Source organism: Microtus oregoni, unplaced genomic scaffold (assembly GCF_018167655.1).
Source record: "Microtus oregoni isolate MIOR12 unplaced genomic scaffold, Mior012 000007F_ref0000211, whole genome shotgun sequence".
NCBI classification, from domain to species: domain Eukaryota; kingdom Metazoa; phylum Chordata; class Mammalia; order Rodentia; family Cricetidae; genus Microtus; species Microtus oregoni.
In genome coordinates, this window is record NW_024543066.1 from 43,504,842 (window position 1) to 43,649,020 (window position 144,179).

Consider the following 144,179-nt stretch of genomic DNA (forward strand, 5'->3'; position numbering starts at 1 on the left):
ACCTCTGACAGTGTCCCCGTGGAGAGCCTGACCCCTGACAGTGTCCCTGTGGAGAGGCTGACGCCTGACAGTGTCCAGGTAAGAGGATTCTGAGAACACAGAACCCTGCTCTGAATAAGTTCCCTTCTGTACACATCTCAAGCACCAAGCAGGCAAGGCCGAGCAGGAGCGCACACGCTCAAGAGTCCGCACAGACAGACCTGCTTCCTATGGAGTTGAGGTCTGAAATGGCCCTGGAGACTTCTAGCGCTCAGCTAGCCAACAGGAAACCTGATCAGCGGAGATAATGTCCACGCTCCCCGGGAAGGTCAGTGAGGCTTGGGTAGTGCCATAAACGACACTAATAGTTTAAGCCTCTTAAATTTGAGGCTAATATCAATGTTCCACTTTTGCAGCAAGGTGACACGGAGAGCTTTGCTGGGTGTTACGTGTGTGAAACATCAGACAGAAGCAACTGAAGTAATGTCAACACCTAGAGCCTTTATTTGAATATCTTTAAACTGTTTACATATGATACATTCCAAACTTTACAAGTTGTCCACAGATATTAAAATTATAGCCAATTTATTAAACATAAGATTTTCCCTGATATGGAAAGCATGTTATATAAACATTTCTACAACAAAAAACATGCAAAACAAATCAAAAGTCAAGATGTGTTGGTAGGAACAAAAAACCATCTTAACATCGCCACAGAGAGTACAGGCTGCAAATGGGTGGGAAATCACTGCCCAGACCCTGACATCTCAGGAGGGAAAGGCAGAGCTACCCTCTCAGGCCTGACCCCGGAAGTGTCGGGATGACTTAGCTCACGATCTTTTCTCCTTCCTGGGTTGGTATCAGCATTGAACCCACGACCTTACTCATGCTAGGCAAGCGCTCTGACACTAGGCTCATGCCCAGAGAGGTCTCCGTTTTAAACTGAAGAATGGTGAGCAGAAGGGGAAAAGCTAGAGAAGCCGAACTTAAGTCTGAAGAAACTGCACGTGTCAAAGGTCAAAACAAACATCAGGTACAACATCCACGGCCCATTCAGACCATGTCAGGGAACGGCTAGAGGAAGGGAGAGCGTGGAAGAATTTCACTTGGGCTTCCTGCTGTGTAACTTCTTAGCTCTTGAGCTTGGGAAGCAGAAGGGCGAAGTGAAGTCCATTCTTTGGAGGGGAGGCAGCTCCTCACATGATTCTGGAGACTGTGCTAGCAATGTGTCTTTTAGCCTCTGGTCTGGGCTTTGGACCCTCCTGGGATGCTGTGGCATGGATGCAGCTGAGTAGAACAGAACTTGTGGTTGAATTTGAAAGGCTGAGTGATCAGGCTGTTAGAAGGCTTAGAAAAGCCATAACCTCTTCTGTTCATGTGGCCTCAGCCCACATGGAGATCGGAGTTCATCTTTTTGCTGCATCTGCTGTCACTGCGTGTATGCGAGCTCTCTTCACGTCTGCCGTGTGCAGGGTGCCAGAGTTCTAACTGCGGCACCAAGCGGCTATAGTTCTAGAAAGGCACCTCTTAGATAATACCTAAAAAGAAGAGAAGTTTGTGTGCATACTGCCGGAGGAAGGGCCTAAACCCACTGGCAGACAAGCAGCAACACATCTAATCCAGGAGACGTGGAGTGGGGGCGAGGAGCCTCAGAACACTGGCTCTGTGATTTTGTTTGGTTTGAGACGGTCTCAAGTCAAGCTCATAACATAGCTGAAGCTAGCCTTGAATTCCTGGTCTTCCTGCCTCAGCCTCCCAGGCTCGTAGCCTGACACTTAGCTGAGCTCTCCTGTCTGCTAGTGTCCGGTTGAAGCTGCACACACAACTCTGTTTACCTCAGACAGAAGTTAGTATCTGAGACCCTAGGAGGTCCTTTCCATTTCAAAAGCCCTTTAATTGAGTAAGCCAAAAGTCTTGACAAAAATAGATAAAAACCAACCATCTACAGTTGTGAAAAGCCAGCTGCTCTCCCCCTAGGTTCTCCTGTTAGCATCCCCAGCCTTCTAGACCATGCAGAGAAGAGAATCCCAGCTTCAAATTCAACTGCTTTGCTCTTGGAGGTGAGGTCCAGTCCTAGAGGTGAATGGCATTTCAGTGCTGAGGTACCACGGTGGGATGCGTCATCTGATGGGCCCCAGGGGCTCCTTTGGCCTCTGCTCAACAAGTTCAACACCATCAGTGATGTGGAATGGCTCAGGCTACTGGCAAGTGAAGCAGGCAACCTCCAAAGGAGCTTGGCTCTGTCTAGAAAAGGGTTTCAGGCCAAGACACATCTGAGGGACACAGGGATAAAATCTGGCGGAAAATGATTTTCGTCAGTCTCTGGAGCCAGAAACTAGAAAAATAAAACTGGGAAGAAAAGCGTAAATAAAGAACTTATTTCAAAATAGACTCAGCTGAACTTATTTTCTGTTGTCTTCCTGGAAAAGCCAGCTGGTAACAAAACTCCAAGTTCAAGTTTTTGGTAGAGGAGTGATTATAAATGCTGCCAGTCAATGCCGACCAGGGTTTGGTTGGCCTCCTGCGCGTGTCCAATTTCTTCCGTGATACTGTGCTGCTGCCATAGCTTCTGGATCTTTCGAAACCGCTCTTGGCATAAATGTAGTGGATTTCCTCGTCTAGAAGGAGACACATGTCACTCACATGCACTGTTTATCCGTCCTCATGTCCCAACCCTCTGTGCTAGGAAAGGCACGGACTACTTCAGATTCTGCCCTTTCACCCAGTGCGTGAGGACGGCTGTGGATGTGGACACACACACATAAACACAGCACACTCTACAGGGTCGCTGGGAACATGTATACTGAACAGAGACGGTACTCAGTATGTGGTGTCTCACCACTGCCCAGCAATAACAACATTTTAAAGTAGATAATATGAGAAAAAAATTAGCCAGGTGTGGTGGCGCACGCCTTTAATTCCAGCCCTCAGGAGGCAGAGGCAGGTAGATCTTTGAATTTGAGGCCAGTATGGCCTGCAGAGTGAGTTCCAGAATACCCAGGACTACATAGAGAAACCCTGTCTTAAAAAAAAATATTATTATCGTGTGTGCATGATGTGTATGTATATGTGTGCTATGTAGGTCGTGCAGCAGACCTTTACCACACCGAGCCATCACCAGCCCTTCTGTTTATCATTAAACATAAATTTCTTTTCAGCATGTGAGGTATATGACTATGTGCATGTGCACATGTATTCAGGAGCACAGAGTGTGATCTGCCCGTGGAGGCCTGCGGCTCTCGCTGCAATGTCTTCCTGTCTCCTTCCACCCCATCTCTTGGACAAGGTCTTTCCACTGAGCTCACCATTTTGGCTGTCTGCCTGTCTGCCTTCTGCACTAGGGCCATAGAGTGCTGGAGAATCTGAATACAAGTTCCAGGAATTTTTTTTGTTTGTTTGTTTTTTCGAGACAGGGTTTCTCTGTGGTTTTGGAGCCTGTCCTGGAATTAGCTCTTGTAGACCAGGCTGGTCTCGAACTCACAGAGATCCGCCTGCCTCTGCCTCCCAAGTGCTGGGATTAAAGGCATGCGCCACCATCGCCTGGCATAATTTTTTTTTTTAATGTATACAATATTCTGCCTGCATGTATCCCTGTAGGCCAGAAGAGGGTACCAGACCCCATTACAGATGGTTGTGAGCCACCATGTGGTTGCTGGGAATTGAACTCAGGACCTTTGGAAGAGCAGGCAATGCTCTTAACCACTGAGCCATCTCTCCAGCCCTTAAGTTCCAGGATTTTGAGGCAAGCATGTTACCTACTGAGCCATCTCCTCAGGCATTTTAAAATATACTAATGAAGTATGTGGGTGTGTTTGCATCTGTATGCACATGTGCGGGTGTGCTTTCACCTGTTCGCACATGTGTGGGTGTGATTACACCCGCTTGCACATGTGTGGGTGTGCTTACACCCGCTTGCACACGTGTGGGTGTGACTATACTTGCTTGCACATGTGCGCAGAGGCCAGAAGTCACCCGCAGGCATCTTCCTCCTCTGTCACTTGCTAGTTTGATTCTGAGATAGGGTCTATCAGTTTTTGGCTGGCACTCATGGACTGGGTGAGGCTAGTTGGCCAGGTAGTCCTAACAGCCCTCCCGTCTCCACCTCCTCAGCACTGGGATCACGAGCAGGCAGCTCCACGCCTAGCTGTTCACATGGGTTCACTTTGTCAATGGAGCCATCTCCCTAACTGCTCACAGCATTCTCAGGCTGGGAAATGAACATAGAGCAGGCAGCAGGTGCCCTCCGTGGAAACAAGTTCACAGGTAACAAAGCCACCTCCAGCAGAGGCGTGTCAGTATGACTGACTTCAGGACCTCCTGGCTCAGGGTCAGCCTCCTTAAGCCCCAGGCTGGGCGCTTACCTGAGTCCCTGGTCTGTCTCCCCGTAGTCATCAAGGTAGGGAGGAGAATAAAAACATCCTTTGGTTTTGCCAGCTAAAAATAGCACCTGACATTCCCGAACTCTGTGGAGAGAGCATTCATCACTGTATTTATACAAGGAACCGAGGTGTTGATTAGGCTTCTAATAGAACAAGGCTTTACGTAAGAAAATAAAGAACCAAATGAAATACTACTGATCATTTCATCACAATTACAGAAAAATACTCATTTGGAAAAATATGCATGAGCCAGGCAGTATTGGTGCACGCCTTTAATCCCAGCACTCGGGAGGCAGAGACAGGAGGATCTCTATGAGTTTGACACTAGCCTGGTCTACAGAGTAAGTTCCAGGACAGGCTCCAAAGCTACAGAGAAACCCTGTATTGAAAAACAAACAAAAAAAGGGGGGGGGGGATTCTGCACAACATTTCCTAAGTGTTCTTTTGTTTGAGTACAACACCTGACAGCAGCCTGTGGCTGTGCATGGAAACTCTAACAGTACCTAGTGCAACAGAAGGAAAAGTCGATGCTGTTTCTTAAATAAAGGCTTATTAATTTGTGTTTACACGTAAGTGTGTGAGCCCACACAGGGCAGAAGGAGGTATCAAATCCCTGGCACTGGAATTATAGGCAGTTGTGAGCCGCTACATGGATGCTGAGACCCAAACCCAGGTCTTCTGCAAGAGCAGCTAGCACTCTTGTGCCCTGTTGTCCCCAGCCCCTGGAGGGTTTTTTTTTTTTGTTGTTGTTGTTGTTGTTTCTTTGAGACAGGGATTCTCTCTATGGAGCCAGTCCTGGAACTCGTGCTATAGACCAGGCTGGCCTCTGGCCTCGAATTCAGAGATCCTCCTGCCTCTGCCTTCCGAGTGCTGGGATTAAAGGTGTGCACCATCACCGCCCGGCTGGAGGGGTATTCTTAACTGGGTTTGGAGAGGACACCCGGGATAGGGTAGCTTCACATTTATGGTGGCCAAAGGGGAGCAGAGCTGTTAGCTGGGAGCTGGGCTGGACATTTGGGATCCGGCACTAGTGGAAGAACCTGCAGAGTTAGCAGGAGCCATGCAGAAGTGTGAGAACCTCTTACAGTGGCACAGTGGCTTCAGACCCTGCGGCGCTATTTTCTTGTGCCCGCCCTAGGAGCAGCCGTGCTCACCTTAGGAAGATGCCGGCCCCGGAGCCGCAGGAGTAGGTGTGTGCTGTGCAGGCTCCAACGTCCTCCCCTTCCAGCTCAGCTTGGCAGCAGTAGCTCTGAGAGCAGAGGAGAGTTCCACACACGAGGCACAGAGTTGGGGCTCTGCTTTTGTCGCCGCCTGATTTGGGGCACCTCCAAGACAAAGACACAAGAACACATCACTACTCTGAAGGAGTGTGGCTACAAAACCCTGGAACATAATTTTTAATGTGTTAGGACACTGGAAGACGCACAAAACCATGTACCAGCGACACCCAGAGGAGCAGGAGCTGTGGAAGGCAAATGAGAGCACCGTGTGAAAGGTGAGACTGTGCTCCTGCACAGCCGCAAAGCAGTGCGGAGCAGCAAGATGGACGTGGACCGTCTCGGGCACATCTTAGTGTGTAGAGCATGCGGACACATAGCTACTCAAGTGAAGATGTGGGAAGTCACAACTGCTGCTTCCAAACTCAAGACCAGACCGCGTGTTAGCATCTTAGCCACACAGGAAAGGGAGAGCCTGCCTCCATCAGAGCAGCCCATGAGCGAGTCTGTGGGGCATTTTCTTGATTGCTAATTGGTGTGGTAGGGCACACGGCCCATGTGGGCACTGCTCTCTGGCGAGTCGAGACATCCAGTAAGCTGCCTCCTTCCATGGTCTCTGGCTCAGTTCCTGCCTCCAGGTTCCTCCTTTGAGCTCCTGCTCTGACGCCCCTCAGTGACGGGGTGTGAACTGGGAGCCAGACAAACTCTTTCTCCTCTCCACTTTGGTGAGTGTTTTCATCAGAATTTTATCAACGAAGTAAACTGGGGTAGAGGCTCGACATCACACTCAGGTGAGGCCCAGACAGGAGATGCCCAGGGCATCAACTATCCTGGCAATGCTTTATTTCTTCTGAAAAATCTATCTTTTTTTTTAAAAAACAAGATTTATTTATTTAATTTATGTATGAGTGTTCTATCTGCATGTATGCCTTTATACCAAAAGAGGGTGTCAGATCCCACTAGAGATGGTTGTGAGCCACCTGGGTGGCTGGGAATTGAACTCAGGACTTCTGGAAGAGCAGCCAGTGCTCTTAACTGCTGAGCCATCTCTCTAGCCTAAAAGCGTACTCATCATGCTGTCTGCACACCAAGTGTTTAAAAATTTATTAAGAATCACAAAAGCTCTTATTAAAGTGCAATTATTATTCAGAAATCCTTCATTCTTGCCACCTTCCACCTCTCGTTCCATGCCCTACTCTGAAACATGGCAAGAGACATTTACTAACCATGCTATGGAAAGGACTGTTGACTTCTCTTCCCCAGACAAAACAAAGAGCCACACCAAACCCATCTGACTGACTGTGTAAGGAGCTGAGGGGCAAGGCATCAAGAGAAGAACTTACGAGAAATTGGACGCTTGGTTAATGAGGCAGCTGTAGTCCTCTGGAAGGTCGATCAGTTTGTTAGAGCCTCTCGGGTAGCTAAGAAATTAGAAACACGAAGAGCTCAGGAAATTCACGGTCATGTTACAATTATGTGAGGTTAATTCTTGGCTAAGGTAATCAAGGGAGGCTGAACTAAGCAACTGATGGCTGACCACGGTGAAAGCAGAGAAGACAACTAAAGATGCTCTCGCCTACTTACTATCCAGCTGCTGGGAGCCCATTCGCCATCAGCAGGCCCAGAGGCTCGGGGATGAACCCTTCCCTTGTAACCAGGGGCTTGGAGGACTAGGGATTTAAACTGCAGGACTCTCACTTTACGGAAGTAGATCTGAGTAAACTTCAGGCTGTGGCAGACAGAACATTCTGAACCAGAAAGGCCATTAACAGAGAACTAGTTAAACCCCTAAGATTATACTCTGGCTGGAGGCCTTGCAAAGGACACACACTACATTCTCTGCATTAGAAATCCTAATGGGTCTGCCACTCTTCTTTGCAGCAAAGGCCTACCCAGGGAATCCGTCTGTAGTAGAGACATTAGAAAGAGTAGACAGCCTGCCTAAAAATGAGAGTGTTCAGTAACTCTATCCAACACTGGTGAGATGGCTCAGTGGTAGAGGTGCTTGGTGCCAAGCCTGTGGCCCTAAGTCCACGCCCTCGAATCCACAGGGTGGAAGGGGAGCAGTGATGCCTGCAAGCTGTCCTCTGACCTCCACACAGGCTGTGGCACGCGTGCACCCACACTCACACACAAATAAAAATGTAAAAAACAAAACAAAATCGCTGTCCTCTACACTATGCTGTGTGTCTTGTCTGGATTCTGTCAATGCAGCCCCTGGGGCTGGGGCTGGGGCTGGTGGAGTGACCCAGTGATGGCAATGTCCCAGACATGCTCAGCAGGAGTGCTGAGGTCAACAGTGACACCTTATCTGCCCCCTTTCCAGCAAAAGTTTGGTGGCCGCAGGAGGAGGGCCGGTGAGGGCACTCACTCCTGGCGTCTATCCCGGGCCCAGTGTGAGAGTGCATCCACACAATTGGGAACTGATGGTGAAGGCGTGAGCTCACGAGGGGTGAGGGCACTCACTCCTGGCGTCTATCCCGGGCCCAGTGTGAGAGTGCATCCACACAATTGGGAACTGATGGTGAAGGCGTGTGCTCACAGGGCACTCACTCCTGGCGTCTATCCCGGGCCCAGTGTGAGAGTGCATCCACACAATTGGGAACTGATGGTGAAGGCGTGAGCTCACGAGGGGTGAGGGCACTCACTCCTGGCGTCTATCCCGGGCCCAGTGTGAGAGTGCATCCACACAATTGGGAACTGATGGTGAAGGCGTGAGCTCACGAGGGGTGAGGGCACTCACTCCTGGCGTCTATCCCGGGCACGGTGTGAGAGTGCATCCACACAATTGGGAACTGATGGTGAAGGCGTGAGCTCACGAGGGGGAGCTGAAGGCAGGACAAGACTACACCCATCTTCTTTCAGTCACATCGATTCTGGGACTCAAAGGAACTCAGAAGGAGTTGAGCTTCAAGCCAAGTCAGTACTCAGGGTCTCTTTCTCAGTGTGCGGCACCCCAGCCTGTGGTTGCTCAGCACAGGAATGCTGTATGGTTATCTACTTGTCTACTCTGTGGCCCTCCCCATGGGGTGCTTGCTAGTCACACCACCATCAACTCCAGTTTTAAGGGAGCATGCATGCCAGAACGCCCACTTCAGAAAACCACATCTTTAAGGAGTGGCTTCTATATTTTCAAAGTTTGCCAATTACTCTGAGGCGTACTTCAAGTTAAGAGGTACTGTGTCACTGGGAATGGTGGTGCATGCCTTTAGTTCCAGCATTTGGGAGGCAGAGGCAGGTGGATCTCTGTGAGTTAGAGGCCAGCCTGGTCCACAGAGTGAGTTCGAGCAGAGCCAGGGTTTCACACAGAGAAATCCTGTCTTGACAAGCAACAACAACAACAAAGCAGCAGCAACACCACGTCCCATAGGAATGCTGGGGGCTCAGGGCGGAGGTGGGCGATAGGCAACCATTTACAGTGTGAAAACTGGAATCACAGGCTCCAGCTCATCAGACCAGGTGTTCTCACTGAGGCACCCGTGTGATCCAGAGGCTTGCTTCACATAACCAGAGCTCAACCAATGCACAGAGGCAGAGGGAAAAAATGAGAGAAACCTGGTCGTGACTGGACAGTCACCAGGGTTGCTGTGCTGGTGAGGTGACTTCCTCCCAGCTGACATGGAGCAGGGAGAGATTCTGGTGGCTCCACACTCACAGTGTAAGAAGCACCCAGCTGGCCTGCACATTGATGGGGGGCCGCGAGCAGCCTTGAGGAGAGAGGTGAGGTCGTCAGAGGCCCACCTGAGACCCAGGTGCCAACTCCCTGGCTCTCAGCAGCTTTGATCTGGGGCAGGGGAGTCTGGGATTCTGACTCCAGTGACACAGGTCTCCTGAGCAGTCGCCGGTGCTAGAGTGGAACTTTTCAGTCACCCTTGTCCACATCCTTACAGGTGTGAAGTAATTCCCAAACTTACTGGCTGGAACTGTTTCTTTGGTCTGTTGATATCTCAGGAGAGACACCCAGCCCATGGAACCTTATACCATCCCTGATATTTGGATAATTTGAAATTCTCCATGATGAAAGACAAGATAAAAAGAAAAGAAAAACAGCTAACAAACCCAGGATGAAGAGTTACACTTCTAAAAGCAGTTTCCCAAAGCACAATCCCCCAGGCACCGCTTACTCTGTTTCTTTTCCCTTCCAAGAGCACAGTGCGTTTGTGTTCTTGTCTGACTCCCAGCAGACTGACAGGTTGATGCTAGATGCTATCTGTGAAGTCCTGGATCCTGAGGACCATGGCACTCAAGGAACACAGCACTCACCCCATGTTGCTTCTTGTCACCCACCCCACACCAAATACCCGAGCTCCTCTAACTTACCTTATTGCGCCTCTTTCACCGTTCAGATAGCTTTTAACTTCACTGTTCTGGCACCAACTTTAAGGCAAACAGAGGAAGGAACTTATTTTGGGAGACAGGGTTTCACTGTGTAGCCTAGCAGGCCTCTGACTGGTTTGTTATGGACTCTGTTTCCACAGCTGTCCATGTTGCTGTGTTGTTCTGTTTGCTCATATGGGGTCCCCCTATAAAGTGCAGGCTGGCCTCAAACTTCAGACCCTCCTGCCCGCTAGGATTACAGACATATGACATCATACCTGGCTTTCCATACATTAAAAAAACGTGATGAAACCCAGATAAGCCTGACCATTTTAATCGTTATAAACTGACAGTTCTCTGGCATCAAGACATCAGACTGTTATACGGCATCATTACCGTCCATCTCCAGACCCGTCTCATCTGCTCTAACCAAAATCTATCCCATGAAACACTGCCCTGGCCTTGCCCCATTCCTGCAGACACATGCTATTGTCTTGTCTTTGTTTGAGACAGGGTCTCAGGATGTGGCCCCAGGCTGGCCTTGAATTATAGCAAGCCCACAAAGCCTCCCTCACAGGTGCTAGGATTACAGGTGGCTGTCACAACCTTTATACTTCAGCTTAAAGATCTATGAAGTCAGACTGGTGTGAGGGTGCACACCTGCAGTTCTGGCCCTCAGGAGGTCTGAGGCCAGCCAGGACCTTATAGGGAGACCCCGTATCAGCAAACAAAGCAACATGGTAACACAGACAGCTGTGGAAGCAGTCTGTAATAGCCAGTTCCATGAAGGAAGTAACATTTCCTCATGTACTTCCTCTTCCCCTCCAGGCAAACTTTACCTACTAGGTTGGCAGCAATCTTACCCTGCAGCCAAATCCTTAGCTAAGTTCCACCTTCTTTCTCTTAAACATTCATTTATTTTTGAGACAGAGTCTCACTACGTAGCCCTGGCTAGTATGGAACTTGCTATAAAGACCAGGCTGGCCTTACCCTTACACTCACAGAGATCCATCTCTGCCTCCTGAGTGCTGGGGCTAAAGGTGTGCGCCACCCCACTTGGCAAAACACCCTAATTCTCATACTTGAATTATGTACTAAATCCTATCAGGATCAGTAGCTTTCCACTGAAGAACTCTGAAATATGAAAAGATAAGGCTTATTTCATAAACTATTAGAGAATGCAGAAAAATGTCCAAACAAACATTACCTTTCAACCAGACAGTTCATGATGTCACTGTTTTCTTGAAAAAGGTGCATGAGGTTGGTTGGTAGGGAAAGGTAGTTACACAAATGTTCAAAATGGCTTGTTCCCGAAACTGTATATGGGGAAGAAAAGAGACACAAACACCCACAGTTGCTTCCCATGCAGAAGTGAAAAGAGCTATTTCTTCCTTTTTTTTTTTGTTTTTGAGACAGGGTTTCTCTGTGTAGCCCTGGCTGTCCAGGGGCTCCCTCTGTAGACCAGGCTGGACTTGACCTCCTCACCTAGTTTATGAGTAACAGATAAACTGAACCATGCTGTGGGGAACAGGTATTTCTGAGACCTAAAGCGCTGTGTAAATGCTCAATCAACAGCCTGGCTTTTTTTTACTTTCATTGTTGAGACGGGGTCTCTCTAGGTGGCAATGGCTGTCTTGAACTCACATAGCCACCCGCCTCTGCTCAGTGCTGATGTCAGAGGGCATCACCATGCCCAGCCTCGGCATTCTTCTACATGGCTGGAGCAGGTGACCATGAACTTTCCTACCTTGAAGGTCTGGTGGGGTTGGAACTCCATTTAAGTAATGGAAAAACAAGGCGGAGCACTTGAGGAAAGGCGTGATGGCAGCCCGGACGCTCCGCCACAGGTGCCAGCCAGAGGGCGCGTCTTCCAAGGCACTGTGGAGAGTAAAGAAGACAGACAGTAAGGAAAGATTGCAGCAGCAAAGCGCAGTGTGCAAACAAGACCGACACTAGGAACTTAAGAGGAGTGGGTCAAAGTAATATAGCCACATATACTGAAAAATTATAAAATAAAAACCCAAACTGGGTGTGCTGGGTGTGATGGTGCACACCTTCAACCCCAGCACTCGTGAGGCAGATGGATTTCTGTGAGTTCGAGACCAGCCTGGTCTACAAAGCAAACTACAGGACAGCTAGGACTGTTACACAGAGAAACCCTATCTCGAAAAACCACACATATGCAAAATCAAAAACGAACAAAAAGCACAAAGAAAACCCCAGCAGTTGTCCCAGCGCCTCACACCACCACATACTATCCCGACATAGTGCTTCCAGCTAGTTTCTTACACAGCTGCAGCTATCTACAGCATTCTACAAACTGTAATAATTTTAACCCAGCCATCGTATTTTAGAAACACTGATCATAAGTGACATCAAACTATGCCCCTCCACAAACATCTGGCTCACTTTCAGCTCCTTGTTGGCTTAAATAACACCAGAATATGTCTGTAAATGCCTGTAAGTTTTTCTCTGTGTTAGATTACCTCATTAGTGCGGATTCTCAGATGGGATAACTCAAAGAACTTTTCTTTAATGTGTATATACATATGTATGGTATATCCAAATGTGTGTCCCTCAGAGGCCAGAAGGGATGTTGGATGCCTGCTCTGTGTCATTCTTCTTTTATTACTTTGAGGCAGGGTCTTTTCCCGAGCCTGGAGTTGTGCTGGAGGCCAGTGAGCAGGAATCCTCCTGTATCTGCCACCCACAGAGTGTTTTACACAGTGCTGGGATTCAAACCCAGCCCTTGAGTTAATGCAGCAGGCAGTTCCCCTCATTCCCGTAGGCTCGATTCACACTGTAGAGACCCAAGTGAGACTGCTGTTCCACGACACAGCAACACCGTGTGTGCTCTTCTAGTAACCTCACCGTGTTTCTGCTGCTCCTGGATCATCTGACAAACACATCATGCTAATCTGATTCACATTTTGAAATTTCTGATAACTTATGTTTTAGGAGAGCATCTTCAGAGTGCACCTGCCCACTAGCTGGCATCTGACTGAGCAGATGAAGGACTCACCACCAAGTAAGCACGAAGCTCCAGACATTATTATCCTTCTCTCACAGACTCAGGCGTGTCACTCCTAGATCATTAATACAGTAGCACACAGCAACTTCCCCTGGTTAACAAGCCAGTTCCTTTCTCATGCTGACCCACGCTGGCATATGGGAAGTATCACCCATCAAAGACTGTGGTCTCACCTTCCAGTATACTGGTGAAGTGTTTTGTGCAAAGAGAGAACAGCTAACTCTTCTTCCCCGCTGGGATTTTCTTGATCCATGCCGTCCTCTTCTGAAAGACAAAGGCACACTAGTGGTTTCCACTCCTATTGTGAGCTGAAAGGGCAGCTGAGTGTGCCAGCAAGCACTCACACATACCCACACACTCATATATTACAGGAAATAGTCTTATAAACACACAGGATTTTCATCTTCAAGTGTGCACGCAGCACTGATCTCATCTGACCATCGGCCAGCACTATACTGTGGGTAGTGTTAACTAGCACAATGGGTCGCAGCCACCATCCAGTGAGGACTAGCAGCAACACATGGTCTTACATGTTTGAAAACAGGATGCCTGAATGGAAACATAGCTTAAGAACATGCTCACTGGGGTGCTAAGGAAACACGTGAGGGAAAACAAAACTGGTATTCTCAAACAACATTCAGCTGGGCTTAATTTACGCTATTCACAGATTAGTGAACTAAACGGAAAAAAAGCAAAACAGATTTTCATAGGAGGAAGAAATTTAATTTAAAGCTTTTTTTAAAAAAATATTTATTTATTATGTATACAATATTCTGTCTGTTTGTATGCCTGCAGGCCAGAAGAGGGCACCAGACCCCATTACAGATGGTTGTGAGCCACCATGTGGTTGCTGGGAAATGAACTCATGACCTTTGGAAGAGCAGGCAATGCTCTTAACCACTGAGCCATCTCTCCAGCTCAATTTAAAGCTTTTTATAGGAAGACAGACAGAAATAGTAAGCAACCCGACTGTGATTTATTTACTGCTCTCCCGCAAACACATTTGTTTGAAACGGAGAAACTCAAGTTGATGAAGCTGGAGTTACCTGTACATGAGGTAAGTAAGATCTGAACGATGTGTGCCATGGTAACCAGACGGAAGATGTGCAGGTCTCCAGTGCCCAGGCTGCTTCCTGAGAAGTCCTGACACTGCAGAGCCGGGAACGCAAGCACCAGGCCCACCTAGACACCAAACAGAACATCAGCCCAGTCCTCTCCTCATGCCACACACTTCCCAGCTTAGCCCTCCACTTAAACTTAAAAGGGAGGAAGGGCACCATCTGAAAGCCCACGAGGACTGCTCAGTGAGCTGACTGGAGCTGAAAGGCCTGAAGGGCCAGTTACTGTTTTCATTTATCCAGTGGATTCCCCTATGAACAAACTGCTGGTAATGATAAAAAATAGAAAGATAGTATTTTCATTTCTTAACATTTATTGTTTGTGTATGCATCCAAGAGTGTGGAGATCAGAAGACATGACCTCTGTGTTTGAGTTGTGGTGAATACATGCCAAATAAAACATGCAAGGTAGTATTATTCAGTCATTAAGAATGAAGTGACGCTGGGCAGTGGTGAACACCTTTAATCCCAGCACTTGGGAGGCAGAGACATGTAGATCTCAAGTGAGTTCTAAGCCAGCCTGGTCTACAAAGCGAGTTCCAGGGCAGCCAGTACTACACAGAGAAACCCTGTCTTGAAAAACAAAAACAAACAAAAAGTATGGAGTGATGTTGTGTACAAAGAAAGGGATATACTAAATGAGGTATGTGAGACCAGAAAGAAAGATACAGCATGTGTAGCATGTTTTCTTTCATCTGTGGTATCTAGATTAAAAAAATAAATAAAAAGGAGAAGAGGGGTCCAGAAAGTAGGAGGGACGAGGAGGGCGGGAGGTGAGTATGATCAAAATATGTGATATATATATGTGTATATATACATATATACATACATATATATATATATATATATACACACACACACATATATATATATCATAGGGAAAGCTACTGTTTTGCATAAGGAACATACCCTAATTTAAAAAGTACAAAAAGGGAGGGAGGCAGTCTGTCACTGATTATTGTGACTGCAGGGCTAGATCTGTTCAGACTTCCTGAAATGCACAAACCACTAAATGGATTGTGCACAGATGTCAGCATCACTCACACAGCCATTGTTACTTCTTACCTCTTAGTGGGTTAAAAGCAGGCAGCTGTATTACAGATCTCAGGCACAAAGCCAAATAGGAGAGGACGCACACCCAGACACCTGGACCTAGGTTCCTCAAAACCTAATTAGACCGGATGTACCGACATCCACGATGACAGTGCCTCCCAAGGGTGGTGAAGAGCACACAGAGCATGCAGAGCAAACTTAAACACCCACCAGTAAATGAAACATGTCGATGTCTAATATGCACGGGAGGTCTTCATAGCTGTCATTAGGCACCAAGGCTAGAGATGGAAGAAGACACATTAGCACACTGCAGACACCAGCATCAGCACAGAAGAACACGCAGCAAACCCTTCACTGTGATGGAGACATTAGACTCCTACAGATAAAATTCCCAAGGACCAGAAGCTGCTGGAACATAGATGGTCACAGACACTGGAACACTCACATGCGAAGAGTTTACAGAAGTGTCCTTGCACCACGGGAAGTGACGCCACTGTCCAATGTGCTGCTGCAAATCGTGTCAGAGACCTCAGACAGTCGTCCTGAAAGAAAGAAGTCTTTACAGTTACCAGAGGAAAGAGCAGACCCCTTCTAAAAATATACTATGAAACACACAAAAAGCAAGTCCTGCTAGCCCACAAACAAGTTCTCTAGTGTCTGTACAGAAACGGGCCTTACGGAGAGGCCTGAGTGCTCTTACCAGTCTACAAGGCAGAGGTCCAAATAGCGGTTTCTCTTCATCACTCAAAATTCTTTCTGAAGATTAAAAATGGTTAAGAAGGTAAATTGAACGCCATGTATATTTTATTTTCTTAAAAGCTACTTTCTTTGCACATTTTTGAATACATTCTATTATTTCTGAAGAGAATGCAATTTTGTCAGGTTTTAGCATCATCCCCCCTGCCCCCCCTTCATAGTGTTTATATGTGTATCCCTGGCTGTACTAGAACTCGCTCTGTAGATCAGGCTGGCCTTGAATGCAGAGATCACCCTGTCTCTACCTCCTGAGTGCTGGGATTAAAGGTACCACTATGCCCAGCAATATTTTTGCCATCTTTAAGTCATTTTACAAGAATTCACTTTGGATGAAAGGAAAAAAATAACTTGTCCTATAGATCAGGCTGGCTTCGAACTCAGATCCACCTGCCTCTGCCTCCCGAGTGCTGGGATTAAACCGTGTGCCACCATGCCCAGACTTGCTGTTCTTGCAGAGGACTTGGGTTTGGTTCCCAGCACCCACTTGGTAGCTCACAACTATCTGTAATTCTAGTTTCAGGGGATCCGATGCCCAATTTTGGCCTTTTCAGGTACTAGGTTCACATACAGTACACAGACGCACATGTAGGCAAACATTTGTACACATAAAATTAAGAAATAACCCTATCGGGTCCCTCAACTCATAACCACCATCTCATCTGTTTTCCGTTGCTGTACTTATTTATATTGTCAAACAGACCAGCATTTTGCTGGTTTACAACTCTTTCCTGTTTTCTTTTTATTACTTCTTTGTACTTCTTTACACTAAAAATTCATTAAGAATGTCTACGAATGAGTGTCTGCCTGCACGCCTATCTGTGCACCACACTGGTACCTGGTGCTCAAAAGGCCGGCTCTTCTAAGCACTGTTCTTTTTGGTTTGTTTGTTCCTCCCTTCCTTTTCTCATTTTTTTTTTTTTTTTTTTTTTTTTAAAAAGACAGGGTTTCTGGGTGCAGCGCTGGTTGTCCTGGACCTTAAACTCATAGAGACCTACACTGCCTCTGCCTCCTAAGTGCTGAGATTAATGGTGTGCACCACCATTGCCCGGCTGTTTTCGTTTTTTTATGGCAGGGGTCTCACTTTGAAGTCCTGGCTGTCCTGGAACTCTACAAACCAGGGTGGCTTCAAACTCACAGAGACCTGCCTACCTCAGCCTCGGGATTAAGGAGCGTGTCAGCACACCCAGCTTCTAAACACATTTTTAAGCCACAGCTCTGTGATTGGAGTGTCTCACCTATGCTCTGGATGGTGTACGCACAGCTTCCCCAGCACATGATGGGCACGCGGGGGTCCTCTTCATTGGGATGAACCTTCAGCCCCACCTTGTACGTAGCCGTTCCAAATGTTGTGAGCATTTCTTTTATGCTATCAGAATACGGGTTCCTGTGTAAACACATAGGTTTAGTTCAAAAGTTGCACACATGGATAGAATTGCTCTGTCCTGTGCTGCAATCAAACCAATTAACATATCCAGAGAGGGCTGTATGCCATTGTGTTGACTGAGGGATTATGTTCTGGGCATGAGCAGAGGAAAGGCGCAGGATTGAAGGGGCAAGCAGGTCACCTGCTGTCTGCACCATGGAACTGCTGACTGAGCCTCAGGCAAGCTCCCCAACAGCCGCAGACAACTAGAGTCTCCAGAACTGAACCCTGGAGGAACGCTGTTCTCACACTGATGTCAGTGAGTCCCAGACCTTGCTGTGAGACTCAGCAAGCTCTGACTGGCTCAGCAGGGCTGAGCGTCTACGGCTTACTGTTAAATAGCTACCCAAGGCCAAGGCAGATGGAAGCAAAGTCCTAACACTCACTTAAGTTAGCAAGCAGAAACTAAACGTGGACTGGGAGATGGCTTAGTGTGTGAGCGCAGCTTTGGGTTCAATTCGCAGCATGGATGGGTGGGTGGGCAGAGGAAGCCAGGCCAGAACACCTGCTGAGACCATGAGGAGACTAAGAAGGTTCAAGGGAGAAACTCAAGACACCATACAAAGGCTCAGCAGTGAAAGACACAGAAGGAAGGGTTACAAAAACTGCCCAATGACTAAGAAGTCACATAAAAGGAAGGGATATCAGAAGGACATTTTAAACATCTCAGACAAGAAAAGATGTCGAGAGTTCAAACTAGTGGCAAGGAACAGGAGTTCAAAATGTCATTTTTTCTCTACAGATACACAGAATCCCATGTGGTAGTTCCAAAGGGGAGGTGCCACTACGAGTATGTAACCAGTCAGGGCTACCCAGTGAGACCCCGTCTCAAAAACAACAAACAAACAAACAAATCAAACCAAACTCCAAAAAACAGGGCTGAAAAGATGGCTCAGAGGTTAAGAGCACTGACTGTTCTTCCAGAGGTCCTGAGTTCAATTTCTAGCAATCATAAGGTGGCTTACAACTGTCTATAATGAGAACTGGTGCCCTCTTCCGGTCTGCAGGGATACGGGCAGACACTGTCTACTTGATAAACAAAATCTCAAACAACAAAACAAGCAAACACAGCCAAGGACAACTGCGAGGACTGCTGTGCCCCGTCCTCACCACGAAGAAGACTGAGGGCGTGTGTTGGAGCAAGGACTGCTGTGCCTCTGGGACAGAAGGTACCTGACAGGTCTGAGGGCATGGAAAAGCAAATGCCAGGCCTGGGTCAGAATCACAGCACCACCCAGAAACAGCCATACTCTGCAGGGCAGCAAGCTTAGGAAGACAAGGAGCCACAGCTGCAGGAGAGGCCGGTTGCTACAGGCTGAAGGTCCTTCCAACACACAATGCAGAGGCTGACCACTGATTTAACCCCTCCCCACATGATCTTATCTGACAATAAGGTATTACTGAATTCAGAACATGGAATAGGGCTGGAGATACAGCTCAGAGGTAGGGCACATGCCTGGTATTCATAGGGCCCTGAGTTCAGTATCCAGCACCGGGTCATAGAAAGCGCAGAAGGAAGGTTATGGATGGACATCAGTACTGGAAAAGACAAACCCAGGACTCGGGGAAGCACAGAAGCAGAGGCTCTGAGCCTCTCCACATCAGGCCTTCCGGGTCTGTTTGCTGGGTCACTCAGGACACGACAGGCACAGACCCCAAAAGGCCTTACATTGTTGTCACCTCGCCCTTACAACCTGAACTCCCTCCCATCAGGGATGAGGGAGTGGGGCACACAGAGGTTAAGGAACCGCTCAGTCACACAGAATGAGCAGTGGCTCCTGGGTACAACAAAGCAGGAGTCTGGGTGACTAAGAGAAAGGTGGAGATCAGAAAGAGGCCTAAGCCCTGGTGGAGCTGGGTGGCCTGGGTTAAGATGCCGTGATGGAGCCGGGCGGTGGTGGCGCACGCCTTTAATCCCAGCACTTGGGAGGCAGAGGCAGGCGGATCTCTGTGAGTTTGAGACCAGCCTGGCCTACAAGAGCTAGTTCCAGGACAGGCTCCAAAACCACAGAGAAACCTTGTCTTGAAAAACCAAAAAAAAAAAAAAAAAAAAAGATGCCGTGATGATGTCAGGGACACAGCGGCAGTTGATGCTGTGGAGCAGCAGGCGCTGATCAGGGTGAAACCTCGACATCAGAGGCTCTCACCCTTCTTAATGCTGCAGCACTTCAACTCAGTTCCTCACTCTGGAGTGGTCCCAATCGTAAAATTATTTCCTTGCTACTTCATAACTAATTTTGCAACTGTTATGACTCATAATGTAAACATCCAATATACAGGATATCTATACTCGTCCCCTGTGAAAGGGTCATTTGATCCCTCAAGGGGTCACGTGCAGCTTTGCTAGTCGGCTACAATGAACAACACGCAGCACGTGAACTTCAGGATTCAACATTCTACCCTCACGCCCGCCAAGACGAGCTCCACCAACAGCTCGCTTAACTTTTCAAGGGCTAGACTGAAAGGGAAGGGTATCGTATACTCACTTAGGCTGAAAATCAGGCCTGAAGCCTTCCGGGACCTGTATTTCACTCATGTCTTCTACATTCTCCGAAGAAGGAGCATCTGCAGAAATAGGCATTTTATATAGTTATTCAGCAGAACACAATCTTAATGTATTTCTGCCACGTAGGCAAACAAATAAAAACCTGAAAGAAATTCCAATGACTACAAACTGCCAAAGCGTCTGCACAAAGCACGAGAGCAGCCGTGGCTGACCTGCGTTATCTACAGTTGCTCACACTGACGTCACAGAACAAAGCCAAGAGGATGGCGTTCTACATGTGTGAAGACCACCACAGACTCCTGCCCATGACACTTTCCTATAGCACAGAGAGCAGAGCAGGGCCTACGAAACGCTGCTCCCGCCAACAGGAACTAACACTGGTCCTTCGCCACTCAGTCTGTCAACGGCCAAGAGAGAAATGCTATTATAAACATGAGCTGTGTGTTCTCAGAGAAAGGGGAGTCACGTGTACTCTACTGCAACACAGACAAGTAGAACGAATCAGGTTACTTATTTTTATTGTTCTCTTGAGCCTGGGTGAGCCATGTAGCCCAGGATAGCCTTTTATAATCTTCCTGTTTCCCCAGTGCCAAGATCACAGATGTGTTATACCATAACTAGCTTACATTAAATTTTAAGATAGAAGGTTTCATTTGTAAATATATAAAGAGATTTTATTATTTATTTATATACTTTATTTTTGTTTTTTTGAGAGAGGGTCTCAGTATGTCACTCTGCCCAATCTTAAACTCACAGAGACCTGCCAGACTCTGCCTCTCCAGTGCTGGGACTGAAGGCATGCGTTAACTATGCCCAGCCTTATTTAAATTTTTTAAAACATTTATTTTTATTTTATATGTATGAGTGTTTTGCCTACAAGTAAATTTGTGCACCATGTGTGTCTGGTGCCCACTGACATCAGAAGTGTGTGTTAGATTCCCTAGAAATTACAAACAGCCACCATGTAGGTGCTGGTAATTGAACAGATTTTTTTTTTTTTTTTGGTTTTTCATTTTTTTTTTTTTTTCGAGACAGGGTCTCTCTGTGGTTTTGGAGCCTGTCCCGGAACTAGCTCTGTAGACCAGGCTGGTCTCGAACTCACAGAGATCCGCCTGCCTCTGCCTCCCGAGTGCTGGGATTAAAGGCATGTGCCACCACCGCCCGGCAAACATAGATGTTTTAAGCAAGCAACCAGTGCTCTTAACCACCAAACCATCTCTCCAGCTGTTATTACATATATTTTTAAGATTTTATGTTATTTCTGTGTGTGTCTATGAGTGAAGGCAGATGTGTATATAGGTACCAGAGGCTAGCACAGGGTGGTGGAGGCCCTGGAGTTAGAGCCAGCTACAAACCTGTGATGTGGGTGCTAGGAACCGAACTCAGGTCCTTTGCCAGAGCAGCAAGTGCTCTGAATCGCTGAGCCATTTCTCCAGACTCTCGTTTTAAAAACAATTTTGTTTGGAGACACATTTTCCAACCAACTTATACTTTAGAGGAAAAAGAAAACAGGTCACCAGGGCTGGTGAGAGGGTCCAGTGGGTTGGGTCCCTGTAGGCCATGTGGTAGGAGAGAAGCAACTCCCAAAAGTTTCTTCTGACCTCCATATGTACACCACGGTGTGGAGTGTGGGCATGGGTATGCACAAGCATGAAAACACACACACGCACACACACACACACACTTCCAGCACTTACCAGGGGCACTTTCTTCTTTCCTAAGCATCTGCAATGCTTTTATCTGCTGAGATATTGTTCTAATCCACTGTGTCAGATCAGGTTGGTCTGAAAAATTTAACCTCCTAGAAGAGATTACAGAGAGCACTTAATGCTTTATTGATTAGTTTAATTAAGATACAAAAGCTGTCCAGTGGTGATGGCAGGTGAATCTCAAAAAACAAAGCAAATGAAAGAAAGAAAAAGTTTAAAAGCTTTCCTGAATAATATATGCATTTTAGACACATTTCAAATATTTGAGAGTCAAGCTTATGGGGCAGGTGAGATGGATCAGGGGTTAATCAAAAGCAGTGGCTGTTCTTACAGAAGACCTGGATTTGATTCCCAGCACCCATCATTCCAGAGGACTTGAAACTCTCTTCTGGCCTTTGTGGGCACCAAGCTCACCTGGGGTACATAGACACTCATGCATGCATGACACCCATACACACAAAATAAACCCCAAAAGTTAGACCAGGGAAAATCTGTTGTATTAAAAACAAAAAAATCTGGTTCTAGCGAGATGGTTGAGCCAGTAAGGGGCTTGCTGCTAAACTGACAACCCGAGTTCAATTCCTAGAATCCACAGGGTGACAGACTCCCAAAAGTTGTCCTTTGACTTTCACATGATGGACTGGGGATGCCTATACGTGTGAGATTATGGGTTTAATGCGAGCAATGAAAACAAAAATTTCAGGAGAGATACTGGCCAACAGAAATGAAATTATATTTTGATCAGTCATAACACGGAAAGTGTTGCTCATTTTTAGTACTGGAATATGACAGAATGTCTTAAACCACAAACGTTCATCACATGCTTAGTGACAAACTTAGCAAAGCTCTTACTGTTAGATGCTCACAGCCTCCCACCTGATCCTTCAAATGCTTCTAGGTATGACTGTGCCCATGTTAGACACAAGGACTTAGGTCCTGAGGGGGCAGAGCTGACATGTGGACTCAACTGTGTCAGATTCCAGAGACTGTTCTACAATATTCTTCAGTTATGGCTATGCCGTCATTAACAACTATAAGAAAGAAACAAACTTGTCCACCAAAGTCACAGGTAAAACCAACCAATGTAATTTCTCCTCACACGAAGCTGATACTTTCTCAAATACAGGGGTATGTTAGCACAATAATGCTCCTCTGTGATCAGAAAGCATAGATTAACTGAGAACCTGACAACAGCTATGAATATTTTTTTATAAAGACAGTCAGATTCTGAGTCCCCAAACTAAAGAGAAAGACAATCTCTGTTCTAAACCGAATCCAAAAAAAAAAGAAATAGGTAACATACTCATAAAACTTATGTTAAACACCTACATAGTTATTTTTTTAAAATATTTATTTATAACCAAAAGCTACGGAGAAACCCTGTCTCAAAAATCAAAAAAAAAAAAATTTATTTATTTCGTATACAATATTCTGTGTGTACGTCTGCAGGCCAGAAGAGGGCACCAGACTTCATTACAGATGGTTGTAAGCCACCATGTGGTTGCTGGGAATTGAACTCAGGACCTTTGGAAGAGCAGGCAATGCTCTTACCCTCTGAGCCATCTCTCCAGCCCCTACATAGTTATTTTTTAAAGATTTACTTGGACCCGGGTCCTCTGGAGAGCAGAGTGTTCTTAAGGCTCGGCCATCTCTCCAGAACTTATCCACTTTTAATTTTATTTCACTGTGTATCGTGTGTGTGCCCTGTATGCCATGGAAACATGGGGAGCAGAAGACAGGTTTTTGTTTTTTGTTTTTGTTTTTTTAATTTTGGTAGACAGAGTCTTACTGTGTAGCAGGGACTAGAACTCAGAACTCTACCTGCTTCTCAAATGCTGGGACGAAAGGTGTGCGCTACCACACCCAACAGTAGATGAGTGCCTTTGGGAAGAACGAGGGAACATCTTTAAAGTAAGACTTCTACAAACAAAGGAATTCCAGGTTTTCAGGAATAAACAAAGCTTACATCTTCTGGAGCACTTATGAGGAAATAAAAAAAGTTATATTTTGGCTTGTTCCCGTTTACAGCTCACAACCAAGCTCCACAGATCAGCTAGAAGAGATGACCGCACAACATGTTTAAAAGGTTATCTGGGTCGCATTACACCCAGAGCTGAGTCTCCCTCCATCACCTACAAAGCCAGTCTCTGAGGCAGCACAGTGCTGGGAAGAGCTCACCTGCCGAAAGCAGTCCTGGGTGGAAGCAGCAGGGGGATCACGGTGTTGCTCAGGCACTCGCAGAGGGGGCAGAGGAACTCGCCGTTCTCTACGTCATAGCTAGTGTGCAAGCGCAGTCGCTGCTGCCTTCGCTGCTCTTTAGCTTGAACGGAATCAAAATACCTTCACAATTAGAGAACAGGGGCGTCAAAATCCACGGGTTTTATGTCAGCAGGAGGTGCAAGCATCAACATCCTAAGTCATTTTTCTCACAAACAATTAAAAACTTGACTGAACTGTCCTAAACACAGGCAGTATGACTTCTGAATCACTTTACTCTTCAAGGTGGATTTGGAGTCCTAACACAGAAACTTCGTAAACAACAACAAAACCTGACTGATCTAATAAGAATTTCAAGAGAGGGAAGAGTCACTTCCCTTGCTCACTGTCTGGCTGGTGGTCACTGGTCTGGGGTGGCCACACTAAGAGTAAGCACAGTGCTGGAGGGCACATGAAGTACCAGGGCAGAGCAAGGAGAGGGGTCCCCCTCTCGGCAGAGTCGCTACAGCCTCGGGAGCCACAAAGCATGCACTAACACCTGTGGGATTCAGAGCTGTTCACCTTGGACCTGAAGAAAGAATGCATTACTCGTATAGCCTATATGATATAGAGTTCACCCTACTGTACCAAATCTTTCTGTCCTTCCATCTTGTTACCTAATGGAGAGCTGGTCTCTTCTCTGGAGGGATGATGTAGATCTGATACAAAGTTATACTAAAATGTACCTGTCACTCTCAAGTTTCTTACTATGCCTTTACATCCATTACAAAGCAAGTACTTATTTATTAGGCAAACACATAGAAGTTTGCTAGTATCTATAGTTCTTATCCCCACCCCTAGAATGAAATTTCCTTTGCTTTAAAAGTTAACTCTGGGGGCTGGAGAGATGGCTCAGTGGTTAAGAGCATTGCCTGCTCTTCCAAAGGTCCTGAGTTCAATTCCCAGCAACCACATGGTGGCTCACAACCATCTGTAAAGAGGTCTGGCACCCTCTTCTGGCCTTCAGGCATACACACAGAATATTGTATACATAATAAATAAATAAATATTTAAAAAAAAAAAAAGTTAACTCTGAGCCTTCAGATGGCTTCTCTTGAGTAATATAAGAATATAAATTACCTTTGCCAACAATGGGCATGCATAACGTGTCCACAGCTACCAGTGTGTGTTCCGCAAGACAGATCAGGGTGCATGAATAATGGATCATATTTTTCTGCATTACAAAACAAAGATATAAAAAACAAAATAAAACTCTAAGCATTTAACTTTTCTATGATCAACGTGGACCCTTAGGTTTGTGAAGACCTGGGTGAGGAAGTGCTAATTTACTCTGACTTTAGATAGCACCAATCTAGGCAAGACTCTGGTAACTAAAAATCGAGAATCTTGTAATTCTCAATGCCTGTGGAAGACAACAGCCCTGACTGTGATGTGAGGTTGAAAGTGCATTAGATAACTGGCCCTCCACACCACAAGCTGTGTCTGTGGTGTCCATAGAAGGTGGACCAAAACGTGCAGGGAACCCTCCACACCACAAGCTGTGTCTGTGGTGTCCATAGAAGGTGGACCAAAACATGCAGGGAACCCTCCACACCACAAGCTGTGTCTGTGATGTTCACAGAAGGCGGACCAAAACGTCCAGGGAACCCTCCACAGGAGCTCACATACCCTCCTTATGTCCATCATCTCTCGTTACACAGCATCAAAACTGTAATCTAGAGATCAAGTACTAGAAGATTCATTCACCAAGACTGCATGCAAATCCCATGCATTTGAGCAGGGTTTCCCCTCCTCAGTGCTATGGACGAAAGTCAGACCCGCACTCCCAGCAAGCAAGTGTTCAGCCCCTCAGCTCCCTCCCTAGCACTATACCATCTTATACAGGGACTTGAGCACCTAGGTAACAAAGGATCATGAAGCTTTGGTTGCTGAGACTCCAGTTCCCCATCATGCCTCATGCCCTGAGCTCAGAGAAGAAATTCTGAGGGATGTGTTAAGACACAGTCTCATACTATAGGCCTGTCTGGCCTTGAACTCAGAGCTATCCTCTGGCCTCAGCCTCTGAGTACAGGGATCACAGATGTGAATCATGAAGCCTGGCATGGAGGCTGCTTGTATCTTGTCAGTGAAACTGGGTTAAAATAGAATAAAAAGCTAGAACTTACCTGGATCCTGAATGAATTTAGTTCTGTCTTTTGACAGCACAGTTGATCTCTGAACAAACGCTGCCAAGACCATTGCCTTGCTTTCCATAGTAACTTCTTGCTCCTCTTGGCACAATATGCAGGTGACCAACTGTCTCTGTTCAGGAACCTGTGTCTGTGCTGGGCCCAATGCTGTGAGTGCTGTATCTGAAACCAGAGGGCTGCAATAAAAAGGTTATAAGGACACTGAATGAATTGAAGCAGTTTCTCTGTAATCATTAGTGACAGATTCCGGGCAGACACATGTTGAACCCATGACTTTTTTTTTTTTTTTTTTGGTTTTTTTTTCGAGACAGGGTTTCTCTGTGGTTTTGGAGCCTGTCCTGGAACTAGCTCTTGTAGACCAGGCTGGTCTCGAACTCACAGAGATCCGCCTGCCTCTGCCTCCCGAGTGCTGGGATTAAAGGCGTGCGCCACCACCGCCCGGCAATGACTTTTATAACACTAAGTAGTAAGAGTCTTTCATGTGCTTCAACACGACCTCTAATCTTAGAGCCACCTGCCAGCAGCACATACCAGTGTTCAATCTTTCATGAACATACTCTAGGTAGATTCACACATTACCAGAGTTTGTGTGCATATGCATATGTGTGTGGGGGCCGCAGGTCAACCCCAGGTGGCAGGACCTCTCACTGGCCTGGGGTTTGCTGACGAGGTTAGGCTGCCTGGCCATCGTCTCCAGGAACAGCCCATTTCTACCTCCCCAGCACTGGGATTACAAAACCATGCGCCAGCTTTAGCTCTGGGAGAAAACTCAGATCCGTGTTTGTTTGGTACACAGTTACTGGCTAATCTTGGGCTATTTCTGTTTCTAGAAGTGAACGTCTTTTAATGGAGACTACCACTTCTACTCAATTACAACAGGATTAAAAGCATACCAAACAACTAATGATCGAGTCTTAAGTCATTATTTTGCTTACCCGCTGTCAAGAGCGGCAGAGGCAGAGGCGTCCAGCTCTGTTGTCTGCTGGAAGAGCTCTTTGTTCTCGTCAATAAAGTTCCGCTGCATCGCAGACATCTGGGCCATGACCTTCTCCCGGCGCAGTCTAGCAATCTCTGCTTTCCTTTTCCTCTCTGCTTTGTCTCTTGAGCTCTGGAAAGATGCTCAGTTAGTCTGTTAGAGATTACAGTCTTTCCCCTAAGCAAAGCATCTGTACTTTAGTGAGAGCCACTCCATCATCTTATTTAAATGCAAGAATCGAGCTAAGGTACTCAGGGAAAGGACAAACTAGAATATTGCTACAGGTTATAATATATGCATCTTTTGGAATTTAACTTTCATAAATGGTATCAACTACTGCCTTATTGCAGAGAAACCTAATTTTTTCATACTAACCTGCTAATTTTTTGTATTATTAGTTTATCTTTTTTTTTTTTGAGACACGGTTTCAATATGTTTCAGCTTTGGCTGGTCTGGAATGAGTTACATACACTAGAATAGCCTCGAACTCAGAGATTCACCTGCTTCTGCTTCCTGAGTGCTGGGGCTAATGGGATATGCTGGCATGCCTGGCTCTAACTTGCTTTTTTGGTTGTTTTTTTTCAAGATTGGGTTTCTCTGCATATCCTTGGTTGTCCTGGAACTCGCTCTGTAGACCAAGCTGGCCTAGAACTCAGAGATCCACCTATCTTTGCCTCCCAAGTGCTGGGATTAAAGGTGTGTGTCATCACCGCCTGGCTTAGCTTCTTTTTACTACCTCTTCCATTATGGTTCCTTCTGTCTCTGCCACAGGACTGGTGGATGAACTCTCTCTTATCTTCTTAATTGCATTAAACATCTGAAAAAAAAAAAACCCCTCTATTATCCTGAAGAGACATTATTACAAATAACAAGTATTTAATGTTTCTCACAAGCCGCAAAGCAATGTGGAAATGTTACCTTTAACAACCACCTAATCATGTCTTTGTGGGCTTCCAGGGAGGGAGCATTCTGCAACGTCTCCAGCATAGCTAGGATGCTTGGGGAGTTATTTGGTGCATCACCAGGTCCTGAGAAAAAGAAACAGAAGGCACAAAACCAGTTCATACTTGACAGCTCTCACTCCTGCAGAAGAGAATGCTACCACACTGCTGCCTATCCTTTAACACACTCACACTGACTGTGTGTGTCTGTGAGTGCACATGGAAACCAGAGTCCAGCTGCTTTGCTGTTGCTCTTTACCTTATTTTTGAGACAGGCTCCCATCCTGGGCCTGGAGTTCAGTGATTGGCTAGACTAGCTAGCTACCCAGTCCTTGGGATCCACCCTCTGGAAACTGACACCTTATAGCAATGAGAGAATTAATGGATTCAGAGAGATGTTTTGTATGGTTATTGGAAAACACAAGCATCACAGCCAAAGGAGGCAGAAGGAAGGATGTGAACTCATGGGGAAAACGCCAGTAGACGGAATGCAGAAGGGCTGGTACCTATGAAAAGCAAAGCATATATGCAGCGGGCAGAGGCAGTTTCTCCCTCTGCTCTTACGCATGCATGAGAGCAAAGAAAGAAACCAGACGTGTCATGACAAACAGGACTGGCTGTGCCTTAATCTACTGCTCTTTTAGCCAGCAACTGCGACTCTGAAGTTAACAGGTTTGCTTCTCTCCCAGCTGCTCACGCTGCAGCCTGGTGGGAATTCTGTGCCCATACACAATGGCTCTGATGCTCTCACTAAATCTCTATCATTCTAGCTATAATACAGCTTGAGATCAAAGGCTGGGATGAAAACCTGATGCTCTAGGGTTACTTTCTATCAACTAGTTGCTAATTCAGACTCCTGACCCAAAGTTTATTTAATTAATGCAAATGTTAACTCGGGGTTCACTGTGTGATCAAATATCCCCCAACATAGGACCACTTCTTGGTTCTTCCTACCCTTTTCTTGCAGAGCAATAAAACATTCTCACCATCATTTAAAAGAAAGAAGTTACAGAAATAGTCCTTTCAACCCAGAACTCCTACATTCCCATCCCAGCACCATGAGTTCACCCATAAACACCCTAGTAAATGGTTGATGATGAGCTAGGCAGGAAAGGCACAAGTTGAGCCTGATCATCTTTGGGAGCCAAGAAAAACACAGAAACTGAATGTGTGGGCTACCATGGGCAGAAAATGGCACAATCTGATCCAAAAACCATGACTGACTATATACAATGGACAAGATAGATTTTTAAAAATCCTCAACAATACGGATTCATAGTTGCAACCTACAAGAGTAACAGAATGAGTACTTATTCTAAAAATGTATTTTCAAGTATTGGCCAAGCAGTGGAGGTGCACGCCTTTAATCTCAGCATTTGGGAGGCAGAGGCTGGCAGATCTCTGAGTTTGAGGCCAGCCTGATCTACAGGATAGCCAAGAAACCCTGTTTAGGGGAGGAAGATGGGAAGAAAGGAATGAAGTATTGCCAGGTGTGGTGGCACACACCTTTAATCCCAGCACTTGGGATTAAAGCACTCTGTGCTTTGAGGCCAGCCTGGTCTACATAGCAAGTTCCAGAATAGCTAGGACAAACTACAAAGCCTATCTTAAAAAAAACCCAAAAAACCAAAAAACAAAACAAATGAACTATTAAACCAGGCACAGTGGTACACTCTATTAACGGCAGCACTCAGGATGCAAAAGCAGGTGGGTCTCTGTGAGTCTGCGGTCAGCCTGGACCACACAGTCAGCCCAATCAGCCTGGTCTATACAAAACCAGTCAGGCTTACATAGTGGGCCTCTGCCTCAATAAATAAATAAATACACATAAAAAACAAATATACCAAGTATTAAGTGGTGAAGTCCAGGGGTATGTATATGGGTGTTACTACACAAGTCCTTCAGCTTCTATTATATGTATGTGTATGGATATCACACCACAGCTAACATGTAAACATACACATCTTGAAAAAAACCTGTTAGTGTATGTATGTGTTACTGAGGCTTGAACTCAGGATTGCTGGAAAAATTTTAAAACAAAAAGTCACAAAAGAACATCTCCCTGGCCTTTTAAAAAGTCACATAATTCAAAAATAAGCAGCAATAACAAAAAATCAAATTACTTTATATAAAGCTAGAATCCAATCCCCTCCAGCAAACCTTTCAATCTTGAACGCTGTGGAAACTGCCACCCCCCATGTTTTTGTAAGCTAATAGCAATAACATAAAGATGAAATGCTTTGTTTCTCCTAGAGGTAATTATATCTGTGACACCAATTTCATATAGGGACCACACAGTAAATGACTCCTCTGGCAGCCTCAGTATCAAGTTCACGTGAGCCTCAGAAGGCTGAGCAGTGAACTGTCACAAGTTTTCAAGTTAATAACTCTGTGAATTAACATTTGTGAACTCTAGCATGCACAGACCCCAAGTATTTTTGTTAGGATCTAGTGACACCACCATCCAGATGTGGTATCTCTAGTACACAGTCCCAAAGAGTTCTTTCCACTGGGATCTAATATAGTATCATTTCACAGACGGACAAGGCAGCCCCCGACATCTCAACTCAGTACAAGCCATTTGGAGCAGTTATGAGCCACTAGGCGAGCGCAGGGGGAACAGGGTGGCCACACGTACTCGAGATCTTCTGAGTGAAGGTGAACGTCTCCACGTGCCCTTCCACGGCATTCTCCAGGTGCTGCTTTTCCTCTTGGAGGGCCATCCCAATCAGATGCAGCACCTGAAGCACAAATGCTCATGTTTAGAAAATAAAAAATCCAAAACACAAATATTTAAAAAAGGATAAAAATATTTACTGTTGAAAAATGGCAAACCATACACTAAACACGATAAAAACAAATCTCAATTGTTTATTCAGTCAAAGGGGTCAAGTTTATATCCTAACAAGAGAATTCTTGGCAAAGAAAAACAAAATTTCCCATTTCAGCTGGGAAGAGGTAAAGTGTGTGTTTTTTTTTTTTTTTTTGAGACAGGGTTTCTCTGTAGCTTTTGGAGCCTGTCCTGGAACTAGGTCTTGCAGACCAGGCTGGCCTTGAACTCACAGAGATCCGCCTGCCTGTCGTGTGTCCCCCCCCCCCCCCGCCCAGTGCTGGCAGCTGCTCATTGAGCGTGTGTGGGTCAGCTAACTGGAGACTGTCATCAAAGCTGTAAAGTAGAGCTGGCTCTGCACGGGCCACCTTAGTCACAGGAACCTAAGGATCCACGCCCAGCGCCTTTATCTGTGCATTACGGATGCTGAAGAGCTAAAGGTTCCTGAAATGAGTAACGTCTGACAGTGTCTACACGCTGTCATGTCCCAGACTGTGCAAAAGGTGGGATCAGGAGACTGAGACAGGCTGGCTAATGGGACCCAGTTAACCATAACCACCCGGTATAAAAGTACCAGCAGGCACAGAGTTCATCAGAGACAAGAGGAAGATAATAAAACATCACATGGTCCTCATTTTTCTCTTTATTGAGACGGACTGTTCTTTAGCTACAGAAAACTCAAATACATAGACCTACCCTTTGTAGCATAGACTCCGACCAGGCAGATCCATGGTGCTCTATAGCCCACTGCAGTATTGTTCCCATGATGTATAACATGACATCAGACTGTAAAAGGTTAACCAGACTTGCAAATAAGGGGCAGAATGGAGGCAAAGCCGGAGGAGGAAGTGCTAGGAACAAAGTAGAACATGTTTAAAGGAACCATTTCTCACTAGGTAGCCCTGGCTGTCCTGGAACTTGCTATGTAGACCAGGCTAGCCTGACACCCAGAGAGTCTCCGTGCTTTGGCCTGCTCTGCATGGAACAGAGGTGTGAGTCCCCCCGCACCTGGTTTGTTAGGTACTTTTGATGGGCTCCATTATGGGACGTTTACTACCAAGTATCTTTTAGCTGTATTCTCAACGTTAGCCAAATGCACAAGGATAGCCATATATTAAAAAAAGAAAAAAAACATAACCCCAGCTGTACACAGAGTTCTCTTATATCCAGCAATGCCTTAAGAGCTCCTTAAAACCGCTGACTACACAGTGACCTGGCACAGACTCCAGTCTCTATTGGTGCGTGTGTTCACGTGTGTGGAGGCCAGAGGTTGATGTGGGTTGTTTTCCTTGATTACTTTGTGAAATGTTATACACCACGGCATGATCTATTGATGTCTGGCTAGTCTAGCTAGATGATTTGCTCTGGGGCATCCCGTCTTTGTTGGCCTCCTACTTGCTGAGATGTAAGGTGGACCACCAAAATCTACTCAGTTTTCTTCCTTCTTATTTACTTTTTATGTGTATTTGTGTTTTGCTTGCTTGTTTTGTAGGTCTGTGTGAGGGTGTTTGTTGGTTCCTCTGGTTACAGACAGTTGTGAGCTGCCATGTGGGTGCTGGGAATTGAACCAGGGTCCTCTGGAAGAATAGCCAATGTGCTTAACCTCCGAGCCATCTCTCCAGCCCCATTCCCCCATGTCTATTTTTGTCTTCTGGAGATCTGAACTCTGGTCTTTAAGCTTGTGCAGTAAATGCAAGGCCTGCTGACTCATGTGCTGTGTTCATGGGTCATCTTTCCTTCCTGTCTGAGATGGCTGGGAGGCAGGAAAGCGGTCAAGGGACTGGACTGAAGAGGGCTGAAAAACTTCCCTACCCTGAAACCCTTCTCAAAACACAAGAAGCACCACGCGGAACAAAAGGAGTGGAGGAAGGACTGATGCATCTGCAGGCATATGGGGTATACCAGGCCAACTCAGTCATTTCCGGATGTCTGGGGAGGGAGTACCATCTTAACACTACTGCACTCATTCTTCCTCAGAACAGGAGAAAGGTCACACGAAAGCTTATTCTTACATCTCCCTCCCTGCCAAGGGTGATCACTGTGGCCAACAGAAAACAATGTTTTGTTAGTGAGAGACTGATGTGAACTTTTGGAAATAAGATTAAATACCTGTATCTTCCCTGTTTTGTCTTTTAAGTTTCCGTTGGGCTTCTTCTGCCTAATGAAAGACAAGGTAATAGGGACAAGAATTACAATACAGAACATTAGCATCTGTTTTCAAACCCCGTCCCTTGAAGGCTAGGGACCCACAGGCAGGAGCTGCTGTGTGCTGACTGGATAGATGGCTTCTACCTCCCCCACCACTCATGTATTACGGATAACTCTTTTTTTTTCTTTTTTTAAAAATATTTATTTATTTATTTATTATGGATACAATATTCTGTTTGCATATATGCCTGCTAGAAGAGGACACCAGACCTCATTACAGATGGTTGTGAGCCACCATGTGGTTGCTGGGAATCGAACTCGGGTCCTTTGGAAGAGCACGCAATGCTCTTAACCGCTGAGCCATCTCTCCAGCCCTGACGGATAACTCTTTTTGTCAGTTAAAAAGAGTCCTCACATGTGTTCTTTAAGATGGGAGGAACAGGTACAAACTGGAAACTTAACTTAGGCTTGAATGCTATGAACTGTATGAGAGCAAAATAAGAACTTCACAGTAATTTTGATTTTTAACACCATTTATTGAAAAAGTATGTTAAAAGAAGACTGCAAGCCAGTTGTGGTGACGCACGCCATGCCAGTAGGATTTGCTGAAGGAGGCAGAGGCAGGAGGACCACGAGTTTGAGTCCAGCCTGGGATACACATTAAAAAAAAAAAAAGTGCAGCCGGGCGGTGGTGGCGCACGCCTTTAATCCCAGCACTTGGGAGGCAGAGGCAGGCGGATCTCTGAGTTCGAGACCAGCCTGGTCTACAAGAGCTAGTTCCAGGACATGCTCCAAAAAAAAAAAAAAAAAAAAAAAAAAAAAAAACCACAGAGAAACCCTGTCTCGAAAAAACCAAAAAAAAAAAAAAAAAAGTGCAAAAATGTCAGTCTTTGGAATGATTAGAAAAAACTGCATAAAAGCCAAAATGCCTATCATATAGGACCAATTGTGAATATGTGTCAAATGGGCTAGATGATCCTAATATAAGCTGAAAATGTGTTTTCAGAAGTCGAGAACAATGAACTGGGGATGTACTTCAGTGGTAGAGAGCTTGTTAGCACATGCGAAGTCCTGGGTTTGAGCCCAGCACAGACAGATGAATAAATAAGCAAATAAAGTCAGGTGTGTTAATCTTTTTTTTTTTTTTTTTTGGTTTTTTCGAAACAGGGTTTCTCTGTGGCTTTTTGGAGCCTGTCCTGGAACTAGCTCTGTAGACCAGGCTGGTCTCGAACTCACAGAGATCCGCCTGCCTCTGCCTCCCGAGTGCTGGGATTAAAGGCGTGCGCCACCATCGCCCAGCTAGGTGTGTTAATCTTACTCACCTACACCCAGACAGCGTGGGGAAGACCTGACCATGTGAGTCTAGTGGCCCTGCTGCTTGTGCCTTTCTAGTGTATGGAAGGCAGCAGAAGCCTGCTGTTTATAAGGAAACCGGACCCAGCACTTCCTCCCACACCTTGGACTCCCGCCTACCTTGGACTGCTCTGCCCTGGAGAAGTGATAGAAATACAGGTTGAACTCCCTGGCACACTCTGGCTTCAGCTCATACATGCCTCGTCCTGTCAGCCCAGGTTTCCTATGGGGGAAGAACATTATTAGCAAAGCCACACCTACCAGGAGCCTTAGATGTCCTAGTAAGACTGGAGCTCACACATTTGCTTTTTTAGGGCGTCAAGCTGAAGCTGTTCTGTATCCAGCACCTCCACTCTGAGCTGGTCCTAGCTACAGAAGTGATGTGATGGAGACGGCTCAAGTCCAACAGCACAGGCTTCAAAGCTGCAGCATTTCTAAGCCTCTGAACACCACTACGCACGGTGTTAACTTTTCTGTTTTAACATGCAATATGGTCTAAAAACTTTTATAGGACAAATTCCATTAAAACATCTGTGTGAAATAACACGCTACAGGAAGAACACTCAACAGGGAGAAAGTATTTGCCATATGTTTAATATAGAGAGAATCAATGTTTCGATCATATATAAAAATGCTAAAACAGTAAGATGGGGATGGATGGCTGGGAAGGAAATTACACAAAGGTGTCACGATCTACAAACAGTCAAGAAACACAAGATACTCTACCTCACTGGCTGCATAATGTAACTGGAAGCAAGGCAACAAGTCCAACCATTTACTACAGAATTATAGCAGTGCACCAGGCTGGGGGAGGAGGCCAGCAAGTCCTAAGTAGTTCAAAGCAACACCATCTCTCTTCCCCCAACGTGAGTAAGTACATACACATTCAAGTGTTGACAAAGTGCAGGAGTGTAAACCGTTCATCAGGACATACACCTTGCTTTCCTTTCTTCAAAGAGATGCTCTGCTCGTCAAGATAAAGAAAGATGCCCACGATACACACTACCTGCTTTGATACTAGGAACATCTGGGCAGTAAAGACCTTAGAGGAGGCAAGGAGACCCCTCTGCTGCTCCACTGGCCGAGCAAGGTCTGACCCTAAGAAACACCAATGAGAAGCCTAGTCCAGAATTAAAACTTGAAAAGGCCCACCACTCTTGAAGTGACAGTTTCACCCTCTGTTTCATCAAAACAAACACATTTAAAAAAGTGATTACAGAGGCTGGAAAGACAGCTCAGCGAGAAAAGGCATTTGCCACTAAGCCTAACAGCCTGAGTTCCATCCCAGAAAAGCTTATCCTAAAAGAGAACTGACTTCCAAGCTGTTCTTTGACTTCTATTATGTGATGCTGAAGTAAACACAAAACAGGTGCACAAAAAATAAATGTTAAAAAAAATGAAAACTTCATAAAATATGACATAAACTCACTTGAAATGGGCAACGGTCTCAATGACGCTCTCCATGCCAGTCTCCTTGTTTTCCTAAAGAAGCAAGAAACAGCATGCTCAGCAGATGGATGGCAACTGTGGCACTCTGGGCAGTGGGCTAGCCTGGTCTAGTATGAGTCCCCAACACCACCATCAGGGACCAAAGGTCAGGATGATGTGACTGAACAAGGCCAATCAAATCAATCAGGACCCAAACTGCAGAGCCCTGGACTGTGTAAAGTAAGTTCAAAGGTTTGACCTATTTCAACTCTGGCCGAACACACTGAAGAGGGGGCAAGAGATGGCTCAGCAGTTACAAGCATCTGTTGTTTTTCCAGAGGACCCACACTAGGTGGTTCACAAGCATCCACCTCTAGGGGATCCAATACCTTCTTCTGGGCTCTTTGGGCACCTGCACTCACAGGTGGACACACCCACACACAGACACTCCCATAAAACTTGAAAACAAACAGCAGAGTCAATGAAAATAAAGGCCTCTCAGCTATAGAAGCTTAAAGTCTGAAAAGCCCATGGCTGAAAATTAGGTGGCTGAAGACTAATGGCCCCGGGAGGAAAAACAATTCTAATTCAACCTAGGACTGTCCTTGTCCACATGACTTTAGTCACTTCAATGAGACGTGACTCTTCCACGAGGCTGTGGGGATGCACACTTTAATTCCAGCTCTGGGGAGGCAGAGGCCAGCCTGGGCCACACAAGGAAACTCTGCCTCAAAAAAACCGAAGTCAGGAAAACAAAACAAAACAAAAAACCAAAAACAAAAGACAAACAACTCTTCTGGGGCCCGAGAAAGAAAAAGCTCTGAGAAACTTGAGTCTACTCAACTCAAGTGAGCGGGGAGTTCACGCCTCCCTTAATACATCAATACATTAGGTGGGAAGTATTATGTGTAACCATGGCAAGTTCTGAAAGACTGGAAAATGCCCTGCTCTAGTGGACAAAACAACGTAGCTCTAAGAAGCATATTCTTCAGTGTTCACTCTAACTCTGCTCTGCTTTCTGCTCAGGGTTCCCAATATTTTCCTTTTCAGTTACTTCTAGCAATTCCACTCACTGGAGTTACCCACATCTCAGAACTGTAGCTTGTAGGGCTGCAGGGAAGTGCACACGCCGTGGGTGGGGAAGCTGACTATCTTTCTTTTAAAAACTGTGGCACTTACATCTTCAGGCAGAGACTTCACCAGTTCGCTGTGAGCCATAGGTTTGATGCTGAGCTGATGGATAATCTCCCGCTTGATTTCATCTGTGGCGCTCACTTGTCCAACCCCAGGACTAAATCTTTCTCCTGTCCAAAACAAAAAGGCAGATGGACACATTTTACAGACCCATGACACTTATGTGATATATGCTTTTAGTTCCTGCAACGGAATACACTCCCCTGTCTGAGTCACTCTGCTGTGGGAAAGTAATGACTGGTGTGGTGGGGAGCAAAGGCGAGAGCAGTTCCCAGCACACTAGAATGTCACGTGACTTGAGGGTTGCTGGCTGCTTTGGAGAAGGATGAGAAAGAGAGAGGGCCTCAGCAGTAGTCAAGGCTTTGCCCTATGCTTCTCTGGTGGCAAGAAGGGAGCCCCCTTTCTACTTCTGCCTAGGGCCAGGCAAGGTTTCACCTTGAGCCCTCTTCCTTAGCTTCATTCCTGTCTGCTGGATTTGCTACTTTATGACCAAAGAAGGTCTGAAACAGCAGGTGAATGACAAAGCAGAAGGGATAAAAGAACTGGGAAAATAGGGGAGGGTCCTAGAGACATGGACGTCTGTGAGCCAAGGTCTTTAGTAACTGCAATTACCACCTTCGGGGTCCAGAAGCCATTTATACCAAGAACCACAGAGAGAAACAACAAATTAAGATTTAAGCACCAGCAGCTCTGCTTACTACCCAGTTCCTAGATAGCACAGGCCCAGCACCCTCCCCCAATAGTCTTTCAGGTCATTCCACTTCAGCCATTGCATCCTTTCTTCTTCCAGTCCCTTCTCAGAACTCACCGACAAGCATGATGATGAGGTATAGCATCTCTTCTATCAGAGTGTTGTTCTGCTGAACAACATCCTGCAGGAAGGCAAGTTCAGAGGTGAGAACACGGTCCCTTGATGATGACCACATCCCGACAGCACAGGCTTCTTTAGCGTGTGGAGTCTTGTGATACAGGTTCTTACCTTATGGGTAACCTCTGAACTGAACCTTTTCCCGTAGTCAGGTGTGCTAAAGATCTGGTAGAGTTCAAAGCGGCTCAGCATGATCATCAGGAAGTGATTTGGATCCATCATGGAGACACCTGTCTTTTTGTTTGTTTGGGAGAAAGGAGAAGAGGAAGGTCAGAAGGGACGTTCACTGTTAGAGGTTTCCCTCTGCACAAGAAAACACAGCTTATTTGGCCGCCAATTCTAAGGAAAGTTGGACATTTGCTTAGCCATAGACCCTACATAGTATGGCTGACAAGAGGGGACAGGAATTTAGTTGGTCAAACAATCTACACAAATAATGTGCCCTATAACCTAACCCCCCCACAACAACTGCATGGGCTATCCCAGTCTCTGTCAGTTCAAAGGACACTCTCCTATCAGGGCTCACTGCCTGCTAGGAACTGAGAGAAATACCAACTAAGCTTCCAGTTTGTAAATACATATACCATTATTGAGACCTCCTGCTGTGGAATATTCCTTTACACTGTGTGAAGATGTGTCACTGTGATTGGATTGATAAGAAGTCAAATGGCCAAGAGCTAGGCAGGAGGTATATATAGCAGAGACTTCTGGGCAGAGAGAGCTCTAGGAAGAGAAAGGTGGAGTCACCAGCCGGTTGCAGAGAGAGAAGAAGACATGCAGGAGAGGTAAAAGCCCACATGGCAACAGGTAGATGATTAGAAATGGGCTAATTTAATTTGTAAGAGCTAGTGGAACAAGCCTAAGCCAGAGGCCAAGCTTTCATAATTAATGTGTCTCCAGGTTGTTTTTTGAGAGCTGGTGGCCCAAAGAAAAATCCATCTATAATCTCCCACCTTCTCTTTTGTGATAAGCACTCTTATTACATAAAACAAAAGCTTTTATATTAATTTAATTTTCTTTTAATGCCATTAAAAAATTCTAAATCAAACTGAAATCTCAATAGCTGGGAACTGAACTAGAGTCCTCTGGAAGAGCAACCAGTGCTGGACCATCTCCACAGCCTGTAACACTCTTGCTGTTATGTTACTATCATTAGTCTTTTTGAGACAAAGTCTCGCTATGTAATCAGGCTGGCCTTGAACTCACAAGGATCTGCCTGTCTCTGACTCCCAAGCGCTGGGACTAAAGGTATGAGTCACTAAGCCAGTCTATTTTATTAAAAAAAAAAAAAAAAAAAAAAAAAAAAAAAGTTTCTCTGTGTGTGTGTCTGCCATGTGAGTGTTGTGCCTACAGAGACCAGAGAGATATTAGATGCAGGTGGTTGTGAGGGGCCTGATCTAGGTGCTGGGGATAGAATCCAGGTTCTTTGGAAGAACAGGAAAAGCTCTTAAGCACTGAGCTGTCTTCCCAGCCAGGGTTTCTGATTTTAGCAACTGGGGAGATTCCCCAAGGCAGTAAGCTTGACAGGCAGGAGGCTACAGAACACACAGGCGATATCTAGCACGCTTAGCCTGACAGCTCTGGAAATCAGGTGCAAACACTGTACAGGCTGGTGGCCTGGTGTGGGAAGTGTTAGGACAGGGCGGGCAGGAGTCAGAAGTATGGGAAGGAGTTTTAAGAGACTGTCTCAGTGGAAGCAAAGACCAAGACTCACCGTACCCCGCAGTCAGGGTTTTAACTCATTACCTGAAGCATCACTATGTCTTTGTCGAACATCTCCCGTCTGCATTTCACATTATGGTAGTAATAGATCTACAAACAATAATTATAATTAATTAACTAATAATTAATCATAAAAGTTAAATAAACTTTGATGGGTATAGCTTCCTGATCATTCCCTCACTGGGTTTGTTAAGCACAAGTGTGTGCCTCTCTGCTTACATGGATCTGGCTGAGTTTTTAGTTATCACTATCCTAGCACAAATAAACCAACTAGAGGTTGGTTTCCTGTCAACCTGACACAAGCTAAGGTCACATGGGAAGAGGGAACCTCAACTGAGAAAATGTCTTGGTAAGTCTGGCCTGTGGGCAAGTCTGTAGGTGTTCTCTCCATTATGATTGATGTGGGAAGGCCCAGCCATGGCAAGGAGTGGCCCTGTTGGTCGCGTGGCTTTGGGTTGTATATCAAGCTAAGCAGTGTCCTCCAGAGTTGCTGATTCAGTTCCTGCCCTGACTTACCCTTCGTGAACTGTAAGATGATGGAGCACCCACCCAAAGCTACTTTGGGTTATGGTGTTTATCGCAGCAGTAAAAAGCAAATTAGGCCAATGTGGATGTCAGGGACTGAACTCAGACACCAGGTTTAGCTGCAAGTGCTCTCACCACTGAGTCTGCCCACACTCTGGGCAGTGGAGCAAGTGAAACACAGTTTAGATTTTACTGTTCAGCTTTGCCCTAAAGACTGTTTCTAGTAAACGTTAAGACCACTGTTACTCATTTCCACTTTCCCTGATGAAATATAAGACATCTAAGAAACCTTAGCTTACTTTGTATTTTTCTAACAATTTAACACAGATAATACAGATTAAGCCCTTTTTTTAAAAAAGACTTATTTGTGTGTGTGTGGGTACATGTGTGGGGTACACTCATAAGTCAAAAGAGGGTGTCAGAGGGCTGGAGAGATGGCTCAGCAGTTAAGAGCATTGCCTGCTCTTCCAAAGGTCCTGAGTTCAATTCCCAGCAACCACATGGTGGCTCACAACCATCTGTAATGAGATTTGGTGCCCTCTTCTGGTCTGCAGGGATACAGGCAGGCAGAGTACTGTATACATAATAAATAAAATTAAAAAAAAAAAAAAAAGAGGGTGTCAGAGCCCTTGGAGCTGTAGTTACACAGAGGTGGTGAATAACCTGTCATGGGTGCTGGGGATTAAACCCAGGTCCTCTGCAAGAGCAACAAGCACTCTTAACTGCTGAACCATCTCTCTAGACTCCAGAGTCAAAACTTTCAATGTCCATTTAAAACTATACAAGGTTTATCATAAAAGTTAATGAATGGAATCAAAACATCACAGAACTAAAGTCACTTACCTGGTTTACTAATGAGAAGCCATTTCTTCTCCACATCCCAGCATGCACTTGGGCACATAAGACAAGACATCTAAGAGGATGCTCTATCAACATGGGTGGGCTCAGTTCACTCTGTGTGTTAAAAAAACAAAAACAAAAAAATCCACCTTGTTAAAATTTGCATAAGGAAAGGCGGTTAACAGGAAAGCTTACAAAATACTATGCTATATCCATGCTAAGATGTATCTGTGTGACAATTTTGTGTTAATTTAGCTAGATTATTTATGGCCGGCCTAATCTAGCTGGAACTGAGAGGCATTCTTTATATTTTAGTAAAGTTTGAAAATGGGAAATTATCCTCTGATGTGGATGGGGCCCATCATCTCAAATGGAGGCTGTAGAAAAGGAGGGTTTCGCCAGGCGGTGGTGGCGCACGCCTTTAATCCCAGCACTCAGGAGGCAGAGGCAGGCGGATCTCTATGAGTTCGAGGCCAGCCTGGTCTACAAGAGCTAGTTCCAGGACAGGAACCAAAAGCTACAGAGAAACCCTGTCTGGAAAATCCAAAAAAAAAAAAAAAAAAAAAAAAAAGAAAAGAAAAGGAGGGTTTCTCTGTGGGGGTGTACACGCGTTGCGGTGCATGTGTGGAGGTCAGAGGAAAGCCTCTGGTATCAGTTCTTGCCTTCCACCTTGGCTAGGGCAGGGTGCTCCTGGCTGCTGTGACCTGGGCACATCCCTGTTTCTTCTGTCTTTGTATGTCCTCGTTCTGTGCACAGAAGCCATTTCACCCAATGATCCACCTCCCCAGCCCCAAAAGTGTGCTCTTTGAAGAAGGAATTCTGACTTCACAAAGGACTCTGTACTTGTGACTACAATGCCAACTATCTTCTGGGCTCTCCACTGTGCCAGGATGTTCACCGAGACTCATTTCCAAGTCTATAAATACATGAGGCAAACCCTAAAACAGCTCCTTACTCCTGCGCGCGCACACGCACACACGCACACACACGCACACACGCGCGCGCACACACACACACACACACACACACACACACACACACACATTTCAACACACCCCTATTGTTTCTCTTCTCTGGAGAACCCACATTAATAAAAGTTTGTTTCAATTTGGTTTCAAACATAATATAATAACTAGATGTCCTGCCGGGCGGTAGTGGCGCATGCCTTTAATCCCAGCACTTGGGAGGCAGAGGCAGGCGGATCTCTGTGAGTTCGAGAGTTCGAGACCAGCCTGGTCTACAAGAGTTAGTTCCAGGACAGGCTCCAAAACCACAGAGAAACCCTGTTTCGAAAAAGCAAAAAAAAAAAAAAAAAAAACTAGATGTTCTTATTAATGTTGAAGCCACTTACCAGAGGCAGGAGCTCAGGGAATTTATATGCCACTTCACTTCTGCTTAATAACACATGCAAACCTGCATGGAGAAGAAACAGAAACGCATTTCTATAGTAAAACTAATGTTTACTAGACTCAATGATCACCCAACTTCACTATTTAACTTTTGAAAAAAAAGTTTGGGAATGCATCAGATTGCAAATTAAATTATAAAATATAATGTATCTATAAATAAAGCTTTTCAACAAATCTACATTAGACGCAGTTAGAACTCATCTTCATTAATACTGCTGACATTTTAGAAGTAAATACTGGATGTACAGACACAGCCAAAACAGCTCAACAGCAATCAAAGCAATGATACACATTATGCCAATGTAGAGGTATCTCCTGGGCCATGGGCTTCGTTCTTGCTGGAAGCTGAGATCCTTCTGGCAACTGAACAGAGAAACTGGCTCTAACTGACCCATGGTCTGTGCTGACTTTGACCTCAGAATTAAGTTCCTTAGAATTTCCAGTTTAGAGTTGACATGGGATTTCCCTCTGTATGCTGTGAATACACACTGGTGATTAAAGAACCTGCCTTGGCCTGTTGATAGGGCAGAAGTTAGGTAGGTGGGGAAAACTAAACTGAATGCTGGGAGAAAGAAGGGCGGAGTCAGAGAGAAGCCATGTAGTCCTGCTGTAGACAGATGGAAGAACCTTGCCAGTAGGCCACGAACCTCATGGTAAGATATAAAATAATGGAGATGGGTTAATTCTAGATGTAAGAGCTAGCTAAAAATATGCTTAAGTAATTGGTGAAGCAGTTTTAAATAATATAGTTTCTGTGTGATTATTTCGGGGCTAAGTGGTCAGGAACCAACAAGTGGCCTCTCTCCCTACAACATAGAGTCAAAACCAATTTACTTCCTACCCATGAGAGGAACACTTTTAGCTCATAGGCTATTCCAAAGGCTACTGTTTAGACCATTCCCTTGACAGACAGCACTTGTCAGTATTTACCAGTCCCCATTCAAGTCTTTGAGAGCCTTCCTTCACTGCAGGCCGTTCCTAGTAACCTGTTAATAGTGACTGCTGAAGCACCACCAGCACCGTCTCCACCTTGTCTGGGAACTGTGCTTTGTTTTGTTTGGAGCAGACTCTTGCTCTGTAGCCCCAGTCTCAGACCTGTGCTCAGTCCTCCTGCCTCTGCCTCTCAAGTGCTGAGGTCACTGGCATGCGCCACCAAGCCAGCTATATGGACTGTTTATTTTACTTTCTATTCTGACTACAAACAGCCAGGGCAGACCTCGCGTAACACTGGGAGATGAATGCTTCCAGATACTCACAGCACAGACTTCAGAGAGGGAAGACCTAGGCAGAAGTTAGTGCATTTCTGGGCTTTTAGCTTTCTCACGGGGGTAATTATTACCCTCAGCTTCTACCCAGATACCCAGGTTTTTTTTTTTATTTTTTATTTATTATGTATACAGTATTCTGTCTGCTTGTATGCCTGCAGGCCAGAAGAAGGCGCCAGACCTCATTACAGATGGTTGTGAGCCACCATGTGGTTGCTGGGAATTGAACTCAGGACCTTTGGAAGAGCAGGCAATGCTCTTAACCACTGAGCCATCTCTCCAGCCTGATACCCAGGTTTTGGAAGGATATGAAGTGGTAAGTCACTGAGTTGAAGGGACCGACGTTTTCCCCCTCTCGTCTAACACTTAACCAAGAGTTCTCAGTTGCAGAAAACAAACCTGGGATAAACAAGTTATAGCAAGGAGAGAAATTTCCCCTACAACCAGAACTTTATCTCCTCTATCCTTCTGTCTCTCTTTATTCATTCTTTCCCTTCTTCCTTCCCTCTCTTGTTACTTTGGGACAGGGTCACTCTGTAGTGCAGGCTAGGCTTGAACTCACTGTAGGCCAGGCTAAGCTAGAACTCACGGCAACTCTTCTGCAGAGTCCTGGGATCACAGGTGTCAGCCAGTGTCCACAGCTGCAGTACTATTTCACTGGTCAATGTCTACAAATAAAAGCCTCACATGCCTCAGTTATGTGATCTCAGCCTACAACCTGATGGCCCTGCCCTAGAGCCTGGCAGGATGTGGAGGGCTAGCAGCCAGAGATGTGCTGATGCCCTAAGAGGCACTTCAGAACGAAAGGGGTCATCAGTACTTGACCCCGTGACATGAACATCATCAATGAGGGATGGATACCCTCAACAAGGCCATGATCTATCACAGGAGTTGACTCTGTAATTAATAACCCCTTCAGCACACATTTAAGGAAGTCATGGTGCGGATTCTCCAGTCTCTCTGAAAAGTACAGAAACAAGTGAAGAGCACCATTACATCACAGCAAAACGCTGCCGGGCCACAGTCACTAATCACAGTGATGGGAAGCAGGAAGCCACTATTTTCTGAGTTAAGAATGAACTAAAGGAGGTTGGAGAGATGGATCAGTGGTTAAGAGCACTGGATGCTCTTCCAGAGGACCCCAGCATCCACATGGCTGCTCACAACTGTTTTTAACTCCAGTTCTAGGGGATCGGGCATCCTCACACACACATTTATGCAGGCAAAACACCAATGCACATAAAATAAGAATAAGTTATAAAAAAAAGAAAAGAATGAGCTAAAGGGAACAGTTTGAGTAGGATAAGATATCCAGAATCAAGAGATCTCGAAGCAATGTTGTGAGGGTCCCGCTAGGAGAACTAGGTGCATCCACAGCCTCTGGATGCTGCAAGGTGTCTGTTTTAGGTAGTATAGTGACTGTAAGTGGCTTATAAAACAGCCTGACATCAATAAAGGCATTCACTTATAACATTCTGCTTAAAAGGTTACTGATCAATGAGCAAGAAAGAGCTTAGAGAAAAGCTATGGTGGTTTTGATTTATTAGCAGTGGCTTTGAAGTGAGTGACTGGCGTGATTTGTCAGAACTGTGAGCTTAGTCACTAGGATGTGGATGCCATAGTGATGTCAGAGTAAGGCCTGCCCTGCAGTACAATGTTATGGGATGCGATGCCCAAATACCTCAAAACGCCAGCTTGGCTTCGATCTTGGACACCAAGGACTCGTTACGCCTCAGCCCTCCCATCTATGGACCAAGTTTCATAACTTCTGCTTCATAGCAGAACAACCAGATCAGTGAACACATGTAAAACTCTCAGGATAATGCCTAGCACACAACAGGTATTTAGAAACACCACAGTCATTTGAGAGAACTTTAGGGTTCTTTTTTTTTTTTAGGGAAGATGCTTTACCTGCAAGCAAGCGAGAAATTGGGAGGTGAATGCTAACTTTTTCTTGGGAAACACAGTATCTGATAGTTTCCACTGAGTGTCCAGAAATACTGAGTGTGATTGGCTGTTCCCCATCAGTAAAACCACCATGACACTGCATCAACACAGCGAGGCATTTCTTGTAAGCTTCAATTAACACTGTTTCCTAAAAAAGAGGGTTTGTAACATAAGTTACCCAAAAGACCGAGTTGCTACAACATTGACTTAGCACCTCAAATTCCAAGACAGGTAAGTATCTCAATATGGACCAAATATAATATGGACCAAACAAAATTCAGTCGTCCCTCCCAGAATGGCTCCCTTTCTGCCACTGTCCTCTGCCCAATGGATGACATCATTTATCAATAAAGCTGTGGAAATCTACACGTTACCAGTAATGTCCTTTACCCCAGTTCATGCTTTCAAGTCTATCATCAAAGTGGCAGCTTTCTCTTCTCAGTCTCTCTCAAAGCTAGCTGCTCTCTCCTTCTCCAGTAACTCAAAGACACCGGCAACCATTTCTCTGATAAACTCCCTGCTTCAACTCTTGGTCCATTCATCCATTCTCCACAAAGAGTAATTTTACAGACACAAACTGGACCATGTCACTGTTAGGTACACCCAAACAGCAGCCTCCCACTTCAGCTAGACTCCAAGGTCCTGACATCAGGCAGTCCTGCCCATCCCTGTCCCTGTCCCCTCTCCAGATTCCTGGTAGCTTCTCAAAGCTCCTAGGCCTCTCATCACACAGAATGATACATTCGGAATCTGAATCAGAAACCCCTTTTCTCTATCCAGCAGGTTTTCATACATTGTTCAAGTCTCATGGACGTTCTCTGACCCTCTGACTTTCACAGGTTCTTACCGATGAGGGAAGGCTGAAATTTTAAGTTACAGGATAAATGTGACTTAATGTGCAAAAGTAAGCTTATTCTTGGATAAATGTATCCATTATTTTATACACTTACTGTCTAGGGAGGATTATGGGGAAAATGAACATAATTACATAAGAGTATACACGATTACCTTCCTGATTTTTTTTTTAACATACACTTCAAAATTTGAGCTTTTGATAGTTATTTAATGTATAGGTGTAAGTGGAAGTGTGCTGTTTCTGAGCTCAGCTGTACAAATATTTCTCCAAATCTCTTATTTTCACTCAAGCGTCTGTCTACCCACTGTTTTCTCACAGTTTCTTCACCAGAAGGAACTCACATCCAAAGCGCACCAATCCTGCACCATGGAAATCACATGTGTTAGCTTCATTTGCAGCGTGAAGGCGGCTTCCCACTCCGGCTCCATTTCAATGTGCTGTCCTACTTGACGCGTGATCGGATCCATTCCCTTAGAAACCAGAAAGGTAAGAGTAAAAACTAGTGTTTTTCCTCACAGAGAAACCCAAGGAGCAATGCATAAGAAATATAAATTGATTACAGAGACTATTCAAATAATGTAAGCTTTTAAGCAGGGAGTGTCAAGAAAAAAAATTTAAGAAATTCAATAAATCTCCTTAAAATTGATTCAATCATTTTTTTCATGTATGCTTGAGACAGGGTCTCCTTAAGCAGACTGGCTGGCCTGGAAGACATGATCACTCTGCCTTGGCTTCTTGAATGCTGGGATTGTAGCTATCTGTCACCACGCCTCTCCAGGATTTATGTGCCAGTGGTGGCTGAACCCAGGGTGCCACATATACTAAGCACTTGCTTCAGCAGCGTTCCATGCTCAGCCCTTGACAAGCCTTACAACTACACTACACAGGTATGCGAGAAGATGGGTTGTATACTCACTAATGTGTAGTCAAAGCTCAGAGTGCCAGAATGAAAACAAATAGCCTTTCATAAAAAAGAGTGCAATTTTTTTTTAAGGAATAGCTAAGCTATCCTGGAGTATAAGAATCACTAACAGAGAATACAGAACACCTCCGACATTTCAAAGGGAGTGCCTTCTCACACAGCTCTTCCTGAAGTGTTTTCGGGAGTCTCCTGTCTCTGAATTGCTTCCATGCTCTTTGTCTCTACGTCTAGATTCTGATTTGCACACAAAGAGACCAGTGAGGAAAACGGTCTGGACTGTACTACGTACAGATCCCACTAAGAGGAAAAGCAACTGTAGAAACACTGAAAATAAAACACAGGCCAGAGAGACGGCTCAGTGGGCAGCAGAGCCTGGTACTAACCTGAACACCAGAGTCATCTTGAGACCCACATTGTAGAAGGAGAACTGACTGCCATGAGCTGTCTGTGGACCTCCACAGGTGTGCTATGGCATCCATGCACAGCAAGTACGTGTGCGTGTGCACACACACACATGCACGCACCAAAAAAAAAAAAAACCTCCTCTTTGCAACAGAAAATAAATCAGAGGCTGGGAGTTTATCAAGAGCTAGGCTTAGTGGTAGAATGCCTGCCTACTGTCTGGGCACAGGGTCCTGAGTTTGTCACCAAGCATGCAAAAACACTAGTTTTTCAAATGAACTTAAGTACACCAGCAAAATAACCACGGAAAAGGACTTGCAAACTCTCATAAAGTAGTACTAATGAGAACCCAAACACCTTTTTTTTTTTTTTAAATTAAAAACTTCTTTGTGCCTGTTCTGCTTGCACACAGTGGTGTGCATGCAGTGCCCAGGGTGACCAGAAGAGGGCACTGGATCCCCTGGAACTGGAGTTCCAGATAGTTTAGAGCTGTCAAGCAGATGGATGGTGGGAATTGATCCTGGTCCTCTGGAAGAGGAGAAGCCAGTGCTGCTGAGCCATCATTCCAGCCCCAAACAAGACATCTTTTTTTAAAAAAGAAAACAACTTATTTTTGCTGTGGGTTCTGGGGACAGATCTTATGCCCTCTGGCTTCTGCAATAAACATTCCTCTAACCTGAGCCTCCTCACTGGTCCACTGAAACGGAAATGAGGGATGGGGAAGCATACAGAAACGTTGTCACACAGAAGTAAGTTCGGTTTATACATACCTGCATGCATTTCAGTAATTCCAAAAAGGCATCGAACCCTTCTAAGAACTTCTGCCTCAGCTCATCTGACCACTCAGTTGGTTTGCTAATCAATACATACCTACATAGACAACAGTGGCAGTGAACACAGAAATACCGGCATTGTACAAGCTATAATTTGTGTGGAAATGAAAGAAACACTTACTTGAGATCTAAGATAAGGCTCTGAACTCTCCTGAACTTGAAGGCTTGAAGGGCAGTGTAGCGTTCAAATTGGAATCTACCCTGGGCATCTCGTTGTTTCAAATGGTCCATGAAAGCCTTAATGATAACAGTCATCAGGTTCTCTTCCGTGATGAGCATTCGGGCCTAAAACAGTTCATCACAGAGGATGGCAATCAAAACCTGTACCCCAGGGAACTAAGAGCCATTACTAGTTTAGCGCCCACACTTTAAACTTGCTCAACACCAGTAACTCAGCTCAAGTGCACTACCGGGTCGCTCTGAAGATTTAGCTCTAGTTTATGTGTATGAGCATTTGTCCACATTGTGTATGTGCAGCATGGGTGAGTAGTGTCCAAGGTCAAAAGATGGCACAACAGCATTAACTTTTCTTTAAATGAGACATTTACATACACTATACAATAAGTATGGGTACTTATTGTGGGGTCCAGAGGTTAAAATCACTACCACTGATTGTCTAAAGTTCAGTATGAAACTGTACTTTCTCTCTCTTTTTTAACCAGCTGACATTGGTTTCTGCCTTTCTGACTTTAGGAAGTGTAAGGTCTGCTAGCTCCTGAGGTCTGCCATCCAAACACAAACTGATAGGAGATTTCTGCCTTCTTCCAGAGCTGGTATTTAATACCTACCTACCTACAAGTGTGGATAATGTTAAATACATACGTATGGATATATACAACCATAGTTATCTCTTTCCCCCACAGAGAACATACTATCAACTACCTTTCTGCTTTTCAGTTTTCACTTGATATAAACTTCGACACAGAGATTATCCTGTAGCATCTCACACAGTTTCTCTTTCTTTTTAACACCATCAGGCACATTCTGCTCTCACATTTAGCCAGGTCTGGACTGCTGTCATTTACAGTTCTTTGGTATGTGCTATTAAAAAAGACATCACAAATACCCACTATGTAAAATGGCAAAGTAACTCCCTGCAAGTGGAATCGCCCGAGGGAGCACAGTCTAAGATTGACGGCATCACCAACCTCCTCCCAGAAAAGGCTCACCGGGCCCACACCCATCCAGTACACGAGCCTTTCAGTCGCTCTATCGCTCGCTACAGTTTAATCTTCATCTTCTCTGTTAAAGTCAAAATGTGGGAGTCACAGTAAATTTAGACCTTCTAACTTAGCTAGGGAAAATTAAAGGTGTAAGAACGGCAAAGAATTCTCCAGGGAAGACTATGGTCGAGTGTGAGGAGCCACAAGTACACACAGGTTCCCAGGAAGGCGAGCTTTTCCTGCTTGTTGCATTGACTAGGAAGTTAAGGAAAGCAGAGGCAATCCCACCGGGCTACACACAGCTGTGCAGCACCGGTGAGAGGAGTGAGAACGGAAGCTTAGTGGACACAACACCACTGGGGTGGGCAGTCTCACAGTCAAGGCACCAGTCGTTCTGGCTAAGGCTAGAGACGGCTGGGTCTAAAATGCAGGAGGCACATTCTCTAAGGCTACAGAGAATGCTTTCAGTCCTTGCATTGGAACTTTGTCCAAATTGCTGCTAACTTTCCAAGAGAGCTGTCATCATTAAACACTGGTTACTACACAGCCACTGCAACTGTGATTATAGACCCACCACTGATGCACAGGCCTACAATCCCACTTGCTTTATAAACATTATCACTCCATAACTTGGTTATTTTTTTGTAATTCATATTAAAATTTGCACCACCAGACTTAGCCAACATCTTATAACATGTTCACAATAGGCTACAAAGTCCCCTGTAAGACTGAATAAAAGTAATGTTTCAGGGACATGCTCTGGTTAAACTCAACGCCACAGGATCCAATCAGGAGAATACTGACTGGGGCAGTGAAGAAAGTCACTGGAGGCCGGGTGGCGGAGGCTCACACCTTTAATCCCAGCACTCCCGAGACAGAGGCAGGCAGATCTCGAATTCAAGGTCAGTATGGTCTACAAAGTGAGTTCCAGGAAAGCCAGGGCTACTCAAACCCTGCCTAAAAAAGACCAGAGTAAGAATACGATAGTGCTCAGAAACCGAGTCCAACCCTCTTCCAGGTTCCCCAGGACAGTGCTTAGATTCTGAAGCCCTGTAGGATGGAAGCCTGAGAGGGGTAGAAATCCTAAGACAATCAAGTCCAGACACGGCAGTCTTATCAAGGCTAGGGCAGGAATCTAGCAGATACTCCAGGCTCTCTGCTGGGAACTCACAGTTACTCCTCCCATCAAGTAAACTGTGAGGACTGTTCAACTGGAGGCCAGCTTGGGCTATAGACACCCTGCTTCAAAAAAAAAACCTTATAAAACTGCAGATTCGAAAGGCATTAAATAGAAAATAACACTAGACCATGTAAACCAATGTAATTGGAAACACGGATAAATTAACAAATTCTTTTTTTTTTTTTTTGACAGGGTTTCTCTGTGTAGTACTGGCTATCCTGTATCCTGAAACACTTTGTAGACTATGCTGGCCTCGAACTCAGAGATCTGCCTGTTTCTGTCTCCTGAGTGCTGGGATCAAAGGTATGTCCAACTACCACCTAACTAAATTAGCAAATTCTCCTGTTTGTTGTTTGAAACAGGGTTTCTCTGTGTACCCCTACCTGTCCTGGAACTCACTCTGTAGACCAGACTGGCTTCAAACTCACAGAGATCCACCAGAGTCCTGGAATTAAAGGCATGAACTACTACTGCCCAGTGCAAATTCTTAAGAAAAATCTTATTTTTTAAAAAACAATAATAGAATACCTAAATAGCCCTAAACTTATTTAAGAAATATAACTGATAAAAAATACTATCATAAAGAAATTTCAAGGCCCAAATGGTACACTAGAGAATTCTTCAAAATACTTAAGATAGCAAAATCCAGGGAAGTGGTGAAACCCGCCCTGCATCTGGAGAGGAGCAGACAGTGGCAGAGAATGAGCAGAAGTGGCATTCTGGGCCTGGAGCTCCGCCTCTATGTTAAGTATTCTCCAGATGTAACCTGGAGGGTACACCAACGCCCACCACACATACACATTCCAGACTCCCACAGAAACAAGAAAACTAAAGCCAAGAACCACACCAACTCCTGGCCATGGACCAGGACACAGTGTTCTCTGGGTCTGTGTTTGCATGTGTATGCATCCGTTCACTATTTTTACTCTTTAGGGCCTATTTCTCTAACATTCCTGCATAGTTACTGAGCCCCTGCCTGCATGTTTCCTCTCTTCCTTTTGGCCTCCCCCCTTTGGTGTTTCTGTGTATGGTGTACATGCGTGTACAGGTATGTGGAGGCCAGCGCCAGCGTCCTGCCACCTTCCCCATCAGTCCCTCAAAACTTGGTCTCTCACTGACCTGGCAGTCACTGTTTTTAAGTTAAGCTGGCTAACAAAGCCCAATAATCTTCCTCCCAGCTCCAGCCCGAGCTGGGATACAAGCTGGGTCCTACCGCTTTCACAGCAAGCACTTCTATCCAGTGAGCCATCGTCAGCTCTAATATTCCTGTCAAGTGGTGCCTGAACCTGCCAGGCTGACTCTAAGAAGGCAATTTCTTCAATTACGAGGACTCTAGATTTCAGAACCTGAATCATGACAGCCCCAGGCTGAGACATGTCTGCCAAGCCAAGAGAGACAGTAGGTCGTGGCTAACCAAATGAAAAAGGCCCACAGATTTGCTCCAGACAACAGCCGGCAGTGGAGGCTGTGATGAGTCTGAATATCCTATTTATCCGCATTTCCCAGTAGCCATCATGGGCTTAATATTGAGTGATGTAGGAGTAAATACATACACCTACATCAAAGATCTGTCTAGAAATTCCACTTAATTACAAGTTAGAATTAATTACAATTAATTAGAATTAATTAATTAATGTAATTAATGTAATTAGAATTAATTACAAGTTAGAAACTCCAGAGCCATCTTATACATAACCCCCAATTCCAAATCTCAGTAGTCATGAAAGCCACCGTCCTTCAGCCAGGTTTGCAGATGTGACAAAAGGCAGCTCTCAAAATCCCTACATCCACTGGGAGCTTCAGCTCAGCGCATAGTCTCCTTTGGACTGCTGCTTCAACTTCTTTTACTTTAAATATTAATGAATGAATGAGTGTGTGTGTGCTGTGCTCCATCATGTGCACAGGGATTAGTGGACAACCTGCAGGGCTCGGTCTCTTCTCCTTCCACCTGTAGCCTCAGGCTTGTCCCTAGGTACAGGCTTAGCAGCAAACGGTTTTGCCAGCTGCGCCGTCCCATTTTACACAGCCTCACTGCATTAAGTTCTAGGTAAGTTCTCCAGATTCGCTTTACTGTCTTCCTCTAATTTATTCCCCATCTTGCAAATAGCAGTCTTTTCAAATCACAAATGTAGGACTGGAGTTATAGCTCAATGGTAGAGTGAGTTTGCCTAGCATGTGTGAGGCCCTGAGTACACTCACACAAATGTACTCATATGCACACACTCACACACATGTACTCATATGCACACACGCACACACATGATAAGTGAAAATCCAGTGGTCCAAGTGTCTCTCGTGCTCTAAGATAAACACACGATCCCTGACTGGGCCTGCAGCAGCGTCCATTAACGAGCAGGTCACTGAAGATAGTCTTTGCTAGATATTTTCCTTTCCTTTTGATTTTTTGGAGACATGGCTCTCTGTGTAACAGTCCTGGATGTTCTAGAACCGGATCTGTAGACCAGGCTGGCATTTAATGCACAGAGATCCGCCTGCCTCTACCTCCCGAGTGCTGGGATTAAAGGTGTGCACCACCACTGCCCAGCTAGCAAATATTTCTTAACAAAAAGAAGTGACTCCCCCAGCCCCACTAGAAAATGTACTTGCTAGGAAAGTGAGTACAAACTGTTCTTCAAACTCCACAGCCTTGCTCTGAGCTCAGAGTACACCGAGCTGCTCCCACATGCAAACCCTTCCCATGGCGCACTCTGCATACATCCTCCCTTCCAGTCTCCACAGAAGGTGGACTCCGGCTAAGGGCTATGGCCTTATTCGCTCTTGCAGAAAGCAAACTTAATGTGTATTGCTGCTTATCTTCATGTATGTCCATGTACTGCATTCCAGCCTGGTGCCTGAGGTCAGAAGGCAACATCAGACCCCTGGGCTGGAGTCATAGGTGTTTCCAGCCACCATGTGGGTGCCGTGAACTGAACTCAGGGCCTCTGGCAGAACGTTTTCATTACTGATTTCAGTCACATCTATTTCGTTCATCATTTCACTTTTAAAGCCTTGTCTAATAAATGGTAATAAATTTGTTCAATGGAGTATAATCTTTAGTTACCATACATGATGAAACTTAACTGATGGAGGCTTCAGGACCATCGTGACTGGTTTTATGTCAACTTGACACAAGCTGAAGTCATCTGAGAGGAGGGAGTCTTCTAAGATTGGCTACAGGCAAGCCTGTGGGACATTTTCTTAGTGACTGACGTGCTGCCATCCCTGGGCAGGTGGTTCTGGGGTCTATAAGGTAGGCTGAGCAAGCCAGTGAGCAGTACCCCTCCATGGCCCCTGAATTAGCTCCGGCCTCCAGGTTCCTGAACTGTTTGAATTCTTGTCTTGACTTCCTCCACTGATGGACTACAGTGTCGAAGTGTAAACCAAAGAACCCCTTTCCTCTCTAAGCTGCTTTTAGTCCTGGTGTTTCTTCACAGCACTAGTAACCCTGACTAGGTCAGAGAGCAACCTGGAGAACATTAGTAAAAGCCAAGCCAAGCAATGTGACTCAGTTGCCTTAGCTACTCTTTCCTTATGAGGGGGAGGATTGAGGAGGAAGATTCTTCAAGACCTAAGATGGTATATGGCATGTTATCTGATTCGAATGTCAGGAATATATTTGATAAACTAACCAGCTAAATGTTAATTTTTTAAATTTTATTTTATTATTTTTTTGAGACAGGGTTTCTCTGTAGTTTTGGAGCTTGTCCTGGAACTAGCTCTTGTAGACCAAGCTGGCTTGAACTTAGAGATCCACCTGCCTCTGCCTCCCCAGTGCTGGGATTAAAGGCCTGAGCACTACCACTGCCCAGCTAGCTCAATGTTAATTCATCAGTCCAAAACCGCTAAGAAATCCAACTCTCCTCCATTATTACTTTGACATTCAAAGATACGTTGTGTGTGCTGGGTGATGTCTGAAACCTGACTGCCTCCTACACGAAGTACCAGCTTATTGAGGAGCACCCAGGTCTTACCTCCAGGATCTGAGGCTTTACTTCTGTTAACAGAAAACAAGAGCATTCTCTAGTCTTTCAGTACTTACAAGTGAAGGAACTGTGAATATCTGAACCGAGAGGTCTGCGACTGAAAACTCTCTGTCGTGGTCATCTGTCACATAATCACTCTGCAAACGCTCATAGTTCTAATAAGAAGGCAAAAAGAGGCAAGGAGTGCCGGCTATGAGTTACAGAGGAGAGGCAGACTCTACTCACCAGAGTAGGTGCGGTGAAGAACTGGACAGATAGAGCAGTCACCGACACTGCTCGCTCGTGATCATCCTCCATAAAATCTCTCTGCAACTGCTGGTAATTCTAAACAACAAGGGGGAAATTCCTCTAGTCCAGTGACCAAACGGTAAAGGGTTATACTGAAAACTCAGTGCTGGGGATGGCAATAGGAAGACACGGGTAGGACACGGAAGCCAAAGGATCACTACCAATTAGATGTTGCGTCAATACCGATTTGCTGCGGAAAGCTGTGCTAATAGGTTCTTCTGGAGCACAGTGCTAGTTTAGCAGCCCAGACAGGGAGTCAGACCTCCTAAAACCCAAAGGTGCCACTGTTCACTGGGCACAGCAACATCATACTATCTGTCCCCAAGTCAGCCTTTCATTGCTTTGGAATACACATCAGAATCATGTGACTCCTGCAAGGTCACCATTGATAGATTTGGGAATAGGACACAAACATGGATGTTCTGAAAGATCTCTCTAAATGACTGCCATGTGCTTCCTTTGTTAAGTGTTCCCACTGGGGTATACATTAAGTACCATGTCACCATGTGCTTCTGAAAGCAAAACCAACTCTGTCAGCCATCTGGAATTCACCATTCCCAAATCATACCAAGAGAGGCACACTGCCTCCATGGATTTTAATAGGATTAGACCCATCTATAATGGTATGAGGTTAAGTCATCATTTCAAGTCCCAATCACTGCATATTTATGTTGTTATATTTTTTGGGGGGGAAGGGATTGAGGCAGGATTTTTCTGTGTAGCCTTAGCTGTACTAGTACTTACTGTGAAGACCAGGCTGGCCTTAAACTCAGAGAGATCCGCCTGCCTCTGCCTCCAGAGTGCTGGAATTAAAGGCGTGTGCCACCACTGCCCAGCAATCACTACGTATTTATGTATAATGGGGGGGGGGCAGGGAGTCTTGTTTCTACATCTTTATTGGTAAAAGCTTCTACACCTTTATTGGTAAAAGCTAAGAAGATTCTTAAGTTTCTTAGAATTTCAAATGGATAACCTCACATCTTATTGTTAACATTAATAGTTTTGGAGCCCCAAATACTATAGTTATTCCTTAAATAACTAACTGGAAAAATAAAAATCCTACTTACCTTTGCAAATCGAACAGCAAAGAGCTTCTTGTACTTGGGGTCCATGAGCAGGCTGCTCATGAACAACTGGTGGTAGACACTCCTAGCGCCTTCGGAGAAGAGCAGAGTGTGAGAGACCAGAACTCCATTTCCATAGCTGCATGCATCTCAGACCACAAGGACAAAACTCTATGCTTTGCTCAGAACAAAACACTTTTTTTTTAAAAAAAAAAAAGTATTTTACTTTAATTATCAACATGTGTCTGCATATGTGAGTTTGCCCAGGTGACCATGGAGGCGAGAAGTGCCACATCCCTGACAGCGGAGTTACAGGCGGACGACACCTAATGTGTACGTTGGGAACAGGACTTGGGTCTCTGCTTGTGCAGTGTATCCTCTTAACTACTGAGCCATCTCTCCCATCCTGCAATGTTTTTAAAAATAAAATGCGTGCAAAATTAATCCCCCTTCCCCTTTGTTGTTCTGCAGTGCATGCTAGCCTGTAGTCTAGGTTGGTGTTGGACTCCTGAGTGCTGGGAACACAGCATGTGCTGCCTTGCCTAACTCTACATGTGACATTGTAAGAAGATACAGAAGCTCTTTAATCTAGGTCATAGGCCTCCTATACAATACTTTTTTTTTTTTAAAATAAGGTTACAGTGCTAATGTTTGGTGTATTTGTTAGGGTCTGAATCTAGCACTACAATTGTAATTTTAAAAAGTACAAATATATTTACTAACATTTCCAAATTAAAAAAAAATACCCAGCTTTGACACACCAACCCTCAGAAGCGATAAGCAAGTCACCTTTCCATAGTCTGGAATCATTAAGCATCAGTCTGTCCACCAGAGAAGAGTTTTCACCATCTGGCCCTTCTTGTAATCCGACCTGACACAAAATCCGGCGAAGGCCATCTTTAAACAGAAGGAAGAACAGTCATGAAACAGGAATGGCAAGCTTTAAATATTAACGGAGATGACGCTTCAGTACGCTTCAGTGTGGGCTCCAATCAGTGCCACGTCTTAGTGAAGGGTAAACTGGGGAAGAACCTTATTAACTATTTTATTTTTACAAAAAGGAGAAAACATTAGAAACCTCAAATCACAACTCTAATTGTAGGATGTCAAAGTTAATGTCTGTCAGAAAGGCAATAGTCTTTTCTGCCCTAATGAATTTAACTGGAAAAAAAGAATCCCCAACTTCTGATGTAATGCTGTTCTCTAGGTATGTATGCTAAGGGACACAGGGGTAGTAAAATCAGCCAGAAAGACTATGTGTGAGGTAGTCACAACACAAAACTGCTAACAGAACAATGTGTAGCCCTTACACTGCAATATGTATCAATATAGGTTATTAATGCTACGTAAAATATTTTCCATCAAACTTAACTACACTACAGCACTGTATGAGAGGCCTGGAGGACAGACTCTCACATCTTCTAAGTGCTGCGCTCTAGATAAGCTCTCCAGCATACATGCATGTGGTGTATCTCGTCTGTATTTCCCTCTCCTGAGACAGGGGCTCTCTGTGTAACAGCTCTGGCTGTCCTGAACTCTGTAAACTAAAGTTGGCCTTGAACTCAGAGAGATCAGAATGCCTCTGTCTCCCAAATGCTGATATTAAAGGTGTATGCCACCACTGCTCGGTCCTGTCTGTGTTTTTAATCATCAGTTCACAGTGTAGTATTTTTCTAACAGCCTTCAATACAAATGTTAAGGGATCTTCCCTACAGTAACATTATGTTTTGCCTATTTATGACAGGTAGCATAAATCTATTCCTAATTTACCCTTTAGTGAATAGAACCCAACTTGCATTTTTGGCTTTGGACACGAGGTTCATGATTATGGTACATACAAATTGTCTTCTATGTAAGTCAAGAAAAGAAAAACCTAAGAGTGGCAAACATAAATTAGTAGATTCCAATGTACATGGTTTCAGATATGCAAAGGACTGGTCATAAACAAAAGCTGTAAGAGACCAAACATTTAAATTAATTTTATTAAATTGTATTATCATTAACATTTAATTAAATTACAGCAGCACTTTGCAGCTTCATCTGTGAAGGGTTCGACAGGATACGTCACTGAAAACAGTCCCTTCTGTCATGTCATTTAGATACAGTCTTGACATATCAAACCTACCTGAATATCCAATAACACTTCCCAGCCAAGACAAAGCTTTCAAACCAAAATTCTGATGAGCAGCAACAGATGAGTGCATGACTTGAACTTTGAGCGGCTTGGTCTGTCTGCTGGTGTTCCTCTTAAGGAAACAGGGAGGAGAAAAGTCTAACTTAAAACAGCCGTTTAAGAGGCAGAAGGCACTAGCATTCTTAATACAACCACAAAACCCACACGACTTCTATGTGTCTATAATAAAGCACCATTTTTTTAACACACTGACTCAGCTTATTTTCTAGACAGGATCTAAAGATTCAGTGACAACGGTAAGAGGAGGATCCACCTTATGAGCTATCAGAGCCTTTGGTCATATATACGAAAATCTGTAGTGCCAATTACAAATAGCTTAAATCCTCAAGAAAGCTTGCTTTCTGCCTTCAACCTCTTTCTTTTCCTTCTTTTTCTTATTTATTTATTTATTTATTTATTTATTTATTTATTTATTATGTACATAGTGTTCAGCCTCCATGCCTGCAGGCCAGAAGAGGGCACCAGACCCCATTACAGATGGTTGTGAGCCACCATGTGGCTGCTGGGAATTGAACTCAAGACCTCTGGAAGAGCAGCCAGTGCTCTTAACCTCTGAGCCATTTCTCCAGCCCTCCCTTCCTTCCTTTCTTTTTTTCTTTTGTTTGTCAAGATAGGCTTTCTCTGTGTAGTTTTGGTGACTGTCCTGGAACTAGCTCTTGTAGACCAGGCTGGCCTCAAACTCACAGAGATCCTCCTGCCTCTGCCTCCTGAGTGCTGGGATTAAAGGCGTGCACCACCACCACCCGGCCAAAGTTATTTTTAAATTTTACATGTATGGGTGCTTTGCCCACAAGTATCTCATACTTGGTGCGCACAGTGCCTCTGGAGGCCGATAGCATCAGATCCCCCTTAACTAGCATAATGGACGGTTGTGAGCTGCCATGTGGGTGCTGGGATTTGAAGCTGGGTCCTCTACAACAGTAGCCAGTGCTCTTAAGCCCTGAGCCCTCTATGTCTCCAGTCTGAAGAACGCTTCATTTTGCAAGCTGAAACCTTGCAGCCAGTGAACACGTGCCTGTCCCATCCTGAGCTATCACTCTGCTCTCCCATCCTCATACAGGTGGAATCACACAAGGATTCATCCATTTCTTGCTCATTTTATTTTAACATCAGTCAAGAGTTATACACAGTGTCACACTTTTAAGTGTGGGGAGACATTCCACTGTACATGTATGCTACATTTTCTCTGTTCACCTGTCAACAGACACTGGGTTCAATAAACTTCTCATTTACATGCATACCCAGAAACAAAAATCCTGGCTCATATGGTCATTCTATTTTTTTTTTTATACACAATCATTTATTTAGAAAGCGTGAAGACACTAACGTATGACCTAATTTCAAGGTCATTCTATTTTTAATTTCTAGGGGAACAGCCATGCAGCTTCCCATAGCAGCTCCTGTCCTTTTACATTTCCATCAGCACAACACAAGGGTTTCAATTATTCTATACCCCTGCTGACTACTGTTCTGGATGGAAGTCACCCAGCAGGACTGAGGTATCCCAGTTAGGGTGGAGTCCGTGTCTCCATGTTCTCATTGGTTGTTTCCCTTTGTTAGGGAAATGTCTATACTTCTAAAACATATAACCTTGCTTCCTTTTATTTCTTGTCCTCTCCGTACCCTATGTCCATAACTTACTTTTATACATATATGGCTTTGCGTATTTCCTCTGTAAACACACATCATACACATCTGTGTCAGAAGATTTTTCCAAATCTGCTGTCTGTCTTTTGACTCTAAGTATGTAATATTTTGTTAAAAATTTGATGTGGCCAAAAATATATGTAATTTCTTCCCTATTAGCAATTTTAAATAGCTTTGAGAGAACCAGAATAATAATATGTTAAGAATCAAGATCTTTAAACATAATTTAGGTGACAGTGGGTTTATAAAGGCAAACAAATGTCTTGATAAATGCTAAATAATAGAGAGTTAGTTTTAAGCTGATAAAAAATAACAGATATGTTTTTAAATTACTTACCACAATGACTGATTTTGCCTGATCACAGTACTGGAAGTCTCCGTATCGAACAGACCTACGCCCCTGTAAAAGACATTCAAAACTAACTGTGAAAGCATTACATTCAGCGTGAGTAGCTTGTCAATCAGTGAATATGCTTGAATGTACAACCCGAGTCAGCCTTTAATATTTATGACATCTATTCTAGTCACCAATGGAAAACTAAAATTGTGCCAGGTGGTGGTGATGCACACCTTTAATCCTAGCACTTGGGGGGCAGAGGCAGGCAGATTTCTCTGAGTTCAAGGCCAGCCTGGTCTACAAAGCGAGTTCCAGAACAGCCAGAGACACACAGAGAAACCTTGTCTTGGAAAAAAAAAAAAAAGACAAGACTAAAATTTTTCTTAGCTTGACTATTTAAACTACCAGTGTGTACACACACACACACACACACACACACACACACACAGCAACAGAGCACTTATTCTAGCAGGCTTCTCTAATTTCCATTGTCATGGCCCAGTGTTTCTAATGACTAAGCAGAACTAGGGCAACTGTACATTTCCTTTGAATGCTCTACCTGGTAATGGCTTAGTTTTAAAACTATATATTTGGGCCAATAGTCAAACAAAATTTGAAAAACAGCTTAGACACATATACTTTTACTAATTTTTCTATGCTAGTTTATCTGTAATAAAAGCTCTATTTCTTTAATCCTAGACCTTGGGAAGTAGAGGCATAAAGATCTTTCTAAGTTCAAGGCCAGTCTAGACAAGTTTCAGCAAGTTCCAGCCAGCTTGGACTAGAAAGTAAGACTCCCCCTTCTCAAAAAAAAAAAAAAAAGTTAAATTTCGGGAAGCAGAGGCAGTGGATCTCTGAGTTCAAGGCCAGCCTCATCTACAGAGCTAGTTCCAGGACAGGCTCCAAAGCTACAAAGAGAAACCCTGTCTCAAAAAAACAAATGAAAGAAACCAAACAAAGAAATGTTAACTTTCTCATGATAAATTACTTACATCTCGATCGACTGTAGTTGCGAAGCCAATGGCTTCCTTCTGTGTACAGTTAACAGCTTTCTGAAGAGTATAAATGACTTGTTCATAGGTGTGAACCTCGTCATTAAACAGCATGCAATAGTAGGTGTCACTCTTCTCTCTGGGGAGAGAACGTTGACATTAATGCAGTGTAAAGAGTGGGCATGAGCAGTAGCAGAAGAACTGAAGAAGGGAAACCAGCTCAAGCGCTGGCCAAAGCGCTCTGGAGGATGTAGGCTTGCAGCCAGATGGTAACTGATAAATGGCAAATATTAAAAGAGAAGCCCATCTGAGTTCCCCGTGTTGGTGGTCCAGGCCAGTTAAATGAAAATAAAGTCAAAATAACAAGAACAAAACCAAGACAAACAAAAGAAAAGCCAGGCGGTGGTGGTGCACACACCTTTAATCCCAGTACTTGGGAGGCAGAGGCAGGCGGATCTTGAGTCCTGGTCTACAAGAGTGAGTTCCAGGACAGCCAGGGCTACACAAAGAAACCCTGTCTTGAAAAACCAAAAACCAAACAAACAAAAATGAGAGAGAGAGAGGAAGGGAGGGAGGAAGGAAGGAAGAAAATCCACCCAATGCATAACGCACAACCCCAATTATCGGCAACACACTGAAAAAGCAAAGAAGTCACCGTTTGGTGATTGATGTCCAATTAGTCTGGTGACCTCCTGATGTCCAATCTCCAGCCCAGTCACCCTCAGCTATGAACAAAGATCCAATAAGCAGGGAGTGACATTTCAGAAAAGAGGAGGCTGTGTGAAGTGAGGGAGGGGCTAGCAGCCAGTCCTTTAACACAGCTACGGCTGAATCCAGCTGTCTGCTCGCTAGTTTATGACCTCAGCAGTGTAAATAAAAACGGCAGATGGACAATAAGATAGCACAATGCTGAATATATTTTATAATTAGAAGCAAAATGGCTAAAATTGCATTGAGCATTTCATAAAAACCCTAAACCCACTTACATAGAAGAGCTCATCCCCTGACATCTTTCCAGCTTTATTAGACCATCAAAAGGAGGAGGCTCGTGGGCGTGGTGTGCACACTGTTAGTCCCGGCACTTTGGAGGAGAGGCAGGCAGGTCTCTGTGAGTTTGAGGGCAGCACAGCTACACAGTGAGTTCAGGCCAGTCAGAGAAAGACAGCAAAGGACAGAGATGTCAGGGATAGAACTCATGTTGTCAGACTTGGCGGCAAGGCCCTCACTTGCTGAGCCGTCTTGCTAGCTCTGTGTGACCTAACACTGCTACAAACCAATCGTCCCAGGAAAACTTTCACTGATCAGCATACAAGCTGCAAAGCTGGAATATCAAAGTCAAGCTTCTGCTAAAATTCGATAATTTTTAAAAAAGTGCCGGGACAGCATGGTGGCCAAGCAGTTTAGGGTACTTGCTGCTCTCTAGCAACCTGAGCTCAGTCTCCAGGATCCACTTGGTAGCTAGAACCGACTCCTGCAGGTTCTCCTCTGACCTTCATGGCATACACAAATAAATGGGAGGCTAGATGCAGTAATAATTTTAAAAGAAAAGACTTATGTTCTTTCCTAGCTGTGTGAATGACGTTAAAATTTAGCAGGTCCCATACATACAAGGAACGGGCCATACTTACTCTATCTCTAAGTCTGCAGGCAATTCGCTTTCTTTTTCCCAGGTCAGTATATCTACTGCGTATTGAAACATAATAGCAAAAATGTTGTAAGTTCTTGCTATCACATCTTCTGATAGATGCACAAGAGGATCCTGAGGGAGAACAGAAAACACAACTCCCTTAGTGTTTTGTTTTGTTTTTTGCCTTCCAACTCCAACTCTCAAACACAAGAAGGGTGACAGGTTTTGTTACATAACAAATTTAATCCTGTACATGTTACAAAACACAAAATTACAATTCTTAAAACATTTTCTTCCCATGATCTCAATTTTAGATTAGCTGAGTCAAAACATTCAGACACTCAAATGCCTAATGCATATAACTAAGCATTGTGGAACAGCACGGGAACGCTAAACTCTAACCTCAAACCATCTTTCCAGTGTGTATGGGAGGCTCCAACTTGCAGAACTGAGTGAAGGTATTTGATGTCAAGTCTAACCATGTGAGTTTGATCCCTACAGCCTACACAGTAGATGGAGAAAAACGACCCCTGCAAGGTGCTCTGACTGTCTGTGGTATGCATGTGTGTGCATGCACACGCGTGTGTATGTGTGTGTGCACATGTGTACAAGCACTCATACTCTAAACAAATGCAAAAAAACCCCATATAAAACAAGGAAAGACAATCAGTCATCCAATTTACATAGGAGAAAACGTCATTCTCCATTTAAGACCTGGGAGAAGTTTCTTAAATTATCAAAGGAGATGTCACACAGTCTATTGGGCTTTCAACAAACAGAAGTACCTGAACCCACTACCTTTCTGTTCATTCCTTCTGCCATGTGGATTTTTAAAAAGAGATTTATTTATTTATTTATTTACATATTTATTTATACAGTGCTCTGCCAGCACGCCAGAAGAGGGCACTAGATCTCATTATAGATGGTTGTGAACCATCATGTGGTTGCTAGGAATTGAACTTAGGACCTCTGGAAGCGCCAATGCTCTTAACCTCTGAGCCATCTCTCCAGCCCCCATGTAGAATTTTGATGGGGCTTTTCTTAACTGTCACAGTGATGAGATATGCTACTGCTGCACAACATATCCAATTGTCTATATGCCTGCTCAACAAATTTCTTCCACAATCAGATAGTACTTGCAACACTGATCTTTTTAAAATTAGTTTTACTGGTATGATGTTTTGTCTACAAGTGTTTCTTGCAGCACATACTTGCCTGTGCTTTTGAGAGGCCAGAAGAGACTGTCAGATTCCCTGGAATGGGAGTTACAAATTGTTGAGAGTTATTATGTGAGTGCTGGGAATTGAACCTGGGTCTTCTAGAAGAGCAGCAAATGCTCTTAGCCGTGAGCTTTCTGTAGCCCTGCAATGGTCAATCTTGACTGGCAAGATGAGGGAATCTGGTATTGTCTAGGAGACACAGTCTGGGTCTACGTATGAAGTTACTACAGAGCTTTAACTGACAACGATGATCCACCCTCAAAGTCAGCAGCACCTTCTGACAGGAGCCAGCTGGAAGGAGGTCCCAGGCAAATGCCTGTCTGCCCTCACTCCTGAGCAAGGACAGCTATAACTGCTGCCATCAAACTCCAGCCTCTGAAAAATTTGGCTTTCCAAAGTGAACTGAGCATTAGTGACTCTCCAGGAACTGCCAGGGCTTCGGTGCCAACTGGGAATGCTGAGTCCTCCAGCTCTGTGGACTGTTCTCAGTCTCTCCAGCACGCAGACAGCCACTGCTGCACGAGCCGGTTCCTACGGTACAAGCCTAGATTCTAATAAATCTCCCTTTGTAATGTCTCTATCTTTGTTCCTACCTAATACAGTATTTAATCATTTTTTTCTGTGTGCACATGTGTGTATGGTGTGTTTATGTATGTGTGTAGGTACGATTAATTGCACATGTGTACATGTGTAATCGTAGGCCAGAAGTTGATGTCAGGTGTCTTTTCTCTATCGATTTCTCCTTTGTGTTGAGGTGGGGTCTCTTGTGGAAGCTGAAGCTTAACAACCCTGCTAGTCTGGCTAGCTAGCTTGCCACAGGAAAGAGGGCCTGAGCTGTCCCCAGCATCCCTCTAAAGAGCTGGGCCCGATACAGCATGCACTAGGCAGCGTTTTCTGCAGGAACAGAATCCCTCTCTGGGGAGGAGACAGGAGGATTCCCTGGAGTTCAATGGTCAGCTGTTGAGTCTCTGTCTCTAAAGTAAGGTGGGAAGCAACAGAGGAAGACAACCAACATTAATCTCTGCCTACACAACAACTCTGGGGGCATCTTTACCTCCTCTTCCACAACTTCAGAGCTGTGAAGCTCATGCTTTTGACAGTAAGGACCCTCTTTCCACGCTTCAGTGTCACCACAGTCACAGAAGCCTCCGCCTCCTGATGTCGTCATCTTGAAGAAAAAAGACAGTTATCTGGTAAATATTCACTGGATGTCAGGTTATACATAATATCAAGTGCTAGGACAGAAAACTGCTTAAGTGTTCCTTGCTTTGAAGAGAAAAAAATAGCAAATAAAAGGGGCTGTCAATGTTTTCTTGCAAGTAAGCCTGTAGGTTTTTGACCAATTTCTAAAAAAACTGAGCTACTTTGCTATAGTGGGGAGAGTTCAGGTATTTCAGAGAGGCTGTGTCTGCACACACTGCTTTCTTAATTAGGAAAACACAGGACTGGGGAGGGTCCCCTGGGGTTCTGCTAGAGCGCTGCTGTCTGTGCTAATGATGCTGTAACACAGTAGGCTCAAGCAAACAGCTTTTCTTCTTTAACAACTCCTAAAATTCAGTTCCTTTAAAGGGTTGGTAAAAAGTGCTTATTGAAACTTTGTTATCACCTGGAGGCTTCAGGAATTAGTCACACTTACTTAAACTACAGCAACTAGCTACTAAGTCTGGCAAGACAAAATCTACAGGCTAATAATTGGTATACCAGTAGTAATTTTAAAAAACTACCACAAAAAAGAGTTAGGAATGAGTTAATTCAGATGCAACAAATTTTCGAATAAATGCAACTTTACTCTACCCAAAGCAAGCATTTGTATGCTCTGTGTCACAGCGTAATTAGTGTCATTCTGCATATTCTATTTATTCCCAGGAGATCAGATATGGCCAAGAAACATGGTAGGCCGCCACTTGGGAAACAGCTTGGTGTACACATGTGCTCTTGTTTACCAAACACCAGACAGAGCAGCTGAAGGGTACCTGGGAGCGTCTCGCCAGCTTGTGTGTGTGTGTGTGTATGTGTGTACTGATATTCTATATATCCTTTCTTCTCTATTATCAAGACCTGGGCAGAGGGAATACCAACAACCATGGAAGAGTCCTGGCCCAGCTGGGCTCTGGGATTAGGAACAGGACTGAAGCTCTTCCTACAGTCTATCCAGGGAGCATGCAAGGTTCCTCAAAAAACAGTCCCTTCTCCACCTCCCACACTCAGCAGAGGACAGGGCAGGTCTGGGGAGAGCCTCAAATAAAATCATCAAGAGTCTTAGGGGCTGGAGGTGGGCTCTGAATGACAGAGGAGTATAGGCCTCTTTAATAATCATTTAAAATACTAGATCAATCTAGCGGACAGCTAGCACAGAAGATCCAGTTTTTATGTTATCTTTCTTAAATCTTTTTTTTTTTTTTGATTTTTCGAGACAGGGTTTCTCCGTAGCTTTTGGTTCCTGTCCTGGAACTAGCTCTTGTAGACCAGGCTGGCCTCGAACTCACAGAGATCCGCCTGCCTCTGCCTCCCGAGTGCTGGGATTAAAGGCGTGCGCCACCATCGCCCGGCCTTAAATCTTTGAGTTTCAAAAAGTGTAGGCTTGTAACTCCTTTCTATACTGAACACCTCTACCCCCTCTCCTTCTCCCTCCCCCGGGATGAAACCAAGGGCTTTACCCATGCTTAGCAAAGCCCTTTCTATACTGAACACCTCCCCTTCCCTTCTGGGAATAGAACCCAGGGCTTTCTCTACGCTTGGAAAATACTATACTAACAGCTACATTTCCTAAAAACAAAAACAAAATCCCACAATTTGGAAACCATTCCCCGCCCCCCACCCTTACCTCTAAATCTTTTGGTTTTGAAATGAGAATTTGTTTGGAGGCTCTAGCAAGGGGCTCACTGCTCACATTCCTTCACTGCAGACTGGCCCTGCCCTTGGGCCTGAGCATGCAGCTTTAGGAGGGAGTCCAAGTGGAGCAGTAAGGGAGGAAGGGAATGTCCACGTAGCCAGCCAGGGCAGGAAATCAACCATGGTGAGCAATGGTGTGACAGACATTGTAGCCAGTTTGCCCTCACAGCCATTAGATCTTTAAAATGAGACAGAAGGTACCCAGTATAGAATTCAATACTGTGTGTGGTTGCCATTTGCGCATTACCGACCCTGTATCGATGGTCTCTGTGGATACTTCCCAAAAAGCACTCCATGCATAAAACACAGGTAGGGTCAACTGCACAATCCCTGTCAAGTTAAAGAAAAAGAGAATGAATAAATGGGTATCAAAAATTAATCCTCTCCCTCAATATCAGAACCATTCTGGAAGTGTCAAAATAGGAGTTGCTAGTCCCCAAATCTGCAGCTCTCTGCTCAATGAAATCACCCATGTTTTCAGGCTGGAGTATATGACGGAGCCTTTCAGCACAGCCTTGACCAGAATGGTCTGTCCAATGCTCCACAGGTTTGGGAAGACTTGATCTAGTAAGCTAATGCACCCTGCAGCCACAGCTTACAACCTTCTATTGAAGTGGCATCTAAAATGAAGGTCAGGCGTGAGTACTGAACTCCTGTTGTTAGATAGTAGCACTTTTCTGTTTGTTATTTCACTATGTAGACCATGCTGGCCTTGAACGCACACAGATCTGCCTGCCTCTGCGTCCGGAGTGCCGGGAATAAACATATGCACCACCATGCCAGAGCAGATGTCTTGCATATTAAGCCAACAACTGCCCTATGACTAACTGGGTTCAAGAGTGAAATGTCTGAGGCTGCAAAAGCCCAGAATGGGAGAATTGTTGTATGCTTAATCTGAAGAACATTCTCAAAAGGTTGAAAATAAATACCATTGAACAAGAATTGGAAATATACAACTTATACAACTAATAGCAATATTGAAGGAACTTAAAGAGCAGTAAAATGTCACTTTCAACTGTCCCCTGTATTTTGAACAGTAGCACAGGTCTCTGACAGTATATGTTTGAGGCACTAAATAGATAAATATTCCACATCTGCAACTGGGAAACAGCAGCTCATAGAGCAGTCTAACCTGGGATAATGGAGATGTGGGTGCAGGCCAAGTCCATGGTTCCGAGTTACCAACATTTCCTTCTACAGCCCAAGCATGCTGTCTATGCACTAAACTTCCATGTACTTTGTGGTAACAGAGAGTAGTGCCACAATACAACTTGATTTTCTACTAAGAGTCAAATTACATGGAGGCTAGCTGCTGATGCAACCTCAGAGCTATGTTGCAGCAGGCCTCCCTTGACTGCTGCAACACAGTACCGCCCCAAAGAGGCTGGGACCAACAGAGACGACTGCTAGCCTTGCTTCAGCAGAACGACTTCTCCGTATCTTCAGTCTCACAGCACCAGCTGTTCCCATCACGTACCTGACACACCTGAAAACCCCATGTAAGGACAGAAAGAGAGTGGACCCACTCTTAGAATAGTTCACCCTAACTGATGAATAATCCTTTCCTCCATTTAGTCTGCCCATACGACAAGCTGTCTAAAACCCCAGCAACACAATTCTCTCTAGCAGCCTGCATACCCTACTTGTGCTCTGTAATAAATTAATCAAAAGCCCTTTGGCCTCAGAATTTTTTCTCTAAGGGGTGACAGAAAACCCAGGACACGGGGTAGAGGTCTTGTTTTGTTTCTCGATCTCAGGAACTCCCTAGCCTTTACCAGGGACGAGTCCCAAAAGCAGCTGCCACATGTCTGAGTTTCAGTGCCCACAAGAAAAGTCCATTAAAAAACAAAAGAATAGTCATAAACTTTTATTATCACCAACTCATGTAATTTTATTTATTCACGTGTGTGAGTGCGCATGCCTATGTACCACAATTCTCTCTCTCCTTCCACCAGGTGGGTCCTGGGATTTAACTCAGGTATGAGGCTTGCTGAAAAACACCCTTAACTGCTGAGCCATCTTGCCAGCATATCATACGTTTTCAAATATTTATTTTCAGCATTTTAAATTTTATGTATTTCTGGGTATGTGCACCTGAGTGCATCTGCCTGCATAGGGCAATGGTGAGTTAGAACTGCTACGACTGGGATACCAGTAGCTACAAGATGACCAGCATGGATGCTGGGAACAGAACTTGGGACCTCTGCTGAGCCAATCTCCAGCCGCCATCATATATTTTTAACAACAAAGTACAGGTCTAAGCATTTAAATTTAGCTGCATGAAAAAAAAATACAAAAACAGCCCATTTTCCCACATTTTATTATATATGAGTGGAAAACCCCTAACATTCTGGCATGTAAGAATAAAAGAAAGGGCTTTCCAAGCAGAGGCCTGGTGTGACATGACACAGATGTTCTGGCTCGTGCTTCCTAGCGGCTGGAATAACCCTGAGGTGCTCTAGGCCTTAGAAAGCAAACTCCTTCTGACCTTCTGCTGCCTTCCTCTTACCTTGCCCTTCTCTAAGTCATGTGACCAGAACTGAACTACTCGTGAGTCACCCCAGCCTTTCTGTCTTGAAGACAGCCATAGAGAAACCCTCACAGAGTAGCTCCTAAGTGGATCCTAATGGAGATTCCAGGAACGGTCCTGCCCCAAACCACCTAAAGGAATGCTCAAGGCCAAGAAGAATCCATACAGACAGGTTTTGTGGATTTTCCCAGTCTATTATGAGCATTAGGGCTTACCCTTTTTTGTTCAATCACACTGCCACATGACTGAGCTTCACCCATGCTCCATAAAAACCAGAAAGGACACAGCATGGAGAACTTCCAGAATGCTCAACACCTGGGGGGAGCCACATCCAGAGGGCACAGAAGGTTCTCCAAGATCTTGCCCTGTATATTCCTTCATCTGTATCCTTTGCGATATGCTTTATAGTAGCCCAAGAAATACAATTCCTTCTGGCAAATTAATCAAACCCAAGGTGAGAGCCATAGGAATAACAATTGCAAATCAACCCATCCTGAAAAATGGGTTTTCAGAATTGGGTGGGAGGGGTCAGAAAGAACCCTGAGGGGTTGGGCAAGAACTGGAGAAATCACCATAAACCCCATATATATCTATTTTAGTGCTTGGACAGTGATAGACTACAGATCACAAGAGGGTCTAGAAGGGCTAACACCTCAAAGCAATGAGCACAGCTGCCATCTAGCCGCTATCCTATGCTAAAAACTATTCCTGACTCAGAAAACCATTTCTAGGGAAAACGATTGATCAAGGCAGACAGGGAGAGATCTACGATGTCACCGAGTCATCTTTTGTTTGTTTTTTGTTTTTCTGACAGGGTTTCTCTGTGTAGTCTTGGCTGTCCTGGAACTCTCTTTCTAGACCAGGATTGCCTTGAACTTACAGAGATCCACCTGCCTTTGTCTCCTGAGTACTGGGATTAAAGGTGTGCTACCAATGCCCAGCAATCTTGTGCCAGAAACTAAGTAAGCACTCTGAGAACACTAGCAGCATAAAAAAAGAGCAAACAGCGGCAAAACGGCAAAAGCTCCTATTGTGTGAAGTTAGGACACAGTGGCTAAGTGAAAAAAAGAATGGTGCTGGATCAATGGCCCCTTCAATCCCCAGGACCCCTGCAAAGGTGGACAGAGAAAATAGCCTCCACAAAGCTGGCACTTCAGCCTTGACGTATGTGCCTCAGCTGTTATGGTCATGGATCAATACATCTCAGGTTCAAGTCCTAGCACTACAAAAATATCAAAACAAAACAAAACAAAGACACTCAAAGCTTCAGAGGAAAGGACAGCTAACACCATGAGAGTGCTTTCCCACACAACTCTTCATTACTTGGGGCGGGAATGACTTTATAGCAGAAACAGCTGCGGACAGCACTGTCATCAAGGATCAATGGGACCACAGGCCACACACTAGGCTTGGACTCATCTCTGTGGCAATCTGGCCAAAGGTACAAGGTCTATTTACCAGACAAATCCAACTTGAAGGGCATTTTCAAAAATAACTAGTTTGTAATCTTCAAAAGTATCAAGATCATAAAAAGAAAATCAAGTAGACTGGGGTAAAATTCAGACTTTAGATTTAAAGACAGACAAATGTGCGGCTGGCATTGTATCTTCTGGGTAGAGGACACCACTGGAGCCACTGGAGTGCAGCCTCCATTTCTGTGAATCACAAGGATGAACTCCATCTACTCCCCAAGCAGCAGCAGCAAGCTCAGAGAGGTCTTTATAATGCCAAGAACTCGCTCTACAGCGCTTCACTGTACAGTACAATCAGAAGTGATACTCTGACCACACTGATAAGGAAAAAATAACATGGAAAACCAGATACCTTAATTAGCTTAATTCAAATTTTACAGCAAAATATTTTTTACAAGTTGAACAACGCCTCTATCAACAGTATATCCGCACGATGGCATACTCTTTAGCTGTGTAAACTGAATGGAAAGACGCTAAACTTTTAGAAAATTTAGTTCTGTATACATACTTGTTTCGAGACAGGGCTCCTCTATGTAGCCATGCCTGTCCTGGAACTCGCTCTGTAGACCAGGCTGGCCTCGAACTCACAGAGATATGCGTGCCTCTGCCTCCCGAGTGCTGGAAGCGTGCATCACCACACCTGATTTACATATTTCTTTTCATTACATTAATTTATTTTGTGTGTATGGTCACATGTATATGGGCTTTTGAGTGGTCTCTGGGATCACACTCTGGTCAAGAAGCTTAGCACAGCTGCCATTACCCACTGAGCCATCTTGCCACCCTATGTTTGCACATACAGTTAAGACAGTCTGTACATCTGTGTATACGCATGCATGCATGATGCCTAGTAACACACAGAGAATTTCTGGAAGGACAGAGTGTTAAGCAGTGATAATCAGCACAGGAAGTGAGAAGGGGTCAGGGCACGTTCTTCTGTCTTCTCTCACAGACTCAATTTCACCAATCTTTTAAGGTCATCTTGTATTAGTAGGCCCATACAGCAAACATATCCTAATTTCCACCATCCCCAATTAAAAAGAAACTCCTTGGAGAAATGACTGATTCTCCATATAGGTCACAGCAAATACAGAAAGCTGTGGGCATCTCATCATGCCAGAGAGGGAAGCAGCACCCCAAAGCTAATGAAGGCAGAGGAGAGAAACAAAAAAGCCAGTGTGATGGGGATCCACAGCCAACTCCGGAACAATGTGAGTATCAAAAAGAATCATTGTAAGCACGATGCGTCAGGAAGTAACAGGCCAGGACAGAGGTGGAAGTTACTCAGGCCTTCTCCTGTGCTGCTCACAGGCTGCTCTTGATCTGGAAAAAACATTTCATGACTATTTGCTCCTAAATCAGTTAATTAAACTGTATGTATTGGCGGTGCGTACTTTTAAATGTATAGGTTTCATAATTTGGAAATAAAAATCTGAAGGTTTCAGAGAAGAACTGTCGTATTTTACCTGCAAGAGTACGTGGGCTCGCCTACTTTAAACACTCGGCCACAGAGATGAGAAGGCTTGTTCGCCTGTTCAAGCTTCGGAAAGCCCAGGGCAGGGTCCTCACCACAGATGTACCACTCCATTGGCCCCAACAAGATGTGCTGTGCGAGTGTGTCTTCCTTCTGGGGGTAAGGGTTGGGACCCCGGCAGTAGATTTTGGGCACACAGTGGGCTAAATGCTGGTATACTTCTCTGGTAAGGTCAGTTGCTTGCAGCCATTTCTTAAAAAAAAAAAAAAAAAAAAAAAAAAAAAAAAAAAGTTTTAAATAAGATCAACTGAGTACTAAATTCGAGCAATTATACCCAACTTCCTTTTTGGTAAAAATATAATAATAATAATAATAATAATAATTTGTTTATATTGTTAAACATTAAAATTTTAATCCGGCCAGCAAGATGGGTTAAAGTCCTTGCCTGATGACTTCATTTCAAACCCCAGGACCCTCATAAAGGTTCTCGTTCTCCCCCCCCCCGACCCCTTATTCAAACCACAGCTGTTGTGTTCATTTGACTTCTAATGCTTTGCTCAAAAAATGTTATTCCAATTGTGAGAGGGATTTTCATGTCAGGGACAGACAGATGGATAGAGTGTGTGTGTGTGTGTGTGTGTATGTACGTGTGTGCTCTCATAAATGTCATCCCACAAGAGCCTGGATGGATAGACTGTGTGTACGTGTGTGTGTGTAGTCTCTCATGAACGTTATCCTACAAGAGCCTGGCCTATTGACTATGGCTTCTTTCTCTGACCAGCTTCTCTCTCTAAATCCTTTCCCCTTAGCTCTCTCTACTAAATCCAAATAAAAAAAAAAACAAAAATCAAAAACACTTCCCTTTTCTGGGCCTCGACTTTGCTTCCATCTACTTATATATCTGGATATCTCACAAGTTGTCCCAAACTGAACTCCTAACCTCCCACCGCCATCTGAATCTATTACTCCTTTCTCCAAGTCAGCATTTACCTAGACTTGAAAAGTTTCCTCTTCTCCACTCAACATCGGCACTTTGTCTTCACCGTTAGACAGGCACCCAAAAACTCTCCTGCACCTACTCGTTTCTCTCTACAGAACCCTCACCCCGTCCCAGGAGCAGCATGGCCATGGAATTCTTGGGGTCCCCACCAACTTTGTCCCTCTGCAAATTTTTCTAACCTCACTATTGGGGTAATTTTTGACAAATCCCCACTTGGACATGTCATACATCTTCCCAATATGTTCATGATTAAGGCCCTGAAATGGCCTGCTAAGTCCTTCTAGCTGTTTTTGGTCACTCTCTGAGTGTACTGGCTTTTCCTCTCAGGAGGTGTCTTCTCAGTCCCTTTCCCTCCTCCCTGCCCTTCGTCAGGTGTGCAGCAGTGAGCACTTGGTTAGACTGGTGAACGACTACAAGTGTGCTTTCACTCATTCTGTTTACACTCCAGAAAGAAAGGGGAGGGGAGGTCCAGACCTCTAGACTTAGGTCAGTTAAGTCTAAAGCTGAACCCACTGAGCCCTAGGTAAGACCCCTCGAAGCACTCCCTTGCCCTTCCTCTCTCCTTCTCCCCTTTTCTGGCCTTCTGCCACATATCCTGCCTCCTCTGCCACACATGCCATCGCTCTCTTAAACTTCCATATTGGCTCTAAGCCAAGAAAAAGATAGAAACCTCACAACATGAAATAAAGGGACCATTTCTGCTACAACGCAGCTAAGTGAACTGCTAACACAACTCATAAACCCAGGGTTTACTTAAGATGCGATCAGAGTCTTGTTAAGAAAGGCTTCTACTTTCCAGGCTTGATGCTGCACACCTTTAATCCCAGCACTTGGGAGGCAGAGGCAAGCGGACCTCTGAGTTCCAGGACAGCTGAGTCTACACAGAGAAACCCTGCCTTGAAAAACCAAAAAGGGAGCCTGGGGGAGGACTCCAAGCCAGGCAGAGTGCTGTGTGTGCACCTGTACTTCCAGAAGCAGGAAGATAGAGAGTAAGTCAATGTGCGGAGCTGGAGAGGACTCAAAGGTTAAGAGCACTTTTGCTCTTGCAGAGACCCCAGGTTCAGCTCCCAGTACCCACGTGGTGGTTCACAACCATCTGTGACTCTAATTCCAGGGTATGTGGGGCCTTTTTCTCAACTGCAAGGGCACCAGGAATACACATGGCCACACGTGTATACATCCAGAGAAAATGCTCATAGACAGTCAGTCAAATAAGACCTTCATTAGTTATTATCTGTATAATCCTCAGCCCACACAACATTTGAAATATTTGTGACTAAACTAATTAACTTTTTAGCCAATCTCATGTTCCATAGAACTCTTGCTAAAAATCTAAGTATCTTAGTTCATAAGGCTTGGTACTGAAAGAAAGGCCGTAACTGCAAACCTAAGTTTTTTACCACTTGAGTAAAAGTGAATTATCTTCATGTTTGCTTCATGTAAGCAGGAAGGGAGCAAATTATTGTTAAAATGACAGTATTTCTTAGGAGACAATCCCAACATTTTAAGGATTCTCCCTTTTTAAAGAGTAGCTATAAATCAAAATTTTATACATACAGGAACACAATGTGTGAGAATGAACTCACACGTACACACACACACACAGACAGGCACGCACACACACTTTAAGCTCTATAGTTATAAAAAGGGCAAGCAGTGGAATCTTACTCATTGAGTACTTTTTGTTTGTTTTTGAGACAGGGTTTTTCTATGTAGCTCTGGATATCCTGGAACTCTCTATATAGACCAGCCTGGCCTTGAACCCTTAAGAGACCCTCTTGCTTCTACTTCCTGAGTACTGGTATTAAAGGTGTGCACCAGTGCACCTCATTCACTGAGTTTTTAAAAGACACCTTTATTGGCCACATCCATGGGTAAATGTCCAACTGTTTATTGTCAGGTGAGCGAAGACAAGAATAAAAGTTATCAAATTATTCTATGCATATTTTGTGAATGAAAAAGTGTAAGAAATCTGAATACAATTTTAACTGACAACACTAAGGTTTTATTAAAAGCATTTTTCAGTAGGAGACAGTGTTGGATTCTAGAGTCCAACAACAGGACAAGTAAGAACAAATTATAGCTGGGCAATGGTAATGCACGCCTTTAATCCACTTGAGAGGCAGAGGCAGGCAGATCTCTGAGTTCTAGGCCAGCCAGGACTGTTACACAGAGAAACTGTGTCCTGAAAAACCAAATAAATAAATACTCACTTAAAAAATACATCCAGGGGCTGGAGAGATAGCTAAGAGGGTAAAAACATGTACTGCTCTTGCAGAGGACCAGAGTTTGTTCCCTGCACCCGTCTACAATGCATAAGGGATCCAGCATAAGGGATCCAGCATAAGGGATCCAGCACTCTCTTTTGGACATTATGGGTACCTGCAATCATGTGAACATACTCTTACACACACACGTATTTTAAAATAAAGTAAAAATCAGAGGGGGATAACAGGGTCTCACTCTATAGCCCTGGCTAGCCCAGAACTCCCTGTGTAGAGCAGGAACTCACAGGAATCCAAGCGCCTCCACCACCTGAGTGCTGTGACTAAAAGCATGTGGCAGCAAATCTGGCCAGAAATGTCCTGAATAAACAGATTTTTCAAAAAAAGAGAGGACTGGAGATATAGCTTGGGGTAGAACACTTGCGTAGCATGAGCAAGACCCTGTACCTACACTCCACTACGGTAAGAAAGCAAACACAAGAGAATGAATGAAAATCCCAGCACTGGGAAGGCAGTGGCCAGCAGGTCTCTATGAGTTCAAGGCCAGCCTGTCTATAAAGCAAGTTTCAGGACAACCTGGGCTGATAAACCCTGGGGAGACAGAGAAAGAAGAGAGAAAGAGAGAGACAGAGACAGAGAGACAGTCAAGACTGGGTGGGTTTCTCTGTGTAGCTTTGGAGCTTGTCCTGGAACTTCCTTTCACAGCCCAGGCTGGCCTCGAACCCACAAGAGATCCGCCTGCCTCTCCCTCCCCAAGTGCCTGGATTAAAGGCAGGCATAGCCACCACCTAGACAAGAACATTAATTTAAAAAAAAAAAAAGATTAAGTTTAAAATGGTGAAATAGGTGGGGGAATGTGAGCATGCCTGTAATCCCAGCACTTGGGATGTGGAAGCAGGAATATCATAAATTCAAGGTCATCTTCAGCTACTTCAGGAATGAAAGTTAGTTGGAGCGACATGGAATTCTGTTTTAAAAGAATAAAGAAAAAATTTAGTTTTCCGTATTTTATGCTCCCATCTCTCCTAAAGCCTCACTTTTGAAAAATTGTAATCAAAAATAAGGTAGTTCTTAGAAGAAATTATGTAGTATTCATTGTGGTTCCGTCAGCAGATGTATCAAATGTGCCCATAAAGTTTCTCCAATAAAAAGGCTTCGACAGCCGGGCGGTGGTGGCGCACACCTTTAATCCCAGCTTTGTGTAAGAATAATAGCCTTAACTTTTTTCTTTCCTTAAGATTTATTTTTAATTTTGTGTGTATGTATGTGTGTGTTCATGTGTCTGTGTGCATGTGTGCAGATGCCCTCAAGAGGCCAAAAAAGGTCATCAGATTCCCTGGATCTAGAATTACAGGTGGTTGTAAGCTGCGGTGAGTGCTGGGGACTGGCTGAAGTCAGGTGCTCTGCCCCTACCTTACCTTCTCCAGTCGAAGCTTCTTTTTTTTTTTTTTATTTTTTTATTTTTTTTATTTTCGAGACAGGATTTCTCCATAGCTTTTTGGTTCCTGTCCTGGAACTAGCTCTTGTAGACCAGGCTGGCCTCGAACTCACAGAGATCCGCCTGCCTCTGCCTCCCGAGTGCTGGGATTAAAGGCGTGCGCCACCACCGCCCGGCACAAATATCTACTTTTATAGTATATCTGCTATTACTTCAAAACCTAGCTAAGAGGGCTGACATATGTTCCCCATCGCTTAGAAGTATACTACCAGGGCTGATGATGTAGTTCAGCAGTACAGAACTCATAAGGCCCTAGGTACCGATACTGCAGAAATAAGTAAACAAATAAAAAGTTTACTACTGTTGTGTGAAATATTAAAAGCCACCTAAGACATCTGGACTCTATTACAGGCATCTTAATCTGATTAAACTTAACATGTATCATTATATAAGGCAGGAAAAACTTAGGACTGTCTCTCATAATGACTGCTCCCATATTTCTCAACAGAATGAAATGAGCAGCTTTTCATACCCATTCTCCCCTGCTAAATGCAGCTGAGTCTTTCATGTGAAACATTGCTGCATTTGACTGTACTTTAATTTGTCCTTATTTCAGAAACATGGACTGGATGGAGCATTTACTACCTTATAAGTAAGTCCCCATCAAGTAAGTAAAGGAACTGTCCCCTTATTCCACTAAAGTAAACATGCTATGACAACATTTCCAGCTTTCCTGTCATTGAACGTTAAATCTGAGTCCTGAGATTGAGAACATACATAAAACAGAAACACACAAACAATTCCCTAGAGGTTAGCTTTCTTTGCTACTGCAACTAAGTATTCTATAGCCAATTAAAGCTGCATCTTTCCAGCATATCTGATTGGCTTTCGAACAAGGCTATGCAACAGCAATCCCCACTAGTAAAATGTACTACAGAATTGGGGGAAATACAATAAGTCAGTAGGTAGAAAGATACAGAAATGGGCAAAAGCTCGTGGCAAGTGCTCAGCATCAAGACCACGGAAGAAATGCAAATCCAACTCATGAGAAAGCACTTCATACCTAACACAAGGGCAATAATCAGGAAGACAGACTGTGCTGGCAACTGTGCAGAAAGCTAGGAGCCTCCTGCACTGCTGACGGAATAAAAATGCTGCAGCACTTTGGATACAGGCTGCAGTTCCTCAAAAGAGTTATTACCATATGACCCAGCAGTTCCACTCCTAGGGACATGGCCAGGAGAAATCAAAGTGTGCACACACAAATCTCTACACAAATATTCACAGTAGCCCATTCCGGCTCTCCAAAAAGCATCAAAGCCCAAATATCTACCCATTCATGAATGGATAAAACTATATCCATTCATGTGCTATATCCATCTGTACAAGGGGCTATTGTTTGGTAATGAAAAGGAATAAAGTATCAATGCATTCTACAACACTAATGAACATTTGTGAAAAGAAGAAAAATTGTAAAAAAATATTGTATGGTCCCATTTATACGAGATGTTCAGAATAAACGAATCTATGGAGACAAAAAATAGATTAGCAATTGTTTACAGTTTGGAGATCTGAGGCGGGGGGACATATTCCTTTGGGGAATGATAAAAAGATTATAAAAGGGAAGTCATGGCCATACAACTCTAGCATTGCTCCTAGACCCTGAACCATACAGTGTGTGCTCTGCCTCCCTCAGACTACTCACAATGCCAAAGCCAGAAATAATCAACACATCACAAAACTCTACACAAAATCTCTATAATGAGTGCTGGCAAGATTGTCCATTGGTTAAAGGAGCTTGCTTGACAAGTCTGGTGACCTGTGTTTAATTCCCACATAAAGATGGAGGGGGAGAACAGACGCCACATGATGTTCTAGGACGACCTCAAGAGTGGTTGGCACGCACTCTTCGCATACATACACACAAACACAGAAATTCAAGTTCATGAAAGAAACTTGAAATCTCTCAATTGCTGTGTGTGTGCGTGCATGATGCCTCAGAAGGAGCATCAGAATCCTCCTCAATTTCTCACTGCCTTATTTTAAACAAGACTCTCAGAATCTGACTCAGCCAGACTAGCTTGCTAGCAAGCCCCAGGCATCCTCTTGTCTCCTGCTCCCCCGTGCTGGGATCACAGGCACACACCACTGTGCTTGACTTTCTCTGTGGGTGCTGGTGAGAGAACGCAAGCCCTCATGCCTACATGAAGAGTATTTGACTGAATGAGGCATCTACCGAGCTCCAAATTTCCTTTCTTTTTGGAGACAAGAATCCCCTATATAGCAAAGGCTGGACTGGCACTTCCAAATGCTTCTCCTGTCTCAGCCTCTGAAAGCTGGGAGCGCACCACCCACACAGCTTAGATTTATTTCTTTTTTTTGGGGGGGGGGGCAATATGTATATTTCCAAAACAGCAATCTCCCATTAGAACATACTGGAATAATCATGCTTGAATCAATTCTATTGAGAGAGAAGACTGACACCAGCTGGCTTCTGCGATCCTCTAGCGTCACAAGTGTGGAGTCAGTTTAGCTGAAATGGATGCAGTAGACAAGTCTTCCTTCTAATACATTGTGTCAATAGTGTTGAAGACTTGGTGGTACTCAGAGGCCAGGTGTGGTGTCACATGCCTGCCATCCAGCATACAGGAGGCTAAGGCAGGGAGATTCTGAGTTCAAGGCTAGCCTGGGACACACAGCAAGCACATTTCAAAATAACGACACAAAAGGCATCAGTATTTATCAAGTTAAAATGGGATTGGTCCTAGAATATTATCAATCACAGAGGTGAAAATTCTGAAACAATTACTTTAAAATTTTCTTTTTGAGATAGGCTTTTATTTATAGCCCTAACTGGCCTGGAACTCTATTCCGACCAGGCTGGCCTCAAACTGGGCATCCACCTGCCTCTGCCTCAGAATTAAAGATGTGCGTCACCACACCTGACTAAAATTTACTTTAACCAAAGAGAAAACGTGCATTGATTTCAGCTGTGGTTAAGGGCCACGCTGGAGCCTGAGGCTGAAAGGACATGGTAAGTGTTAGTGTCCTGATTAAAGAGACCCAGGAAGCCCCTCTAGGGGCTGGGGGAGCAGGCATGGCTTCTATGTGCATCTACTCTGTCTGAGGGGCTTCTCTTGGCCGCCACACTACATTTCCTCAAGTTTAATTTCATAAATCTACACAAGAAAGCCACTGAAAAGTCAACTGAGCAGAAAGCAGAGTGAGCTCAGGCATGAGATCTTCACAATTTCAAATAAGCACAAGTTAATAAGGGTCTGTTGGGGCTGGAGATGGCTCAGCAGTTAAGAGCACATACTTCTTCACCCAGCACCACACTGGGCATTCAGTGCCTGCGGCCAGGGTGCAGACATCTACACTCGTATGCACATAGCTGACACAGACATACACAAGTACACATAACTAGAAGTAAATTTTTTTAAAGGTTTGTTGCATTTCCCTTGTTTTCCTCCACTTCATCTGCTTGAAAACTTTACCACTTAAGAGCTGGGAGCAACAGCCTCCGCAGCGGGTTTTTCTAAATGGCTTCCTCAGGAACCTCAACAAACTGAGGATTCTCTCATCAATTTTAGAACGGACTAACACAGTGTCATGAGCCAACAGATGCAAAAATTCAGAGCGAGAAAAAAAAAACCAAACCAAACCAAAACACCCACTACTTTGACAACATTAGAAAAGGATACCAAGTCAGTGTTAATTATTTTCCTCTTTTCTTATATCAGGGTTTTAATTTTCTTTTCCAAATATAGTTGATAAATCAAAGGCAGATGGGGGCTGAAAATCTTTGGGTTGTGCAATTTCACACAGAAAGTTCATGAAAACAAGCTGCACACCTTAGTCTTACAAAAAAATTTACAAAACTTGGAAAGACAATGTATTTTTTTTTTTTTTGGATTTTCGAGACAGGGTTTCTCTGTGGTTTTGGACAATGTATTTTTAAAAAACTTTCCTCTCTCACTTACTTCCACCTGAACTTCCTTGGTCTCATCAATCCGCTTCAAACCCTCAACAGCCTCACATCCCAAATACTGTCCCCAGCATGCAGTGTGCTGATGAAGTCAATTCCTAGCTTTTTCATCTGGAGGTCTTAGAGACTGGGCTCCAATTGTCTGAGCCATTCACAGTCACTGTGGACAATCTGTTCCGATAGGTGTCCCCTGCCCTCACTGGCAAAGGACGACACTGAATGTGTTGAAGTCGTTGTCTTTATAATTTTGCTACTTCTATCAGCACTGTTCCTATTACATTTCTAGTCCTCCCTGAGTTTGAATGGCTTAAGTTTAGGGCCTAAGGGCTGCTGATACACTGTGATCAACTATCATTAATGAGCTTGCATCTGTTAACTAAAGCTGCTTTCTCAAAGTTATATAACGTTTCTTGTTCTCCGTCCAACTTTTCCCAACTTTTAGAAAAATGTTTTTTTTTTTTAAAAAAAAACCTCCCAGTCTCAAATGCTCAGCAAACGCATCAAGATGATACCTCGCACACCAGCACCAGTGTTGACATCTAACTAAATAAACAAGTACAAAAGAACTTAAGAGAAAAAAAAAAAAGCATTGAGGGGGGCCTGTGGGGCTCGCAGCTCCAGCAACAAAGTTGGCGAGGGCAACAAGCCTCAGCGCCGACACTGCTCTGTCTAGCCCAAGAAATGGAATCAGAAGATAAAGTAGGGCGACCGTACGACAACGCTAGGAAGCGGCTCGCTCCCTCCCTCCCGTCTTCCAACAGCCGCAGAAAGGGCAAAGGCCCAAGTGTTGTAGACTTAATGGGAGAATGAGGGTAAAGAGGGATAATGAAAGCGCCTTGGTCGAGTCGCCAGGTACAAGGGGGGGTCTATGGACTTATCAGCACAGAAGGCGCGGAGCAGGCTCGATGGCCTCCTGGGTTTTTACCCTACAGGACAGGGCCAGCGCGGCTGTTACCCGAAGTCAGAGGTGCGCTTCGGGATTTCCAGGACTCTGTTCCTACCCCGGGGCGCGGCCTGCGAGGGCCGGACGTAGCCCTCCCGGGCTCCCGCACTCACCCCTGCGATCTCCTCAGCAGAACATTCTAGCAAACTGCGGTCGATGGCCTGCACCTCGGACTCCATCTCCGACGCCATCTTCTCTTCTTCTCTCCTTCCCGGGCGCTCTGGCCGCTGTCGCCTCTCCCCGGACCTTAGCTTCGCTTCTGCTCCCGCAGCCGCGACGGTCGCCTCTGTCCCGGGGCGTCAGTCCCGGGGCGTCCTCGCGGCCGCGAGCCGAGCCGCGCAAGGAGCAAAGCGGGACGCGAACCTGCAGCGGGGACGGCGGTCGCTTGCGCGCGTGCCCGGGCTCAGCGCCCAGAAGTCAAGTCGCCGTCTTGCCCGTGACCCGAGGAAGGACACCGAGAACCCCAGGCCTCGCACTCCGGATGGCCACTACCGCGTTCAACGCAAGGAGAGGGGCAAAAACACCCAGACGGGGGAGCAGAGCATTCTGGGTACTGTAGTCGCTCCCTGCGCGGCCAGGGTGCCGAGCGAAGCCTCTAAAAAAAGGGGCCGCGCACGAGCATCATGGGAGTTGTAGTACATCCGCTGGCGGAAGCCTGGCAAACGACAATTTAGAATCCGTGAAAGGGACTTTGACGCCAGAAGAGTGAAATAACGTGTGAACTGTCTTTTTAGTCTCTCAATCCCATTTATTCTTGTCATTTAAAAAAAGAAATCTCCCTAGCACCAAGAACCGTTCCTGGCACGATAGACACTCAGCTGTCTGTCAAAAGTCTGGTGTCTGACAAGCCCTCAATTGTCAAAAGAATGAATGAACCACACGTTCTATTCCTGAGGTTCTAATGCCTTGTCATCATTACAGTATCGAGGTATATTTAGTACCGAGGTTTTGAAAAGTTTTAAGAAATATTTTTTAAAACTTCTCAAGCAATTTAATTTATGACCTCTGCTTGAGATTTTTTTTTTTTTTTTTTTCAAGACTTGATGCAAAAGAAAGGTAGCCTAACGAGAAAGACCCACTCTCGGGTTCCGGGAGAAGCGCCCTGGAAGTGCGCGCTTACTTCCGCGTCCAACCCGGCTGCGTCCTGCGGCTGCGCGGAGGGAGAGCCGGGGTGTAGAGCTGGGACTGCCATTGTTTTTTGCAGGTTTTCAAAGGTTGAAGGGAAAAAACAAACAAACAAACAAACCACAACAACAGCAACAAATTTTAAGGTCCAATGGCAGTCCACAAAGCATTAGAAGAGGTACTGGATATTTTCCAGCTGCGTTGCTTTAAGATTATACTGACTGCGCCTGAGGGTTTCGCCATCGTTTTTCTCTAAAAGCAGATTGATTAGGGGCGTCTATACACTGAATACTGTATTTGAATACCTTTTAAATTATCGTCGTGGAGAAGTTAAGGCTCTCACGGATGACCTGACTCTAGTTGCCCTGTAGGAAGAGGCTGATTTTTTAAAAAATTTTTTAATTGGAGTTGTTAGGGTTAGCTCTTGGAACCTGGTAGCACTAACAAGCTAGTCTTGGGCATTTGATTTTAACAGGACAGAGAGATAGGAAATAGTGAAAAAGCAGAGAAGGAAGATTTTTCGATATAGCCACATTGGGAAGAGTGACCTTATATCCCGCCGACCCCCCCTGCCCACTCTGACTTGAGGTTTAGGTGTAAGCAGAGGGCAGTCCTGGTCAACCTGTGGTCCCAATCATCGCTGATCCATCATTGTCTTGATCCCAGTCTCTCCTGCAAGGTGCTCTGACAAGTTATAGAAACTGTAAGAAATCTCTTTGTGGGAGATAAGCTCTGGTTGATACCAGACTCCTATTCCCTGGGGTCTTTTGTTTTAACAGCCTGGTAGCGAAAGGGAGGAGCACAAATGCATCATCAGCATGACCTCATATGTGCCGGGCCTGAAGAAAATAATGGATGCCTTTGACGCTAGGAAATGAAAAGGCATTAGCCACCTGGGCTGGGCCCTGGAAGAGCAGCTGAGGTGGTCTGAATGAGACCGGCTCCTGAAGGGGCTTATATATTTGAATGCTTGGTCCCCGGTGGGTGGAACTGTTCGGAGGAGGTGTATCATTATGGTAGGGCTTTTGTGTTTCCAAAGCCCTTGCCATTCCCAGTTAACTTGTATCTCTGCCTGTTGCTTGTGGATCAGATGTAAGCTCTCAGCTGCTGTGCCTGCCTGCCTGCCGCCGTGCTCCCCACCACAATGTGGACTTACCCTCTGAAGCCCTGAGCTGCAACAAACCCTTTCTTCTGTAAGTGGCCTTGGTCATGATGTCTTATCACAGGAACAGAAGTAACTGAGACAGCATTCATTCTTTAGAAGTCTGCCTTGAATTCTTCACCCTCAACAAAGAGGGAGCTAGCACAAGTTAGTCAGATTTTTAGCCCCCTCCACAAACACCCATGTCCACAGTCCCAAAATATTACTTTTGAAATAGAGAAAAACCTTTTCATGCATATAAAAAAATCTGCTCTTGGACAGGGGATGGATTTTGCCTACCATGTACTAGGTTTTGGTTTTGATTTCCTAGTTAAGAAAAAACAAAGATATTACTGCTGGGCTTGTAAGATGCCTCAGCTGTTGGGGACTATTATTTTCAGGTGTGGGACTTTTATTTACGCTGTATTTGTTTAATTTTGTGATTTGATTGCAGTTTAAAACACCCTGATGGCCCTAATGAAGAGCTGAATGGCCATAGCAAAGCAGGAGCCAGGCTAGGTATGGCTAGCAGGCAGAGAGTATAAATAGAACAAGGACCACAAACAAGGAGGGAGAACAAGGGAAGGAGGACATCAGGGGCCAGCCACCCAGCCATCCATGGAGAAAGAGTAAAAGTAAGATAAACAGAAGAAAAGGAAAAAAAAAACTCAGAGGCAAAAGGTAGTTGAGACAATTTAAGAAAAGCTGGCAAGAAACAAGCCAAGCTAAGACTGGGCATTCATAACTAAGAATAAGTCTCTCTGTGTGATTTATTTGGAAACTGGATGGCGGGTCCCCCAAAAGCCAAAAGAATAAAACATCACACAACACTCAGTGGGTAAAGGAACTTGCCATACAAACTTAACGACTGGAGAATCGCCATCCGGGACTGTGGTGAAATAAGAGAAATAAGGCTCATATCTGTCCTCTGACCTTCATATATGGCATGGCATATGCACACATTTACACATACATGAAGTTATCAATTTTTATAAAAGAAAATATGGGGGACTAGTGAGATAGTTCAGTGGTTAAGAGTGCTTGTTGCTCTTGCAGAGGACCCAGCTTTGACTTCCAGCACCAATATGGCGGTTCACAACCATCCCTAGCTCGAGTCCCAGGGCATCTGATGTCTCCTTCTTTCCTTCTAAGGCACAAGACACACACATGGCACATAAATATACTAAGCAGAGAAAACAGTTGGGTATCAAACATGCTACAGAATTGTCTGCATGCCTATCTGGTATGCTACTTTATTCCAGAGGAAGGCTTGATTTACATATAGGACACTTCTAAGCAAGACCAAGGTTAGAATATGTTTCTGATTTTGCCACCTATTATGATGTTTCCAAACTCTTAAAAAGATGAAAACATATTGCCAGACTTGATGGCACACACTTCTAATCAGTACTCTATGGACAGGCAGGAGAATTTCTGTGGTGTTCAAGGACAGCTATATATACAGTTCCAGGAGAGCCAGAGCTATCTAATGAAACCTGTGTGGAATATTATTTTAAGATGTGTTACATTTGTTTATGCTGTGAAACATTTTTTTAATGAGCAAAGATGTGTTACATTCTTTAATTTTTTCATTTGTTTAACTCTGTGAAGCTGTGTTACTTTGCCTGTGTAAAACACCTGATTGGTCTAATAAAGAGCTGAATGGCCAATAGCAAGGCAGGAGAAAGGATAGGCGGGGCTGGCAGGCAGAGAGAATAAATAGAAGGAGAAAAAGAAGATCAAGGAGCAAGAAAAGAAGGAGAGAGGACATTAGGGGCCAGTCATCCAGCTACACAACCAGTTATGGAGAAAGAAAGAAAGGAAGGCATCCAAAAATAGAGAACGGTAAACACCCAGAGGCAAAAGGTAGAAGAGATAATGTAAATTAAGAAAAGCTGGCTAGAAATAAGCCAAGCTAAGGCCGGGCATTCATAAGTAAAAATGAGGCTCTGTGTGATTTGTCCGGGAGGTAGGGGGCTAAAAGAAAGTACACGCCCCCCCCCCCCCACGCACACACAACATGACCACGTGCACACAGGTGCACTACATGAAAACAGAGGGGTAAAGGGAGAGTGTTTGGGGAGAGGAAATTTAGGATAAATTTTACTTTTCTCCATACCTATTTTTGTCTATGGTGTGCCTTTTATTGAATATATGTCTATGTTAATAATGTTTAAGTCTTCCATAATGAACAATAAATTTTCCTGCAGTAATCTTTAAAGTTTCCAGGAAGAAGATGGGGCCCCACAACAATGACTTCACCTGGTTGATATGACGTCATGATGCTGTTTTGAGTACCAGCTGCTCAAGATGGTTTCAACTTGGTTAGCTGAAATGGTGCACCTTCTTACAACATTCTGGCCAGAAATCCAAACAAGAACTTCAGAAAAACCCTATCGACCACTCACAGACCATTTGCAATTATACCAGACAGTAATCTTGAAACAGCCATCATTTTTACTTTCACAGGATCCCATAGGAAGAACATCACCCCCCATGATATCTGGAAATAATTCTAGAAGATGACGTCCCTTCTCCAACAAAGTTGTTCTCAGGGTTAGGGACATCATTTAGGGAGTGATTATAATTGTTATAGGGTTGGGGTGGAAGTTTTGTAGCCTTAGGGATCTCACTTGAAAAAAAAGAAAATTGAATGAGATAATAGGTAGATTACTGTGAGCTTACTCACACTAATAATAATAGTGATTAATAGAGTGAATACTTGTGAGCTTTTATAGACAATTTACATTGGTATAGATTCTTGTATATTGATACAAGTTCAAATTATATTTGTTATTTTGAATATGCTCCTATTTCTGCATAGGTGTACAAATATTGTAAACAAAGTTATTTTGTCAGATTGTATGTATGCATGTTTCTACCTCTGTTTAAGACATTTTGTATGTTGATACAGTTTTAGGATATATTTATCATATTGAATTATACATTTCTACCTCTGATTAAGATACTTATATTGTTTACATCTTGAAGTCATTGCCCTTATTTGCTGCACAGTTGTTTGAAGATTATAATATTCTAATATAAAGTCTTAGTCTTTGATCTATAGAGGTATTAAGAATTATAGGTCAGCCGGGTGGTGGTGGCGCATGCCTTTAATCCCAGCACTCGGGAGGCAGAGGCAGGCGGATCTCTGTGAGTTTGAGGCCAGCCTGGTCTACAAGAGCTAGTTCCAGGACAGGAACCAAAAACTATGGAGAAACCCTGTCTCGAAAATCCAAAAAAAAGAAAAGAAAAAAGAAAAAAAAAGAATTATAGGTCAACAGTCATCCATACTTGTCACACTTATAGTTAGACTATTCAGATACATAGAGATTGTATTCTGCATAAATAGGTAATCTTCAACCACTTCAAAGAACTGTAGAATGTGGCATTTAAATAACTTATGGTCCTGTTGATGTGAGACACGGTTGCTCCCAGCAGCACCGATCTATTCCTGAGAGTATGTTGGGCACCGAAGACACTCCACTTGGAGTTTGTTTTCTTCTCGGCAAAACTGGCCTTTGGGCAAGGACCTGCCCATGCCTCGATTACTGACAAGTGCTCGGTGTCCAGACTGGACAAGCAGGATACAAGAGAAAAGACAGCCAAACCTCGCCAAGACAGTGTAAGACAGTTTTGAAAATGTTCCTGCCTCTGAAAATGGTCTGTCAGTTACTGTGGGCCATAACCAAAGTTGGTTGCTCCAACGTTACAAATGAGACTTTGGGTGATTGCCCAGGTAGCCAGTTGTCTCTGTCATCTACTACACATTTTGAAAGCTACTTGATTGCACTTCCTGCCTATTCAAGTAATATAATTTCCCTTCTCAGGTCTTCAATGTTGTAGTTACTTTCCTCTCATGATTTTGCCAAGCCATTTCTAATACAAGACTTATACTCCTTAGGATAGGATAATTATTGAAACATTTAGCATATGTTTCTTGCTTGATATTGTTTATGTTGGTTGCAATTCTAATTTTTATACTTGATAACTGTTCTTATTGTATTTAGTTTTGCATTGGGTTTGGAACTCTCTTATTTAGACAAAAGGGGGAGGTGATAGGGACCCTCCTTCAGCCAATGGCCTTTGAGAGGCTGGACCAGGCTGGGCGTGGCCTTGGGTACCAAAAAGGTACCCATCTGCCTGCTCACACTCTATTTCTCTCCCCTATCTCGCTGGATGATGGATTTGGTTCTTGTTCCCCGTTCGTGCAGAGGATGGTGATCTGTGAGTCCTCCCCCCAAAAAAGAACCCTCTTATACCCAATTCTGAGTTAGTGTGGGATTACTTTATTCATGTTCTACTTTACTGCACCACTCCAAATCCCTTCCCAGTACTCCCTCCCCCTCTCTCTCTCCCCCTCCCCCCTCCCCCTCCCCCCCTCTGTCTTCCAGATGCCCTCTGATGCTCTGTAATTACTTTCTGCCAACTAGTTGCTAGCTTAGCCTCCTGTCCAAGGTTAATTTATTTAATTAATGCAAATTCAAATTCTAACTTGGGGTTTACAGTGTGATCAAATATCCCCAACAGGGGAACCATATGCACAGAGTACATATGTATGAAAATGCTGTGATGAGGCCGTGGAGTCACTGGGTAAAAGCTCTTGCTGCCAAGCCTGACAACCTGGGTTCAGTTCTCTAGTTTCACATGGAGGAAGGAGAGAGCCAACACCCACATGCTTCCTTCTGACATTTACATGTGTGTTGTGGCACACACATATAAATAAATAAATAAATGTAAAACTGAAATATATATATATTTCTAAATCATATAAATAATTCTAAATCAATAAGAATACCTTTTGAAAGGAAGATTGAACACGCCCACTCCCCTTACTCTAAGTGTCTCTCAAAGGCTCCCTTTTGCTGTTTCTGAGCTGCGGTATGGGCTGTCCGTAGTGCTTCTTCATGGCCAATTGAACCTGGTGTAAAGCCACGACTGGGCAATCTAGAAGCAAAGACAATGTCTCTTCAGGGTCCTACTATCAATTCCGGGCAATTCTGAAGAATTTTTTTGTGGTATTCTTGTTTGTTTTGTTGTTGCTTGCTTTTTGAAAAACATTATTGTTAATTCTTTAATAACTTCATAATATATATTTTGATAATATTCATCCTAACATCTCCAAGCCATCCCCATTTCCCAATACCCCAAGCTTCATACCCTTCTTTTTAAATACCTTATTGGTCCAATCTTATTTTCCACAAACTCCCAGGTTGTTTTAAAACAGGCGATTTTGTCTCAGTTTCCTGAATGCTGGGACAACCATCTCCTGAGTAAATTGGGAGTATGGGGACCTTGGGAGAGGGCTTAAGGAGAGGCGAGAGGCAGGGAGGGGAGCAGAGAAAAATGTAGAGCTCAATAAAAAAAAAGGCAGTGTGAAAAAGCATTCCAGGATTCTCGTAGCTTCTGGTATGACTATCAAGAAATCCACAGCTGTTTTGATGTCTGATGCTTTGCTGCTGACCTGGTTTTCTATCTCAGGAAACCTACAGGGTCATCTTTTCCTTTAAGTTCTGGTTTTCACAGTGATGTGTTCAGTGAGGGTTAATTACATTGGTGCTGGAACCAAGTAGAACCTTCTTCCCTCCACCCTTGTTCCCTCCTTCTCTCCTTCCTTCAGTCTCTCGTTATATATGTACATATCTGTGACCTATGTGCATGTGTGTATGTATGTATGTTTGGGGGGGTTAGTGTGCATGTGTGTGTATGTCGGAAGGGTGAGTGTGCATGTGTGTATGTTTGGGGGTGAGTGTGCATGTGTATGGAGAGACCAGAGGTTCATCTCAAGTGTCTTCCTTGGTCTTCCTCCACTCTGTTTACTGAGACAGGCTCACTAGTGGAGCTGGGAACTCTTAGATTCCACTAATTTCGCCAGGCTCCTTGCACTATGGGTTCCACTATCTCCACATCAGCAGTGTTGGATTATGGGCAGACTGGGGATCCAAATTCTGGTCCTCACATTTGCAAAGCAAGTATTTTATCCACTGAGCTGTCTCCCCAACTTCTATGGACCTTTTCTACCTGAAAATGTATCTTCAAGGTTTGAGAAATAGTAAACTATTAATTTTAAAAAAAAACCCAACATTCTTCTTTTTCAGTTATGACTGACATTTTATTCAGTCCATTAATTTCTTTTTCCAGTGGCAACAGTAGTCAAACCCTTCTAGAGTAGAACTGAATGTCTCTCTCATGTGTGTGTGTGTGTGTGTGTACACACACTCCCTGAATCTTTTGTGTTCGGTCTGCCCACAACTGACACATGAGAAGTCCCTTTGCTTATGCTTCATGCCCCCTCCCACTGGAGGGAATAAAATACCTCATCGTTGAGGGCTGGGCTTTGACCAACCGAAGCTGTCACGAAAGCCTCAGGATGAAGCCAGATGTGGTGGCATGTGCCTTTAATCCTGGCAGTCAGGAGGTGGAGGCAGGAGGATTAGGAGTTCATGGTTATCCTTGGCTACATAGTAAGTTTGAAGTCAGCCTGGGCTACATGAGGCCCTGCCAAAGAGAGAGGGGGAGATAAGGAAAAGAAAAGGGAAGAAGAAGGAGAAAGGAAAGGAGGAAGGGGTAGGAAAGACGAGAAGGGAATGGAGGGGGTGGGAGTAGAGGGGAGGGGAGGGGTAGGGATGGGAGCATGGGATCAGAACAGTCATTTGGGTAAAAGAATGATGAACCAATTATCTTTTTGTCCTCCCTCCCTCTTCCATGATGTGACTCCCAGAGAAGCAGCTTGCTTTTATCTATCTGCTTACTTTAAAGGAGTTCCCAGTTTTACTTTAAGCTCTCTAGTGAATGGTGAAACCACGTTTGTTTCAGGTCCAGTGAATTATTCTTAGATCGACTGTGGCATTTCATAAAACCCCAAAAGGGGGCTAGAAAGATGGCTTGGTGCGTTGTGCTGTTGCCCAGGACTGGAGTTGTGTTTCCAGCACCTACAGCTGCCTGTAACCCCAGCTCCAGGGGATCTGACGCTCTCTTCTGGTTTCCATGGGCCCCTGCACACACATGGTATATATATATACACACAGACATATTACACACATGCACAAATGAATAGCAAGATGAGTTAACAAATTAAGTGAAGCCTAAAGATGGAAGTGGTGTCATTGGCTTCACGTGTTTGCCCTCTCAGAGTTTCTAATTCTCTCCTCACTCCCTGCCCCGGTCTCTGTTTACCAGCGCAGAGTTGAAAATTCCTTACCAGTGTCTATCAGGTTACTTTGTAGGTGGTAGTCCAGATATTCCCAGGGCTAGCCCACTGGGACACTTTTACCTGGTTCCCATTATCTGTGCTCAAAAAAAAGGGGGGGGGGATTAACTGGTTTGATGGGATGATTGGTATTTGTGAATTACTGTTTTTAGAAAATTGTATTGGTACTGTTTCTTGTATATTGATATATTGAATATTGAATGTGAGTGTTCCTACCTCTATTTTTGTATAAGAGTATGCTTATAACTTTGTCTATATTGTATTGATACATTTACCATATTACAATATACATTTCTACTCTAATATTATTTATATAATAACATTGTTTACATTTGATATGTAATGACATTGTTTACAGTTAAAGATCATTGTCTTCATATATTGCACAGTTGTTTATTTTCTTAGTCTTCAAGTTAGATAGGTATTGAAAATTAATCAGGTCTTTTAGATACATAGAGATTATATTTAGTATAGATAGTATAATCTTCAGCCTCTTCGAAGAGCTGTAAAAAATGGCCTTTAATCTAACCTAGAATTCTGTGCCAACGAGATACAATCACTCCTGGCGACACCGCTCTACTCCTGAGAGAACGTTGAGCACCAAAGACACTCCACTGGGAGCTTGTCTTCTTGGCAAAACTGGCGTTTGGGTTAAGAAAAGCACATACCTCAACTACTGACAAAGATACAGAATATCCATAAGTGGATAAAACAGGATTGTCTTATCTTGCCAAGACAGGGTAGGATAATTCTAAAAAAGTTCCTTGCCTTTAATAATGGTATGTCAGTTATGTTAGGCCTTAGCCAAAGTTGGTTGACTCAACATTACAAACGAGACTTTGGGTGATTGCCCAGGTAGTCAGTTGTCTCTGTCATTTGTTGCACATTTTGGATATCTCTCGTTTGTTAAGTAATATTAACTCCCTTCTCAGATCTTTGACGGAGTTGAAGATTATATAATTGTAGTTACTCTCTACATTATTTAGACTCCTTGAGATAGAATGTTTAGCAAAACTTTTGTTCTCAATATTGTTTGTTATATTTATTATTTGTTATTATTGTATATACTTGTATTTGGTTTAGTTTTGTCTTATTTAGACAAAAAGGGGAGATGTAGGGATAAGTCCCGCCCCTTAGGGGGCGTGTTCCCCTCGGGCTAATGTTTGCATATAAATTTGGCGAGTCTGCTCCCAACTGTTTCTTCTGCTTTCCTGGTCTCAGCGGGAACGGTGGTTCTGTAAGTCTATTTCTACATTAAAGATATATATATATATATATATATATATATATATATATATACAATCTGTTTGCATTCGTTTACGCCGTTACACACCACCTCCAAAATAGATGCACAGAGACTTAACATTAATTATAAATGCTCAGCTGATAGCTCAGGCTTATTTCTAGCTATCTCTTACAACTTAAATGAACCCATTTCTATTAATATTCGTTTTGCCACTTGGTGTCACCACTCATCCGAACCTTCTGTTTCCTCTCTGGGTCTAGCTGGCAACTCCTCTGACTCTGCCCTTCTCTTCCTAGGGTCCAGCTATTGGCCAGTCAGCTTCTTTATTAAAACCAACCTCAGCAACATATATTCACACAGTGTAAAGGAATATATCACATCTATTCTTTTCTTCTTCTTCTTTTTGGTTTTTCAAGTTTCTCTGTGTAACAGCCCTGGAGACCCTTTGGCCCTTTGGAGACCAAATTGACCCCATACTCACTGAGATCCACCCGTCTTTTCCTCCTGAGTGCTGGGATTAAAGGCTTGTGCCACTACCACCTGGCTATCAATCTATTCTTAAGTCATTGTAGCTATAAAATGTGCAACAGTAAAATACAATCTACATGTTAGCAACTGGTGAAACCATTACCTGCAGATACAAGACTAGGGAAAGGCTAACCCACAGTGCCATTGAGGACGTAGGACTGGCTCACCATGTAGAGGTGCTTTCGTAAATGCCTGACGACTTGAGTTTATCCTTGCAACCCGCAAGGTGGTTGGAGAGATTTGTGACTTGTGCTTTGACGTCCACAAGTGCCCTATGGCCTGGGTGCACCTATGCTCACACGCTTGTGAACACACGATAAACAAATATTTAAAAAGGAAGTGGTGTGTGGGATGCAGTAGGGATGCAGGTCAGTTGATAGCCAGCCTTGCCTCACAAGCACAGGGTCCTGGGCTCCATCCCTGGCACCATATAAGTAGCATGTGGATGCTTAGATAAGCACTGTGGACCCATGACAAGATGGTGTTCTTTCTCCTCTTTATCTTATCCTGCAGAACAAGTACATCTTTGTATCATGAAATTCCTAACCCAAACTTTAGGGTTTTACATACTTGGTTCTGTCAGAATTACTCATCTATTCCATCCATAGAATTCCATCAATGCAGGCAAAATGTCAGTCACTAACCCAGGTGACTGACTGACCATCAACCTTGCCGGGGAACTTGAGCAGAAGTAGAAAGCCCTGTTTTCTCCGTTGAGCCCGATTTCAAATAACTCGATCCATTGCCTTTGATTCTGCTCACTGGAATGACACCTCTCATCCTTCTTTCAAAGTAGCCCTTCAGGTAGAGACTACTAGCCAGGGCAATGATTTAAATGACCTTGCAACCAACCTCTGAAGCGCTTTCTCCGCGATACTGCTAGGGGCCTGCAGGGGGCGCTCCCAACCAGGTCTGGCCCCCGTGCAGAACCGACTTTCGGTAGGGCTCAGCTTTCTTCTGCCTGCGGTCTCGCTTTAACAATGGAGCTTTCGTTTGTTTAGCTGTGACCTGGTGGCACAGCTGGGGGCCAAGAAATACCCTGTGTCACTTTGTTATTTTAGGTTTCATAAGCAGCTAGGAAGCGACATTCAAAATGACATCCTCAGGGCAGAACATCAGAAACCAAGTCCTTCCCCTCCCGAGCTATGTAGATTGGAAGGCCTTGGAGCCATGCCAGCAGCCAGGAGGCCAGTTGAGATCCATGCCTGTTTTTTTCGTAGTAGGAGGCTTGAGATCGAAAACCCTGCCTGGTACAGGTTTAATTTTTCTGAGACAAATTGTAGATTTTGTCCAATTGATGGAGCTTCTTTTTCTGTCAATAAAATAAAATATAAAAATAAATCAAAGTCAGAGGTTCTGGAACAGTTGTTAAATCAGTCCTATTAATATGTCACCACTGTGTGAGGTAACTTGAATGTCTGAATCAGGTCATAGTCTTATCAGACGGCGGCAGGATTCCCGGAAACCTGGTATTTCATCGTGACGGAACTAAGGAATGGCTTAAAACAAGCCTGTCTGACTCAGCAAACAGAAATATGCACACTCAGTTAAACGTGAATTTCAGACACCACACTTGTACATTTCGTTTCATTTTGCTTGTCTGAGACATCACTGTGTAGCTTTGACTGCACAGGAACTCCTTATGTAGACCAGGCTAGCCTGGAATTCACCTGCCCCTGCCTCCCAGGTGCTGGGATTAAAGGTGTGGGCCTCTGTGCCCAGCCTCACTTTTTAAAAGATATAAATGCTTAGTAAATACTAAAAGTCAGTTTGTTCTGTTCAAAGTCAAGCTTGCAGTGTGGGACACCTTCAACCCCAGCACTCAGAAGGCAGGCCAGTTCTAGGAGTCGAGGCCAGCATGTTTTGCAAAGTCAATTCCAGCCAATCAAAACTCAGAGAGAGACTATGGCCCCAAAATAAAATAAAATAAAATAAAGGGAAGAAAAGGAGTTCAAATTTAAGCAAGTGTCCTATGTTTCATCTGGTAATCTGAACGGGAGGAGAAGACGCAGTCTAAGGACTTTAGGTCAGCGATTCTCAACCTGTGGGCTGTGACCCCTGAGTCCCAATGATCCTTCCATTGGGGTTGCGTATCAGGTATTTACATTATGATTCACAGCAGTAGTAAAATTAAAGTTATGAAGTAGTCAAAGATAATTTTATGACTGCAGGTCTGCATGACATGAGGAGCGGTCTCGAAGGGTCTCAGCATTTGGAAGGTTGAGAGCCACTGTTCATACCTTCATTATCATTACAGAAACAGTCACCATGAAGGGTTGGGGCCTGCATTTCTAGATACTGTTCTTGCACAAATCGAAGTTTATGTGTGTTTGAACCCTGGCTTCTCCATTTGTAACTCGGTGACTTGGGAAGAGTTAAACCTCTCCGGCTCTTAGTTTTTTCTTTCTTTTTAAGATTTCTTTATTTTTATTTTACATGTATGGGTGTTTGCCTACATGTATGCCTGTGTGCCTCATGTGTGCCCTCAGAGGTCCTTGGAGTTCAGAAGAAGGCATCAGGTCCCCTAGAACTGGAGTGAAAAGTGGTTGTGAACTGTCATGTGGGTGCTGGGAACTGAACCTAGGCCCTCTGGAAGAGCTTGTAACTGCTGCTGAGCCATCTCTCCAGCCTCCATTTTTAATGTAAATTGTCAATTTTATGATAAGTGTAATTTATAAATTAAACATTATCATCCGTATGCATGGATAGAGAAAAATATAATATATAGTATGTGGGCATCTAGAGCATCAGGTATCCAGTGGGGTCTTCTGCCGACAACGTAGGGCTAATATAATGTAATTTATGGGAACTTTGAACCCATCACATGCCCGACAGACAAAATGTCTGAACAAGAAACCATTTGTTGTCTTAGCAACTTCAAGCTGTGACAGTGGACTTCGGGAGATTTCTGAGCTTTCAAAACTGCCTAAGTCAGTGAATGCCTTACGATAATTCTACACTCGCCTACCCCCATCCTAGGGCCAGCAAGACGGCTAAGCTGGTAAAGATGCTTGCTGTCAAACCTGATGACCCAGGTTCAATCCTTGAGACCAACATCATGGAAGAGAAACAACTTCTACGTGCATGTGTGTATGCGCGCATAGCAGTGTTCTAACTGGATAGCTGCATTGATGCCCACATCCTTTTTAAAGATGTTTTATTTATTCTTTGAGAACCTAATATAGTGTATTTTTATCAGATTCTCTCCGTTTCCCCTGGTGTCTACATCTTCAAGGTCAGCTCCCTAGTGAGCTGCTCAGGGGTGGAGGAGCCGCGTTGAGGCACGGCCTCCAGAGCTCATACTCCAGCTCTTCCGCTTAGCAACCCTGTGCTACAGTGTGACCCAGACACTGCCCCGCCTCCTGCTCTACCCTTCAACAGGACAAACTCAAGCTCTTTTGTTGGGGTGAGGCTGAGGTGTGCGGGGGAGGGTGGTGATTTCCAAGACTTTAATTCCTTGCAGGTTTTGTGCTGTTTTGTGCTGATGATGGACATTCCCGACGCCAGCACGCTGAGCCTTTTACGTGCTACAGAAACATTATTTCCACCCATTCTCTTCACTTTTCCCCCCTTCACTTCCACTGGTAACTGGTCTACCAATTCCCAAGCCTTTAGGGGTTTCTCTAGTACTGAAAACTATTACTCTGTGTACTTGATGTGTATGCGTGTGTGTGTGTGTGTGTGTTCACACACATGTGCCATGCCCAACGGATGGAGGCCTGAGAATAACTTTGTGGAATTGACTCTTTTTACCTTTATGTGGCTTCTGGGATTTGAACTCAGGTCATATGCTTGCAGAGTAAGCACCATTACTGAGCTGAGGCATCTCTCTGGCCTGTTTTTTAAAAACAATTCTCTATCTTAGCTTGCTTTTTAACTTTCCTTGTTGTCTTAGGATCCTTTTTTTTTTTTTTCAGTTCCAAGCCATTTACTTATAAGACAGATATAAATTTTGTGTGTTAATTTTGTTACTGGTACACTTTCTTACTGTATGTATGTTATGTATATCTGTTTTTTGTATATACATGTTCCTGTGGGTGTGGACACGTGTGTACGAACACATACACATATATGTTTGTGAAGGTCAGAGATTGACTTTGGGTGCTTTACTTGATCCCATGACACCTTATTTATTTATTTAAAATATGCTTTCTTTTAAAAAGGATTTATTTAAGCCATAGGTGGTGGTGGCACATGCCTTTAACCCCAGACTCAGGAGGCAGAGGCAGGCAGACCTCTGTGAGTTGGAGGCCAGCCTGGTCTACAAAGTGAGTTCCAGGACAACCAGAGCTACACAGAGAAATTCTGTCTTGAAAAACAAACAAACAAAAAACAAACAAAAAAGATGTATTTATTTATTTAGTTAATGAGTATATGCGCTGGAACTAGAGTTGCAGAATATTGGGTGTCACCTGATGGGCATCTGGGAATCGAACCTGAGTCTTCTGGAGGCGAAACGAGAGCTCTTAACTATCTGTCCAGCTCTCCCCCTTATCTTTTGAGACAGGGTCCTTCATGGAACCTGGAGCCCATCAACTAAGCTCTGGGCATATGCCAGTCTCCACCCTCACCCAGCCTTGGAGTTGGAGGGACACACTGTTCTGCTCAGGACTCAAACTCATGCTCCTCTGAGTTGGAGGGGCACGCTGCTCTGCCCAGGTGGCAAACTCAGGCTCCTCGGAGTTGGAGGGGCACGCTGCTCTGTCCGGGTGGCAAACTCAGGCTCCTCAGAGTTGGAGGGGCACGCTGCTCTGTCCGGGTGGCAAACTCAGGCTCCTCAGAGTTGGAGGGGCACGCTGCTCTGTCCGGGTGGCAAACTCAGGCTCCTCAGAGTTGGAGGGGCACGCTGCTCTGTCCGGGTGGCAAACTCAGGCTCCTTGGGGTTGGAGGGGCACGCTGCTCTGTCCGGGTCGCCAACTCAGGCTCCTCGGGGTTGGAGGGGCACGCTGCTCTGTCCGGGTGGCAAACTCACGCTCCTCGGGGTTGGAGGGGCACGCTGCTCTGCCCGGGTGGCAAACTCAGGCTCCTCGGGGTTGGAGGGGCACACTGCTCTGTCCGGGTGGCAAACTCAGGCTCCTCGGGGTTGGAGGGGCACGCTGCTCTGTCCGGGTGGCAAACTCAGGCTCCTCGGGGTTGGAGGGGCACGCTGCTCTGTCCAGGTCGCCTACTCAGCTATCGTGCTGCATGGCAGGCACTTTGCTGTCAGCCGTCTCTTAGGCCCCACGTTTTCTTATTGTATGTGCCTAAATTTTCACAGCAAAACATTTCCAATATGAAAACTTCCTTTTTTTCTGTTTGTTCTGCTGTAGAACTGGGGACTGTGCACAGAGTCTCTTGTATGCTAGGCCACTGCTTTGCCACTGAACTGTATGGTCTGAGTTCTCCCATATCAGACATTAATCAAGAAAATGTCCCACAGAGTTGCCTACAGGCTAATCTGATGTAGGTAACTAAAAAAGAAAGAAAGAAAAGAAAAAAAAATTAACAAAACAAGCCAGGACCACTTGCTACCGTAGATGTTTTTCCATTCCCTGTTCCTATCCTTTCTCCAATTTCTGTCTGTCTGTATCTTTGTAAGTTGTGGATGGGAGCTGGTGATGTGGGCCTCCTTCTCTTTCCCTGACTTGTTCCCTAGTAAACCTGAGGCTGGTTCAGATGCCTAAACCACTACGGGAAGGAATCATCCTTCTCTTTCAGAGATTCTTGTTACAAGGGAATGTTGAAGTTACCCCAAAACCTTTTAAACACCCCTATCGGTTTTTAAAAACTTAGCTTCCAGTATTTCACAGTTATTATTACGTGTGTGTGTGTGCGTGTGTGCATGCACTAATGGAAGTCTAGGAAAATTTGCAGGAGTCAATTCTCTTCTCTGGCTGTGTGTGTCCTGGGGGCTCACACTTGGGACACCAGGCTGGCTGCAAGTGTCCTTACTCACTGTGTCAACTAGCTAGTCTGCTCAGAATGGAATCGATGCATGCCAGGCAGAACCGTACCAGCTGACCTACATCCACAGCTCCTTCCCTATGGCTTTAAAAAAAAAAATGTGCAGGAGTGAAATTCATAAGTGGTTTGCTTTTTAGGTTTTTTTTTTTCAAGACAGGGTCTCATTATAAATGTAGCTCTGGCTGTCCTGAAAATCACTATGTAAACCAGGCTGAACTTGAATTCACAGAGAGGTTCACACGCCTCCGCCTCCCAGGTGCTGAGAGTTAAGGCGTCCACCACCACTGTTTCTGGCTCTGCACTTTTCTCTTAGATGCCATAGCTTTCAGATTTGGGCATCAATGTAATAGTGGCTTTGTTTTTAAAAAAAAGATTCAGGAAGCTTGCCTTCTCTCTTATGTTTTTGAAAATGTTGACATCATTGATAGTTGGCAGGGGATCCAATAAATCCTAGTGTTGTCCTCCACATTCAGTCCCAGCAGGGAGGGGGATGCCTCCATGCCAGCAAACCCACCTGATGGCAGCACTGAACACCACTGCTCAGCAGGTACCCAAGGAAGAATTATCATTGAAAGAAAGCTGCAGAACCTACTTTCTAGAAGCCTTGGGGAGCCGGAAAAGGAGGAGAAGGAAAAGGAAAAGGAGGAGGAGGAAGTGGATTGTGTGGTTTGGACAAGAATTTAGCTCAACAGACCTTGTTTTCATCCACTCAACCACCAGACAAGGCTGAGAAAACAGGACAAAGCCAATGGAATTTCTGCCATTCCATATCCTAAGCCCCGGACCTGCTCTAGCGGTGCTGGGTCTCTAATTTTGTTGATGCTTTTCCCAAGAAACCATGGGAGTCTACTGTGTGTTACTGGCCAAGGCCTGGGGTTGCCACTCATGGACAAACGGCAAAGCATTATGTTGCTTTAATGCCTTGCCCTTTTTTTGTGTAGATGAGGTTTAATGTACTGTAGTCGCCTGATCTAGCTGTCTAATCCAGCACCTCTCGGTGTCTCCTGCTGGAGGAAACACTGAAATAAAAGGTCCTAGAAAGTTTGGTATAAAGGGGACTCCTCTTCCGGAGTGGCCTACGGAAACTGATGCCTCCTGAAGCCGAACTTCACCATCGTTCTCCAGGTTACAGATCTATGTACTGAGGGGGTTTTGAAGACTTGGCCATACATTTGATTGTTTGGTTTTGAGACAAGGTTTCTCTGTGTAACCCAGGCTGTCCTGGCCTCGAACTCACAGAGACATGCCTGCCTCTGCCTTTTGAGTGCTGCGTGAGATTAAAGGCATGTGCTGCCACCACCACCGGGAAACATTTTCATATTTTAGATGGGCTTATTTGTTGTGGACTATTACTTTCACTGTGTAAAGATGTGTCACTCTGACTGGTTAAATAAAAAGCTGAACTGCCAATAGCTAGGCAGGATTTCCGGGCAGAGAGGACACTGGGAGGAAGACAGTGGAGACTCCAGGAGATGCAGAGCAAACAGAATGGGTACTGTGGAGACAAGATACTAAAGCCACAAGGCAGAAAGTAAATGAATAGAAATGGGTTGATTTAAGTTATAAGAGCTAGCCAGAAACAAGCCTAAGCTAAGGCTGAGCTTTCATAATTAATAATAAGTCTCTGCTCCTTATTGGGAAGCTGCTGGTCCCAAGGAAAAAGTCTTAGCACACTTAGTCAGCTCTAACTTGAGCTTCGTCACCTCTGCACCCCCTTTGGTTGTCACAAATGTTGAGAGAATCGATACAGTCCATGTGATGAAGAGCATAGACTCTGTACTTCACAGACAAACCATAAATCCCATTTCTGTCTGATGAACTGTGGTGGTCAGACAGACAGCAGAATGGCAGAGACTCTCAAGAGAAATGGAGGCCCCTACCAGTGTGAAGTCCCTTCTTAGACATTTTAGAAGAACGGGTAAGGACTATGCCACATGATTGACAGGTCATTCATAATATGCGCTGTTGTAGGAGCTGCGCTTAAGTCTGTTCTTTGTGTCTAGAATTATTTCCCAAACTCTCACAGGTTTTATGTGGATGTAGTAGACCACATTGGTGCCATTTTGTAAGTGGAGGCTGCTTGTTCATTTTCCAGGCTACCCAGACCTGAAATAATCACACAGAAACTATATTAATTACAACACTGCTTGGCCAATCACTTAAGTGTATTGCTAGCTAGCTCTTATGTCTTAAATAAACCCATTTTCGTTATTTTATATTTTACCACAAGGCTCATAGTTTACCAGTACCACTGTGCGGGTGTCCTTCTCCTCCTGCAGCTATGTGGCTTCTCTCTGACTCCGCCTTCTCTCTTTCTAAGTCTCTGTTTGAATTTTTCACCTGGCTTTATCTGTTAAGCCATTGGCTAAGAGCAGCTTCTTTATTAGCCAATGGCAATCAAAACATATTGAGGGGGATTCTACATCATTACAAGACTTTAGGGAGAGGGTCAGAAGCATCTCACTGAAAGGAGATAGCTTTGGTCTGTAGTGTGGGGCAACTCAGGCGGGTATGCCATACAAGCAAGGGGCTGTCGGGCAGCATACTTGTGCAAGTGGGGCACCTGGGCTATGTAACCTTGTTGTAACAATGCAGCAAAGCTGCCAGTCACAACCAGCCAGCTTGCAAGAGGCAGGTGTGTCCAATAGGATTTCAAACAAAACAGAGAATCTGGGGTTAATTGCTATAGTTGGAATGTGAGCTGCCCCCTTTCCATGTTGGTGGATGGGGCTCCTATGGCCTCCCCTGGGGGTTGCCCATCTCAACTTCTGTCTAAACCTGGCTGCAATTTGTCTCCATGTTTGTTAAGCTATGTTTGTGGCCATGTTGTGATGCTGTATCCAGGGCCTTTTATAGCTCCACAGGGATGCTTTGCTCATTCAGATACCATGGGTTATAAATATCATTTAAAAAGGCTGGATGCTTCATGCTGGTACAGGTTTTTTTTTAATTAATTGACCATATTAGGTTAATTCTGGTTTGAAAATATTGTCCTAAATAGAAAATTTTGTCTATTTCTCAAGAAAGTGATGTATGCTTGTTTTGTTGAAAAGCTTGACTGTGTTTTCTGGTGTGTTCATAAATTTTGTTGCAAGCATTGAGTGAACCAGAAATGGTTTGGACGTTTTTGTTGACAGCAACCAGTCACCACCTACTGCTGCTGTGACTACGTTTATGGTCAGGACTCAAAATTTTTGTCACTGAGTTCTGGTCACTGTATTTGGGTCAGTAAGAGTCCATATGCCTTTTTAACATAGATAACATTAAAACTGTTTTGTGCTGTTCTTTATTGGACAGCTGGCTCTGGAGTTGGATATGGCTCTTCCTTCGCTGGGCCCAGGCACATTTAAACATTTCCTGTGTGTGACTCTGTCAATCTGAGCCTTTGACACAGTGACAAGAAGAAAACAAAGTAGAACAGCCAAAAAAAATTTTTTTATGTGAACATTCTGTACTTTAAAATTTATGGGTTTATTTTGTTAAATATGGCTAAAATTAAAATAAAACTAGTTTTAAAAAGTTAAAACTAGTAACTCTAAAATTTGATGGTTTAAAATCTACAAATGGACAATTTTAAAGCAACCATATGACATGGTTCCAATTAGAATTGCCACCATTTTTTAGTCAGTTACATGGCTGGTTGCTGTTTTGCTGGAGTTAAAAAAAGATGGATGTCACAGTATTTCCCTGCCATCTTGATTAGAAGTGACCGTGTAAAATGAGCCTGGCTAGGAGACACCAACAGATCTCCAAGATAACTTGGATTGGGATACATTTTTGTTTGATAATTCATGTCCTGTCCTAAAAACAAGGTTTATAAGAAATAAGATTTAAACTTTATTAAAGTTGCACCTCAATGCTTTTATACTCAAAAATGTACTTTGCTCTGCCAGCTAAACTCTGTAATTAAGAGTCACCCAGGTGGCAATGGTTTTAAAGACATAAAGGGGTCATAGGAAACAGCTGAGGCTTACAAATGTATGGTGCACTAGAGTCCTAAAGAGGACGAACCTCAACAGTTTTAGAAATGGCAGGGGATAGTCCTCAGAAGCACCAGGTACAGTGGAATGGAGCAGACTGAGATCTAAAAGACAGGCTATGTGTATGCTGTTGAGGGTGGGGCCAAAGAAGAACTTTATTTTTGATGTTGCAGAAAGACATTTAAGGGATTTTAATTTTTTTAAGAACAGTTTTTAAACAATTTAAATTTATAAGACTATGGTACATTTGTGATTATAAAATGCTTTATATAGCTAATATTTGGATTTAAAGTAAAAGGCTAAAACTTAGGGTCACATCCAGGAGCACCAAATGGTACCCAGAAACTGGGATGTTCATTTCTTGTAATGGAGCAAGACAATGAGGTAAGCAGTCTGGCGAAGGGCTTGAAACAGTTTCTCAGCTCGTTGAGTCTTTTTATAGGGGCAGCTTAGGACCACCTGCATGTCAGATGTTTGCACTGAGATTCATAACGATGATAAAACTGCAGTTGTAAAATGTCAACGGAAAAATTTAGTAATAGGGGGTCACCACAACATGGGGAACTATATTAAAAGGTCAAACGTTGAAGAAGTTGAGAACCTGTGACTTAGAAAATGTCTCTCCTTACTCAAGGTATATTCAGACTTAAAGTATAGCCTTCTTATATTTGCTAAGTTTGCTAAACTTCAGCTATTTGGATAAACTGAGTCATATAAATTTTTGTTTCAATAAGAAGAGTTTCGATTCAAAATTACTATTTTAAAGCTAAACCTGACAAAATGTGTATAAAATCCTAGTCTTGTCAAAGCTGCTATCTTGTTATAAAATATTTAAAAATACAAGTTAATAACTATCCTTTTAAATAATCGAGTTTGTTAACTGTCACCTTGCTAAGTAAATACTACTGATGTCATTAATTACAGGGATAAACCTTACTTAGTCCTCTGGATATGTTTTCAGAAATTAAGTTTAAAACAAGTAACTAGGAACAAAGTTGTCTATTCAGCTCTCAAATACTTCAGAGAACTGAAAAATATGGCATTTCAAATGTTGATCAAAAACCTTGTTATATCAGACAGAAACTCCCAAATCCTAGCAGTGAACCAAGGTCTCCAGAAGAGATTATGGGACACCATGATGTCTCCACCTGGATTATGACAATGTTGACCGCTGGGCAGGATGCCCCAGTGCCATCCCTACTGCCAAGACTTGGTCCAGACTGTGGACAAATGACAAGACACTGGAGAATTGACTGTACCACTTTTGCCTAGACAAAATAAGGTCAGTCTTTTCCACGTACCTCTTCCATGGGGGGAAAAACCCTCTCACCTATGGGTCTAGCAAAGACTGCTGTTCTGATAGTTCCACCCCCAATGCTATGGAGGCCTGGGTGTGGCTAACTGTGTATAGACTGATCCCTGTCATTTTTGATAGATTCAGAATCTGCTTGGTCTGTACTCAGGTATAATTTTTTTTATCCTTCTGGGATCTCTGGTAGTATTGATGGACAGGCTAGCTATAACGTTGTCAGTTCGGCAGCATCAGACTAGATCCTGCCACAAAGTTATAGCCAGCTAATTAGCTCTTTCTATATATAAAAATCATGCCTTGCCTTTTCTAAAGCTACTAAGTCTTTTGATAATAAAAAATTTTAAAAAGATTTATTTATTTATTATGTATACAGTATTCTCAGTACTCTTCCTGCAGGCCAAAAGAGGGCACCAGATGTCATTACAGATGGTTGTGAGCCACCATGTGGTTGCTGGGAATTGAACTTGGGACCTTTAGGAAGAGCAAGCAGTGCTCTTAACAGCTGAGCCATCTCTCCAGCCCAAGAAATGTTTTAATATATATAAAGGTCTTAGGATATAAAAGCTAATAAGCTTTAAGGGCCTCAGAAAATGATTTGAGATGTAAATACAAGTTAAAATATAAGTAAATAATTTAAAACATAAACATGTTTCAGATTGTCTTCCCTTTCTATGATATAAAAGTTCAGTGTTTAGCATTCACTAGAGTTCTGTTAAGCTGGCCGAGCAGTGACTGGTTACTGCTCGGTCACAGCTCACGGTTTTACATTCACTTAAATTTACATTTAAATATGAACTTAAAGGTGTTTCTCATCAGACCAAAGACATCTCTGTCCAATCCATACTGGCTCTCAGGACAGAAGACAAATGTGCATGTTTCTAACCCAAGTCTGCAGTTTCTGCCAGGACTCAAATAAGTGCATTCCTGCTGTTTTACAGACACCCGTTACCTGCTTATTTCTGCAATGTGGATTTCAGTATAGACTGTTGATACTAATACTTCTAAAACTTTTATGTTCTTTGTAAAACAAAAATTTATATAGGCTTAAAAAACAAACAAACAAACAAACAAAACAACCCTGGATCCACTTCTCACAAGTCAGAAAGATTCCAGAGAAGCACACCTGGATCCACTCTCACAGGTCAGAGGACTCCAGATAAGCACACCTGGATCCACTCTCACAGGTCAGAGGATTCCAGAGAAGCACACCTGGATCCACTCTCACAGGTCAGAGGACTCCAGATAAGCACACCTGGATCCACTCTAACAGGTCAGAGGACTTCAGATAAGCACACCTGGATCCACTCTCACAGGTCAGAAGGATTCCAGAGAAGCACACCTGGATCCACTCTCACAGGTCAAAGGATTCTGGAGAAGCACACCTGGATCCACTCTCACAGGTCAGAGGATTCCAGAGAAGCACAGCCTATGTTTTCCCACCTGTCCTCACCTGAGGATGATATTTTTCTCTCCCCTAGTCTCGGGACTCCTCCCCTTCCTGAAAGTTTCAAATGTAATATTTTCCTCTAAGTTCATAAATTTTAACTGCTGTTCCTCATTTAAACTTGTCTGAACAGGTTTCCACTTGCCTGACAGATACATTCAAGCATCAGCTGCTGTCTACAACCTACTCCAAATGACGTTGAGCCCTGGACTTGCTGAAACCTGATGTGGACCAGTCCAGCTGATGTGAATGCTCCCAGTCTCTTAGTGAACCAGATGTCTCTGATATGTGCCCCATTGCCTGAATTCCCTCTTTGCATTTGACTAGCCTTTCAGCCTTCTTGGGCCCTGATAACAACGCCCCAGTAGTTACAGAAAAGAACACATCATCCCATGCTCCCTGCCCAGAATAGTTGAAAGGCTGAGACAAGGGGGAACTCCCTGGCATGGGGGACAAAATGGCTACCTATGATGCTCATTGACATACCAGGAAAATAGGCTCAGACTTGTCAATTAATGGATTTATTAACTACAATGGTTCTATAAAAAGATAAGACACAGGTTCTTTATGCAGAACCCCTTTGGGATTATAATTACAATTTGGTTGTTCTCAAGGTTCAGAGCTACAGGGCCTGATAGCAGAGAATGGCCACTGCCCTAGAAAAATCTGTTACCTAAGGTTCTTAGGTCCCAGTACTGTCCCCTTAAACCCATGGACAGGCAGACCCATGATTGGGTCTTGTCATGGCACTAGTGAAGGGGGAATATAGGACCCAGCCATGACAAGCTCAACAGAGTCCAGAGTCTCAGTAGTTTACCCTGAGGCAATATCTGGTTCCAAGACCACAAATTGGGACCACCCAGGAACAGATCAGACCATCCAAAGACATTCCTAACGTTCCAACCATTGTAGATAGGATCACCTGTCAGTACATACCCATCACTTTTCACCAGGACACCCCTAGACAAATGTCAGCCAATCTGGGGTTCTGAACCTTAGAGATCCCTCACCCCAGTCTCTGCTATTGTAAAAACCCCACCCCAGCTTAGCTGGGGCTCTCTGATTGTGCAATTCACTGGACACGCAGAGAGGTCGAGTTCAAACTTGAATAAGAAGAAAGGCTCTTTGCTTTTACTTAGGGTGGGGTTGGATTTTTGGGGACTGTGTGTTCTAGGCATAATAGTTTATGTGTGTCATGGCACTGCTGTGAACACAAGACGACACCATGAAGGAGCTGGCTCTCTCTCCCACCATGTGGTTCCAGGAACCAAACCCATCACCAAGCTTGGCAACACTGAGCCATCTTGAGGGCCGTTGTGTGCAACCTTAATCGCATGCTGGCTGGGGTGCAGCATCCTTACCACCCTGGAGCTTGACACCAAAGGGAGTGGCACTATTAGTAGGTATGGCCTTGTTGGAAGAAGTGTGTCACTATGGGGGTGGGCTTTGAGGTCTCCTATGCTCAAGCTATGCCCAGTGTCACAGTTCACTTCCTGTTGCCTGTGGCTCAAGATGTAGATCTCTTAGTTCTTTCTCCAGTGCCGTGTCTACATACACGCTGCCATGATGCCATGAGGATAATGGACTAAATCTCTGAAACTATATGCCACCCCATTAAATGCTTTCCTTGACAAGAGTTGCTGTGGCCACGACATCTTTTCACAGCAATAGAAACTCTAAGACAATAAGGAAATCTGAAAATCCGCAATGGGTTCTGTGAGCCAAACTCTGGTCTTCTGAGAACAGAGGAGGAGAAGGTTTTCCGGAGTTATCCACTGAGGGTCACACAGAAAAGTACTTAAGATGAGGTGAAGATCAAGGTGTGGTGACTCACACCTTTAATTCCAGCACTAGGGATGCTGAGGCAGGAGGATTGCTTTGATTTGAGGCTACCCTGGGATGTATGCTAAGTACCAGGCCATCCATGGCTACATAGTAAGGTCTTACCTCAAAACAAAACCAAACCAATCACAAAGCCGAGTTTGAGAGCACCTCTGCCTGTTTCCTGTAGCCTAGTGAGCCTTGGCTTCTGTTGACCACTGCAATCTCCTGAGGATTTTGAACAATCTCATTGGTTAGTTTTATGAATGTCCAGCTCAATCTGGATCTTTCCAGAAGCCCTGATTGTGCCATGCTCCAAAGTTCAATCGTGACCAAGGTGTTGATCAGAGTTTCAAGGTCATCCTGGGTTATATATTCCACTTTGGTTATATGAGACTCTGTCTCAAAAACCAACAATGACAATGACGACGACAACAACAACCACACACACACACACACACACACACACACACACACACACACACGAGGAGCAACAGACTGAGTGAGGGCTCAGTTTCCCTTTTCAGGACAAGTTTGTTGTCTATCAGTGTTAGACTTATTGGCCAAGACTGTCAATCAACCTGTGGGCCACTAGGGGGACAGAAACAGTTTGGGACAATAAGTTCCCAGGAGAAATTGCTTATAGTTATATAAATTATAGCTGTTAGCCTAGTACGTTACCATTTTCAAAACTCTTATGTAAGAGATAGTTAAATCCTATCAGATACCCCCGATATATATATGTGTATATATATATATATATATGTGTGTGTGTGTGTGTGTGTGTGTATGTGTGTGTATATATATATATATACACATATACATACACACATACATACATACATACATACATACGTGTGTGTGTGTGTGTGTGTGTGTGTGTGTGCAGGGGACTTGATTTTTACCCCAATGAATAAAAATTGGCCCAATGTTTTGGAGAAAGCAAGCCCCTCGGGTATGCAAATAGAAGCTCCTGGACAATCTGACCTAGTAGATATCATTGTCATTCCTGTCTTCAGATGAAAATGACCATTTGGAGAAGCAAAGAACAGAGCAGAGCTGGGCAGTGGTGACACACACCTTTAATCCCAGCACTCTGAAGGCAGAGGCAGGCAGATCTTGGAGTTTGAGGTCAGCCTGGTTGGTCTACAAGAGCTAGTTCCAGGACAGGCTCCAAAGCTACACAAGGAAATAGAGAAACCCTGTCTAGAAAAACCAAAAAAAGAAAAGAAAGAAAAGAAAGGATTTAAACCCAGGCAACTGGACTCCAGGACCCCCACCCTCTCTTTTTAATACAAGGCCTCACTATTAGCTTTCAATGTCCTGGAACTCGCTCTGTAAACCAGGCTGGCCTCGAACTCACAGAGACTGACCTGCCTCCCCCCCTCCCCCCTATTGCTGGGATTAAAGGCGTGCATCTCCACATCAGGCTTTGGGACCTTCCTTTTAATATCTAAACGTGTTATCTAAAAATAAACTTAGGGAAGAGGGCTCATAAGTTAAGAGCCCTTGCTGGTCATACGGAAGACCAGAGTTTGGTTCCTAGCACCCACATATGGCAACCTACAGACTGCCTGTAATTCCAGCCCCAGGGGATCTGATGCCCTCCTTTGGCCTCTGTGGTCACCTGTACACACGAATAGGTTTTCTGTCCCCCTGAAACCTGTTGAAAATGTATATCAACAGGTTTATTGGAGCAAAGAAACTCCCAGACAGACTCTCCAGTCCAAGAGATGGAGGCCAGAGGAGCCACACACCTGAACTAAAGCAGGGAGATTATACAGGTTATAGGTAAGGCATGATGATGGTTTGTGGCCAAGTATGGTCAAAAGCTGAACACTGTATGCGGAGACTTGGGTGTCTGGCAACTTTAGGGGAGGAGCTGCTGTAGCTGCCAAGATTTCAGACCTGGACTTTTTGGTGCCTTCCCTTTGTTCGGAGATTCTTTGGGTAGGCAGGATTTGTAGAGACAGGAATGGGACTTCTCAGACCTTGCAAGAGGGAGCTGGAAGTTCCAATTGAACACACACAGAGGAATCTTCACATTCACATACACATTAAAAAAATAAATTTACCTGGCACAGTCTTATTAGTTATATTTATTGAAGGAAGGGATAAGGCAACCACAGAACTCAGAATCTAATGAAACTTAGAGCAATCGCAATGCCCTTATTTTGATAGATTGTCAAATAAATGAAATAAATGAGACAATATGTATCATAGTCTCTTTTCCTGTTGCTGTAGTAACATACTCTGACAAAATCCACTTAAAGGAGAAAGGGCTTATTCTGGTTCACAGTTTGTTATACCCAGTCCGTGGGGACCTCAAAGGACCACCAGGAAGACCAACTCAACTAACTGCAAAAGCAAGGTTTATTGTATGCACGATACAAGCTGGTAGGCACCTCATCAGCGCAGCAGCAAGAGGAGGTACCCCGCCCTTCTTGGGGGCATTATTTAAATGCTAAAATCAGAAAGGCTACATTAGCAGAGTGTGGGGTGATGGGTTCAGTCCTGATGGGCTCGAGTCTAGGGACTTTTCAGAAATTTTATTTTGAACCTCGCCTGTTGCTTGTCAAGATTTCTTTTCAGCTGACATTCTGCAGTTGTCTGTACTTCCCAGAGGGCTACCCTGTTACTTTTGCCCCTAGCTATTCCTGAGGACTGGAATGTTTTACGGGAAATAATTTACACAAGGCACAAGATGGGGCCGAGGACAAAATGGAGAAACTTTGGTTCTTCACGTTCAGGGTGCAGACCATCATGGAGGAGTATTAAGACATCAGGAGCGTGAAGCAGCTGGTTTCATTCCATGCACAGCCAAGAAACAGAGAGAGTATGCAGAACACCACTCAGCTTGCTGTCGTCCTGTATGGTCCAGGATCCGTGGTCGAGGGAATAGTCCCACCCATAGTTAAGAAGCGTCTTCTTACACTGAGTAACACAATCGAGATGATCCCTTCCAGGCATGCCCAGGGCTCCGTCTGTCAGAGGAGACTAGGTTCTGACAAGTTGACATCAAACACTAATAACTACAGATTATAACCACTACAACTGCTGATATAGACACTTTTCTGAGGTGGAAAATTTTTCAAGTGTTAAGTTAAAAACAATTAAGGTAGGGCATGGTAGTGCCAGCTTCCAGTGCTTGTGAGGTAGAGGCAGGAAGATGAGGAGTTCAAGGTCATCCTCAATCACTGAGAGAGTTTGAGAGCAGGCAGGGCTTTGGGAGACTGTGCTTCAACTAATTAAACAACCACCAACCAGCCAATCAACTAACTCACTGACTGACTCAGAAAACGCATTCAGCAAGCCAGGCATGATGTCACAGTTTTGTAAGCCTTGTTTGAGAGACCGAGACCAAAGGATGAAGGAGTTCAAGGCTAACTTGGCTGCATAGTGAGTTTGAGGCCAGACTGTATTACTCTGAAATCCTGTTTCAAGACAAAACAAAATATAAAACACACCAACTAGAAAAGACATATAGAGTTGGGCATGGCAGCACACACACATACACACACATACACACAAGTACATTCAGAGTTGGGCATGGCGGCACACACACACTCACACTCACACATATACACACACGAGTACATATAGAGTTGGGCATGGCGGCACACACACACACACACACACACGAGTACATTCAGAGTTGGGTGTGGCGGCACACACAGACACACAGACACACACACCGAGTACATTCAGAGTTGGGCGTGGCGACACACACCTGAGATCCCAGCACTTAGAGGCTGAGGTAGAAAGATTTCATGTTCCATGCCATGCTGTGTTGGGCTGCACAATGAAATCCTCATAACTCACCCTCCCCCAAAGAAAACATGCACAGTTCAGTTTCCAGACAGAAAAAGTCAGTGGCTCCCTGCGAGAGGGAGAGAACACAGGAAAGCAACAGACAGTTAAACTGAGAGCAATTGCAGGAATCTTTGCTTTCATCTTTACATTTTTCTTCATGATCTAATTTTATCCCAATGCATCTTTGGGGTAGTATTTTTTTCTTAAGAAATGCAAAGTAAGGTATTTCAGGAAATGAAAGAACAATGCCCAGCCAGAGGAAGCGACAGAAGTCAGTGGGAGCTGCCTCTCTATACTGCCCCACACTAAATTTAGCCCTGGTGCTCGGGCAGCTGAAGGGAGGGAGCAACACACTGGTCGCAAGATTTCCACATTGTTCTGTGAGTGCCTTAAGGTCTTTAAAATTTGATTTATTTATTTTGTGTGCATGAATACAGAGTACAGAGGACGGCTTGTGGGAGTTGATTCTCTCCTTTCTCAGGTCGTCAGGCTTGGTGGCAAGTGCCTTACCTGCTGGTGGCCCTCACTGAGGCTTTAGGAGAAGCCTTGCAGTGCCTTCTCCCTTTCCTAATTGTTCACTCTTGGAAACTCCATGGTTGATACCCTAAGGAGATGCTCTATGTCTATCGTGTTTCTGGTTGCCAAGCACCCTTCCCTCTGTGGTACCTAGACTCTATTGTAGTAGGCTGGTAGCTGGGTGCTGTCAATCATCTCTTCCTGTCATACTTCTCTGATCCTTCAGATCTGGAACCCCACATCATAACATTCCTTCCAGTTCTTCAGTCTAGTTCAAGTCCTCCACTCTTCAGTTTGAGCAGCCTTCTTTCTTTGCACATGTGTTCTTACATGTGGATAGATAGTCACGTGTGCACTGCGTGTGCATGTGGAGGCCAGAGGCAGACATCAGGTGTCTTCTTTAGTTGCTTTATTTATTCATTTATTTATTTTTATTTATTTATGATGTGTATGTGTGTCTGTGTGCGCATGTGCAATAGTGCAGGTGCAAATGTGCATGCATGTCTGTAGGCCCCCATGCCATACAACACTTCCCAGGAGAACTTGTGAGAGTCAGTATCTTCTTCCACCAATTAGGTTGGTTTCAGGGATTCAACTCAGGTGATCAGAGTTGGTAGTAAGCACCTTTCTACACACGCCATCCCATCAGCCTCCTACCTTCCTGTAGTTTCAGATAGGATCCATCCCCCACTCTGGAGCTTACCTGGCTTGACTGACTGGCCAGAGGGCCCCACGGATCCTCCTGTCTCTGCCCTACCCGCGAGAGACTGGGTTATAAGCAATGCTGGGCTCTTTATGTGTGGGCTGAGATCCAAACTCAGGTCCTCTTTCATGGCAAACACTTCACTGGCTGAATCAACTTCCTAGGGCCCAAACCAACCTCTCTTCATGATCTACAGGACATTTCAGCACACACACACACCCTCACCAGAGCACCAACGGTTACTCCACCCTCAGACCAGAATCCCTGTATGAGCTGCACTTGTCTCCCACACATTTGGGGGAGTCTGACAGCCACAGGGACGCCTTGTTCCAGTTGACCTTGGATGTCTCCCATTTTAGTTCATAAGTCCCACAGCCAGAAAAAAAATGACTTAGTTTTGGCAAGATAGTAGGGCAGCTGGGCCTGGTGGCATGCTCTGGTCACCAGGCTGCTTAGGAGGACAAGACAAGAGGATCAGTGTGAGCGTAGGAATTTGAGACCAACTTGGGCAGCCCAGTGTAATCTCTGGTGGTTTGAGTGAGTCTCCCATCACCACAAATGTATCATAGGCCATGCACCTGAACGCTTGGTCCTCTGCTGGAGCCTTGGTGGAGGAGCCTCTGGCAGGGGGAGCTTTGCTGAAGGAAGCACATCACTGGGGAGAGCTTGGGGGATTTGCAGCCTCACCCTACTTCCTGCTTGCTCTCTCTGCTTCCAGGGTGGCTGGGATGTGATCTCATCTCAGGCTCCTCTGTCATTCATGCCTTCCCACCATTGCAGACATCCAGTTCTCGGGAAGCCCCAGAGGACGGAGTCAGAGGAAATCTGCCTTGTGTTGCTCTCGGCCACAGCCTCTTGTCACAACAGCAGAAAAGTAACTGATGCAGAACCCATTTCAAAAACAAGACAGACAGATGGACAAAACAAACAATGACAAAAGGCTAGCAGGGTGCTTGACAGAAGAAAGGGAAAGAATTTCAGGTGACGGACCCCTTCCCCCCAAAAAAACTTCTTAAAAATTTCCCTATTTGTAGGTGAGTGTGCACCACAGGTGTATTCAGGCAGTAGTTACGTGTGATTCCCAGTGTGCTGATGGTCAGCAGAGCCACGAAGAAACCTGACCTCCCAGTCACTGCCTCAGAAGTTTTGGGGGCACAAACATAGCTCTTCTACTTCCCAATTACTGCCTCAGATGCTTTTGGGGTACAAACATGGTTCTTTCTACTTCAATACTCAAAAAGCTGAATTCATATATCCACCCTGGAAAAAAAAAAGAACCTATGACGAAGTTGAAACTAGAAGATAAATTAGGTTAATATCCTCGCTCATGACTCACGTGTGGGCAAACAGGCCTATGCATATTTACATGGTGTTCTTGTGAAAAACGTCTTTCTAAATATAACACAAATGGTAGATAGTGTCAGGGTAAAAACAGGTTAACTATGACTACTAAAAAATCCATTTGTAAAAAGTCTAGTTAAAATAGGACATGGGGGAAACCCTTGCTGATTCTATGATAGACATTTAGAGGAAGGGTTAAAGGTCACGACAAAAAAAGACACTGGACACTATCCTGAGTGAGGTAAGCCAGACCCAAAAAGAGGAACATAGGATGTACTCACTCATATTTGGTTTCTAGCCATAAATAAAGGACATTGAGCCTATAATTTGCGATCCTAGAGAAACTAAATAAGAAGGTGAACCCAAAGAAAAACATAGGCACCCTCCTGAATATTAACCTTCATCAGGCGATGAAAGGAGACAAAGACAGAGACCCACATTGGAGCACCGGACTGAAATCTCAAGGTCCAAATCAGGAGCAGAAGGAGAGGGAGCGCGAGCAAGGAACTCAGGACCGCGAGGGGTGCACCCACACACTGAGACAATGGGGATGTTCTATCGGGAACTCACCAAGGCCAGCTGGCCTGGGTCTGAAAAGCATGGGATAAAACCGGACTTGCTGAAGATAGCGGACAATGAGGACTGCTGAGAAGTCAAGAACAATGGCAATGGGTTTTTGATCCTACTGCACGTACTGGCTTTGTGGGAACCTAGGAAGTTGGGTTGCTCACCTTACTAGATCTGGATAGAGGTGGGTGGTCCTTGGACTTCCCACAGGTCAGGGAACCCTGATTGCTCTTCGGGCTGATGAGGGAGGGGGACTTGATCGGGGGAGGGGGAGGGAAATGGGAGGTGATGGCGGGGAGGAGGCAGAAATCTTTAATAAATAAATAAATAAATAAATAAAAAAGAAAACAAAATAACAACAACAAAAAAAAAAGACACTGGGGCAAGGCATAGAAGTACAAATGCCAGCAAGATTGTGAAAAATTCTATGTTTTGAGGGGCCAGATGGAAACAAATTGTAAGAAAGCTCTGCTCCCTTTAAGCTGTTTTGATTTTAATTTCTGTGTGTGGATGTTTGGCTTGTATGTGTGCGTATGCCGCATGCATATGCCGTCCTCAAGGAGGGCGGAAGATGGCATCAGCTTTTCCAGAGCTGGAGTGATGGAGGATCGTGAACTACCACGTGGGCGCTGGGAGTGAGCCCAGGTCCTCTGGAAGGGGAGCCAGGGCTTGTCCCTGCTGAGCCATCTCTCCTGTCCTGGTGGGGCAGTGGGAGTGAGGCTGGCTGTCACTGCAAACAAGGACCTTATCAGTGCGCATAGTTTTTGATTCTACAGAAATGTGCTCTAGGGGAGCGATCAGAGATCTGTGCAGATGTCTTTCTCTCTCTCATTATGTCCAGAGGCGTTTTAGCTATTACGGTTCAAAAGAAGAAATAACTGAAGTAACTGAACATTTAGCTCTAGAGACGCAGCTAAATAAACGATAGTGACCTGCATTAATGGGCTAGGAAGCAGTTATGGATTCTGTGCCCTGGCCGCGACAGTGTCTCATGACCAAACTGTATACGATTTGACCCTGTGCTTAGTCTTTCACAGCTTGATCTTCCATTAAAATGATTCTTGTCTCTTTTACTTTTATGTGTTTCTAGAGCACACATTAATAGGTTTCTAATAAAAATGATTATAATGATAATGGTTGCTAAAGGGAACTTTCCAGATCTGGGTTCAGTTTTTAATTTTTTTTTAACCAGGGGAGAATGCAAATGAGTTCCCCACCATCACAAATTATGCAATCGAGTTTCCTGTATTTAGGGAAACAGCAGAGCCAGATGGGGAGTGCAATGGATAAGCCTCGCCCTGGGAAAACCACCTTCGTGATCATGGTATCTGTCCTGCTGGGTAAGTATGGGTTCATTTTTTAAAGAGTTGTGAGTGTGTGTTTACTCAAAGAGGCCAAAAGAGGGTGTCACATCCCCAGGATCTGGAGTTAGAGGCTATTTAGCATAGCCTGGAAACAGAACTCAGGTCCCCTGTGACAGCTACTGAATCATGGAGATGTCCATGTCCTCTGATATTTACTTCTGAAATACATGAATTTTTGTATATTGAACCAGGTCAGATTCCTACTCAAAAGGATGCAGCATTTTTAAAAAGAAAGGGTTAGAGCTGGGAAATGCCTCAGTAGTAGAGAGCCCCTGTGGGCTGTGCATCCACGAGGACCTGGGTCCTGAGCACACACATAAGAGCTAGAGGTACTCCATGGCTAGCTCCAGGCTCCGCAGGAGACCCAGTCTCAAAGCTAAAGCAGATACTATAGAGAAAGGCATTTGCCATTGACCTCAGGCCCTTACTTGTGCACACAGGGGCCAGCACACACATACAGGATGCACACGCGGCGACGTTTTATTTACTTACTTATTCACTCAGTGATTTACAGTTTATCAAGACAGGGTTTCTCTGTGTAGCTCACTCCTGCAGTATTCTTAAGAGAAAAGAAAGATGCTGATGGTGGTGGCACACACCTTTAATCCCAGCACTTGGGAGGCAGAGGCAGATCAATCTCTGTGAGTTCAAGACCAGCCGGGCCTACAAGAGCTAGTTCCAGGACAAGCTCCAAAGAAACCCTGTCATGAAAAATGAGAGAGAGAAAGAGAGAGAGAGAGAGAGAGAGAAAGAGAGAGAGAGAAGAAAGAGAGAAGAAAGACAAGCAAAGGAAAATTCATGATAACAAACAGAAAAACCATCTAAACGCCACCACCAAAGGCACCGGTAAATGAACGATGCTTAGAGAGAGCCACCGCAGCAGAGCCCAGTGAGCATGCCTTGTTCCCCAGCTTCAGGGCGCCATTGAGTGTGACCCTGTCTGGTTTACTATCCTCATTAGTGATGTGGGGACAATGGCAGCCATCCATAGAACGGTTAAGAGGATTTAAAACAATGATTGAATCATTATGGCTTTTTACATGTATAGGATGTTTTGCCTGCACGATGTAAGTGTACCATGTGTTTGAGTGGTGCCCAAGGTCAGAAGAGGGTGTTGGATCCTCTGGAACTGGAGTTACAGACAGTTGTGAGTACCCATATGAGTGCTGGGAACTGAACCCTGGTCCTGGGTCGGGGAGCAGCAGTCACTCTCTTAACCATAGAGCTGCCGCTCCAGCTCCAGGTACAAGGGTTTTCATCAGAGTTCAGATAGCAAGTAAATGATCTCTTCCGACTGTGTTCGTGTGTGTGTGTGTGTGTTGGGGGGCAGGTTACACAGGACTCTGCACAGCTGAGGGTGAGGGGGGCAAGGCTAGCCTGATCCATGGCAGGGGTAGAGGGAGGAACCAAGGATAGGGTGACAGGAAGACATAGGAAGTGAGTAGACACAGGAAAACGCGAGAGGGAAGGGAGGAGGAAAGAGAGAGCGAGGGAGAAAGAAAAAGGACAAAAGAGAAACAAGAGGGCAGGGGAGGAAAGGGAAGAGGAGAGAAGAGGGGGAGCAGGGGAGGGGAGGTAAGTGGGGAGGGGAAACGGCCTGCCTTCAGCCTTCAGCCTCCTCAGACATCTATTCTTAGATGGTTGTAGCTGCCAGACAAACAGGCAGACAGACAGACAGGCAGGCAGACAGACAGGCAGGTAGGCAGGTAGGCAGCCCCACCTAAGTGGTTCCAACTGCTTAAGTTTTATTCTTCCTCCCAGGCTGACTGGGCTTTGCTTCTGGCTTTAGGGCTGGTTCAGATCAGCTTCGCGGGCCTGTCTGAGTGAAAATATGGACCAGGAGTCAAACCAAACTGGCCAGTCTGGTCTTACCCAGGTCTGCGCTCATGCCTGGACCACAAATGTTACACTAGCTAAAGCAGATCAGGTGGCTGAACCTAAAATAAATAAATATGGAAGACACTTCCATTCCACGAACTCTAACGGCAAATCCTTATGCAGGGAGAGGGGAAGCTGAAGCAACAATTCCTTCTAGAACATTTTGTTGATGGACAAACATGAGGCTGTCAGGCTACAGGGGGGTTTGGAGAGCTTAATCTAGTCAGGAGGGCACACAGCAGGGCAGGGAGGGAAGAGGGACCTTGAGAGACAAAGAGATTGGTGCAAGGTCAGGAGTTGATATTTTTGGGTTTAGATAGTGACTGATACATAAAAATTACCACATAAATGTTTGCTTGTTCTTGTGTTTTGAGACAGGGTATCACCACACTGGCTGGTCTGGGACTCACTATATAGATAGGGCTGACCTTGAAATCATACAGATTCACCTGCCTCTGTTGGGATTTAAAGCGTGCGCCACACACGAGCATGCTGGCATCCTGTTTATTACAGCTGAAATTTTAGCCATTGGGAGGGGGTGGCAGGAGCTGTGGGAGTCAGAGTGATCCTCATGCAGCTAAAGTTGGCTCTGGCTGCTCACCTCATTTCAAAACCCAAACCCAACCCAAACCAAACAAACAAAACTACTTAAAATTAAAATATTCATAATGAATTATTTGGTGAAAGCAGGTATGGAACAGGTAGACACAGTAATATCATTTAAACATTCAATATACCATAAAGAAAGGCTGCAAAGGACTGAGCAAAATGCTCTTTAAACCAGGTATGGTAGTGCATGTCTTTAATCCCAGCCCTTAGGAGGCAGAGGCAGGCAGATCTCTGTGAGTATGAGGCCAGGCCAGCCTGGTCTACATAGTGAGTTACAGGATAGCCAGGGTTATGTAGAGAGATCTTATCTCAAAAAGCCAAATAAATAAATAAATAAATAAATACTGTCCCCCAAACATTTTGCTGTGGGCCGAAGGTAGACTTATGGGGTATTTTCCTCCCCCATCTGACCTCTCAGGTTGAATACTCAGCAGCACCGAGAGGCCTCATTTATTCCTCTTCACCTCCTGGAACTGCACAGCCTCCTTCACTGCCCGCTGCTTCTTTAACACAGATGTGCCACACTCGTGTGATCAAACAGATACAAGCAATTTTAAAGATCGCATCTTTAGTGGTCAAAGACAGGTGGAGCCGACCAGCTCGATCTTTTTGTTAGTAGCTATGGAGAAGCGTCGCCTCTAGGCTTGGAAGCGGTGGTGAAGGTGTGCTCACAGTCTCAGGGGAGTCACCCGCAGAACCGAAAGGTATTGGTTTACAGGAACCTCATAAATAAACAGATTTGGCATGAATGTTAGATTTTAGAAGATTTTAGAAACTGTGAGGTATATTTTATGTACCAGAAAATTACAGAGCTGTTGGATCAGAAATGCCAGATGGAACAATAAAATGTTTGCTTAATGCAAACTCACCTTGGGTGCCTGCTTCGGCAGCACATGTGCTCACACTGGATCTGTAAAGAGAACATTAGCGTGGCCCCCGCACCAGGATGCCATGCAAAGTCGTGACATGTTCCATAGTTCTGAATCTATGAGGGTGACCCTAGTGAAGACTCCTAGTGTTGGACTCTAGCGTCCAAACACCGAGAAGGAGTCGCCCCCAGAGACCATCTCACACACCACAGCCGATGTAAAAGCATGAGGATTTTATTAATTCTGTCATGACAGGGTCCCCCAGCATTTGGGAAGCCGAGGGCCCTCGAATAGCGGGTACAGTCTACTTTTAAAGGGGCCACAGAAGCAAGGGGGGTTGTTCTTTGACTATTCTGATTGGCTTATTTGAAAGGGCTATTACCAATAATTGACTGGAGAGCTGTTGCCAGATCAGATGAGGTAAGAGGTCATTTTGACCCCGTTTCCCAGGGGACCGAACCAAAGCATACGTATATGGGTAATTGTTCAGGAACTGAGTACGTGCGAGTGTAGCTGTTAGGTCCTTGGTTCCCAGGGGAGGAGGGGAAGCACTATGGCACAGAGGCTGAGAGGATTCAGAATTGTCAAAAATGGCTTCAGGATTGTCTTAAAGTCTTACACTAGCAATGGGGAATACAGAACCTGAACCAGCCATCTTCTGTAATCAGGCAAGGCGTTCAGTGATGGGACTGGGACATTAACCCAGCCATAAAACCTTCAATCTATAGTTTGTCCTGCCTGCAAGATGTGCTGAGATACTGGTGGAGAAGAACTTGTGGGTGTGGCCAACTTGAGGCCCACACCATGAGAGGGAACCCATCCTGACACTGGTCAGGGCCCAGAGACTGGACAGAACCAAACAATTGGCAGAAACAAGAAAGAAACAATGAATGATTCCTAATGGTGTTCTGCTGTACTCAAGGACTGGTGCCTAGCCCAGTCATGACGATGAGACATATCTACTCCTGGCAGCACCAATCTACTTCAAGAGGATGATGGACATCAAAGAGGCTCCTTATGGACTTTGATAGCCATTTGGGCAAGAAATTGCTCTTGCCTGGACTGATTGATGCTATGCTATATGAACTGGACAAGCAGGACTCACAGAGAAATGACTGCTGAACTTGCCTAACAGTGAGATGGTCCTTCAGGCTTACACCTGACTTCTCTATGGAAACCATGAAAGCCAGAAGGTCCTGGATAGATGTACTGCAGAAGCTAAGAGACCATGGATGCAAACCCAAACTACTATGCCCAGCCAAGCTATCATTCACTATCAATGGAGAAAACCAGACATTCCAGGATAAGAACAAATTTAAACAATACGTAGCCACAAATCCAGCCCTACAGAAAGTAATAGAAGGAAAATCACAACCCAAGGAATCCAACACTGCCAACACTGCCTACTATAATTCAGGCATCTAGCGACCCTTCACCAGCACATCTCAAAGAAGGGAGACACACAATCTCTACTACCAAAAACAATAAGAATAACCGGAGTAAACAACCACTGGTCATTAATATCACTTAATATTAATGGGCTCAATTTACCTATAAAAAGGCACAGGCTAAGAGATTGGATACAAAAACAGGATCCAACATTCTTCTGTTTGCAAGAAACACAACTCAACTACAAAGACAGGCACCTACTCAGAGTAAAGGGTTGGGAAAAGGTATTTCAAGCAAATGGTCCTAAGAAAAAAGCAGGTGTGGCCATACTAATTTCTAACAAAACTGACTTCAAACTAAAATCAATCAGAAGAGACTGAGATGGTCACTTTATACTCATAACAGGAACAATTCATCAGGATGACATCTCAATCCTGAATATCTACGCCCCTAATATAAAAGCACCCACTTATGTAAAAGAAATATTACTAGAACTCAAGGCAGACATCAAACCACACACACACTAGTAGTAGGAGACTTCAACAGACCTCTTTCTCCAAGGGACAGGTCAATCAGACAGAAACCTAATAGAGAATTAAGAGAATTATTGGAGGTAATGAAGCAAATGGACTTAACAGACATCTATAGAACATTCCACCCAAATAGGAAAGAATATACCTTCTTCTCTGCAGCTCATGGAACCTTCTCAAAAATTGACCACATACTTGGAAACAAAGGAAACCTCCACAGATACAAAAAAATATCAGTGTCCACCTGTGTCCTATCTGATCACCACGGATTAAAGTTAGAAGGCAACAACAATGCTACCCACAGAAAGCCGACAAACTCATGGAAACTGAACAGTCAACTACTGAACCACACCTGGGTCAAGGAAGAAATTAAGAAAGAAATTAAAGTCTTCCTTGAATTTAATGAAAATAAAGAGACAACATACTCAAACCTATGGGACACAATGAAAGCAGTGCTAAGAGGAAAGTTCATAGCACTAAGTGCCCACTTAAAGAAAATGGAGAATACATACATTGGGGACTTAACAACACACCTGAAAGCTCTAGAAAAAAAAGAAGCAGATGCGCCCAGGAGAAGTAGAAGACTGGAAATAATAAAACTGAGGGCGGAAATCAACAAAATAGAAACACAGAAAACAGTCCAAAGAATCAATGAAACAAAAAGCTGGTTCTTGGAGAAAATCAACAAGATCGACAAACCCCTATCCAAACTAATTAAAAGACAGAGAGAGAACACGCAAATAAATAAGATCAGAAATGAAAAGGGGGACATAACCACAGACACAGAGGAAATTCAGAGAATCATTAGATCTTACTACAAAAGCCTGTATGCCACAAAACTGGAAAATACAAAAGAAATGGACATTTTTTTAAATAAGTACCATATACCAAAGCTAAACCAAGACCAGGTGAATGATCTAAATAGACCTGTTACTCGCGAAGAATTAGAAACGGTTATCAAAAATCTCCCTTCGAAAAAAAGCCCAGGACCAGATGGTTTCAATGCAAAATTCTACCAGAACTTCCAAGAAGAACTAATACCTATACTCCTTAATGTATTTCACAATATAGAAACAGAAGAGTCATTGCCAAATTCCTTTTATGAAGCTACAGTTACCCTGATACCAAAACCACACAAAGACCCAACCAAGAAAGAGAATTACAGGCCTATCTCACTCATGAATATCGACACAAAAATTGCCAATAAAATACTGGCAAACCGAATCCAAGAACACATTAGAAAAATTATCCATCATGATCAAGTAGGCTTCATCCCAGAGATGCAGGGCTGGTTCAACATACGCAAATCTATCAATGTAATCCACCATATAAATAAACTTTAAGAAAAAAACCATATGATCATTTCATTAGAAGCTGAAAAAGCATTCGACAAAATTCAACACCCCTTTATGATAAAGGTCTTGGAGAGAATAGGGATACAAGGGTCCTACCTAAATATAATAAAAGCTATTTACAGCAAGCCGATAGCTAACATTAAATTAAACGGAGAAAAACTCAAAGCCACCCCACTAAAATCAGGAACACGACAAGGATGTCCACTCTCTCCATACCTCTTCAATATAGTGCTTGAAGTTCTAGCAATAGCAATGAGACAACATAAGGAGATCAAGGGGATTCGTATTGGAAAGGAAGAAGTTAAGCTTTCATTATTTGCAGATGATATGATAGTATACATAAGCGACCCCAAAAATTCTACCAAAGAACTCCTACAGCTGATAAACACCTTCAACTCCATCAAAGACTCCAGAAGGATATAATATTACCTAAGTAAACAAGAAATCTCGGGAGGCAGAGGCAGGCGGATCTCTGTGAGTTCGAGACCAGCCTGGTCTACAGAGCTAGTTCCAGGACAGGCTCCAAAACCACAAAGAAACCCTGTCTCAAAAAACCAAAAAAAAAAAAAAATCTAGTCTTCAACTCCATTAGAGACCCAAGAAGTAAATAATATTTACTGAATAAACAGGAAGTACAAGCAAGTGAATTCCAAAAAAATGTGAGCTCCTACAACAAATTGGTGCTCCAACATGTGCTTGCTAAACCAACATTAAAACCTGAAAGGACTTGGAAAGGAATTCTAGACACTAAAAAAAAAAAAGAGTTTAACCACATTTTTTTTTTCAGATGGCCTGTTTTCTTGCTGTGGCTCCTTTAAGAGAATTCTCCCTAGCAAGTGGTAGTGCACACCTTTAATTCCAGCACTCAGGAGGCAGAGGCAGGCAGATCTCCTTAAGTTTGAGGCCAGCCTCGTCTTCAAGAGCTAGTTCCAGGACAGGCACCAAAGCTACAGAGAAACCTTGTCTCGAAAAAACAAACAAACAAACAAACAAACAAAAACACAAACAAACAAAAAAGAGAGGTCTTCCTGATTCAGTGGTAGCAAACAAACAAACAAACAAATAAACAAACCACACAGTTTTGAAACAGCAGCTTCCTGGGCACTGCTGTAAGCATGAACTCTGACACTTTTGAAAGGTTTGGCTATGGAGCATTTAAATGTGGTTTGTGAACAGAGTGCTACAATTTGCTTAATGGTAGCATAGATCTGCTGTGTGCCTGAAAATGGGGCTATGAGCATGACTTGAGCTAAACAGACGTCTACCCCACCATTCTGGTCTGGGCAGAGCCAAAAGGAAAAACAGCCTTAGTCTTAGTAAGGATGCTAAGCATTTTAAGAAGCACTTCTGGTCAAAATAGAATTACAGATACTCAATAAAGACAAGTCCAGATGGAAAAGACCTCTAAATGGGTCACAGTGTTGGATAAATGTACGTAGGCTTGGGAGAGAGAAGAAAAAGAGGAAAGAGAAAGAGCTGTGTGAAGACGGATCCTACACAGAGACTCTGGATTATGTGTATTATTGTGTTTTCTTTTAATTTGTTGACTGTGCGGGAGCTGAGTACAGAGAGACATTTCATTGTTTGGGCTGCTAAGTTAAACCAACATAATGGTATCTTGACTTCAGAATTTGAGTCTAAGAATTTGTTGCTTTGGAAAGAGGCTCTTCTTTTGTTTTCACAGAGGATGAGAACCTGTGGAATTCTTCAAGACTAATGTGGTTTGTTGCACCAAGACATCCCCAAAGGTCGCCATAAACACCCCCCAAAATACTTCACCCAACAAAAAGCAGAAAGCAGTTTAGAGAGAACTATGCCCATACTACCAAATATTGTCTATAAACAATTGTTTATATTTAAAGTGGGATATGCTATTGAGATTTGCATTGGAATGGATTCTGGTCTATTGATACAAATTTTAGGTCAATTTGTTATATGTATATTTCTGCTCTTTATTAAGATATTGTGTTTGTGCAGCTCATTTAAAAATGTAATGTATAACTAAAAATATAGGTTAGTAGTTATCATCTATAATAGACAAGCTTGTAGTCATGTTAGTTAGGTTTTCTAGATGTATACAGATATATTTCAGATGGATATATATTCTTCAGATCTTTCAAAGACTAGCAGAATGTGGCATTTAAAATGTTTTAAGAACTTAGGACTTTTCATGACGATGAGACATATCTACTCCTGGCAGCACCAATCTACTTCAAGAAGATGATGAACATCGAAGAGGCTCCTTATGGACTTTGATAGCCATTTGGGCAAGAAATTGCTCTTGCCTGGACTGATTGATGCTATGCTATATGAACTGGACAAGCAGGACTCACAGAGAAATGACTGCTGAACTTGCCTAACAGTGAGATGGTCCTTCAGGGATCCTGCTTCATGAAAGAGTCTGCCAGACATTCTGCAGGACACAGAAGAAAGTAACTGATGGACTTTGCCATTAGAAGGCAGAACAGATTTTCAAATTTTCTGCTTCATGGAAAAATCTGCCTGATACTTTGTGCCTGTGGGCTGAAGACTGAATGCCTCAATAGTAGAGAAGAATTTTTGGTGACTGTCCAGGCAGCGAGATGTCTCTGTCAATTCTAGAGACTTGAAAGTTGCCTACAATGCACTTCCTGTTTATTTAGGTAATATTATATCCTTCTGGAATATCTGATGGAGTTGAAGAATATATAGTTATTGCTATAGTTGTCCTTAGTTATGATAAAAGATAAAGTAGATATAAATATTATAACTGTAATTCTTGTTTAATACCTGTTTTATTATATGTAATTTTATTATGTTAAAGCTAAAACCTTCCTTTTTATTTAAACAGAAAAGGAGAGGTGCTGTGGGATTCCCCTCTGTATGCTGTGAATATCATAGGTTAATAAAGAAGCTGTTTGATGCTTGTGATAGGGCAACAGAGTAGAGCTAGACAGGGAAAACTAAACTGAATGCTGGGAGAGAGGAGGCAGAGTCAGTGAGAAGCCATGTAGCCCAACCGGAGACAGACACTGAAACTTTGCCCAGTAAACCACAGCCTCATGGTGATACACAGATTAATGGAGATGGGTTAATTTAAGATATGAGTTAGCCAGAAATATGTTTAAACTATTGAACAAACAGTTTTACAAATAATATGGTTTCTGTGTGATTATTTTGGGGCTGAGCAGTTAGGAACAAACAAGCAGGCTCCTACAACAGCATACTGTCAGCAGTTGAGGCAAGGGCATTTTCTTGCCCAGTGGCTTACTTTTACCACAAAGAAGGTAAACTCCATGTGAAGTTTCTTTGATACCCATTATCTTCTCTGAATTAGATTGGTGTTGCCAGGAACAGACCTGTCTCATTGTCATAAGAAAGAACCTAGGTTAAAGCATCTTAAATGCCATATTATATAGATCTCTGAAGTGTTTGAAGATGACCTATCTGTCTAAAATATAGCTTTGACCTTGAAAATATACCTAGTGTAACTATGAGTTCTATCATACTAGGTGACTAACTACAAACCTATATATCCTGATTATCCTAAACGGTTGATAATAATAATTTTCAAAGACTAGAAATTCATATTACATTGTTAAATGAACTGAAAACTAATAGTTGCTTTTTTTTTTGTAAAAGAAAAGAGCCTTTATTTTAAGCAACTTCGCCAACTCAGTCTCTCCTCATGTCCAGTGTATTGGAATATAGTAGTTGCTTTTTTAAAAAAATGATTTATTTATTTATTTTTATTTTGTATGCGTTGGTGTTTTGCCTGCATGCATGTCTGTGTGAGGGTGTTGGATCCTGCAGTTACAGACAGTTGTGAGCTGCCATGTGGGTGCTGGGATTGAACCCGGGCCCTTGGGAAGAGCAATCAGTGCTCTTAACTACTGAGCCATCTTTCCAGCCCAGGAGTTGCTTTTTAAAAGTAGATTCAACAATCTACCTTTATATCTCAACATATCTATACCCCCCTTTTTTTTTTCAAAACAAGAATCTTGAATATAATTTCCTTTGTTTATCTTTTTTCCTGACCATTACCCATAATAACTGGTAACTAAACCCCTAAACAATGACAATTGTCCATAATCCATTGAATGGCCAAACACTACTCACCCTACCTTGTCAATGTGGGCATCTTATTCTAAAATTACTTCCTGCTGTTCGGGAGCGATGGTATCTTTAGGAGATCCTGAGAAGAAAATTTTGGGTTAATTGTCAAGTTCTGGAAGAGGTAGCTGTGTGATTTTTTTTTGTCCAGTCTCTGTGTAATGGGAAAGTGCAGGACTTGGCTAGAGTAGTCTGTTAGTCTGCATCATCTCAGTCAGCCACCTCGAAATCATTCTGAGCAGTTTGTAGTCCAAAGCTGATCCTTAGGTGGTGTTTTCATTCTAGTAGTGTTATCATAGTCCTGGAGGAGTTGTCACTGTGGGGTCCCATCCTCCTTATGGAGACTTCAAAGGTGACTGTTAGGCAGGCTCATGATTCACTGCAGAGAACTGATATTGACTCAAACCCAAAATCATATACAGGAAGGTAGATGAAATCTTTTTCTAGAATTAGTTAGTATTCTATATGACCATTTTGTCATGACAAAAAGTTTAATGTATATATATTTATATATTACATCATATTAATATGATATAATTATATAATCAATATATATTAATTAATTAATCACATATAATTATATTAATCATATAATTAATATGATGTGATTAATAATATATATTAATCTTATATCTTAAGAAAAGCTGTCAAAGGGTCAATATAAAACCAAAGGATTATGAGCTTAGTAGCAATAAAATAGTCCTTAAATTTTTGTCTTCCTTCTGTCCCATATCAGGTGGCTTTTCTTACATGAGACAGATTTTGGATTTCACTTTAAATATTTATTTATTTATTTATTATGTATACAATATTCTGTCTGTGTGTATGCCTGCAGGCCAGAAGAGGGCACCAGACCTTATTACAGATGGTTGTGAGCCACCATGTGGTTGCTGGAAATTTAACTCAGGACCTTTGGAAGAGCAGGCAATGATCTTAACCACTGAGCTATCTCTCCAGCCCCCTGGACTTCACTTTAATAAGCATATTTGGGTTTAGAGAAGGAGAGAGCCACACTCCAACTCCAAAGTCAACTTTAATCCTTAGTTGGACTGGAACTACAAAAAGACCATTTATATTATATATCTGTAGAGGATAGCAGATTCAAATATTTTTGAAGATTTATGAAATTTTCCTCTGTTGGAAATGTGATATACCAATAGGCCAATTTACTATTTTTCTTGAGACATTTTTTTCTGGATGATTTGTACCTTCTCTTCAGATGTCTAATTTGTCCATTGGTCTTCAGATTCCTTAGCTGAATCCTTTATTATCCTGAAAAGATAGAAAAAACCCTTCCCCAGTCCTAATTTTGGGGAGATTCTCTTTTGACAAATTGTAGTTAATCAAATGAAAAGCATTTGTTAGTTTTATAGGTTAGTTCAAATTAAAAGACCATGATGTTTGATAAACTATCATCCCTTCTAAATAAGAGGTGTCTCTTGTTCAAATGTTCAAATCAAATCTGTTTTTTTTTTTTTTGTTTTTTTTTTTTTTTTTTGAGACAGGGTTTCTCAGTAGCTATGGAACCAGTCCTAGAACTCACTCTGTAGACCAGGCTGGTTTTGAACTCACCAAGATCTGCCTGCCTCTGACTCCTGAGTGCTGGGATTAAAGATGTGTGCCACTACTGCTTAACTCAAATGGAATCTTTATTAATTTTGATGGTATCCATAGCTTTTCTTTTTCTGTGGAAACAAAACCAAAAATATCTTCTCTAAAGTAGCATATTTTCTGACTTAAATTTTGAAGTCAAGATACCTTTAAAATATATATGTTGGTTTAGCTTAGCAGCCCCCAGAATCAAATGTTTTTCAGCAGTCATTAACAGTCAACAAATTCAAAGAAAACTTAATAACACACATAATTCAGATTCTCTGTGAGTTTTCCCTCTTTATGTGGCTTATTTTTATTATGTTACTTTTAATATTTTATTATTTTTGCTCCTTCAATCTTTGACTGTCTGTACTCTTTCTTCTCTCTTTCCTTACTCCATGTACATTTATCTAATACTATGACCCATTCAGTGGTCTTTTTTGTCTGAATCTGTCTTATTGTGTATCTGTAATCATTTTCTGGTCAGGATTTTTTTTTTTTTTTTTTTTTTTTTTAGTGCTAAGCAGTCATGGCTAGGACTAATGCTGTGGCTTTGCCTGTTGGCTCCACCCTGTCCTACATGGCAGAGGTATGTTCACCACCCTAGCTCCAGGGACACAGCAGGTCTATGTCACCATTAAACAACTTGTAGCACTCTGCTCATAAACCTCATTTGAGTGCTCTGTAGTACGACCTTCCAGGAGAGCCAGAGCTGTTCCTGCCACCAGTATGAACCAGGAAGCTGTCTCTTAAAGAAGCTGTGCCTCTGCTTGCTGCCTGCAAACAGTCTATCTGAAAATATGCAGCTACCAAGAAGCTCTAATTGACTCCCATTTTTGTAGGTCTAGAAGTCCCCCCCCTTTTTTAGTTTTTAAGAATTTATGTAGATGTACATTGCTGAACTTTGGGTGCCATTATATAAATGGAAACTATGCTTTTGTTTCCCAGCCACCCAGGCCTAAATAATCACACAAAATCTCTATTAATTATAACACTGTTTAGCCAATGACTCAGGTGTATTCCTAACTAACCCTTACATCTTAAATTAACCCATTTCTATTATTTTATATTTTACCATGAGGCTCATGGTTTAATATCTCATATCTTGCTTCTTGGGCGACTACATGGCATTTGCCTGACTCTGCCTCCTTTCTCCCTGCATTCAGTTTAGTTTTCCTGCCTAGCTATATTCTGCCCTGTCATATGCCAAAGCAGTATCTTTATTAATCAATGGTAATAAAACGTATTCATAGCATACAGAGAGGAATCCTACATCATAGACTCATAGCCAAACATTAGGCAGAGCTCCAGGAACCCAATGGAAAAGGAGGAGAAAGGGTTATAGGAATCAGAGGGGTCAATGACACCACAGGAACTAAGCAGGGCTCATAAGGGCTCACAGAAGGTGAAGCAGTCCATCGAGGAGCCTGCATCGGTGTTAGCTAAGCTCTCTACATATAGGTATGGTTGTGTAGCTTGGTGTTCTTGTAGAACTCCTAACAGTGGGATGGGAGTGTCCTCTGACTCTTGCCTGCTCTTGGAAAGCCTTTTCCTCCAATCCAGTTACCTTGTCCAGTTTTGATGTGAGGGGTTGTGCCTAGATTTATTGCAACTTGTTATGCTGTGTTCAGTTGATTTCCATGGGAGGCCTGGCCTTTTCTGAAGGGAAATTGAGAGGGAGTGGATCTGGGGGAGAGGGGAGGAAGAGAAAACTTCAGTAGAGATGTAATATATGAGAGAAGAATAAAAATAAAGGAAGATTTAAAATAAGAATATAAAGGTGATAGTTCAGTTGGGAAAGCATGTGGACTTGAGTTCAAGTCAAAACTCAAGTGAAAATGAAATCAGGCCTGGCAGCAGGCATTGATAAGTAGAAGCAGGCAAGTCCCTGGGCCTTGCTGGTCAAACTAGTCTGCTTGACAAGTTTCAGGCCAGTGAAAGACCTTGCCTCACACAACAAGGTAGAAAGGTTGGTGGAATAGTTGGGTGCTTGTTGCCCTCCTGGAGGGCCCTTTCTTTATCTTGTCCCATCCTTCTGTACTTCTGTTATTTTTGTTCTTGAAACGCATACACACAGAGACACAGAAATAGATCTTTAAACACACATGCGCACGTGCGTGCGCGCACACACACACACGCACACACACACGCACACACACAGAGAACAACCTGAGGTGGTTAGTTCATAAGGAATGAAAATTCCTGTTCACACTTGCACACTTCCTTCTTCTTTTTCAAAAAAAATTAATTTTTGTTCTTTGTACATTGGTGTTTTGCCTGCATGTATGCCTGTCGGAGGACGCCAGATCCCCTGGAACTGGAGTCAGACAGTTGTGAGTTGCCATGTAGGTTCTGGGAATTGAACCCCAGTCCTCTGGAAGAACAGTTAGTGCTCCTAACTGTTGAGCCATGTCTCCAGTCCCATGAAGACATTTTTATAGGCATGCATACATAATTGGCATCCAACCCAGTCAGTCTTGACTCTTTTGCCTCCACGATTCTGATCTGTGAGATAGTAAATATCTTGCCACCTAAGCCCCTGTAGTTGGATGTTTTGTCCTTTGCAGCTTAATGTCAAGTCTCTGTCCCTTGGAGCACCCCCCTTCCTTATAACACTCCTCTGGGAGCTCACAACCCCTAGATTAGACTCCTACACAGTGTGATGGTTGCTTAGGTGACTCTCTTACGAGATCATCCAAAGGAATCATGGGTTGTCCTTCATTTTGGTTTCACCAGCCCCACTCTTGGAGTTCGACATCAAAACAATAGTTCATTTTGTGTCATGTGGTTTGGGAAGAGGGGGGGAGCTGAGGGGCAGGCCCTGCTTGAGGAGGGAGGTGTGGACCTGCTGGTGGAGTGTATAGATACCTTGGCAGTCTCCAGCCTGTCAGGAAAGGCTGAGGAAGTGGGGTGTCCTTAGGGAACACCATCTAAGCCCTTCTCTGCAGATCCAAAGCAGCTCTAGCCAGGCTTTGTAAGTGAAAATTGACCCTTTTTTTTTTTTTTATTTTTCTCTGTGTTGCCCTGGCTTTTTTTTTTTTAAATTCACTCTGTAGACCAGGCTGGCCTCCATCTCAGAGATTCTCAAGTGTTGGAATTAAAGGCATGTGCCACTACCACCTGACAAATATTGACCCATCTTAATTAAACTTGCCCACTTTGAGACCTTAGAATTTTAATAGAAAATTTCTGCCTTTCTTCTCTTTTCCTCTCCCATCTGCCCTACCCTTCTTTTAGTTGTTTTGGTTCTTGAAACACAGTCTTCTGCGTTCCAGGTTGGCCTTGAACTTGCCAGGAAGCCAAGGAAAGCCTTGAACTTCTGCTCTTCCTGCCTGTCTCTGCCTTCCCAGTGCAGGAGTCACCACACCTGATGGGGATTCCCTTTTCTTTTTTAAGAAAGAGTTATTTTATTTTAGTGTCTGTGTCTGTGTGTGCTCAAGCAGATGTTCATGTGGTTGTCCACAGAAACTGGATTCTCTAAGTAAGGGTTAAAGGGAGCCTCCTGACATGGGTGCTAGAACTTCCAAAAGTGCTCTGAGAGAGAACCATCTCCTCATTCGAAGGATTCCTCCCCTCCTCCACTTCCCCTGCATCCCCCCCCCCGGTTTTTTTTTTTTTTTTTTTTTTTTTTGTAGATGTTGGCTGCATTCCAAAGCTCATTTGGAGGGTGTAGGAAAGCCAGAGGAGCTTGGTGGGAGTTGGAGGGGACACAGGTATACTCATCACCTGCTCCTCTGAATTCCTTAGACACCTTCTGCTTTCCTTTTCCTGCTTTTATGCTTGAGAGGCCACACATTTGCTCGTCCACGGTTAAAACCCTTGCTTTCTCGTGGTGGGAGGAGCAGAGCTCTGAACCAGATGAGGCACATGGCTCGTGGCTGGTGATCGACTTGAGTACTTTCAATACAAAATGCCAAGGTGTGCTTGGAATTCCCAGCAGAAACAGGCAAATTCTGAGTCTGCAGTCTAGAGCCTCCGTACAACTGGACAGTGCTACTGCCCAAGGTCCACTGTCCCACAGGGAGGCAGCTCAGCCCAGTGAACTACAAGGCTAAGTGTGTGTTCGCATGGTAGAGCGCCCAGCCTTTGATGCTTGACGCCTGCTTTCAATGCCCTGCCTCAAAGGGGGGTGTCCAGCGGCATGGGTGTAAACTGTATCCCCGGCTGCCCCAAGAAAGGGCTTTAACAGACACCACTCAATCACGGCATGTCAAACTCTGTCTTACTGTCCTGCCCACATGGCTGCCGTGTGTCAGAAAGAAGGCACACTCTACTCTTCAGACACAATGAAGCTTCAGGTTCCCAAACAGGGACTCTTCACCAGCTGAGGCCCCAACAGGGAGTAGTGAGGCCGATAGGGCCAATAGCGAGGCCGGTAGAACTCCGTGAACGCGATCTTTTCCAGGGTCTGTAGGACGTGCTCGGGCTAGATTCTGCTGGCTGGAGACAAACTCTCTTCATCCTTCTCAGCTTCAAGCTGCTCTGAGCAGCATACTATACCAGTGCACCTGTGCCATCCCCTTTCTGTGGGCCCCAGAGTCTTCTTCATCACTAATCCTGGTCCATCACCAGGCAAATGAATGGGCTCTCAGGGCACTGGGCCAGATTTCCTACTGTGGCCCATCCCACAGGGAGCCAAGCAGCTCAGGGCAGACCGTAGATGACCATGTGCTAGCGAGATCAGTCTTGTGATAGAATATTCCACGGTTGATGCAACAGCAACAGGATGAGCACCCCTTAAAGACTAATCCTTCTGTACAAAAGAGACGTTCGAATAAATGGTCCCAGATTCCAGTGATTTCTGAACTGAGCCTTGTGTACCACCCATGCCTTCTCTGTCTCTGCCTTTGGGGACCGAGTGTTGAAGGAAGAGTGAGTCACTGTTTGGCCATGGCTCCTATTCAGGACTTAATCCCTTAATGTAAAAGAGAATTAGGCAAGAGGATTAAGAGATTAAACAAGATTCATTACCGATTTCTTCAAAATTAAGCACCGGCTTAAAATAGCCTGCAAGAAGCCGCAAGCGAGCAGGTGAGGGCAAGGGCACACCATTGAGCAGGTGAGGGCAACGGCACACCATTGAGCAGGTGAGGGCAAGGGCACACCATTGAGCAGGTGAGGGCAAGGGCACACCATTGAGCAGGTGAGGGCAAGGGCACACCATCGAGCAGGTGAGGGCAAGGACATGCCATCCAGGCACAGGAGATGCTCTCTGGTGGCTTCTTGATAAAATCAGCATCCAGCAACATGCTGAACAAATGTCATTAAAGTCTTCAACCATGAAGGGAACTGAGTGAGCACTGTGGGAGGGGACCGGCCTAGGGAGGTGCTCCAATCCTGCCATGGGTTAGCCTGGGGTTTCTACTCATCTACAGAGCTGGCCTCTTTCCCAGGGGTGACTCAGCTTTGCCACCACTACTGGGCCAAACTCAGACTTGGTAAGCCCGGGTCATACTCTGGGGTAGGTTAAGAAAGACAATGAAAACCAAAGCCGAGGGCCTGTGTGTGTGTGTGTGTGTGTGTGTGTGTGTATGTGTGTGATGTGTGATATGTATGTGTGTGAGTGTGTGTATGTGTGTGATGTGTGTGTGTGAGAGTATGTGCATTCATGCATGTGCTTGTGTGGACCAGAAATCAGCATCAGGTACCTTCTTTGGTGTCTCTCCCTTGTAGCACAGACTGGTTTCAAATTCACTAAGGATAGAGGGTGACCTTGAATTTCTGATCCTCCTGCCTCTGCTTCCCCAGTGTTGTGATTACAGGATCCCTGCACCCCCGTTTGGTCTACACTGTGCTGGGACTCGAACCTAAGGCTTCATGTACACCAGCCAAGCATTCTATCGTCTGAGCCTAGTTCCTGGTGCTGTTTTTCCTTTCCTGAGGCCAGGTTGATGCCCAGGGGCCATGCTACCACTAGAGCCATGGTGACATCTGGACCCAAGCTGCTGCCAAGGGTCATATCTTGGTCTGTGGTCCTGCTGCATCTGAGGCCTGTGTTGATCTCTGTAGCCTTTGTTACCACAGAAGTCTGAGGGCTGTGCTGAGCCAGCACCACCCCTTGCTGGCCCTGCCCCTCTGGCCCTGCCCCTGGCTGGCCACTACAGCAGAAGAGCTGACTCCTCACCTCACCCGGGTCGGGGTGGGGGATGGGGTGGAGGGATGGGTGGGATGTGTGGTGCTAGCCCCAGTGGCCCAGAATGACCAAATCAGCTACCCCCGAGACCCACATCCGGGACTTTGAGTTGGCCCGCACCAACATCTACCCCATCCATGATCTTCCAGAGTGCTTGACGGGATGAATTCTGTGGCGCCATGGCCACAGGATCTCATGACTCAGGGCAACAGCAGGATATCAGAGAGGAGTTTTGGCTTTTGGGTGAGGGTCCTGTATTGATGGTGTACCAGAAGCCAGAGGCCTTGAGCCAGACCAACAACAACTCATCGCAACAAATGTTTGCAAGTCAAGCTGAGAACTGTGACGCGCCACAGTTCTTAAGGTCACCAAGATGAACGGAGAGATGGAGAGGCAGGAAAGACAGGAGCGGAGCAAAGTGTTTTGTTTGTTTTGTTTTTAATTAATATTTTATAAAAATTGCTTTTTGGGGAGATGCTGCGGGGGTGAGGGGCGGATGCAGAGGGACTGGTAAATGAACAGGATTGGGGTGTGAAGGGACACAACCCCACTCCAGCATACGGCTCTAGCTGCCCTTCTCCCACTTCCTTCTGCCTTGCTAAAAACCGTTAGGTTACATTGCTAAAGCTAGCGCCCAAGGTCTATTCCCAGATGCGACCACTCCCTCCTGCTGAGGCTGACTACCAAGGTTCAGCCATCAGGAGTCCCCTTTGGCTCACCTAATTAACACCCCCAATTAAAGTTAAACACTTCATGCTAACACAGGGTTTCCCCATTGACTTTTATAAACCGCCATTGGCTGTTGTTGGCCCCCCAGACAAATGTCCCCCTTCCCTTCTCCTCTTCCTCTATCTCCTGTCTTCCTCTCTTATTCCCTGCCCTTTGTCCCTCTGGGACAAATAAATCTCTTTTGTCCTGAGAACTTGGTCCTGACCTGATACCCATCTCCTCAACACCCAGCCAGGTGCAGGCGGGGAGCGCTGAGCCATTGGCACGGTCTCAGAGCACTCTCCTTCCGATCCCAAGCGGGAACACAAACATCCAGTCCCATAAAAGCCATTGAAATGCTTTAAAGCCAGAGTTTGCACTGGCAGCACAGACCCAAGAAGCTCCGCTTTAAAATGACACAGCGTTTTTTCTGCTACTGTTGCAGAATCAGGAAATCTCTCTACAGCACACCACCAACAAACAGCAAAAATCTGTGTTAAACTCTCTCTCCCTTATTTTTAAGCCTTCTCAGGTTTTTAAGTGGATTTAGTCTATCACGTTAGGCGCCACTCTGTTGTAATAGGAGCGGCCGGGCTGCGTCCCCGGCACCCGGCCATCAGCACGACTAGCTTTACCCGAAATAATTACACGGAAACTGTATTCTTTTAAACACTGCCTGGCCCAGCCTGTTCCAGCCTCTTATTGGCTAGCTCTTACATATTGACCTAATCCATTTCTAATAATCTGTATAGCCCATGAGCTGGCTTACCAGGAATGATCTTAACCTGCGTCTGTCTGGAGTGGGAGAATCATGGTGACTCACTGACTCAGCTTCTTTCTCCCAGCATTCTGTTCTGTTTACTCCACCCACCTATGTTTTAACCTATGAGGGCCAAGCAGTTTCTTTATTGCTTAACCAATGAAATCAACAGATAGAAAGATGACCCTCCTCCATCAGGATTCCTGTTGGTATATTGTGTTTAGAATCAGTTTGTAATTTTTTTGTTTTTGTTTTTGTGTTTTTTTTTCCTGAGATGGGTTTTTCACTATAATAGCTGTATGTCCTGAAATCATGCTGTATACCACGCTGGTCTCCAACTCTCGGAGATCTGCCTGCCTCTGCCTTACTGAATGTTGGAATTTAAGGCATAAGCCACCACCGCCAGGCCTGTTTGTAACATTCTTTAAAGAGTCTTGGCTGCAGGAACTCCTTGAGCCTGTACCTCCTTTATGCCTTAAAGATGAACAGATTTGGAACATGGAACAAAATTTATTTATTTATTTATTTTAAGGATTCTCTTATGTATTTTGAATGTTCTATTGATTTTATGCCAGAAGAGGGCAGCGTATCCACTACAGAAGGTTGTGAGACACCCTGTGGTTGCTGGGAATTGAACTCAGGACCTCTGGAAGAGCAGCCAGTGCTCCTAACAGTTGAGCCACCCCTCTAGCCTCCAAAATTAATTTTTTAAAGTAGTTTTTGTGTGTGTGAGATCAAGGTTTTTTCCAGCTTCTCAAAAACTTCTCTATGATAGATGCCTTCAATATCTTAAAACTTGAAAGCATTAAACCATAATGTAGTCAGAAAACTCCTTCCTGTTCCTGAGGAAATAATTTTTTCTGTGGTAATCAATCTCCTTTATTCTTGAGCAGTCCCATCCCACACGGAATCTAGGCAATCCAGATCCCTTTAACTAAGAAAACAGGTGGGAGTGATGGGTGGTCTTGGAACATCCTCTACTCTTGCTTTTCTTCTTGTTTGTTTTTTGGTACAGGGCTTCTCTGTGTAGTCTTGGCTGTCCTGGAACTGCCTCTGTAGACCAGAGTAGGAGAATTCTGGGAAGATGAAAGGCAGAGACACAATCACCACCCAGACACAGAAGCAAGATGAGAAAAGATACTACACCACATGGCTAAATATAGATTTAAAACTGTGGGTTAATTTAAGGTATAAGAGCTATTTAGTAACAAGCCTGAGAAATAGGCCATTCACTTTATAATTACTATAAGCCTTTGTGTGTTTATTTGGGACTGAATGGCTGTGGGACTGGGCAAGACAGAAACTTCTGTCTACAATGTAGGGGCTCCAGATATTACTGCTCCTCACACAATGTGAGACAGAATCCAATTAGTACTTTTTATAAACTGAAGTCTCTTACTTTTTGGATATTTGTTGCTAATCTCTCCCAAGAGAGACAAACTCTTTGCCACTGTTCATTTTCTCCCTATAATGAAGCAATTTCAGCATAAATAAAAGGTATTTTAATTTCTGTTGTGTCGATTCCTATTAATTGATGAACTCTCAATTTTCTTTTCAGGTCAATTCAGAAAATCTTTCTACGTAGGTCTTTAAATTTTTACTGTTTGTGTGATAAAAATAGCCATTCTAAGATATTGTCTTCTCTCTGCATTGGAATTCCTGCAGGGGAATGAATAGAAGGTAAAATAACCAGAATACAATCAAGTTTGGATCCACATGTGCATCCTGTAATTGTTCCTCTACCAAAGCTAATTCTCTCCTAGCCTCAGCTGATACTTTTATTGAACTACTTAAGTCCTTATCACCTTGTAAGGTTTTAAATAAATTACTTAGTTCTTGAGTTGTTAATTTGATTGGGCCATAGATAGTTAATATCTCAAGGAAATTTTGAAAATCATTAAGTGTTCATAATTGATCTCTCCTGATTTGTACTTACTGTGGTTGAATTTTTGTAAACTTATTTTTTAGGTAATTAATAGAATTTCCTCTTTTTATTTTTTTTCAGGAGCAATTTGTAATTTCCCACAAGGCATATCTCTTTACCTTATCAAACATTTTTTCCTAAAGTACTTGAGTCTGAATCAGCTAGTAAGTTATCATCCATATACTCGTAAATTATACAGGGAAGAAACTGTTTATGAATTATTTCCAATGGCTGCTATACAAAATATCGACACAAAGTGGGGCTGTTTAACATTCCTTATGGAAGAATTTTCCACTGATACCTTTTAACGGACTGGGAATTATTATACATAGGCATTGTGAAGGCAAATTTTTCTCTATTCTGTTCTTTTAAAGTTCTAGTAAAAAAAAGTAGTCTTTTAAATCAATCACTATAATATATCATCCTTTAGGTAATAAAGAAAGCAGGGGAATTCCAGGATGTAAAGTGCCCACTGGCTGTATCACTTTATTAACAGCTCTTAGGTCTGTTACCATTCTCCATTTCCAGATTTTCTTTTTAATGACAAATATAGGAGAATTACAAGGACTGGACGATTCGTCAGTATATTGAGTGTTTAACTGCTCCTGTACCGGCTATTTTTCTGATGTCAAAGTCATTGTTCTTCCCACAAAGGTTTGTCAACTAATCATTTTAAAGGTAGGGCTGTTGGTACTTTTGAAAGACCACCAGCTGTTGTGCCCTGCTTATGTACAACCTGAGTGGTTCGAGACTGTTCTTGGTAATATCTTTTAATATTTCTCTCAGGAGCATTCTTTTAGGGTTTGTTTCTGAGATTGGAGGAATGTTAATCTGTGTTTACCATTGCTACAACAAATTATGTCCCCATAAATTTATTGCTGTATTAGCCACATATGGCTTTAATTTACCTGCCTGTCCTTCTGGTCTAGACATTCAACACATTTTGTTCTTTGTATTACCTGAGATAAAGTTCCAGTTGAACACCTACCTCCTGAAGAGGCCAATCAGTATGCCGAGATTTTGGTGAAATTGTTGTTACATCTGCACTTGTGTCTAGCAAACCTTTAATTACAATGCCATTTATTCATAGTTTTAGCTTTGGTGTTTGGTTGTTTATAAAAGTTTGCCAAAATACTTGTTTTATGTTCTCTTCTAAAATTTTTGTCTTATCTACTGAAGCTGTTCTGTCATCCAGAGCAGCATGGTTTTCAACAAACAGGCATTAGGTCTTTTAATTGCTGTGTGTAGGAGTTTCCTTAATGCTGGCAGGGAATTATTGAACCAAAGTTGATATTGGCCAATTTGCCACTGGTGAAAGATTACCTTGCCTGTACCATGTTGGTCTGAATTCATTAGTCCAATGCAGGAATTTGCCACATCTTCTGCATAGTTCAGAATTCTTAGGCCTTCTATTCGGATTATCTCTTTAAAAAGCATTGTTTCTAGAAAGACCTTACCTACAATCCCTTTTCTGATGACCGTGTTTACCACAATCAAAACATCTGACTTTTTAATTTTTCTTAAAAATTTGAGGAATCACTTCTCCTACCCAAGTATTATTATACATGTGAGGCCCAATATCAGCTGTATTTCTAATCCATTCATCTATTGGTGCTGATCTTGCTTTTAAAGGCCTAATCACCCTTTTACATTCTGAATTAACACTTTCAAAAGCCAAAGATTCTATTAATATTTTCCTAGCTACTGGATCTGATATCATTCTATTTACAGTTGAGTCAGTCTTTGTAAAAAAACAAATCAGTGAAGGCTTCTTTTGGGCCTTGTATAATTTTAGTAAATGACTCTGTCCTCTTTCCAGATTCTTCAGGCCTGTCTCAAGCACTCAAAATGTTGTATGGCCTAGGGCCAAGGTATGATTGTCAAATTTAAACTGTCTTTGCAAATCATCATACTTGCTTTCACTAAGAAGCTGGTTTTGGGAAATTTCCATACCTCTAGCCCTACCTTGTTGTTCTATGACCCTAGTCTCCTCTCCCCACCATATTTTCCATTGGGGTTAGTGAAGATATTTTCCCATTCTGTAGGCTGTCGTTTTGTCTTATTGACCATGTCCTTTGCTTTACAGAAGCTTTTCAGCTTCAGGAGGTCCCATTTATTAATTGTTTCTCTCAGTGTCTGTGCTGCTGGGGTTCTGTTTAGGAAGTGGTTTCCTGTGCCAATGCGTTCAAGTGTACTTCCCACTTTCTCTTCTATAAGGTTCAGTGTGGCTGGCTTTATGTTGACGTCTTTGATTCATTTGGACTTGAGTTTTGTGCATGGTGATAGATATGGGTCTATTTTCATTTTTCTACATGTTGATATCCAGTTATGCCAGCACCACTTGTTAAATATGCTTTCTTTTTTTCCACTTGATATTTTTTTGCTTCTTTATCAAATATCAGGGATTCGAAGATGTGTGGATTGATATCTGGGTCTTCTATTCAGTTTCATTGGTCCTCCTGTCTGTTCTTATGCCAGTACCAGGCTGTTTTCAGTACTGTAGCTCTGTAGTAGAATTTGAAATCAGGGATTGTGATGCCTCCAGAAGTTCTTTTATTGCCCTGGATTGTTTTAGCTATCCTGAGTTTTTTGCTTTTCCAAATGAAGTTGAGTACTGTTCTTTCGAGGTCTTTGAAGAATGTTGCTGGGATTTTGATGGGCAGAGAAATCCTGTCTTATAAAACTAAAAAGAAAAGAAATAGAATGTTTAGAAGCAACATTAACATTATTCACACTTTGAACCTTTTAAATATTGTCTGTATCTGTTTAAGAAATTCAGTTTTTCTCCTCTACCGTCTGGAACATTGTTGACAGATGTATTTGTCCCATCAGGTCCCACAGCTGTTTAGTCCCAAGTAAACACACAGAAGTCTACATTAATTATAAACTGATTGGCCTATTAGCTCAGGCTTCTTATTAACTCTTATAACTTATATTAGTCCATAATTCTTGTCTGTGTTAGCCACATGGCTTGGTACCTTTTTCAGCAAGGCAGTCACATCTTGCTTGCTCTGTGTCTGACTTCCTCTTTGCCTGGGTGATGACTGCAGACTGAAACTTCCCTCTTCCCAGAATTCTCATTGCCCAGCCTCTGCTTCCTGCCTTGTTGCTCTGCCTATACTTCCTGCCTGGCTATTGGCCAATCAATGTTTATTTAAAATACAAGTGACAGAGTACAGATGATTGTCCCACAACACTCCCTTCCTCTTTTTTTTAAACAAGAACTCTGAATTTAGTCTCCTTTGTTTAGCTTTTCTACTGACCATAACCTATAACAACTTGTAACCAACATTGTAAAATGATGTGGGAGTGTCATATATCAATCTGTTGATTTCATTGGTTAAGCAATAAAGAAACTGCTTGGCCCTCATAGGTTAAAACATAGGTGGGTGGAGAAAACAGAACAGAATGCTGGGAGAAAGAAGCTGAGTCAGTGAGTCACCATGATTCTCCCACTCCAGACAGACGCAGGTTAAGATCATTTCTGGTAAGCCAGCTCGTGGGCTACACAAATTAATAGAAATGGGTTAGATCGATATGTAAGAGCTAGCCAATAAGAAACTGTAACTAATGGGTCAAGCAGTGTTTAAAAGAATACAGTTTCCGTGTAATTATTTTGGGTAAAGCTAGCCGTGCTGACAGCTGGGTGACGGGGACACAGCCCGGCCGCTCCTATTACAACAGAGTGGCGCCTAACATGATGGACTAAATCTACTTAAAAACCCGAGAAGGCTTAAAAATAAGGGAGAGAGAGTTTAACACAGATTTTTGCTGTTTGTTGGTGGTGTGCTGTAGAGAGATTTCCTGATTCTGCAACAGCAGCAGAAAAAAAATGCTGTGTCATTTTAAAGCGGAGCTTCTTGGGTCTGTGCTGCCAGTGCAAACTCTGGCTTTAAAGCATTTCAACGGCTTTTATGGGACTGGATGTTTGTGTTCCCACTTGGGATTGGAGGAGAGTGCTCTGAGACCCTGCCAATGGCTCAGCACTCCCCGCCTGCACCTGGGCAGACTGCAGAATCAGGCTTAGGCAGGCGGAAGAGCATGGCGGATTCCTGCTGCCTTACAGAGACGTCTGTGTATCAGATTTGGTTGTACCTTGGATAAAAAGAGTTTCTGTGCTGTACGCTCAGTCTCAGAATTAAACTGCTGAGTGCAGCTCCAATGTGGACTTGCTGTGTGCCTGGAACTGTGTACAGATTAGGGGCACCAGATGGATCTGAGGCTGGAGCGACTGCTCCATGATGAACTGTGCTGGTCGGAACTACCGTAATTACTGTAATAACAGCACAGTTAAGGTTTCGACTGGGCAGGACACAAATGGTACCGTATTACCTGTACATGGTGCAACTTAAGTTTTTAAGAACTGCTTAACATTTTTTTTTTTTTTTGGTTTTTCGAGACAGGGTTTCTCTGTGGTTTTGGAGCCTGTCCTGGAACTAGCTCTTGTAGACCAGGCTGGTCTCGAACTCACAGAGATCCGCCTGCCTCTGCCTCCCAAGTGCTGGGATTAAAGGCGTGCGCCACCACCGCCCGGCAAGAACTGCTTAACATTTTAAGAAATGCTCCTGGATAGTAAAAAAATTACAGATTTACAATACGACAGATTCAGACATAAAAGACCTCTATGGATCACACTGTTGGATGAATGTACATAGGCTTGAGAGAGAAAAAAAATAGAGAGAATAAAGTTAATGCCCATAAAAAAAAGGGTAAAGTCTTTAAGGAGACAAAGTACAGATAGTTATAGATTAAAAGAAATAAAGAAAAATAAGCCACGTAAAAATGGAAAATTCACAGAGGGTCTGGATTATGTACATTGTGTTTTCTTTAAAATTTTTGACTGTGAAGGAGCTAAGTACAGAGAGATATTTCATTACATGGGCTGCCAAGCTAAACCAGAATTGATATAAGGGTATTACGATTTCAAAATTTGGATCTAAGGACATGATGCTTTGGAAAGGAGTTTCTTATTTTGTTTTCACAGAGGATGAGACCCTGTTCATTTCTTCTATTCCGATATGGTATGATGGACCACGCCCTCCTGAAGGGTTGCTGTGAACATATTCAGAAAATTGCTTCGCTCAACTGCCAACTGAGATGAAACTAGCACACAGGTTATACTATGAAAGACCTCATTAACGATGCCCCCATTCAGCAGGAAGCAGTTTGGAGAGAAAAAAACTGCTCCCATGTTCCCAAATATGGTTTATAAACGTTCTTTTACATTTAAAGGGGGAAATGATAGAGATATAAGTAATTTACATTGATTTGGATTTTGTTTTAGTGATTTAAATTTAAGGTCAATTTTGTTATATGTACATGTATTTCTTGATCTTGATTAAGGTATTGTGATTGTGTAGTTCATTTAAAAATGTACTGTATAATTAAGAAATATAGGTTGTTAATGTATAATCATCGATAATAGTAAAGCTTGTAGTCATGTTAGTTAGATTTTCTAGATATATAGAGATATATTTCAGATAGGCATTCTTCATATCTCTCAAAGGCTGTAGAATATGGCATTTAAAATACTTTAATAACTTAGGACTTTTCATGGCAATGAGACATGTCTGCTCCTGGCGGCACCAATCTACTTCGAGAGGAAGATGGGCATCGAAGAGGATCCTTATGGAGTCTGATAGCCATTTGGGCAAGAAACTGCTCTTGCCTGGACTGATGCATAAACTGGACACAAAGAACCCACAGAGAGAGGACTGCTGAACTTGCCTAAAGGTGAGATGGTCTTTTGGGGTTCATGACTCATGAAAGAGTCTGCGAGACATTCTGCAGGACACAGCAGAAAGTGACTGAACTGTCTTTGGAATTTCCTGCTTGATGAAAATGTCTGCTGGATACTATGGGCCTGAAGGCTGAAGATGGATGCCCCCACGGTACAAAAGATCTTTGGGTGACTGTCCAGGTAGCGAAATGTCTCTGTCATTTCTAGAGTTTTCCTATTTCTTGTTTACTTAGGTAGTATTATATCCTTCTGGAGTCTTTGATGGAGTTGAAGAATGAATAGATAGTTATAGTTTTCCATTGTTATGATAAAAGATAAAATAGATATAAATATTGTAACTGTAATTCTTGTTTGATAACTGTTTTGCTATATGTAATTTTGCTATGTTAAAGTTAAAGCCTTCGTTTTTTTGTTTAAACAGAAAAAGGGGAAGTGATATGGGAGTGTCATATATCAATCTGTTGATTTCATTGGTTAAGCAATAAAGAAACTGCTTGGCCCTCATAGGTTAAAACATAGGTGAGCGGAGAAAACA

At 43.9% G+C, this 144,179-nt stretch overlaps 1 protein-coding gene and 2 non-coding genes across 4 annotated transcripts; 1 reads left to right on the top strand and 2 right to left on the bottom strand.

The window, feature by feature from the left end:
• Nucleotides 1–460: 460 nt before the first annotated feature.
• On the bottom strand, nt 461–82,501 carry Ubr2 (ubiquitin protein ligase E3 component n-recognin 2). Of its 2 annotated transcripts, none has more exons than XM_041655426.1 (47): nt 82,124–82,501; nt 72,409–72,668; nt 67,192–67,270; nt 65,103–65,216; nt 62,830–62,960; nt 61,202–61,340; nt 60,210–60,272; nt 58,157–58,277; nt 56,821–56,928; nt 56,035–56,123; nt 54,736–54,834; nt 48,475–48,638; nt 48,291–48,390; nt 46,538–46,666; nt 45,305–45,488; nt 42,071–42,132; nt 40,723–40,833; nt 39,379–39,444; nt 37,744–37,866; nt 37,573–37,636; nt 36,750–36,874; nt 35,572–35,624; nt 34,263–34,365; nt 32,751–32,799; nt 31,338–31,492; nt 30,450–30,552; nt 27,789–27,898; nt 27,607–27,687; nt 26,830–27,002; nt 25,871–26,070; nt 24,825–24,918; nt 23,667–23,828; nt 21,477–21,580; nt 19,760–19,838; nt 17,086–17,234; nt 15,795–15,850; nt 15,540–15,636; nt 15,305–15,372; nt 13,970–14,105; nt 13,097–13,187; nt 11,640–11,770; nt 11,100–11,208; nt 9,896–9,952; nt 6,919–6,996; nt 5,513–5,683; nt 4,341–4,442; nt 461–2,597 (listed from the first exon to the last, which is right to left on the bottom strand). In XM_041655426.1, the coding sequence occupies exons 1-47, from the start codon at nt 82,199–82,201 to the stop codon at nt 2,456–2,458; spliced, it is 5,262 nt and encodes a 1,753-aa protein (XP_041511360.1). In that variant the 5' UTR covers nt 82,202–82,501; the 3' UTR covers nt 461–2,455. The 2 variants fall into 2 exon arrangements, with proteins under 2 accessions (XP_041511360.1, XP_041511359.1); XM_041655425.1 differs by lacking the exon at nt 54,736–54,834 and adding an exon at nt 54,905–55,003.
• A 33,389-nt stretch (nt 82,502–115,890) lies between these two features.
• LOC121451166 lies at nt 115,891–116,048 on the bottom strand. Its single transcript, XR_005974696.1, has one exon. It is a non-coding gene; the product is annotated as a U1 spliceosomal RNA (small nuclear RNA).
• A 3,377-nt stretch (nt 116,049–119,425) lies between these two features.
• On the top strand, nt 119,426–119,532 carry LOC121451190. The gene has a single exon (XR_005974713.1). It is a non-coding gene; the product is annotated as a U6 spliceosomal RNA (small nuclear RNA).
• The last annotated feature ends 24,647 nt before the right edge of the window (nt 119,533–144,179 follow it).

Coding starts and splice junctions, on each gene's coding strand:
- Ubr2 (XM_041655426.1), bottom strand. CDS start 82,201: ATGGCGTCGGAGATGGAGTCCGAGGTGCAGGCCATCGACCGCAGTTTG. Junction 15,851..17,085: donor GTACACCATCCAGAGCATAG/GTGAGACACTCC, acceptor TTTAATCTTCAG/AAAGAATTTTGAGTGATGAA. Junction 13,188..13,969: donor CTTACTTACCTCATGTACAG/GTAACTCCAGCT, acceptor TTTGTCTTTCAG/AAGAGGACGGCATGGATCAA.